Source organism: Astatotilapia calliptera, chromosome 7 (assembly GCF_900246225.1).
Source record: "Astatotilapia calliptera chromosome 7, fAstCal1.2, whole genome shotgun sequence".
Lineage (NCBI taxonomy): Eukaryota > Metazoa > Chordata > Actinopteri > Cichliformes > Cichlidae > Astatotilapia > Astatotilapia calliptera.
Genome location: NC_039308.1, coordinates 27,634,036 through 27,762,328, shown reverse-complemented (window position 1 = coordinate 27,762,328; position 128,293 = coordinate 27,634,036). Strand labels below are relative to the sequence as shown.

Sequence of the window (128,293 nt, the reverse complement as noted above, 5' to 3'; positions counted from 1 at the left end):
TGAGTCCACACCCACTGCCTGGCCCTCTCGGCCGTAACAGTAAGATCTGGCCACAATATGGACGCAGCAGACGCAGAGCGGACTGCCATTCAGAAACAAGGCGCCATCCTAGGTCACCACGAGCAATCCATTCAATATCTCCTGGCTTCGCAGAAAGACCTTGGTGAGGGACAGGCTAAGATCTTTGCTGCCCTGGAAGCCCTACAAGCTAACCTCACGCCCGTGCCGCGTCCCGCCCCCGAACCCGCGGTCCCCGCACAAGTCACTCAGCCGTCTGCTTCGTCCCCCGCCTCGGCTTCCGCGCTCCAGAGCCCTAATCTTTTTCTGGGGATCCGGGGAGCTGCACGGGGTTCCTGCGTCAGTGCGACCTGGTATTCGGCCGCTCACCGCGCACCTTCGTTGACGACGCCGCTCGGGTTTCCTATTTCATAGGGAAATTACGGGATCGTGCTCTAAGATGGGCGGAAGGATACCTGTCAAGCCATCCCTTGCAAGCCTGCTCCTACGATAACTTCCTGGGTGAGTTTAAAAGGACATTCGCTCATCCTGTCTCTGAGGGCAGTTCGGCCCGCAAGTTGTTAAAGTTGCGCCAGGGTCGCCGCAGTGTCGCTGATTACCTCATAGACTTCCGTACGGCCGCCGCGGAAACGGGGTGGCCGGATCACGTGTTGCAGGGAATATTTCTACAGTCCCTGAATGATAACATGAAGGATCAGCTTGCTTCTCGGGATGAGCCCGCTACGTTTGAGGAGCTAGTCTCCCTTTCTCTCCGTATTGACAACAGGCTGAGAGAGAGGGAGTATGAAAGGAACTACAAACCCCAACGTTCCCTCCTCCGTCCACTTCTGTGTTCGGCGGTGCCAGCTCCACCCATAATGCAGTTGCCTGTGTCGGTTGCCTCTCCCCCCGTCGTAGACGCGGCGCCGGAACCGATGCAGATAGGCCGCGCTCAGCTGACGCCGGAAGAGAGAGAGCGTCGTTTTCGTGCACGCGCGTGTTTCTATTGCGGGTCAACCGAACATTTAATCGCAGCATGTCCTAAGAGGGGAAAAGGGCCAGCCCGCCAGTAGATTCGGGGATACGGGTGGGCGGTTCTCTTAGTGATGACAAACCCCGTTTGCTTCTCACAGTCAGTTTAGTTATCAACCGTGTCATGCACTCCCTTCAGGCTCTGGTCGACTCCGGGTCGGAGCAAAACCTAATTAGTTTTGACTACGCCACACAGTTAGGGTTGCACCTGGTGCCGTTAGACCCGCCTATTTCAGCGAGAGCACTCAATAACCAGGTTTTTGCACAAATAACTCGCCACACAGAACCAGTGACTGTAATCACTTCAGGTAATCATAGGGAGGAGCTCACTTTCTTCGCCCTCTCATCGCCCGACACTCCCCTCACATTCGGCTACCCTTGGTTAAAGCTGCACAATCCACACTTGGATTGGTCGGGACAAAAGATAACAAGCTGGAGTGTATTCTGCCATTCTAACTGTTTGATGTCAGCGTGCCCCCCGGGTCCCGAGGAGCCCTATGCGTTGGATGAAACCACCCCCGATCTCACTGGGGTGCCCCTAGAATATCACGATTTCAAAGAGATTTTTAGCAAGAGTAAGGCACAATGTTTGCCGCCTCACAGACCGTATGACTGTGCCATAGACCTTCTCCCCGGGGCTCCTTTGCCCTCCAGCCGGTTATACAACATATCCAAACCAGAGCGTGCTGCTATGGAGAAGTACATCAGAGAGTCACTTGCTGCTGGACTAATTCGACCGTCGTCTTCACCTGTTGCAGCTGGATTCTTCTTTGTGGGTAAGAAGGACGGGTCGCTACGACCGTGTATCGATTTCCGTGGTCTCAATGACATAACCATAAAGAATAAATACCCATTGCCACTCATTAGTTCCGTGTCAGAGTACCTGCAAGGCGCCACTATCTTCACAAAACTGGATCTGCGTAATGCTTATCACTTGGTACGTATCCGGCAAGGAGATGAGTGGAAGACGGCCTTCAACACGCCACTGGGCCACTTCGAGTACTTGGTCATGCCCTTTGGACTAACGAACGCCCCAGCCACTTTTCAAGCTTTGGTGAATGATGTGCTCAGGGACTTTCTGAACAGATTTGTGTTCGTGTATCTGGACGACATACTCGTCTTTTCCAGATCGCTCCAGGAACATCATGTTCATGTCCGTGCGGTCATCCAGCGCTTATTGGAGAACAAGCTGTACATAAAGGCGGAAAAATGTGAGTTTCATGCATCGTCAGTCTCTTTTCTTGGTTATATCCTGGCAGGGGGGCAGCTGAAGGCGGATCCGGCAAAGGTCAAGGCAGTCACAGAGTGGCCGGTGCCCACGTCCCGCAAGCTACTCCAACGATTCCGGGGCTTTGCCAACTTCTACAGGTGATTCGTCAGGAACTACAGTCAGGTAGCCGCACCCCTAACACGCCTCACATCTACCAAGCACACATTCACATGGTCTGCTGAGGCCGACAGAGCTTTCAACAAGCTAAAACAGCTGTTTGCAACCGCTCCTGTGCTAATTCAGCCCGACACCAGCAAGCCCTTCATCGTAGAGGTGGATGCATCGGATGTTGGAGTGGGGGCAGTGTTGTTGCAACACACTGGTCCATCAGCAAAGTTACAACCCTGCGCTTTCTTCTCTCGCCGCTTGTCTCCGGCGGAGAGAAACTACGATGTTGGGGACCGTGAGCTGCTTGCCGTGAAACTGGCATTGGAGGAGTGGCGGCACCTGCTGGAGGGGGCTGAGCACCCATTCATTGTCTGGACAGACCATAAAAATTTAACATACCTACGGAATGCAAAGGGACTTAATACACGCCAAGCCCGTTGGTCGCTGTTTTTTGCTCGTTTCAACTTTTCTATCTCATATCGCCCAGGTACCCAGAATATCAAGCCAGATGCTCTCTCCCGCCAGTTCGAAGCTGCTTCAGAGCAGTCAGGGGTGCCCTCCATACTCCCTGCCAGCTGTCGGGTGGGGGCTGTCGCATGGGAGGTAGACTCCGTCATTCAGCGGGCTCTTCAAGCAGAACCTGATCCGGGCACTGGGCCTGCTAACAAGCGCTATGTACCCACGGCAGCCCGCTCCAAGGTGTTAGAATGGGTTCACACGGCCAAGTTCGCAGGTCACCCGGGCCGAGGCCGGACGGCTATGCTACTGAAGAGACACTTTTGGTGGGAAACATTGGATAGGGATGTACGTGAATACGTAGCTGCTTGCACGGTTTGTGCTCGCAATAAGTCCAGGAATCACCGTCCTTACGGACTGCTTCAACCACTAACCATCCCACACCGGCCATGGTCTCATATTGCGTTGGATTTCGTTACGGGACTTCCAGACTCGGCAGGGAAGACTACCATACTTACCATAGTTGACAGATTCTCCAAGGCCGCACATTTCATAGCTCTAGATAAACTGCCCACTGCTTCGGAAACAGCTAAACTGTTGGTGGAACATGTTTTCAGACTCCGTGGGATCCCTATGGAAATCGTGTCTGACAGGGGTCCCCAGTTTGCTTCTCAGGCCTGGAGAGCCTTTTGTACGGCCCTGGGGGCCAAGCCCTGTTTGAGCTCAGGCTACCATCCACAGACCAATGGCCAGACTGAGCGCTTAAACCAAGAACTTGAGACCACTCTTCGCTGTGTTACTGCCCAGAATCCAGCCCGTGGGTTGTATATGCGCATAACACACTCACCGCCTCAGCCACGGGTCTTTCGCCTTTTGAAGCATCCTTAGGTTACCAGCCACCTCTGTTCCCCGAGCAGGAGGCCGAGCTTGCTGTGCCTTCGGTCCAGCATCATCTACAGTGTTGCCGCCGGGCTTGGACGCGGACTCGTGAGGCGCTGTTGCGCGCTGTGTCTCGCCAATGCCACTACGCCAACCTGCGGCGCACGGCGGCACCTACTTACTCTCCGGGGCAGAAGGTGTGGCTGGCGGCTAAGGACATCCCGCTCCAGGGAACCTCCCGCAAGCTGTCTCCGCGCTATATCGGGCCTTTCAAGGTTGACAGGCTAATCGGCCCTGCAGCAGTCAGGCTTGCATTACCTACATCGTTGCGGATCCATCCGGTGTTCCATGTTTCGCAGGTCAGGCCGGTGTTGTCTAGTCCTCTGTGCCCTCCTTCCGACCCCCCTCCTCCCGCCCGGCTCGTCGATGGTCATCCTGCCTACTCGGTGCGGCGTATCCTGGACGTGCGGCGGAGGGGCAGGGGCCAGCAGTTTTTGGTGGACTGGGAGGGGTACGGGCCTGAGGAGCGTTCGTGGGTGTCTCCGTCTCTGATCTTGGACCCGGCGCTTGTTTCTGATTTTTACAGGTCTCGTCGCGTGTCCGGGTCTGCTCGGTCGCCGGGGGGCGATCGTTGAGGAGGGGGTACTGTCATGGTCCGGGTGAATACGGGGTGTTTCCACTCTGCTGGGCTCCACCTTCAGACGGAGACTCCAATCAGCTTCCACACCTGGTTCCAATCAAGTCACCTGCATATAAGACCAGCGTTCACGACAGACCCCTGCCAGATCTTCTGCTAACACATGTTAGTGCTAGGCCGCCAAGCCCTTGCGAGAACTCTGGATTACTGTTTTTTCTCCTCACCGTGTTTTCTTTCCTTTTTCGCCATAGGACCCATCTGCCTGCCTCCCTGCTCAGCTCCCCACTCCAAGCCTATTCTGGATCTGCTTTGGACACTCCTCACCCGGAACCCCCTGGACACTCCCTCCTCGATTGACACTCCAAATCTGCAACGCTGACTTCACACCTCCCTCCAAGCCGCTGCCCCCTTTCTCCATTCCCCCGGATCCCTCTGTGGAATCCAGCCCTCAGAGTTTCTCGTTCACAGTCTTGCCTCACAGTTTTCCGCTCATAGCTTTCACAGTTCATAGCATGCATAGGTTATAGCATTCTTAGTTTTCTGTTTTGTAACTTCGCTCAGCTCTGTAAATAAACTCCGTGCTCACGCCCGTTTTGCCTCCCTCTGTGTCTGCATTTGAGTCCACACCCACTGCCTGGCCCTCTCGGCCGTAACAGCTTTCCTTCAATAACAGCAGGTTTGAACAGCAGGGCCCTATTTCAGGAAGCCGGTTTAGAAAACTCAGTGAAAAACGATACTCAGGATTGAGTAACCCCGAACTGTCCAACTCGGAATATTCGGTTTCAGAAAGGCTGATAACAATTAATTCAGTCAACGCGGAGTTGCTTTAACCCCAAGTTAAACGCGCGCACGAGGATACATAAAGCCCTGATTAGTGGAGCACAGATTAAGCGAGTCACCATGGAGACGGAGGGAAAGAAGGCGCGGTCAATGTATTTTACAGCGCTTGAGGCCGAAATTCTGATGGCAGCATATGCCGATAACATGCAAATTTTGTGGAAAAAAAGTAACACAGCCTCAGCTGCAAAAGAAAGGGAGCATGCATGGCAAAACAAAGCCGACAGAGTCAATGCGTGAGTGTTAATTTAAACATTGATCTAGGGATTTCCATCCATTTAACACATTATCTTATTATATTTCATTATATTTTATTTTATTTTTTATTTCATACATTTTATTTTGTGATGTGATGTGAGCGCAGGTGCAACCCAACAGGCCCCAAACGTTCCTGGCAGCAAGTAAAAATGAAATATAAAAATATAGTCCAAACAGGTAAGGTGTAATTGTATTATGAGCCATAGTGCTTGGTCTGTTTGTCCTATGTAAATCAATTGCAGTTAGAGGCTACATTAATTTCCCCTCTGTAAGCACTTATTGAAATTATCTGAGCACATTACAAGTACATATTTGCTTACTCTGTATGCTCAAATGTGACCCGTTATAGCCAACAGAAAAAAAAGCGGAGGCCCGAAAAACAGGTGGGGGTCCTCCACCACCACCACTCACAGAGGCTGAGCAGTTGGCTTCCACATTTGTGATAATGTTGGCAGCATCACATATGATCTTCACAGTGCAGAGAACACAAATTAGCATCCATTACTATAATGAAATGATTTGTTAGTTTGAAATGCTACAGGGAACTATGTACCTGTACATTAATGCTGTGGAAAGACTTCCTGTTCACATAGTCTCCTTCATTTACTGAAGGAGCAATGATTGGAATGTGAGTGCCATCTATACAGCCACTCACGCCTGGGAACCGTGAAAATAAATGTAAAATTTAAGTAGTAGTTCAAGTATCATCACATCATGAATTAAGTTTCGTTCATCCTGATACCTGCAATTTTGTGGAATCCCTCTTTGATAAATCTTGTGGGTGTATGACCGGGGAACACCACAAACGAGTACAGGAGACGTTTCAGTGCAACTGTAGCATTCCTGACTGCCCGACAGACAGTAGCCTTGGAAACGTGCTCAGCGTCACCAATATTATACAGAAAGCTCCCGTTTGCAAAAAACCGAAGTGCGATACAAATAATATGTACAGAACTGAGAGCATGTCCGCGATGTGTCACATGAGCAATATTAGGCCTGAGGATGTTATTCAAATAAATTATAGATTGTGCTGAAAAACGGTAACGTTCACACAGAAAATCATCAGGAAATGATAAAATGTCCAAACGCGCTCTAATCACTCTCTCCCGGCGGAGAGCTCTGCGGAGAATTTGTGCTTCAACATCTACTGGCTCTTCAAGGAAGGGGGACGCCATGTCTGACACTTCCTACAGTCAGGTTTCCGACAAAGAGGCGGAGAAAGTCAGGGTTAGTTGAAGTAAACCTGCTAGGGGGCAGGTTAGCTTCACGGAGTGTGTCGTCATAGTAACTCACTCAGAATTAATCTAAACTCGCTTTGTGAAACCGAAAAACCAGAGTTTTCGTTAACTCAGGGTATACTTACTCAGAGTTTGCACTAAACCGGCTTCCTGAAATAGGGCCCAGGTGAAAGCAGGTGACAACAACCTTATTATTAAAATAATACAGGGTGGACTTTAATATCACCAACCATTCCCATGTTATTACGGTGTATCCATATAAATGGCCCACCCTGTAGTAACCGTATATACTGTTGTGTGTAAAAGAAATCACACGTTTAGGATATCAGGATAGAATGAAAAGTCATCTGGTCCTTATCAGGTTTTGAAATATTTACATACAACAACACATGAAATATTACACCTTTCCATTATTTAAATGAAGCACCAATCCTGAAGCAGTATGTGGAAAACAGGGACACCCAATGCACTTGAGTAACTGAGCACCAATGAGTGTGAGTGTTGTGAATTTGTTAGTCTGGAGCATTCCAAGGAGGACGATTATCAGCAGTGAACTTGCCCTCTGTTGCTTCTAAGAGTATAATTAGACTGTATAACAGTCTAATTATAACAGTATAAAAAGACTGAATAAGTATCTCTTGTTTGGAAGGGATGCCAGGAGAAAGTATCTTCTCAGGTTAGGTGGAGACGTCTCGCAATATCACACAAATACAGCAGCTGTCAAACCTGGTGGTGGTGAAGATTTGGGCTTGTTTTGAAGTCGCTGAGTTGAAAGTCAGCTCGTCTGTATACCAAAGTATTTTAGAGTCAAATGTGAGGTCATTTCCTTGGGCCAATATTAGGTCACCCAACAGGCGAATGATTTTAAGCAAATCTTTAACCGAAGGGTTGAAAATGAAAAGAATCAAGCTGTTGCAATGGCCCAGTCAAAGTACAGACTTCAAGTCGATTGAAATGATGTGTCGAGACCTTAAGAGAGCTGAGCCTAAACAAACATCAATATTTAAAAACCTCAATAAACTGAAGTAATGTTGTAAAGAAGAGTGGTTCGAAATTCCTTAACAACAATGTGAGACTGATAAAGTCATAAAGAAAACATTTGCTTCAAGTTATTGCTGCTAAAGGTGGTTCTAAAAGCTAATCAATCATACACTGTGGTTAGTGTTTTGTAGGACTGCAGAGAGCACTTATTTCTGGAAGAAGCACCTGGTGAGACAAAGGTTTGTGTTATACACATCAACTGATATCCTTGGATTTCTGTAATCAGGTTAATTTTTTTATTTTTATTTTTTTAATTTTTAAAGCATTTAATCCAAGTGTTCCTACAGTTAGGAAACTGTAGTTGTTCCATCTGGGTTGCTAACGAGAGCAGCCACATTTAACTGCTTAACTGCCCTGTCAAAACGTTAAACAGTAATTTGCCACAAGTCCAAAGTTACATCTTGACAACCTCATGGCACGACATCACCTTCTCTGCATCTTCAGGATTTCTCAACAGTTGAATGGATCCCACAGAAGACACTGATGGATTCATGCAAAGGCTCCGTCAACTACATTTTAACTCCATTTGTCTAGAATTAGCCATTGTCCTGGGATGTAAATGTTTAGGGAAGATTAGCAGTTTATGGAAAGTAACTTGAGTTTTAGAGCCTCATGCACAAAGAGCCATTGTGGTGCTCCAGTACAACCCTTCTGGTGGCTGTAGCTCAGGGGGCAGAGCAGGTCAGCCACTAATCAGAAGGTCGGTGGTTCGATCCCAGGCTGCCTCCTGACTGCATGCCAAATATCCTTGGGCAAGACACTAACCCCGTGTTTGCCTACTGGTGGGGGTCAGAGGGCCTGGTGGCGCCAGTGTCCGGCAGCCTCGCCTCTGTCGGTGCGCCCCAGGTCAGCTGTGGCTACAATGTAGCTTGTCATCGCCAATGTGTGTGTGAATGGGTGAATGACTGAATGTAGTGTGAAGCGCTTTGGGGTCCTTAGGGACTAGAAAAGCGCTATACAAATGCAGGCCATTTACCATTCAAACTTCCCTTGAATGATGATAATAATGTTTTGGTTAAAAAGTTACCCAAAACAGCTGTTTATTGACAAAGCACTAACATATCAACCGATAACCAAAAGACCTAGTTATTTATTCTACACAGGCAAAAGGTGAACTCTAAGCATGTTGTTTACACTGTTTATAAAGTGGAGCATGCAGAAAAGAGACATACACCAAAACACGTCATCAATGAATAATAACTGAAATATGCATAAAGAAAGAAATACATGCCTAAACAATATCACAAAAGTCTTAATAAGCTCATTTCTTTTTCTTTTTTTCCTTTCTTGCATTAATTCATTCATTAAAAAAAAAAAAGCTCTTTGGTAGAAGTTCCTCATTCCCATTAATTTACCTCTTGGCTCACTGATTGCACTTGTACCTTTTAGATTTAAATGAATGCAAACAAGAATCTACAACCACTGATGTACATCAGACGGAAAGAAATGTTTGCTACTTTCTTTCAGTATGAAAGACATTTGTGCAGCGTGAAAGAAGACACGATACAGAACATGGAGCATAAAAGCCTGTTTGCAAACACTGGGAAACATGCATGAAGTGACTTAAAATGTTGGTTAAAATGACTGTTTATAAGGTTGGGGAAACCTGCAGTCAGCTGAGACTAAAGAAGTCACTTGGATGAGTGACAAAATGTTTCTCCCACTGAAAATGCTATGTCCAGATGAACAGAATCAACCTTTTGGGATGCATGAAGTGACTTTGCAGTTTGGGCTTTGCTGCAGAACCATGCTATTATAACGAGTGCAGCTGTGCATTGATAGCAAGCCTTTCTCTGTGTGAAAATGCCTTTATGATGTCAGAGGAAAAGGGTCAGACTGCAGCTGATGAAAGGCAAGTAACTCAAATAACCATTTGTTACAAACAAGATATGCATAAAAGGATCTGTGAATGCACAACATGCCAAACTGAAGAATGTGGACTACAGCAGCAGAAGACTACACCAGGTTCCACTCTTGTGTGCTAAGAAAGGAAACTTACACAAGATCATGGGAAACAAACAGGAAAATGGAAAAACATCACCTGGTCTGGCTAATCTTGATTTCTGCTGTGACAATTGGATGGTACAGTGAGAAGATAAAGGCGTGGATCCCTCCTGACTTGTACCAATGGTTCCTGTCCCGTAGTATCAACTGTGCTTTAAATGCCACAGTCTTCCTTAGCAATGTTGCTGACCATGCTCATCCCTTTATGATCACAGCATCTAATGGCTCTTCCAGCAGGATGGCATGGACAACATCTCTAAGGAGTGTTTCCTGCATCTTGAATCACAAAGAATTTAGTGTTATGAGTGGCTGTGTGCAGACAGGAATAGGACCCAAGGTGCAGACTCCGGAGACAGTCGTGAACTCAAAACAGCTTTAATGTAAAACTTAAAATATAACATAACTGGAAAAAATCAAAAATAAACTTAAACCGAAGGACAGACAGAACACACAGCTAGGTAAACAGTAGATCACGACCCAGACACAAAGAAACACAGGGCTCAAATACACAGAGGGAGCAATCAGGGAATGTGTAACAGGAGGGAAACACAGCTGGGGCAAATCAGGCCTAACGAGACAAAGGAAGCAAAACCAGACACATTAACATCGGACATGGACTTTCAAAGTAAAACAGGCAACCCATAACACAGACTGAACAAAAGACACAGACTCACACGCAGGCACTACAACAGAGGGAACAGAGACGTGGGACCAGGGCAAACACAGACACTGACTGGACACGGGGATATAGCAACTAAGGATACACAGAGACGCGAACTAGACAAGGGGATACAGCTGACAGGGGAGACAGAGCAACTAGACAAGACAGAGACATAAACCATAAGACAGAACTCAAAGAAACCAAAGACTAGAAATTATAAATAATATAATAAACTCAAAAACCCTGGGGGGGAGCATTAAGAGCAATCTGTACCTAATACATTGTCAGGTATATTTTATAAAGTGATATTTGTGTTTAATACAATGTGGCGTAATGGCCTGAAGAGCACAGTCAAAACTGATTTTCAGCTTTATCAGTTGTGTGTATATAGATTTTTCAGCATTTGGTCACTTATTACTTACTATTACTATTGTTTTGGATTAAATATAGACTTAAAAATTATTTAACAATCGTTGAATTTGGATTACACTCCTGTGAGATTTCCATTTTATACCTTAATTATAATAGTAATAATAATAACAACAAAGCAATCATAAAAATATAGTTTAGCTTAAGTTCCAGCGGTAGACTTGTAGCTCATAGCACTTATCATAGTGATGGAGGCTTTCCTGTGTTGGAAAGCTGACACTTATAACAGGCATGATGCTTTTCCTGTCAAAATCTGAACAAACAAACAGAAGCCTCCCTCCCCCCCTCAGTAATATGAACTCCTACTCTACCCGCTGAATAGAAAAGCCCATCACAGTTAGTAGTGTTGCGACGACATCTGGTGGTATTAAGCAGGAAGTCTATGAGAGTCTCTGATTTCTGCTTTCTTTATCCCCATCCAATTTTTCTCTGCACTGCACCAGTCATTTTCTAAACTTTCAAATCCATTAAAGACATCTATACTCCGTCGCTTTATAAGACTAATGGGGAAAAACAAACCCCCTCACCTGAACTGGCTCATCTGTTGTATTCCAAGTAGCACCGTGTGTCGGTACTAGTTTTTGCTGCGCAGCTGGATGTCTTCTGCTCATCTTTTACTTGGCTTGAAGAAACAACTGTTTGCGTTTGAGACAGGCCCGGGTGGTGCTGGTTGTGGCTATGCACTGTTCTTTAGCGCAGTTTTCCCAATAGAAATTACCTACAAATTTGCCCAACCAGTGGGATTTGTTTTGAGCTCTGATAACAGGGGGCAGTAGAGAGCCCGCTACAACTCGATGTACACGATGAGTAAAACTTGCTGCATGTTAAAGTAAGATTTGTGCTTCACTGAAGGAATTTTCAAATTCTTTTTTTTTTTTGGTGTTATGAAAGAAAATACTTGTTGGTTGAGACTAACAGGTTGGTTGAGCAGGAGCATGTCTAATAAGCTTAATGAACTGCTTACAGCTAGCTTATTTAAGTTTTTCCAATAGGAACCATGTGGGACTGCTTCCCAATGAATGAGACACACTTAAAAGTGGCTCTTGGGGCCGTGCTTTGAAGTTAACTCTAAGATCTTGCCTCCATGTGGAAAGAATGATAAACCCCCATGATGAGGTACCACATTTTATATCCTCAAACAAATTGTTTTGCGTTGTGCAGGCCTGTTTGCTATAAGAGATCAGACCCTGAAACAAAAACATCTCCATTGCAGTCAACATTATTTTTTTTCAGTACCATAGATGGAAGTATAAATCTATGTCTTGTTAGGTTAAAAATGATGTTCTGTTCCTGTGTTAGCTTCAGATTAATCCTCGAGCCAAATGTTTTTAGAAGACCGGGTCCAGCTCTGGCACTGTGGTGCTATATGAGCCAGAGCCTTGAGATCTCGAGGTCTTGGACAGGCTATAACCCCAGAAGGATTGCAGCGGAGTCAGAGAGTTGTGAGAAGGCTCACAATATAATGAATTCACCGTTTAGTTAACGGCCAGCAAACTCCCAACCTAAGTCATTTGTTTTGTTTTTTCTTTTTTTAGCAGCACTGGGAATGATTGGAGATATTCAGGTTTGCTGTTACCAAACAGGATTCTGATGAGGGGCTTTGTGTGTAATTACTGCCTACCACCTCCAACAATAATGAAAGCTTGTTAAAAATGCTTCAGCCTCACAGAGAGCCTGCTTTCTCATGCCGGCTTGCTGAAGAAAGGATCACATCACAGAGCTCAATTTGAGACAAGTGAACGTTCAATAGAAGGCACAAATACTACAATAGGCTTCCCCCTGCCAAAATCTGGGGGAAAGAGGACAATCTGCTTAAAATACAGACTCTAAGGACCATATATGTGTATTTTCTTTCCAGCAGAAGATGGATCTTAATGATTTCAGCAATCAGATGGACTATATTAAAGAAACAGAGCTAAAAGGAGCTTGTCTATTGGATGTTATTCTGTTAGGTGGCCAAAAACGCTAATGTTGCCTGGTGCAGAGTCAATGTGTAAATAAACCGCTCTTTGTTAACATGTGCAACATATGAGCCTTATATGACAAATCTATAAATTTTTGTTTACACCTTGTTGCAGATTGGAAGTCAAAATGTTTAAAATGCTTTCATTTCTTGGCATCTTTATCACGTCTAATAAACATGAAATACATGGAGGCTGTGAACTGAGAAGAAAAAGAAAGAAGAGGTGTTAACTGATGCTTTAAATGCAGAAGGACAATATAACGCAGATATTAGTGATGACAGACAGTAGGCGGATAATAGCTTCACGCCTTTGTAAGTCAAACTCAAAACGCGCTGTGATAGATGGAGACCAACTTAGACAGACAACATGTGGGCTAAACTTAGAATAAACCTTGGAATCAAAGGAGTCTGGAAAATGTAAAGGAGTCACCAGTGGTGCCAAACTGTACTGCTTTTAGTTGTTGTTTTTAAATGTAGGCACTATGTCACATCAACTTGTTTTCATATGTTCAATTAGACAAAATTAGTACTAATAGGTAATTACAGGTACTCCCTTAAAGTCTGATTTAGGCTTATGCAATGAATTTATGTAGAGCCTGGGCTGCAGGCTGTGCAGCTGTTCTGCAGTTTCTCTAATGAAACACTAGATGGTGCTGGAATAGGCAAATGACAGTCATTACAAGCTGCATTAGCACATACCTAGGTAAGTAAGTTACAGCGTAGATTTAACATTGAGTTGTAAATCCCACTGAAGGGCTCTTTGAGGTTGTTTTACAGTGTTTCTGCCCTCTAGTGGTCAAATGTCACCTAATTTGCCTTTAAAACAGTCCACTTGATCAGTCCACTGATCAAGCAACTCAAAAGCTCCAAGTCTGTTATTCTTCATTTGTGAAATTCCACACCTTCATACCCACCTCAGCTGAAAACTGCCTTTGTGCAAAATAAACCCGATCCTGAATTTATTACAATCTACAGCAGATGCAGTGCTTCTGTAAATGCAAGCACGAGGCTGCTGATATTTTTTTCATGTTGTGAAACATGACATCTAACAGGGAGGGCAATTGATTATATGAGCAATTGTCAGACTTTGTTCCAGTGAGTGTATTCAAGTCTGATATGCTATGTGTATGTATTCCTCTGTGTTTTTTCCTTCTAACTGATGCCAATTGTTTCCTCACAGGGGGTCACCTGGTTGGGTTTTTCTCTGTATTATTGTAGGTCTTTACCTTACAACATAACAGATTTGCAGCCAACAAATCTCCAGCAACTTCATCATGTCAATACGGGCCAAATTTCTCTGAGGAATGTTTCCACCACCTTGTTGAATCTTTGACACAGAATTAGGGCAATTTTGAAGGCAAAGGGGGTCCAACCCAGCACTGGCAGTGTAATACCTATAGCTCATAAAGCACCCTGTGAGTCGCTATATTGGTATATACATGTACTTATTTGTGCTTCACTGACATAAAGTCTCCTACTTCTCTAAATTATAATTGGTGAACGTAGGCTGAAAAGATTTTCTCCTGTTTCAGTAAAATTTTGCAAGATTTTTTTTACTTTCCTTAAGTCACACATAATGAAATACATGACTGAGAAAGGTTTGCAGGATTTAAGGCCCAACTCTGAGATAAACTGAATATGTGACAGAAGGTTGCAGGTATTTCCTGATCCTGATCCATGTACAGCTGGTTCAGTTTGTAAATTGTACATTGACCTGTATACACTAAGCTTTGGCTACTAGAAATTACTTCTGGTGTTCTAATATATTGCTGTTGTATCTATTTTTTGATATGTGAGACTGCTTCTTGTTTCAAAGTGTCTTATTCATCCAACTACAGTCACTGGCCACTTGATTAGTTATGCCTTGTTAGTACAAGGTTGGACCCTCTTTTTCCTCCAGAGCTCAGCAGTTTGTCTTGACTATGTGTAAATGTAAATTGCTGCCATGTGATTAACTAACTGAATGTTTGCACCTACAGGTGGTTTCACAGATGTACCTAACAAAGTGGCCGGTGACCGTATGCGCCAGTGATTTCTCTTCATGTTTCACAGCAGCCTTATTTACATGAAAGAATACAGGAAACTGGACTCATTCACAAGCACAAACACCAGAGCGGATTTTTCTTCACATTCCTGAAACCTTCACTTTTTCAGACACATTTATGGCAATGCGCCTGAACTTTCAGTGCTTTGTTACAGAAGTTTATCTTATAAATTTACAAAAGTAAAGCATATTCTCCAACACAGATCACCGTCATTCTCTGCAGAACGATGAAAACCACGATAAATGTTTTGACATACATTTTTTCACATTGGCGTAAAGCTACACTTCAACTTTGCGGCTGGCCTGCATACAAAAGTCCGGCCATGTTTTATGTTCCATGAAAACGTTATGCAGGTGCTTCAGCACTGTTTGAACTGCATGATGCCGCTGATGCCTTTCCTGGGAGAAATCAAATCAAAATGTCCATGTCTTCAGTCTTTGGTGTTTTTGTTCACAGCAGGATTAGAAATGAAAAACAGAAATTATGAAGTCCTTTTTAAAAACTCTGTGTCAGACTCCAGTGCCACCTTAGCTGTTTAGTTTATGCTGGTAAAAGACAGGAAAAGAAAGCAGTACTGTAAAAGAAGCCGTATTCTTATATGAACAAACATTTGTATGAGCAGCAGGCAGGTAGCTCTGCCACAGCTTGTTGTTTTAAGTTAGGTTAATGAGTCTCACATTATGTTAACATGGATGGGCTTGCAGTTCGCTGATCCCAGGATCCAGACTAGTTCTTTGGGCTTCATAATAAGAGCATGCCTGGAAACATTTGCACAGTTCCTTGATCCAACTATTTTATAACAAACAAGTCCGTTCTGATGCTCCACACTTGAGTAATGAACATCTTTAGAGATCCATGGACAGGACCAGTAAGTAAAGTAAATCAGACAATGATGATGCATTATCATAGCTCGAATATCCAGAAGGGACACGATCACTATTATTTGAGGAAGTCCACCTCAAGGTTCATCACAGTTCTGTTTTTAAAATAGTCATCCTCATAGAGGTCCAAGAGAGTCCTGGGATTCCTGCTCATTGGCCAGAATTGTCCGTCCATTGTCGCTGTAGCTCCGGTTTGGCAGGAAGGACAATCTGAAAATTAGACAGAGGTGCCTTTAGTACACGTTAGTTAAGCCTTAAGTCAGACAGTCTTAAAGTAAACTTCATATACACTTCACATCTACAATGCTATAGGCAGAGGCAGAAAGAAAGCTGACATGTTAAATGAGGTCATTTAAAAGCCCTATTTTTTTTTTCATGCTAATCATGGAAGATGAATTCTTTTTAGCGATTTTTCTCCCTTCAGCAGAGGTCAAAGGGAAGCACCCCAGCCTGTACATACAGTACATACAGTCATGTGAAAAAGAAAGTATCCCTCTTTTAACTCTAAGGTTTTATGTGTGTTTATATGTATACATATCTAAAATTATTTAGCACCTTGGATGCACAACAACACACGTGTCATTATTTATTTAAAAAACACTGACCCAAAAAGCCAGAAGCAGTGTCTGAAAAACTAAGTCCACCCCGTGATTCAGTAGATCAGCAGCATAAACTTGAAGTAATAATTTGCTGTACGACTTTATCAGTCTCTCGTTCAGGAGGAATTTTGGCCCACTCTTCTTTACTGCATTGCTCCAGTTCATTGAGGTTTGTGGACATGCTGTGCTGTCCTGCCACAGCATTTCAGCTGGTCTGGACTGTCTCTCGCAGATTTGCTGCTGTGCTTTGGGTCATTGTTCTGCTGCATAGCTCAAGGTACGCCAAGCTTCAGCTGTCAGACAGATTGCCTCACGTTTGACTCTAGAATACGTTGGTATACAGACGAGTTCTTGGTCGATTCAATGACTGCAAGGAGCCCAGGTCCTGTAGTCACCCCAGCACCACTGTGCATGGTGGTGGTATGAGGTATTTGTCTTGATATTCTGGGTTTTAGTTGCGTTATATACAGACATCTATACACTGGTCTTGTATGTCCAAAGGACAGAAGGCTTGTGATTTGTTCAGATGTAACTTTGCAAACCTAAGCTCTGTCTAGTTCTTTTTAGAGAAAAGAGGCTTTCTCCTGGCAAACAAGACATACTTGTGCAATATTTTCCAATTGTATTATCAAAAACTTTTTTGGGAGTTTCTTTGAGCACTGCACAATCTGACCATGGTGTGAATTTGCTGGAATGTCCACTTCTAGGAAGAATGCAACTCACAATAGAGTAATGGAAGAAATGGCCATATAACCATTCCCTGACTGAGCTCCAATGGCTTCTCATTCATCACTGCTGATGTCTTTCCTACTTGGCATTGTGTTAACGCACACCAGAACAGCAAACTGCCAAAACTTCTGCTTTAATAGAGATGGCCACACTTGCTGATGATGATTACTCTCTTAATTCCTGTGGAAGCAGTAAAGGTGTAGTTAGTTTTTCACACACTGCTTCTGCATTTTGCCTTACTTTTTTTTTTTTTTAAATAAACACTGATATGATGAAATATATCATGTCATTCTGGTCATCTGAGGTCAGCGATTCTTTTTTTTAATTATGCTCAGATACATAAAACCTTAGAAGTGAAAGATGGAGTACTTTCTTTTTCACCCCACTGTAAATGTGCTTCTGTTTCTAACGGCTAATGTCACTTACTGTATGTCATATAGAGTGAAATTTTAAGTTCCATGTTTGAAGGATGAGTTGAGGTCAAGGCAAACACAAATGTATCATAGCTCTGCTGGCAGAAACCACCAGAGGAGAGCTTTTGTGGAAAAGTCGGTGGGAATATGAGAGGAAGAAGGCATGGGAAATCAGAAAAAAGGGGAACTGCTGTCAAAGCAAGGCACAAAGTTCCCCTGGAAAAGAGGGAGGACGGGGGAATGGGAGAAAGGGAGCAAACAGAGAAAATACTTCAAAATGGAAAAGGGAGAATTGTAGCATTTGTTTTTGCAAGGACCGTTTATTTAGAGTACAAATCAAAATTAAAATAAAAAAAAAAGCTCTACATAGCACAAGTGAAGATATTTTGTGATTTAGTGTGCATGTCTGGCTCCACTGGTGTGTTTGCAACCCACTGAAGCAAGCCGAACAAAACAGCAGCAACATTTATATGTTTATATTCCAAATGAAGGCAGCTGGGATACTTCTACTGTTTCCAAATTATGTAGAAACATACATTTATCAGGCTTTTAACTGTAGATATCAACCAACACATGTAAAGATTACTTATAATCACAAAGCCAGTCCATTTATAAAGCACATTGTGGTGCTTTTGGAAATATTGTCAGAGTGAATACTTCGTACAGCCTAAAGAAACCTACTTAAAGAGCATCATCAAGTCATTTTTGGCATTTGATGATTAAGTTCCCAAAGATTGTAGTTGAAAGATAATGCAGTAACATTAAAAACTGCCGCTCAATTGACATTTCCTCATTAACCAGCCTTGTGTTAATGGAAACCTTTGGTATATTATTATGGATATATAGTGTGGATACTCTCACATATATAAAATGAAATTACATTCTCATCCTGCTTCTCAAAGTAACTAAAACAGCAAAATATTTTTTGAAAGAATTAAATGAAAAGTCCCAGTTTTCAGGTACTTAGTTTCTATATGATGAAAACCAGTTTGCCTAAGTTTAGAACTGATGTGATGTCCTGGTTTTTATCTCTGAACTCAGCTAATGGTATTTACTAATGTCTCTGCAGCTCAGAGAGAAAATATTTCTAATTGAGTACCCAAAGCAAGTCCGTCCAGGGGTGACGATTATCCAACCTTTTCACATGAGTCATAATGGTGAGTCTGATAATTGTCAGCAGTATCAGTCAACTGGAGCTGTGGCTGACAACGAGAGGCAGAGTGATGATACAGGATCCCAAACACATTGTGTATTGGATTGTTTTCTCTTCTTTTGTTCTGAAAGCTAGTTCAGGCAGTGGACATGAGCTGCATCATGTACGCACAGGCCACTTTTTTCAACTGTTCACTAACCCAACTATCCAATCAGCCAACCACATGATAGCAAGTCAATGCATTTAGGCATGTAGACGCCTAAATGCATTGGAGAGAGCCTGGTGAAGTTCAAACGGAGTATCGGAATCGAACAAAAAAAAGATTTTAGTGACCTAAATGTGGCACGGTTGTTATGTTGTGCTATTTTGATCATTTTGGAGAACGCTGATCTAATGGGAATTTTCTGCCCAACCACCTCTAATTCATTGAGTCACAACAACATTAAGACAGTAGGGTCAAAATTAGGTGTGAGCCACATGAAAGCATGGATTCATCCTGGCTTGCATACACAGTTCAGGTGCTGGTGGTGTATTGGTGTGGGGGGGTATTTTCTTGGGACACTTTGGGCTCCTTAGTACCAACTGAGCATTATTTAACCACCACAGCCTATCTGAGTATTATTGCTGACAATGTACATCCCATTGTGTCTACAGAGTACTCAATTTGCAATGGCTGCTTCCAGGAGGACAATTTGTTATGTCATGCTCAGATCTTCTCAAACTGGTTTCTTGAATACAACATACTCAAATGACTGCCACAGTCACTGGATCACGATCCAATAGAGCATGTTTGGGATGTAGTGGAATGGGAGGTTTGCATCACGGGTGTGCAGTTAGGAAATCTGGAGCAACTATTTGATGTTATCATTTCAATATGGACCAAAATCTCTGAGGGATGTTTCCAGCACCTTGTTGAATCTATTCCATTAAGAATTTAAGCTAGCTCTAAAGGTAAAAAGCTCCAACCCAGTACCAGCAAGGTCAACCTAATAAAGTCTCAGATGAGTATACATCTAAATATCAGTTTGCTTGTAGTTAAAGAGTAAATTATCATTTCCATTCAAACACAGTACGAGTCACAAACCCAAAAACATGCAGTTGGAGAGGCACAACATCTAATTTTCCCTTTTGAGTGAAGACTGGTGACCGACCACAGAGGTTCAACAGGATTAGCTCCTTCTTATCAGATCATTCGCCACAATGACCACACACACACACACACACACACACACACACACACACACACACACACACACACACACACACACACACACAGAGGCATACACTGAGTCCAACGTGGAGGCATGCCCCGGGTGAGGAGGCAATGGGAGAAAGACAAACAGAAATGTTCTGTTAGCTTCTGCTCTTCTCTTTTTTGTGTGTTTTCGGTACAGCAAGTTTGTTTACTGTTCAAACACAGCTCTATCTCTGTCCGTCTGTCACACAGTCATGGAAGAGATGCCTATCACTCAGAAGCCAGTAGAGGGATCAGCGTGAGTATCTGGCAAAACCACGCTCAAGCTCTGAGGATCTGACTCAAGGAAACGGGCATACAAATAAATACATACTGACAGTGTGTGGGGTAAAAAACAAACTATTAACATATCCTCAAAATCTACACTTATAAACAATTAATTGTCACTGGCAAATATGCATCTGAGGAAAGGCAACTGTAGCAACAATTTGCTTTTGTGTTAGTCTAAAGCTCAGGAGGAACAGTTTGGTGCCAAAAAGGCAACAAAGACCAGGATCAGTGGTAAAATTACAGTTTAGGATACTAAAACCTTTGAAAAAAGACGTGAAAAAAGTCACAATCTTACATAAAAATGGAACACTTTATGAGGATCGAATTGCCACTTTCTGTAAAACTTTTAATCTCTTACATTTTTTTGTTTTGTCCCACTCTTCTTTGCTTTAGTTCATTGAGGACTGTGGGAATTTACTTCGGGACATCTCTCTTAAGGTCCCAGAAAAGGTCCCCAAAAAGCATTTCACTCGGGCTGAGTTCTGGACTGGAACATTATCAAATCAAATCAAATCAATTTATTTATATAGCACTTTTCACAGGATAAAAACCACAAAGTGCTTCACAGTAATATAAAACAGAAATACATAAAATACATTAATAATAAAACACACAGCACAAATCTAATTAAAAGCCAATCTAAATAAATGAGTCTTAAGCTGCTTTTTAAAAGAATAAATACAATCAAGGCAATGTAATGATGGAGGGAGAGCATTCCACAACCTGGGGGCCACCGCTCTAAAAGATCTATCACCTCTGGTCTTAAAACGAGTTCGTGGGACTACCAACAGCCTTTGATTAGATGATCTCAGGCTGCGAGAGGGAGCGTGGGGTTCTAAAAGATCAGAAATGTAGGCAGGGGCATCACAATTCAAAGCTTTAAAAGTCAGAACCAAGATTTTAAAATGAATTCTAAAATGTACTGGAAGCCAGTGTAATGAACGTAACACTGGTGTAATGTGCTCTCTTTTTCGTGCCTTAGTTAAAAGCCTTGCAGCAGCATTCTGGACTAACTGGAGACGGTCAAGATTCCTTTTGCTCAAACAAAGAAAAAGGCTGTTACAATAATCTAAGCGATATGAAATAAAAGCATAAATAACCATCTCTAACTCAGACTTAGACAGCAAAGTTCGCAGTTTGGAGATGTTTCTTAGCTGAAAAGGGCAGTTCCTAATCAACTGGCGAGAGTGTTGTTCTAGGGACATGGCAGAATCAAAGATCACACCAAGGTACCTGAGGCTCAGGTGAACAGATTATCTTTTAGGTTTCACGTGCTTGGGATTATTGTCCAATAGGAAGAGGTGTTTATGGTTGAATCAGTGACTGCAAGGTGCCCGAAGTCTTGTGTTTACAAAACAAGCCCAAATCATCACCAACCCTCCACCACCGTGCTTGACATTTGATTTGAGGTGTTGAAGGCGCTGCCATGTCTGGTTTTTACCAGACGTGAAGATATACATTGTGGCATTTTGGTCTCAACTGTCCAAATAACATTGTTCCAGAAGTCTTGTGATTTGTTCGGATTCAACTTAGCAAATGTAAGAAGTGCTGCCATCTTCTTTTTAGAGAAAACAGTCTCTCTTCCTGGAAAGCCGTAGTTGTTCAGTCTTTTTATAACTTACTTTCATGGACTTTAATATTTAACGTGCTAAAGAGTCTGTGGTGTCGCCCTTGGGCTTTCCTCTGAGCACACTCATTTTTTGCAAGTAGGTAGAAAAACAATATCATAAAAATAATTTTAACTTTTGTCTCTTCAAAAAATAAATTTCTCATGTTCTGGCACACAAAGCTGTCCCTACTGTCTTTGAGGAAGTTTAGACATTCATTAAGTTTATTTTAATTCTATTGTTTTGTTTAAATCCTTCAATAGCTCTCCGTCCAACAGAAATTTATCTCATTGCTCTTTCTGATTCAAAATAAAACCCTGCTAATCCCAGTACTCTGAATGTGAAAGCTACACACACTATCTAATCCCTATTAATGCCATGATAAACAAATCCAAGCCTAGTTCTACAACTGCATATAAACTCCTTCCTTGATCTGACTTGGATTTGGTTTCATTCTGCATCTTAAGAATGGTTCACAAACATGTCGTTTATGCTGCTTATCACTACAAAGAAAAGCTCACTTCCTGTGCTTACATATATGGTATTGTTCAAGAGCAAAACATGAACATGAAGCATGTTCTCTGACTGCAGTCAGTTAGTGTCAGACACATTCACAAAAAATATTAGCACACACAGTCCTCAGCCCATTAGCAGCAGTCGTGTGAACAAGTGAATGTACTCTCTCGTGTAAACTCTCAATTGTCATGGGAAGATAGATTTTAACCTTTTAAACTTAACTTTTGTTGCCTAATCCTAGCAATTCTGTTTTTTAGCCTAAAACCAATATAATGTGACTCAAAATGAAAAGTTTGAATCAATTTTTCTTGGCTGAAAGTCATGGATGAGGTCACTTATTATACTTACAGTAAGTGATGACAGGCATTTAATGGAGTCTCCCCTCTCCGATTAAAAGAGACCTAGTATGTGTTGTCTTATTTTCTGTCATATCTATGAATAGTAATTTCCCCTCTTTTCCCTCTTGTGGGGGTTGTGTATACATGTGTGCGTTCCTCAAGCTTGGACTCTCTACTAGAGGCCTGGGAGTTTGCGGGTTCTGCTGGATTGGATCGAGCCACTCTTTCAGTTTGGGGGTCAAAGCTCCAAAAGCTCCTAGTACCTCTGGGACCACTTTGGACTTTACTTTCAGCAGCTCCTTCAGTTGTTCTTCCAACCCCTGGTACTTTTTGATTTTCTCATGCTCCTTCTTTCTGATATCACTGTTGGCTGGGATTGCCACATCTATCACAACTTTCTCATGCTGGGCGTGGTTGCTACGACGCCTTAGACGCCTTGTTTGTGTCGCTACAACATGGAATTTGACGATTTATTTATTTATTTATTTATTTTCCAAGTAATTTTTATCTGGTCATGAGTAGGGATGGGTATCGAAAACCGGTTCTTGTTGTTGTCAATTCATCTTTTTAAAAAAGAATCGATAAAGAATCGAATCGTTAAACAGAATCGAAAATGGAATCGGAATCGTGAAAATCTTATCAATACCCATCCCTAGTCATGAGCGATAGTTCTCCAGGCTTTCTGGAGGCTTTTCTGGACAAAAATGTTCTGTGGCATTTTACTAATTTGTCTCAAGGGAAGATGCCTATTTTTGCCTAAGTCCCTAACAGCAGGTAATGAGGCTGAACTGAACAAACGGGGAAAGGGTAGCAAAGATCATACACACAGAAATTTTAAACTCTGGAAGAGTTTTATGACTTGAAGCCAAACCGTTAGCAGTATTTGCGGACTGTATTTTACTTTACAGTACTAAACTGGATATGTTTATACCACAGTGACGACCAGGAACTGAATGTTTCTGTCAGGGTCCTGGGACTGGGCGACCCAGGACTCCTGGGCAGTCATGGACCTGTTATATTATTATGTATTTTTGGTGTTGCTCCCCCTTCTTCTCTATGCTTGTACATATGTGTGTGCGGGTGGCTGTGTGTCTGAGCACTCGTTTATAGGCGCCGTCAGGCCTGGTGGGTGTGGCCCTGCTAGGGGACTGGCCACACCCGAAGCCACACACCTGCTGCTGATCAGGCCTTGTCGGGGGAGCTACTTTAGAGAGTCTTGGAGCTCCCACTGGTGCGGGATCATTGCTTGAGACGCCACGTTAGTCACCCAGTTTAGGTTTTGTCGTTAAGTGCATGCCTGCCATTGTTTAGTGTCCTGACAGCTGCCGCTATTGTTTCCCGCAGGAGCGTGGAAGGCCTGAAGAGCAGCGAGCACCGGGAGTGCAGACAGGGGAGCAGAGAGCACTAGGAGGACACGACACGGGAGTCTGGGGAAAAAACACGGGGATTTATTGTTGTTTTGTACCACACACTGTAAATAAACGCCCTGTTCGCACACAGAGCACCGCGCCTGGGTCCTCCTTCCCTACACCCCCCACGGTCTGCCATGCCAAACCGTGACACTTTCGAGTTTTACACCAAGTAAGAGATATGGTGCTACTTTAAATTACATATCAGAAAGGTTTCATTTGGTGAAATTTTAGGAACTCATATAAATAATTAAATTAAATAGGAAATAATAAATTAACTGATCTGCCAATTATGGAAAACAGCACTCTTCAGCTGTGCTGCATCAGATTCTAAAGAAAATAACTGTTAACAACTTTATTAAAAACAAATGGAAACATTTCTTAGATACTGAGCAGCAGTTCTCAGTCAGAAGGTTGAAAACAACCAAATGCAGCACATTTCATAACTGCATCTGGCATCTATGAGCTGCCAGCTTTGATCTTATCTGTCAGTTTGATCTGTGGCTCAAATCCAGTCTGACAAATCGAGGCTGTAGATCAAACCGTCACTCAAGAATAAAGGAGGGAACTTGGTCTCCTTGAACAAATGTTTAAAGAGACTGTGGTTGTTTTGGTAAAGAGGAAGTTAAAAAGGCGAGCAGGCAGTTCGCATGAGCTTTATTTTTTCTTCACGCTGCTTTTTGTGTGCGATGGTGATTTCCTCTGTTTCTTTGCAGTGTCAACATTTGCTCCATTTTTCTTCTGGAAAATTTACTCTGATGCTTAAGTAAAGTTTGAAAACTTACCGACAGCATCAGTGTAACTTTCTGAACTTTTAAAGACCCCAAAATGAGTTTTGAAGATACCAGTAAAAATGTACATTTTTTATCTAGCATCTTTTACTTTTTGAAGGATTGTTTTAAAAAATACTTGAGCAAAGTCCCTACATTTTCTCGGGAAAATATCTGAAGCTTGAATGTTGGAATCCATATGAATGGAACGGTGTCATATCTGGAGATTAACACATCAAACTCAGATGAAAGTGTGTCCATTTTTAAAAAGCTCTACCTTCTGTGAAGCCCTTTGACTGATTTGGACAGTTTGAAAGAGTATCATGTGCCTTGTTCACGAGAGGCTGTAAACAAAATCTCAGCCCCCTGCACGAAAAACTGTGGTTCCTACAGGCCTCCAAATCTGCTGTCAGAGATCAGACATCGGGATATCTTTCAAGCATCAATCATTTTATGTCAACTTGAGCTCCATATTCATAGTACCAGATATTTGCCCCCAAATTTTAAGGTCCTGAAACTGCAGTCTCTGTACTGTGATGCTGTCCAAAACCTGAAGTAATGCTCGTAGACTGACAGTCCTCTCTAATCTGATGGGTCAAGGCCAGGTTTTTGACTGAGTGGTTGCGCACACAGGCTGTCTTCAAGTATTCTGGGACACAGCCAGAGGGCAGAGAACAGTTAATTATTGAACGCAATCAAGGGGCAGCAACTTCCACTGCTTCACAAATACATTTTTGGAGGTGTCGTATCTACGCAGCTTGAGGAGTGTTTCAATTACACCACAGCTCAATCTAGACAGATGGACGGCACTACAAGGGAAACATTCAGGTTCATATATAGTTCAGCTTTGTGCCAGGAAATGATTCACATGAACACTACTGTACATATTCTTAGAGCAACTTTATCCAATTAGTAGCTGCCTGCAGTGTGCACATTTCAATAAGCCAGACTACCTATACTCCACGTAGCTTCTCAAATTTCCACTGTTTTTCCCACATATTTCCACTTCCTCTCGCTTGGTCTTCAATAATTCCTCATCTCCTTCTCAACCGCAAGACAACATCAGCGTTCTAAACTACAGACACCGAGTCGCTTGCATGAAAACATCATCTGATCCACAACGTGACCTTAGAATAGATCAAGACGAGATAGAGGAGAGGTTTGCGTTCCTTTAATTTTGTCCTAATATCTTTTGAGGACATTAAATAATCAAATTTCACTCTGTGTGTGTGAGACAGAGAGAGTGCTGATAGAGGAAAAAAAGACAAGTTTTCCCACAGGAACGCCAAGAAGTAGGTTAGCGAGATAAAGTGGGGACGCCAGCCTCAACGTTACAAGTTGGATGTGTTAAAGGTGTTAATGAGTTGTCCATGTGAGGCGTTTGGGCTCAATAAGTGTGTGTAATTGACATAACCATTACCATTAAGCAAAGCATTTAGATCCACTGTATTTAGGCCAGAAAACAAAGTCACAAGAAACTAATAAATGCTCAAAAGAGACTTTATTAAAAAAACAAATAAATAAATTCAGTATATTTATTTCTCTGTCCTCATTTGTGTTTACATTTGCAATTCATCATCCATTCTCAAACATAAACACACACACAGATAGAACATCAAGTACAGGCTAAGACTCTGCACCAGAAAATTCACAAACTAATTGACTGTACGGTATGAACTGAACTGATACCCCAGATTCTGGGCCAGTAAGGCTTTAGTGTTTCGAGGTCAACAGACAGATCAGCTGGGAGTCAAAGGATGCAATGACCTCAAATCCAAGCATGACTTAAGGTGAATGTAAATTCTGGCCTTAATCAGTGAGTAGTTACAGTTGGCTAGAAGTGGTTTTTATAATTTAGTAGCATGGGACCTAACCTGAACTGCACTGACACAAAGTCCTCTGAACAAAACATGACTTGAAAGCTAAAATTGGAAACAGAACTACTACTCTACAGGCCTCAGTTATCATGTTATGATAGTACAGCAAGAGAAAGACTGAACAAGTATGGCATGTTTGGAAGGTTTGTCAGGAGAAATCCTCTAGCCTATAAAAAGAACGTTGCTGCAAAGCTTAGATGTGCAAAGCTGCATCAGAACAGACCACATGAGCAATTTTCTTTAGATTGATGATACAAAAATGGAGACGGCATATGATATCACAGCAAATCAAAGTATATCACAGCATATCAGCACAAAAACCTGATACCTCAGCTGCTAAGCATGGCGGTGGGGGGATAATGATTTGGGCTTACATTGCAGCCACATGACACGACAGCTTGCAGATCAAATCAAATCAATATTTGACAATGAATCGGTGACATGAGTAAAATGTGAGGCCAACTGTTGGACAGCTAAAGTTGTCTCAAGGTGCAGCAAGACAATGATCCCAACACAGCAGGATTTCTACAAAAGAGCATCGTGAACGATTGAAATGCTGTGGCAGGATAATCAGACAGAACCATATGTCTGCAAACTTCAGTGAAATTATTATTTTAAGTTTTCTGCTAAAGATGGTCTAAAAGCTACTGAATTGTGGAGTGTACTTGGTCTTTCACAGGACTGCAGAGAGTCCTGTGAAAGCTTTTCTTTCTCATCTGTATAGGCTGTGAAGCCTAAAAACAGGTGGCCGTTTTTTAGGCTTCACCTCCACTGATTAGATTCGCTGAGCTTTATCTGTGGATCTGTGACTGTTTGTGTGCATTTTGACCATTACAACTTTTGAAGAAGCCTCTGATTTGCTTTGGGTGAGTCAAATTCTAGTTTCTAATATGCAGGTTTTTTTAAACTAATTATGAGCACTAATTATTAACTAATATAGTAAACTAAACTAATTATGTGCATTTGTGTTACGCAGCCATATAGTCTATAGCCCCTCCTTGATGACCATGCTCATATTCATATTTTAATAAACCAGCTTATGATGATGTTACAGCGCTTATGCCCGTTATCGATGCCACTGCTGGTATTGGATCGATACTAGTGTGACCGATTGTTGCTTTAGTTTGCTTACACATGACCTCTCACGCGGGCACACTTTGATCTGCTCCCTCCTCCCTGCTCTGCTGTGTTTAGTTGTCCAGCGATCATGTGACTCGGTGACACCAAGAAGAGCCATGCGGCAGTAAGTGAGAAAGCGGAGCAACGCGTGGAACTACTTTACAGCTGTAAATGAAAACACTGCAAACATCATGCATGTTGGAAGATAAGTCTACACAGTGGCAACACTGGCAACTTATATAAAGACATGAGAGACCACAAAAAATAGAACTCGGTCCCAGAACAAGCAGCAAAAGAAATGAGAAGGTGAAGGAAATTCCTCAGTCATACCCAGACTGTCAGCACGGCGTCAGAGCTCACTGTCACAGTCCTTTCAGAGAGGCAAAGAATAACCAGGTAGCTCATGTAACAATAACGGTGATTTAGTTGTCATTAAGATGTATTCAGAATTTGCAAATTGATGATGATTCATCTCATAAATCATGACACACTGCTCTCCCCTGCATAAGCTGCCTTTATAATTTTGGCTGTACTGGCTCTGAATTTACTTGCTCTCAGATTGATACTAAAATCTGCAGTATTGCACACCAGTAGCGGTGCCTCAGAGGAGTGTGTAGCCACACAGCATCCACTTGCTTATTTGGACAATTATCTCCGCTATTAGCAGATTTATGCCCGAACACTACAGTTCATGCATTACATGTGATCTGTACATGGGAACCGTGCATGAAGTTGAGAATCTAATTCAGCATACATGGCCATTTTAACAATAACTGATAAAAATTTCCTCTTTCTTTCCCAGCACCTTGTGCACTTCCACCCGTTTCCCCGAGATTTGTTTTGGCACTGGTAGTAAATGCATGAGATGTCTCATGGCTGCATGTAAGCCAACTTAATTTAAGAGTTTCTTCACAAAAGCCACAAGCAATTCCAAGCTGAAGGGCTACGTTATTCAAAGTGAAATGTTCCACATTAAGGATCAGCTACTGGAGAGGCAGTGCACATATATTTATGATGAGAGTTTATGCCTAATTACCTTGGTGTTATAATATGCGAGCCCTCATGCTAAAGACAACAGTAGACAAGGGCCCCGAGTCAGAATGATTTTCTCGATAAAAAAAAAAAAACATGTTCTGCACTCAAAAGTGGCAACACTGAGGCCAAAAAAAGAAATAAAAATGATAGTAACAGCTAAAATAAGCTTTGAAAACAAACTTTAATAATAACCAGCAAACCACAAACGGTACCATTAATCTGTGCTGCTTTTCTAGGACAGAAAATCCTCTGAGTGTTTGCTATGGATGAATGTGAGGCCATTCTGACTGAAGGCTGAGCTCAAGACATTACTCAAGAGAAACTATGATGAGCACAGGCGTGATTACAAATTCATAACATGACAATTTTTATTGACTTTATTTTCCTTTCCATCACAGACCACTACGCTATGATGTCCTAAATTATCATGGGGAGGTTTTTAGAAGCATTGATTAAATTTGATGTTATGTGGTTACATAGCACAGCGTGATTAAATCAGTTTAAATATTTAATCTGGTTCTGGGTGTATCATTATCTTAAATTTCTTCGTATGTGAACAGATTAATTCTCACCATATCGCTCTGCCTCAGTGCTGTGCAGCTGTGTCTGCGGAGGCTCCCTTCATATATCCAGCACTAACTTTAAGAAAACAAAGGGTAAATCCCCTCCTTTCTCCAAACAGACCTTGTTTTGTTAGAGAAGTATGAAAATGATTTCATCTGACTGACATTTGGTCCTGATTCGTTCCCACTGAAGTTAAGTCAACTAACTTCCTGCTCAATAGAAGTTAGCTGCTGATAATGAGGTGCTGCTCCTACATGTATTTTTGACGTTGGTCTTTCATTTGCATTTTTTAAAAGTCGTTTTATCTTTGGGTTTCGTGAAGCCTTGCCAAACGTAACTGAACCTTGTGACTCAGAGCTAGTTATTTATGAATACTACAGTGAGCTTCGCACCATTTTCTGGGACCCATAGTTTTCTTGAGATCCCAGCTATCACTGAGTTATCAAACTAATAATGGAACACAACTACGATTTGGGTTTTAAATGTGAGGCAACTACTAGTTAAAGTGAATTCTTTACAATTTTCAAACACCTTGTGCCACCCTCCACAAGTTTTCAAAGCAACCTCCCTTTGACAGAGTAATATCAAAGATGGATATAGTCTTGATTTTAGCTGTAACAGGAGGTCTTTATCCTTCAAAACCGGATCCTCTACCAGAGGCCTGGGACCTTGAGTGTCCGCCACTACTTTGTCCGGCTGGTCTCTATCTGGAAACATCCACAGGATCTTAGCTCAGTCATTCCCAACCACCCTAGGAGGCGTATCCCATGTTGACCTGGGACTTCCAGGCCATACTCGGCACAGATGTTCCTATGCCAGCCACTCGATTATGGCGTTCCATGTATGCCATCCCTGCTAGCATCTTGCACCCTGCTTTTATGTGCTGGATTATCTCAGGGGCATCTTTGGACAACCTGAACTTGGGGTCTTGCCTGATGTGGTAGACCCCAGCCTCTATCGAGCTTGTGCTTAGAGCTTGTTCCTGTGCTGCCATGATTATTGTCTCTCTGCTGTCTTTTAGCCCAGCTTTGTCCAGCCATTTATAGATTATTTCAACACCAGCCACTCCTTCTATCTGGTACATGCTGTGAAGAGACCTGTCTTTTCATGATGGCTCTCTTCTTGCTCTTCTTCTTTCTTGTGTTTTTGCTGCCTGAGATATTCACAAAACGTGATTAGTTATGGCTATCTTCCTAATGTATTCATGGATCTTTTTTTGTTTCCTGGACAGTGGTTCTAACACTCACTAGTCCTCAGCCTCCTTCCTTCTCCTTAGCACGCAGTCTAAGGATGCTGTGCTTGCATGCATTTTCTTGATATCAGTGAATTCTATCTAAACTTTTGGCCAGCTGTCCCAGTAAAGTATCTGATGACCAGCAGGGGGTAGGTGTTGGTAAATGGACTGGTTCTTATATAGCACTTTTCTACTCTATCTGAGCACTCAAAGTGCTTTACACAACTTGTACATTCATCGATTTACACAAGCACTTTTTTTGTCATTGTTGATTGCCTGGATCTTGGTCTTCCCATTCAGCTGACTTCCCAGGCTTGTCATGTTCATGATTGCGGCTTTCCTAGTGGTTCCCATTTGCCACTGGGATTCCTTCTTGTCCTTTCTGACATGTGTGCAGTGTGTGTGTGTGTGTGTGTGTGTGTGTGTGTGTGTGTGTGTGTGTGTGTGTGTGTGTGTGTGTGTGTTTTTGAGGATCAATTCTGCTAATAACGTTTTTCTACCTAAGAGATTTGCTACAGTACATCTATCTGTGGCCAAGAGAGAAAGTTGTTATTATTTAATAAAAACTGGTTAAAATAAAAGGAGCGATCTACACTGAGTTTTATTTGGCATCACCAGAAATGTTGGAAGAAGCTGTGAGGACTTGAAAACTATGGAAATTGTTCACCTCAGACAAAAGAACAGGCGACTATCTTTCTGTCGATCGAACTCACGGCCATGCTGATGGGTCATGGTAAGTGGAATATTTAAAACGAGTCTCACAGATAGAATCTTTTGGCTAAAGCTGGAACACACAGGGACCAAGAAGTTCAGTTCAGTGACTTTAACTGGTGGAGTTGAAGCAGATAGTTCCTGGCTACAGTTGCCTGAGTGCATCATGCACTTTATATAAAAGATGGACGTAGCTTCCAAGACAAAAAAAACCCCCACCATCCATCTTCTGGCAAAATGTAATAATTAAAGTGAAAAGTCCAACTCAAAAGCAGCAGCAGAAAAACATCAGAACTGATGGATGATGGTAGCTCTGAGAGCTCTTTCCTCTCTTCAGTCCATCAGACTCTTTACAGATAGGTTTCATGCCACGAATCTCCAGGTTTCTGCAAGTCAGACTTAATTCTGTCATCCACCAGGAGTTAAATCAGTTTGATGACTAACAGGTCAGTTAAAATTAATTGTTTTTTCTCTCAAATTCTGTCTCTTTTAGCTTAATACAACATTTAAAATGTGTGATTTGTTGGAGAGCTTATGCCAAGACACAAAAATCTGGGCTCAAAGCAAAGCTCATGGAGCAGCTTAGCAGCCTTGAGGCTAAACCGAGCTGTGTGGATATGTGTGACTCGCTGAGAACCAGGATTTTCTAAAAATACACAGTAAGGCTTGTCTGAATAAACAAAGCAAAAAAACAACAACGACAACAAAAGAAAAACTGAAAATCAATTACATAGTGAGCATGTGCTGATACTGAGGTACTGAAGGAAGTAGTGCTAATCAGATTGGGAAGTGACCTTGTTTAGCCTCTGCTGCAGTCTGTCTACAGCCTGCAGAACTGTGTCATCTTATTTTTAGTTCAATATCAGCCTGACAGTCTCATTCAAAATATTAACAAGCTTTAAGCAAAACAAAAATCAAAGTTCTCGCTGAGATTATGATTATATACAGTGGTTTTAGACATTTAATAGCTAACTGGGGGAATAAGTAAACTGTGTGCTGCATATCAACCTTCATTTAAATCAAAGGATTTAACAACAGTAAGATAAGATAAGATAAGATAGAACTTTATTAATCCCTCGGGTGGGTTCCTCTGGGAAATTCGACAGTATTGCATTAACTTTTTAGGAATTACAGTTATTTTTATTTATAGCTTCCCAAATGTGGCCTTTGTTTTCCAGCAACAGAAATCCATCAAAGTATTAACAAACCATTGAGCTGTCCATGGTGTAGCTAGCAGCTGATCCATAGATCCTAAATTGGACAGGCGAAAGTGAATGGAAGGGATGGGTTGTACTTCTGCTCTGGAAAACAGCCCGTGGTTTCCACCTTGTTGCATGTAAACCGTCTGTAGTTAGACCCATGAAGGCATCTCTGGATTACAGTGAGATGCAGACCTTATAAGAGTGTTCTCAACTTGGTTAGATGTTGTGGAAGCTGTTTTCTTGACTTTGGAAATAATTCTGGAATCATGAACTTTTGATGTCTTATGTGATCTTTCAGACCTTTTGGTGTCGCTGAGCTGATCAGGGTAACACTTCTTTTTAAGAATCTACCAGATCGTTGATGAGGTTAAAGTTTTCGCTACCTTCAGATTTTTCAGCCTAATCATGACCTCCTTCACTTACATCCATATCTCTTTGGACCTCTTGGCCTCTTGTCTAAATGATACAAATTAAAACTCACTGACCTCTTGGCTAAACTTCAACAAAAAAAAATGTTACCACACAAGTCAAAAATAAAAAAGTAATAAAAACACTGGTCACGTTTGTCTCTTTTGTTTTTTTCATACTGAAGCACTTTATTATCCATCCATCCTCATCCGCTTTGTCCGGGGCCGGGTCGCGGGGGCAGCAGCCTAAGCAAAGAGGTCTAGACCTCCCTCTCCCCAGCCACCTCCTCCAGCTTATCCGGGGGAATACCAAGGCGTTCCCAGGCCAGCCGAGAGATATAATCTCTCCAGCGTGTCCTGGGTCTGCCCCGGGGCCTCCTCCCGATGGGACATGCCTGGAACACCTCACCCAGGAGGCGCCCAGGGGGCATCCTTGTCAGATGCCCGAAACACCTCAGCTGGCTCCTTTCGATGTGGAGCAGCAGCTGCTCTACTCTGAGCCCCTCCCGGATGGCCGAACTTCTCACCCTATCTCTAAGGGAGAGGCCAGCCACCCTTCGGAGGAAGCTCATTTCTGCCGCTTGTATCCGCGATCTCGTTCTTTCGGTCACTACCCACAGCTCGTGGCCATAGGTGAGGGTAGGGACGTAGACCGACCGGTAAATTGAGAGCTTTGCTTTTACACTCAGCTCCCTCTTCACCACTACGGACCGGTGCAGCGTCCGCATTACTGCAGCTGCAGCCCCAATCCGTCTGTCGATCTCCAGCTCCCTTCTCCCATCACTCGCGAACAAGACCCCGAGATACTTGAACTCCTCCACTTGGGGCAGGAACTCATCCCCGACCCGGAGTGGGCACTCCACCCTTTTCCGGCTGAGAAAGATGGCCTCAGATTTGGAGGTGCTGATCCTCATTCCCGCTGCTTCACACTCGGCTGCGAACCGTTCCAGTGCGAGCTGGAGGCCCTCACCCGATGAAGCCAACAGAACCACATCATCTGCAAAAATCAGAGATGAGATTCTGAGGCCACCAAAGCGAAAGCCCTCCGCCACTTGGCTGCGCCTAGAAATCCTGTCCATAAAAATTATGAACAGAACCGGTGACAGAGGGCAGCCCTGGCGGAGCCCATCACCCACCGGGAACGAGTCCGACTTATTGCCGGCAATGCGAACCAAGCTCTTGCAACGGTTGTATAGGGATCGAATGGCCCGTAGCAATGGGCCAGACACCCCATATTCCCGCAACACCTCCCACACACTTTATTATATTTTTGGAATTATAGTTTTTGCTGCATGTTTAAATCCAGAGTTTTGTTGTGCTTTCATTGTATCAGTCTTTCTCAGAACAATATCTGTATTTAGCTTGCTGTACATTTTACAACCTATAAAACACATAAATAAAATGTCAGATCTTGTCTACACACACTTACATAAAACAGAAAGTGACACAGGAATCAGTTTATAGTCCCTCATGCAACAAGGGGCAGTAAAGTCATATTTATTGTCAGGCATGCAGGGAGAGGCCTCTGAAGTCCTACTTGACATCAGAACAACTAGTTTCCTCAAAAACAATTTAACTCAAGAGAGCTGAATGACATCTTTACTGCTCTGCAGTCAGTCTGGAATAAAAACACACAAGCAGAGCAATGGAAACATGAAATGAGCACACAAATCCTTGAACATCTCAATCTCAACCCCAAAGTTAATTTAAGCTTTGTGCGGTGCACATATTCGTGGCTTGAGTTTATGTCAGATTTAAACTTTCCCATCATTTGTATCGGACATGAGTCTGTTATTCTTCACTCTTTTGGGCAGACTGAGAAATGTAAAGTATGTGATTCACCTGAAGCTAAAATAAGTAGTTGAAGACTTCTGCCAAGCAACACAGACACACAAATGTAATGTATAAAACTGAGCATTCAGAGAGGAAAGAAGTATCGGAATATTTTGCTACATGTGTTTTTAGCATTGTTTTTGTTACAAACTATTCACCTAAGCTAATAGCATACTTTATGTCATTACTGAAAAGAAATCACTGTAAAAATCAATTAAACACACCATGCTGGTGAAACTCTTGGATTTAATATAAAAAGTGGCCAGAGCTTTGCTGACAGGACTGACTTTGAACAAGCATTTCCTGTTTCTGATCAGGAGGGATTTTGAACCAGTATTTCTTACATTGGTTACACCCTTCTTTTTGATAGCAAAACTCCAAAGTTGGCTTTTATTCAAACAGATTAACTAAGCCAGATTGTAATTTTTTTAAGTGCCTGTTGCAAAAACACATTCTGTTCTGATTTCCTGAGTTGAATTTATGGAAAAATTCCAACAATAACAAAGTTTGAGAAGAATAAAATATTACTTTTGCACCAACAAATTCCCAAAGTGCTATTTGCCAAAAACTTCTCAGCACACTGAGCAGTGTGTCCTTAAACATTTGAGGAAACTGGACAAGAGAAGGACAAAAGAAGTGATCCTAATAATCTATCTATTGCAGATGAACAGCATCTGAAAGTCATGTCCAGAAGAAATAGGAAAAAATCCAGTAAAAGATCTGAAGCAGGAATTCATCAGGGCCATCAGTTGATCCATCTCATGTCATAAGTCAACCTTAAGGAAGGGAAGCCGGAAGAAAAGGCTGAGCTATGCTGACTTACACAAGAACCGGTCTGAAAATCAGTGGCAACAGGTCTTACGGAGCGATGAATGCAAATTTGAATTTCTAGTGAAATATATGTCAGTGTTTACAGAGGAGGTGAAGCGAGAGGTATAACAGTGAGTGTCTACAGTCATCCTCACCATAACTATTTACTTTAATACAAAATTTTAACTTATTTAAACATAAAGATATTAATTGAAATATTTGAACTCTTATTCTTTATTTACCAGAACACTGCTAAGTGTCAAGAATCTAAGAATAGCCGCCTAAAGGATAATGCTACATGACCTGCTGTATAGATATTTAAAAACTTGTTCAGCTCTTGTTTAGGATGCTGACTAAATATGATGAGCCGAAGGCAGCGAAAGGTTTCAAAAAGTCCTAAATTGTATTTAAAGAAAGCAAATAAAAAACAACCCACATCTTTTGTCCCTCTCAGAAAATAGGCTGATTAAATGAGATTTCAAAGACCTGATTAGCCAGTGTGGGTCAATTTTACTGTCCGACTTGTCACAATTACAGCACAGAAGCGCAGAGACAGAGATGGAAATTGGCTCTAAGGGCTTTATGAGTGTCTTTAAGAGTCTCCAGTGAGGTTCAGAAAGTCTGGCCCAAGCGACTGATATACCTCACCCAAAGAGAACGAATGAAGCAATAAAACCAAGAGATGTTAGTAGTTTTGTTCTTTTAGTTACTGTCTAATTATTTTTCATGCAGTCAGTTTGTGTTTTACTCACCCAGTGTCTTGCTTTTCAATTACATGTATCATAACAAACGGCACAAATAGTGCACTGCATGTAATTTGTCTTTCTCGTACTTTTCCCTCCTTCACTCTCAATTTAAGGGAAACGATCCGTTTAGATAAATGCAGAAGTCAAGGATAACAAAATAGAATAGGAAGTAGTAGGCTGCGGCTGGAGATTAGAAAAAAGAGGTGATAATCGCAACACAGTCCAACATTTTTACATTGTTATGTTTAACAAGACGAAGGAACAAAGGAAAAGATAGAAATCTGAGTAAGGAACCCAGAGCGAGAGCAGTGAGACACAGAGAGGAGCTGCTGGAGGATCTGACGTTTCAATCAAACAATAATAAATCATACTAGTCTCATAATAAATCACAGACTGGAGTGTTTATACTGTCCTGCCTCGCCTGTCTAAACTGTCTGTGGTTAGTCATAACACGCTCACTTTCACCATTGACCTTCTTCTCATCCTCACAGTGACACACCTGGAGAAAGTTTTATATCAAAGCAGGAGGAGCTGGGGATTACACTGACAACCACAAGTTTCTTACACTTTCGTGATCATGCTTTGACTTTAATACATTTTAACATGCTTTATAGTCTTCTAATGACATGAAAGAAAACCGTGAGAGACTGACAAAAGCTCATCCATGAAAATACCAAATCTTATGCAGTCCTAGACGGTGAAATCACAACTTGCCTACAAGATGGGAAGATGTTTAACAAACCCTGTTACTTAAGTTGGGATCATTCAAAATGAGTTCAATGTATAATATGTAACACTTATGTTTTGAAATGTCTGATTGTCTGCAGCGATGGAGGGCACATTTTCTCTTGAAATGATGATGTGATTACATCATCTTTTCAAAGAATGTTTAAAACCAGAAAAAGCCTCAATGTTTCGGCCTCAAAGTTTTAACTAATAATATTTTAAACCTATATGCAGGTTTAAAAACTCATGTATGCATATTCGATACACCTGATGTTACTGGGTATAGTAATAATAATAATATTTCACAGTTCTTCAGCCAGGATGGAGTGCAAAAGTTGAATACATCCCTGAAGACAGGTATGCTTTAATCCTGTTCTTACCATATCTCTCCACAACAAGTTTCAACTGGCAACAGTTACCCACTTCTTGCAAACACTTGCCAACCGGTTGGGGAACACAGATTTTTCCCTAGCGATAGTGGTCGCCAGGGGGTCTAGGCTTGTGTTACTGGAGCTTTAGAGATTGATTCCAGAGTGACTGCTAGCAACCTGTTGCAATCAGCTGGGGATTACTCACTGTTCCCTAGTGTGACGAGACCCTCTCACTGCCTCAAAGAAGTCCTGACCTGCAATTATAGATAGTCTTCCAAACTACACAAGCAGGCCCAGATAAACTTCTCTGTCTCATCATTTCTTTTAGTACACCTCCATCTTTGTCACCCACTTTGAGCCAGTTTATGGCACTAGCAACCAGTGGTTGCTAGACAGTTGCTCACTAGTGTCTAGTTCTTTGCTCTTAGGGATTAATAAAAAACCCTTTGCTAAACTTTCCCTGCTTGAGAGTGCTTCCAAACACTACAAGTGCCAGTTTCCAACACAGCTTCTTTTATTTTTTACATTTTTCTTTCTGTCTTTAAGACCCGCCAGAGCTAATAATGATAGCATCTAAAAGAAGTAATCACTGTGGGTGATCTGACACAAGCCCCACAGGGGAAGATATACATGTGTTTTGATAGGCTGAGAGGTACTTCTCTTGACTGCAAAATACATCTTGTGAATGTAAAAAAAAAAAGTAAAAAAAAATCTGGAATTCCCCCTTAATATTCCTAACAATTGTTTTCAATACCTTCCTGGTGTCATTATCGTAGAATTTGTGTGTTGCATTTTGCACTCGTTCCTTATTTGTCTTCTAAATCCTTGGGAATAGACTTCATTTTCCAATATAGAGCTTTTAACATCTGCAGGAAGCTCCTGAGGATGTTTTACCAGTCGGTGGTTGCTGGAGTACTTTTCTATGCTGTGGTGTGCTGGGGGAGCAGCACAGCAAAGAAGGACTCATCCAGGCTGGAGAAACTGATCAGGAGGGCTAGCTCTGTGGTCGGCATGAAGCTGGACACTCTGGTGACAGTGGCAGAGAAAAGGACATTAAAGAAACTGATGGACATTATGGACAATGCCAGGCATCCTCTGCACACGGCCATTAACAACCAGAAGAGTCTGTTCAGTGACAGGTTGCTTCTCCCAAAGACAAGAACTAACAGACTTAAAAACTCCTTTGTCCCACACGCCATCAGACTGTTTAACTCCTCTCTGGAGGGGAGAGGGAGGGGAAACAGGAGGACAAAGGAGGGGGGAACAACTAAGCTGTAGTGCCTCTTCACCTCACTGTGCAATACCTTTTGTGCAATACTTTTTGTAAATAGTCAACAGTGCAATAGACTCAATACTTGAAATGTGCAATTCACTTGTATTTTTATTTTTTATTCCTATTTATTCTATTTATCCCCTTCTTATATTTATTTATATTGTCTCTGTATTTATATATATGTGTGTGTGTGTGTGTGTGTGTGTGTGTGTGTGTGTGTGTGTGTGTGTGTGTGTGTGTATATATATATATATAATATTCTGTAACTCTGTAACTTCTGTCGGTGCTGTGCTTTTTTGGAAATCGAATTTCCCAGAGGAACCCACCCGAGGGATTAATAAAGTTCTATCTAATCTAATCTAATCTAATCTAATCTAAAGTTTCATCTTATCTCAACATAAGAGAGTCATATATCAGCAGGGCATGCCAGCGTGGCTTTGACCCAAAGAGTGATCTATCTTTCGTCCCAGATGTCTTCCATTCCGGAGAGATTTCAAATTCTACTGTTTTTCAGTGGCTAAACAGAAGTGCTCTGCTACAGCAGATCATCCTGCTCAGTCTCAATAACAATCACACAGCTGATAACAGTATCCGCTACTTAGCGGAATTAACAGAATTCAACAGTACATCATCGCTACATCACACTCAAACTGATTATGTGTTACGGGAATGGTATGATATTCTGAGTTGTTGGTTATTTCTCATACCAGACATTCAACACTTAAGGGAACAAGAATCTGGCTTCCCCAAAATATCAAACTACACAGTACTTCAGTATGTACACTTTCTCTTCTTCTTTTCTTCCAGTAAAATGTCCGAGGATAATGTGCAGCTTGGACTGCGGCTTCACCACACTATGCATCATCATCATCTTGCACCTTTCACTCTTGTTTAACTCTGTTTCTTTTATTTTTCTTTTACTTTTTTAACTCAAGCTCACACATCCAGCCCACACTGTTTTAAGTACTGATGACAGCTGCTCTGAGGGAGGTAAAGATGATAGAGCTGAGCGAATGACAGAAGAGCAGAGGAGAGGTGAGATTCAACTTGGAAAACGTATCATTATCCTACAACTGTAGCAAAACAAACTTGACCATTTACCCGTGTCCACTGTGTTTCATGTATCAATGGGTCAGAATAGAAAAAAATATCAAAGATCACCAGTGACGAGAACCCCATAGTGTGACATGACCCACAGGGCTAGTGGGGCAATGGAAAACACATCTGATTACAGATCAAAATATTTTAGGTTCAACTCCTGGCTAGCTCAATACTGTAGTTTTACAGAAGGGGGAAATAATAAAAGACATATCACAAACATAGGTTAAGAAGAAAGGTCATGATTAGGAAGCTGCAGTATGGCTTTATTTTGAGAAAGCATATAGTAGGGTGACAAGAGAGGAACTGTGGTACTGTTTGAGGAAGTACAACAGAGATGTATGTGATGGTGGTGCAGGACAGTAGCGAGATGTGCGATAGGAGTTCAAGGTAGGGGTGGGATTACATCAGGGATTAGCTCTGAGCTGTTTTTTGCTAGTTGACAGGTGAGGTCAGGTAGGAGTCACTGTGGACCATGATGTTTGAAGATGACATTGTGATCTTCAGTGAGAGTAAGGATCAAGTGGAAGAGAGCCTGGAGAGGTGGAGGTGGAAAAAAGAAGAATGAAAATCAATGGAAATAAGACAGAATACATATGTGTGAATTAGACTGAGACGGGTGGAAAGGGTAACAATCAAAGAGTGGAGACAGTGAAGGTATATGAGTTTGAATTCCCTGGGTCACCATCCAAAGTAACAGAGACTACACGAAGAAGAGCGTGCAGTTGAGGTGAGTGTTGGGGGGAGCAAGACAGTACCGTCACCTGTTTGGCCTAACAAAGCTGAAGATGTTAAGGTTTTACAAGAGAGTCACCAGAATGGGAAAGATTAGATCTGAGTACATCAGAGGGACAGATGACGGACAGCTCAGGCTGAGTAGTAGTAAGGCTGAGATGGTTCAGTCATGTGCACAGGAGGGATATATTGGACAAAGAGATGTTGAATATGGAGAGGAAGAGAGGACATGCAGAGGGTTGGTGTGACAGGATGCTAGGGATGCAGTGAAATGGAGGCACATGACCCATTGTGGTGGCCCCTGAAGTTGAAAGAATAATAATAATAAGAAGAAGATAGTATGTGATATGCTAAAAAAAATTGCTTACCATAACACTTTAACTACAAACACTGAATAATCAAATATATCTATGCAATATATATATATATATATATATATATATATATATATTTCAAATACGTACTTCTAGTAAAACTATTACTTATTATTAATAATAATAATTTCTGTCCTGACAGTTAATCTGTCCTTGAAAACAGACTGCTTAGCTGCATCCACTCGTGCTATGCTAGCTCAAGTTAACTGTTATCTGGCTGTGACAACTGATGTGCCGGTCGAATGAATATAAGATAAAACAACACTTAAATTATACTATATAAGCAAAATTGTGGAAAAAAAAGCAGGAACAGCTCATCCAAGGAAACCCATGCCACGAGTCTCCTAGTGCACAGTTTTTCGAACAACCCATTCATTCCCAACTGCATGGCAAGGAGCCGTGGTAATGGGACTGTGGCCCAATACTCGTGTCCATATTGTGTGTCTATAGAAAGACATACTTTATAAAATGCTGTAAACACCATACTGGCGCAAGGACACAAGACAAGGAGCAACTCAACATTTTTAACCTGTTTCAAATCTCCAGATGCTTTTGTCTCCACAGGGTGGGTCATTTATATGCATACACCGTAATAACATGGGAATGGTTGGTGATATTAAAGTCCTGTTTGTGGCACATTAGTATATGTGAGAGGGCAAACTCCTCAAGATGGGTGGTGACCATGGTGGCCATTTAGAAGTCGGCCATCTTGGATACAACTTTTGTTTTTTTAATAGGAAGAGGGCCATGTGACACATCAAACTTATTCGTAATGTCATAAGAAAAACAATGGTGTGCTTGGTTTCAACGTAACTTTATTCTTTCTACAGAAGTATTTAAAGCTTTACTGATGGACAAAAATACTGGGTAAGGGAAAATCCAAATGACCAAAAAATATGCACGAAATATTAATTGTTAGGATGTTTTTTTTTTTGTTTTTTTGTTTTCAATTTTAGAAAAACAAAAGACGGTGGCACATTTAAAGAAATGACTGGTGGAGAAAGTAATTAGGCAAAGTAAGAAAAGAATGGACTGTATTCTAAATAACACCAATTCAATTCAAGTCAGTTTGATTTTTATGGCACCAATTCACAACAACAAACAGTTTAAAGTGTTTAAAATATAAAGCATGTCATTAAAAGCAGGCCAAAGCAAAGAAATACCAATGTTAGAATCTGTTGTAAAGCAATTCTGCTTTCCATTGGATTCATATCCTACTACTCTGCCAACATTTTCCATATGTGCCATCACACATGGACAAAGACATTTTAAAAAGGCAGAGGACACTTAAATGTAACTTTGAAAAACAGTTTCCTTAAAGGCCGTCATCTCACTGAAATAAAAATGAGATTCGACAGGATTTCTCCAGTAATTTCAGCTTCTAGTATCCTGCCGGCCTTAATCTGATTGCCCGAGTCTGTTTTCCATCGGAGACAGATTTAAGACAGGACATCAGATTGGAGTTAACACTGTTTGCCTTTCTGTTTCCTACACACCGACGTGCAGAAATCCATGGAAACACGTGACAGCTAAAACTAGTATGCCATAAGCTGAGATATCAGGAAAGCGTGTTTCATTTTTCTTATTTCATATAACAGACACGCACAGATGATGCACACGCAGAAGGTTTCTCGACACGTTCAGAAGGTGTGACTGCTTGTGCTTGCATGTATTTTGTATGAATTCATTTGTCACACGTGTGCATGAGTGCACACGCACTCTCACTGTTTCTCTTCAGCAGTGAAGTACTTGTATTAGAGTTAAACAGTGCAGACACAAGCAGGTCTCCTCCATCTTTCTCCCAGCTCGCGGAAGCTGAGAGCACAAACACAGCCGTCAACTAAATCAGCACCATAACATCAACAGATGTCCTGGTGTGAAAAGCCTTCTGGACTTTTAGTGTTATTATATATTATAATTACATTGAAGATCCAATCTGTAAAAAAGACAAATATGAAACTGTCCACTGTCCGTGCTATTTAACCACTAAGAACCAAGATTTAGCCAGATTTGGGCATTTTAGCTGCTCTTTGAAGGGTGCTTTTTGCTCCACTTTTCTATAATTTAATACTTACAAAGTTCACCATGTTAGATTGGTGCTAGTTTGCCTAAACAAAACCCAGACAAATTCTCCAGCAACAGGAAGATGGTTTGGTCCCCTGGGGGCCTCTATTGCCTGACTCCGTCTCAGATTACATGAAGAAGACAGTGAGAGAAATTCTCCAAGATGCTTGAAGTAACCTGCCTGCCAAGTATCTTAAGAACTGTCCAAGTGCAAAATGCTATAGTCAAAGCAACTTTAGCGCATCAAGACAGTCACAGAAATGGAGTCTATCTGCTCTCATTTTACCACTGAATTAGCTGAAGTTGGTAATTAAATTCAACCTGCAAAGATTTGGCCTTCTATAGAAATTTACATGAACTAATATATTCACAGTATAGCCAGAATATATTCAGAGTATAGCCAGGTGAAATCATAGATTTGAAATAGAAATTCCTCCAAAAATAGTGATGTCCTTTTGCAGGACAGCAAAAGGATTGACAAAAGGCTTTGCATAAATTGGAAGCCAATTATTTGCAAGCCTTCGTCAATCTGTCTGAGAGTGACTGCAGTCAGACTGCAATTTCTTTGGGCTCAAAACCGATCACTGAAACTAATTGTGATCATTAAAAGGAAAAAAAAAAAAAATCAATGAGTGGTTGTCATCCTACTTTTAGCCTATTGTGATGGAGACATTAAGGACAACTTGTAATTTACTAACACCAGCAGGTGAGTCACAGTAAATATTGATTTGACTCTAGTTTTTTCTATTTACTACACTTTATGATGAATAAAAACTACAAATAAAAAACTTTTAGTGGTAAATTCTATTTCAGTGACTACCAAGAGAAAAAACACAATGGCTGATCTTCATATTGCTGTTGCTACATTCTGTTATTGCTGTCCATACAAGTTTATCTCCTCATCATTCTCCCCAGCTGCTGCTGTGCACGTGCTGCATTAAATGGCATGATTAAACGTTAAAGAAGTTTCTGCAGAAAAACACAGCACAAGTGCAAGTGTGGGTCAAAGTCTGAATGTTCTCTTTCAAAATTTCCCAAACGGTTCCATGAAAAGCATCTGACACATCTCAGGATCAGAAAACAAGGGATTAAAAGAAGGGATGATTATTAAATTCATTTTATCACAAATGTGAGCCTAGGATAGCAACTAGCTGCACACAGTATGTGATAAAATGATATATGATCCAATAAGAAATACCTTATTTATCCCCAAAGTTGGGAAATGCTACAGTACTCAAAATGTGAAAAAGAACTGTGATTAAATAAATATCACAGTGCAAAACAATCACTCAATAAATCAAAATGTAAATGTGATTTACTCAGGAGCTTAAATCCACAGTGGATACATGGATTGTGGTATGTGGAATTGTGTTTTATCCTTGTGGTGGTAAAGCTGAAACAGATGTTAGAGAAAGTCTTCAGCTGCTTGTCCAGCAAGTGGTGCAAAGGTTGACCAAGATCCATTTTTGTCCATGCTCATTCAGCCACAGTCCTTTGGATGGCGGCGCACGTAGTTGCAGCAGCTCAGTGTTCTAATCTATGCACGGTCTGAAGCATGTGTGTGGGAATGTATGTGAATGTTTTACTGTTATATCTTATTAGTATTTTAAGTATTCTATCTATTTTATTTATTGAATTTTATTGGTTAATTTATATTTTGATATTGCTAGGGATGATGCAATGATCGGGGACCATTCTTAATTTCGTTGTTCTCATGACAATGACAATAAAGTTTCTGATTCTGATTCTGATTCTGATGATCTCTGTGTCAGCTGATGCAGGAATCCAAACAGTGTGATGAATAAAACTGGATTCAAACAGCAACAGAAATGTCCATTTCCCTCAGTGAGTAATACCTTGCCAGCTAGCAATATTCGGGCCATGAAAATCTTCCCCACAGTTACATGTCTGCAGCTACAACCCTTTTCTATCACAATTAGTGTGATTTCTCCACTTTTCTTCTTACTGCTCAGATTAAAGTCCTTGGCTGGCACTCCCTCTCTCCCTCCACAGCTCCATGAAGCAATGTCAAACTACACTCACTATGTTCCCCCTCTTCTACAGATTTGCGATGCAGTCCTGTTTTACCTTCATAAAACTGCAGGAGTTATGTGGCTCAACATAATGCAACAAAATAAAGTTTGGCAGCTCACAATAGGCCACAGGATTATCTTCGTCCAGGTGCACGAGTATAACACTCCAAATGAGACTTAGTGGCAATAAATTTCTCTTGTGAAGGGCACTGAGGTAATCGTCCAAAATGTTCAAAATGTCCCTGACATTCATCAGGGACTGATGTGAGTGTCTCTTCTGTGTCATGTAGGACCATAACTGTGTTTCTTAATTGCAACTGATCACTCCGAGGAGGTCAACAAAGGGACAATTCCAGTTTTCCACTTTTCAAGATGATGAACATCTTTAATCTGCTGGTCTTCTTCTTCTTCTTCTTAACAGCTGCTAGTTAATTAAAAACATTAAAAATTATCTTTTTGGTGTGTCAAATAGATGGAGTAATGAACTAATAAAAGTCCAGTGTGTCGTCCTCGTCTCAGTTTTTTTCAGGCAAAGACTAAGGAAAACAAACAATCTTTCAGTCAGATGACACAGAAAGGTTTAGGTGTAGGTCTTTTCGCGGGAAATGACAAATTAAAGTTCATTCTTGCCCAAGGCCTTCATTTCTTTTTGAATCAGTGAGGACAAAAACAGAACATCAGTGACGTAGTAGCGCATCCGGCTTAGGTATTTATTACAATCCACAAGTTATTGCCCTGAAAAATGACAAATGTGACCTTAATGTTAACCTGAAACAGGTTCTTGTTTATTGTGAACAATCAAAGCCTTGATCGCTGAGCAAAAAAAACATACACTCTCTCACTCAGATCCACTTACACCCCTTCACTCACTGAAATTACTTCCCTTCACATTAACATTAAGGGACGTCTGCCATCAGTCTTACATGATCAAATATGTCTTAGGCCACTGGTTATAGATAGACTGGTACAAATGTGACTTGTGCCTGCCTGTGTGTTTACCTCAGTGCCATGGATGTCCCATTGACTGATGCAGCTGAGCATGCTCTGTGGGTTGGTCCATAGGAGCAGCTCCCCTGCCGTGCGTACCGCTCATCCCCGCAGCAGAGAATGACCAGAAACGCCCTCCGAAAAGCCCGGTTTAGGAAGGCGTACAGGAAAGGGTTTAGCCCTGAGTTAATGTACCCAAGCCACAACCAGGCTGTCCACAGCTGCCAGGGTACCGAGTAGTGGATGAAAGGGTCCACTATGTTGGTGATAAAGAATGGAGCCCAGCACAGGCAGAAACAACCCATTATAACCGCCAACGTCTTTGCTGCCTTGGTCTCAATGCGCATGCGGCTGTGACCTACAGGAGCCTGCTCTGAGGAGGAGGAACCTGTTGGTGTCCTAAGGCGGTAATGCTCCAAAGGATCTGAGGAAGTGGATGTCCTCACGGTAATGACTGGAATTGTGCCGGTGACTGGAGCAGAGCCGGCACGTTGAAGTGTCTCTATCTGCCGCACGTGGGTCATGGCAGTAACATAGATACGCTGGTAGGCTAGGACCATGAGGCCCAGCGGCACGTAGAAGGCCACTGCAGAGCAGATCAGGGCGTACGGCCGGTTAACTAGAAACACACAACTTGTGTCGTTCGAGCCTCCCGCCAAGGCTCGCCGCTCTTCAATCTGCAAAGAGAGAAGACACAGGAAGAAAAAACAAGTGAAATATGGGGCTCCCAGGAGGGGATTAGTTTAACTTAACAAAAAACAAAAACATTAAAAAAAAAAAACTGGAACTATGGAAAGACTTAGGCCAGCTGTTTCCCTCTGCTTCCTGCCTTTTAGTTAAGGCGGGCTAAAGAAAGAGGTAAATGCTACATATTGTAATAATAAAGTACTTTGGAATATCCTTTGTCTGGCCAGTTGCCCATATCTTTGTCCTCTATATAAACCATGAGTAGGTCAAAGTAAATTAAAAATGTGCAGGCGGAGAATTGCCTTGAGCTGAAAGATTAATTTTATCTCATCCCTCTATGTAGCATTTGGGTGCAGTAAGGTAATGCTGCACCCTGGGACACTAGAATAAAACCAAACTATCGTCAAAGCAGAGCAAAAAGTAATGCGTGACTCATCTTGAATTGAAAATGCACTCTTAATGGACTTTTAGTGTTTAAAGTGCCAAAATAATGCATTTGAAAAGCTAAATAGCAATGTCTCTATCCAAAAAAGACAACCTTGCTACAATTGCAGTTGTGAGCTGTTTAATGTAGGAATAATTATTCTTTCTACTGTCTACATCCAAGAGTTAGCAGAAACTCAGCTGAGGGGAGATTTCAGTAATGATGGAAGAATCACGAGCCTCTTGTCACACGTTTCTGATTTGATAGTTTGGTGAAAAATGAAAACAATAATCGTTCCTACCTGTAAATGAAACTACACACAATAAGGTTTGTATACTTTTTGAGCAACTGGGTGTTAATTGGAAAAAGATTTAGGTTTAATCAAAGCTTCACACTTACATAATTATCAAAAGAAAGTAAAGAAAGGAAGTCCATCACATCGATTTCCTCCCTAATTATTGAATGTGACGTTCATCTTTGTGTTACATTTACTAGGTAACCAAAAAGTTCTTTAAGCTGACAACAGCCACATGGTAAACATGTATTCACAAAGCCTACTGAATAAACTGTAAGTAACCGTGTCACAGACAGCCAACTGTGCCGCTGTTGTTGTCCATTCTCCATATGGAGGTGGGCGCTTACTCCCACAGCACAGTGTCACTTAGTCGCGATAAGAGCCAGAATAATCTAGCTTTTTTTCAAAGGATGAGATGTCAGAGTCTTGAAGTTGAATCTTGACTTTGCGGAGATGTGAAATTTTTATTTTAATACTTTAAAAAATTAGCCTTTTTGATATTATTCCTCCAGCCTTGTGATTGCAACAAGTCCAAGTACATGCAGAACAGGAGCCTCACACTTACAGCAAAAGTCCACGAAAGGTAACTTTCATCTGTGTAATTGTTTTGCTGTCTGTTGCCAACTGTGTTTTATTTTCAGCCGTATACATTTATTATACATTTCTTTGTACAATGCCTCAATATTATGCAGACCATCGACAGATATATGCACTGAGAGATCCTCTATCCATTGCCTCTTAGCTTCGAGCAAAGGGTCGCATACCTGAGATATGTGAATCCTGGAATTAATTCTAAATTTTGGAAGTGTTTCCTTTGCCTGATTGTAATTTTTTTAGTAGCTGTTTGAGTGGACTACCTGTGGAATAGTTGAAAGGACGGCCCAACCGTTTAAACAGAGCACTACTCATTTGGACAAACCTCTAGAACTGTAATAATTTACAGATTTCTACTAGTTGATGTCAAATAAATTAATAATATAAGTACTTCCAGCTTTCTGCCACATTGCCCAGTTATCTGGTTTGTCTCTGCTCGGGAGTTGTTTATTATTCCATAGAAGTGCTTGAGGTATAAGCTCCGTGTAGCTTATGGCATAGACCACGGTGATAACCAGTCCCTAAGGTAAATTTCTATCTGAAATCAACTTGGCCAGCTCAATTTAATTAGATTTTATTCTACTGACAGAAAACTTTGCTGCAGACGGTATCTCCCAAATTGAGCATTTCAAGACAGAGATCAGTTTCAGATCACTATCCCTGAGCAGACACCTTTAAAACCAACCAGACAAATACTGTTTGGTTTAGCTTGTGCTTAGTGAGAAGAAATTTCAGTTTCAAACAATCCCTCTGAAACAGAACAGAAGCGTAATGAAAAACACATCGGCACACACACAGACAGCATTTAAAATAATCCTATGCAATTTTGTATACCGTGTATGACTTCTAGCCATTGAGACAGCCATTAAAAAAGTAACACTGGCTTTGTACGCTGCCAGACAGAAAGATAAGAGAAAAGAGCTTTTCATTAAGTCTGGATGAATAAATTCATCTGTCCCTGCCTGCCTCTGGGAGTCCTGCTGCTCATTTCAAGGCAGCTCTGAAACAAGCTCATGCCAGAACATACCTAAACCAGAAGAAAATGCTTGTTGAAGTGCTGTCTTTGCTCGCAGCGAGAAAGCCTCCACAGGGACTGGAATTGTTTTGTGATCATTCTTTTACTGTGCCATTGTTTCAGGGATTGAAAATGTTATTAGAAACAAAGAATATTAGACTGGAGAGGTTAATGCCGCTTTTGCCCTCAAAGAAAGAACATACCTCTCTTTAGGCATTTGAGAGCGGTATGAACTTTTCTTTGTGATACTTTGTTTAAACATACTGTCTGTTTGGTTTGATTCAGGGGTCGTAGTAAAGAAATGTAAGCATTAGAACTATGTAGCCACTTGTTTTGATCTCATTAGTGATGGTTTCTGATCTGAGCTAATGAGGACTTACAATATCCTCGATCCCGATGGCGTTCCAGCTTTGCATGATGGGTAGAAAGGAGATAAATGTGGGAATGAGCCAACAGCCACTGAGCATGACTGCCACTCTCATCGGGGTCATCTTGTGTCGATACACCAATGGCTGGCAGCAGATGGCATAATACCTGAAATAAGACACAGACACTAGCACACACATACTTTACACTAACATACAGATTTAAAAATGAATGGGGGGTTGTGCTTCAGAGGTATGGGGTATTGGGCCCATACTCTATTCTGGCTTATTTGATCCCTGTATGACGGTAGAGCAGCCATTGCTGTGAAATAAATCAGACTTTTTCCTACTTTTGTAGGAAACCTTACTGACTTTCTGTGATATTAAACTGTTTGGCTGCTCTTCATAGCTGATTCTGTTCACTTTTTCTGACAGAAATACTAGGTTCAACATGGTGGCATGACCAATGCTTGCTGCAGGATCTGCTTACACCAGTAAAGGCAATATAAGGCAACAGCTAGCTTTGCCTGTCAAAGTCGTATTTTTGTTTGTGACTCTCTAAGGGACATCAGAAGCCTTTGCTGAGATCTCATAGATTTTAGGAGGGCTACCTTCAGTTATCTCCCACCACCGACAGTCAGCGAATTTGCGGTAAAGAGGGTAAAGGGCATTGAGTTTTGGAGGGCTGACCTCCAGCGACAACACCACAGCTGTCATCAAGAAGGCACAGCAGCTTCTCTCCCTCCTCTGCAGAAGGAAGACAGCGGACCTCCTCACTTCAGCACTGACAGTCTCATACAGATGGGCCATCAAAAACATTATTACATACTGGATCACTTCTTGGTTTGCAAACAGCAGGTCTGAGGATAGCCATAAGCTGAAGAGGATTGTGAGAATAGTAGAAATGATTATTCTCTGTTTGAAATCTACAAACAGCACTGCATGGGCATGTCCTACCAAGAGGACTACCCGAGGGCCGACCTGGACACACACGAAAGATTAGGTCTCTGCCAGTTTGATAATGTTTTGTATTCTTCTCAAAGAGTGGGAGGCTCTGGATGAAGAGAGTATAGTCTGGGGTACCTGCTTAGAGGGCAGCCCCTACGACCCAAATAAGTGGTAGAAAAATACAGACGGATCATTTGTTAGGTGTGCAACGTAAGTAACTGACTGTCTTCAACATTAAATCAAACCCTATTTTAAAAAAATGTTTTCAGTGGGGAAACACATTGTGCCATCAATATATGCCTTTTTTACACAAACACAAACCTATCCAGTGCAATGCAGCAGAGGTGCAGGATGGATGCTGTGGTCAACAGGACGTCCAGAGATGTTCGCACCAGGCAGAAAATCTCTCCATAGCGCCACTGGCCAGTAGTCAGTTCGATGGCAGCAAAGGGCATCACAACCAGAGCAACCAGCAAGTCAGCAAACGCCAGCGAGACAATAAAGTAGTTTGTCTTTTTCTTTCTGGGAGAAGAAGACAACCATATAGAAGTTGGAGAAAAAAAAAGATCCAGAAAAAGTTTGATTTACTCTAAATGTTCTGTCTTTAAAAAGGGAAGCGGCTTAGTCGGCGCAACTCTGTAAAAATATGAAAGACAGGCATGTTTTTGAGTATAGTTTTATAAATAAATAGTATTAACTTCCATTCCTGCAGTAAAGTCTATCTTAAATAAAGGTCTTTAATAAGGTCTCAAAACTTTTGAGGCACAGATCCAAAAAAATTATTTTTGGGGAAGTTACCAAATGTCAAAACAAATTAATGCCCATCTTTCTGTCTACCTGACGGGGTTTGTCATGACAGGCTGAATGAAATTTGAGTGCTCTGACATTTGATGGGTTTGTTTAAATATTACTGCCAAAATGAGAACCATGTAGTTTGAGAAAAAACAGATCTTCAAATGCTGGTTTAATTTTAAAAGACGGAAAAAGAAATTCTGAAAGTCATTATCTCACTCAAAAAAACTTTGCTACATTATGTCAGGTTTATTGTATTTATTTTTAAGATTACTAGATTTTTATTTTGGCTTTTCTGGACATTCTCAAAAAAGATTTTAGGGAGCATTTGCAGACAGAAGATTTAAACCTTCTTCTCTGCTGAAGTCACAAAAAACACAGCTGCTGCTGAGAAAGACAACAGTGCTCACCGCAAGTGTCGGTCCTTGCAGAGCGCCACCATGACCAACAGGTTGCCAAAAACTGTCATGATAATGATGAGCGAGAGAAAGATAGAGAGAGCGATGGTCTCCAGGGAGCTCAAGAATTCCTGCTGCTCCTGTTGGCCTGGCTGTTGTTCTTCAGAGTTTTTTATATCATCCAACAAACTGCAAGAGAAAAATAAAACAAGTAACCGACCAATAAATCAGTTATTAGTTGCATATGCTATAGTCTGGTTATTGAATGGGATATGCATGATGTAAGTTTTACAATGGGTATGGATAGATTTATCTTAGTTTATCTTTGCATGCAAATTTGATTATTTTATATTATGTTACTTGTATGTTGTCTCTCTGACATGTATCTGAATTTTATGGGTCAACTGATATTATATGTAGCTACCAAGACAATGCAGATGAAAATCAGCTAACAGCTTAAGCTGGGACGAGACATTTTTCCCCCAAATGTGATAAATGTTTCTTTTTGTGCATGTTCCCTCAGAAAATTAAAAAAGAAAAATCAATCAAATGGCTGTGGGGTGCTTTCATTTAGCACACTGTGTAATTATAGTTGGGCTGACACCTGTAAGTGTGATCAGAAGGTTATAATCACTCATGGTTGTCATGACAATTCAGATAATCAGAACCAGAATCAAATTGTATTAATCACAGAGGCACTGTTTTTTTTCCAGTGTGTAAAGATGGTACAGCATGCATCTTTAATGACTTCAACAAATTTGAATTTATTTAGTACTTTCTTGAATCCACACAGGGTCAAAATTATACATACACACTCGCAATTAATCTTTTAATAAGTGATGTTGTAATGAGTGAAGTTTCTACATTGTTTTTTAACTTCATAAAGCCAAGGCCTATTAAATACTTCTCATTAGCAGTGTTGGGTAAGTTACTTTAAATTAGTAACTTAGTTACATTACTAGTTACTTCTATCAAAAGTAACTCAGTTACTTCAAGTTACTCGTTACTTTCAGAGTAACTAGTTACTAGGGAAAGTAACTTTGGTTTTACTCAGAATTCTCTTGTTAATGTGTTGCTTCCGTAACTGGATACCCAGCAAGATTGCCAGTCTTCTAGCTTGCTTACTTGCCACAAGTGCACTGTGCCACCTACCAATAGAAAGGAAAAAATAATGTGCACATTTCCACGAGAGAAATCCCACACCTGATTCTATCCTAGCCTGCTTTTTACATCCAACACAAAAACTGCAGTCGTGGTGCGTTCGATTGTACTCAGAACTCGGAAATTCTGCCTTCTGAATAGGAAGATGTAGGTAACACCAGACTGCAGATGAGCTGCATACAGAGCTGGACTGGGACAAAAAAATCCTCCCGGGCATTTTGGATAGGAAAAATTATAGGAAAAATCATAAAGCCTTTGAATGAAAATAAACACTGTTGTGACAGTGATGTACACTGTTCTGATGGTATATATGTATCAATCTATCAATTGTTTGTTGCAAGACTCAGATAATTATTTTTTTTAAAAGTGAGACATTTTAAATGAGAATAAGAAAGTATTTCCTTGTGCCCCCCTTTCCCTTTTAATGCCCTACATGGACCCCTGGCAACACTTTACTAGATCCGCCCCTGCACAGTTACCAGCTGTCAGCTACTTAGAAAAGGATCCTGGTGTTATTTGTCTCTCAGAAACAGTTCATAACTTCCCTTCAACTCATTCATGTCACCTAAAAGGTAAACCTGTTTCTCCATCACCTGTTCAGCTCTGATGATTCAGTAACATCAGGACATCTCCTGGTTTCATCTTCATGTTTCCCTCTCACCAGATAACCAAACCGATATCATGACCAGCAGCTTTACAGCTGTGGCTCCAGCAAACATCAGCTGATACTAGAAATTAATATTAAATAAATTCTAACAACAGCTGATCAAACGTGCTGCTGTTGTTTACCACGACATCCGCTGGTTTCCTCTTTCTGGCGCAAAGTGGGCGATAAACAAACAAGAGAGAAAAGCCGATCAGCTGATCACTGATCAGTTTCATGATTGAAGTAGAAACAGGAGAGGGAGGGTGAGAGGATGAGAGAAGAAGAGGCAGCTGTGCAGCGTAAACACAGAATAACTCCAGCTTTGTGCCTTTTTCATTGTAGCTGAAGTCCGGGACAAACTGTTCCTTTTCACCTCAATACGAAACGCGTAATATTTTCTCTGAATACCAGACGATTCAGTTTTTTACGAGACGGTTGGCAACTCTAATAATTAACCTTATGAACAAAATAAAGTTCAACATCAGTAACATAGCACCCACCCAGCTGTATAGAAACCCCGTCATGCTAGCTAGCACGCAGTACGAAAAAGTCAGCATAACGAAAATAAACTCCAACTAAACTTGGTTTATATCTGACCCAGATGGACTGCAGGTCATAACTTCTTACCTGAAGTTCAGTTCACCTGACACTCGGACCAGCGGCCGCTTCGGGTCTCTCCTCCTGCCTCCCTTTTCCTTCATCCACCTGCTGGCCTCCACCACTTGCTAATGTTATTGAATCTGTGGAAGCTCCGCGATAGCCACCACACGAAGTAACGAATAACGAGCCTATCTAAATCCCAGTAACGAGTAACGCGTTCCCGGTTTTGGCATAATAACTAGTTACCGTGCTCGTTACCACAATAATAACGTAGTTACTGTAACGCGTTACTTAATAACGCGTTAGTCCCAACACTGCTCATTAGTGCAACAACTGGTAGTTTCTTTTTGGCAGCAGAAAAAGTGTTTGTTTGACAATGGAAAAGTCAGTGAAGATCTAAGAAGAAGAATTGTAGGTTTACACAAGTTAGGAAGGTCTCTTGGAGCCATCTTTAAACACGGTCTGGAAGAAGACCCAAACTGCCCCCCTCAAATGAAAGGAAATTGGTTAGGATGTTCAGGATCAACACAGGTACTACTTCACTAATGGACTGAGAGAGTGCCAACCAAGAAAGAAGCCCCTGCTCCAAAATGAACACCTTCAAGTTCGAAATGCATTCTTGGGAAAAGCTTTATGGTCAGACTAGAAAACAACTGAGCTTTTTGGCCACAGGTTTGGAGACGTAAAGGTAAAAACACTGTGCCAACTATCAAGCATGGTGGTGGTAGCATCATGCTCTGGAGATGTTTTACTACCAGTTGTACTGGTACACAAAGTGGATGCAGTAATGAAAAGGAAAGACTACCTTCAAACTCTAGACTTCACCACAACAACACTGGCTTGGGAATACATAAAGGAGGCTAACATTAAGCTTCTGGAACAGCTTTCCCAAAGCCCTAACCTCAACCCTACTGAAAATTAGTGCTAAAAACTCAGGTCCATGCCATAAAAACCAATTTAAATGAACTCTATTAATTCTGCCAGAAATAATGCTCAATCATCTGACCAGTGGATATTGAAGCATCTAGTTGCGGTGCAGCTTGCTAAGGAACATTTAACTAAATATTAGTGGAGGTGTATGTATATATTTGAACCTCTGTGTATACTTTTGATCCTCTTCGGATTAGAGAAAAATCCAAAACATATTCAAACTTGTGCATTCAATTCTTGTTCTTTAAAGTAATTAAAGTCGCATGCTATTCAGTAATTCTATCCTGGAAAAAGAACAATTGAAATAAACCACAAAAAGCCCCAAACTGTGAAATTCATGCTAAAGTTAGCAGGGACTTAACATACTTGGCTTATGATTGTTATGACTTACTGTTGAGGTGATGCTGTGGCCATCACTAGTCATCTGCATTGAGATTAGCAAAGGAGAGTCCTCATCACCCCATGCTACAGCCCTGTTGAAACACACACACACACACACACACACACACACACACACAACCATGATGTAATGTTACTGGCTCCTAAAGTAAGTCTGCATTTTTCTGAAAATAGTAGTTGACCTTCTTGAATCTGAACTGACTGGATTTCACATTCTTGTTTGTCCATCTTGTGGCACCCATTAAGGAGCCAAAAATGTGGTACTTGTACCTCAAATAAGTAATTAGATCACAGCTTGAAAACGTGCGATATTTATAGGGCAAACAGTCTGCAGCGGGCAGGCAGCAGCTGTTGCTGCCAGATTAAATCAGCATGTTAGTTTATCTTGGTAATGAAATAATAATATCATACATGAGTGAGTACCACAAGGGGAAATTCTCCTTTCTTACTTCCTTTTCATGAATGTCAAAAGTCGGATTCCATCTACTGATGGACTGCCGGGACTGGTAAAGATCAAAACCTTTGTTTCTCCCGTTGAAAGAAATGCTGTTTACGTTTGCTGCTCTTAATTATGCCAATGAAGAAAGCAATCCTAGTGAGACCACTTTAAAAGTCAAAGAATTATCAAGGTTTAGAGTTATCGAGCAGTTTTTTGAACATCTGAGTCAGAAATTGCTCTTCACTTGCTATTAGATAGTGAGTTTGCCATTTTCTCGTGTTTTGCATATGTATGGTTCTTACTCCTTTTCCTTATATAGCGCACTTAATGCAACCCAAAGTTCTGTAGCAGTAGTAGTGCAAATAAGTAGTAAATCTGCAGTGTACCATGAGGGCCGCACTATCCCTATCCGAGCACTGTATACAATCATGCTTGGCACTGGAAGAGAAATAACAGATGGACGAGAGAAAAGAGTGCATAAACAGCCATAAAAGTATTCATTTTGGGAAAAAAACGTCTGTTCACTTTAAACACTTTGATAAAAGGCTAAATGAATTGTGCTTTTAACACACCCTGAACTCTCTAAAGAAGAAGTAAGAAGGACTGAATGAGAGAATGATTTCAGAAAAAAAATCAGTGTAGTCATAGTTACATCTTTCATGTTACTGCATCTGTGATAGATTGGCAAACTCTCCAGTGTGTATGACAGATATGGGATGGGATAGACTCGCGCACAACCACAACCCTGAACCCCAGATAAGGTGAAGAGGATGGATAGATGGATGGATGGATGGATAGATGCATGGATAGATGGATGGATGCATGCATGCATGCATGGATGCATGGATAGATGGATGCATGCATGGATGCATGGATAGATGGATGGATGGATGGATGGATGGATGGATGGATGGATGGATGGATAGATGCATAGATGGATGGATGCATGGATAGATGGATGCATGCATGGATAGATGCATGGATGGCTACATGCATTCTGGACAACAAATATCAACTTTATGGCCATGGAAAAATTCTGGGGATGGCCAATTTATTTTTGGGCTCAGTGTCTGCAATCCCAACAAAACTCAGTATCAACTCCCTACTGCTGGTGAGAAATATACCACTTTTACATCAAAGAAAATTGTGATTTGCCTTAAAAAAAAACTAACAAGTTCTACAATGTCTGGGGTCTGTATCCAGTGCTGTATCATTATTTTAGATTTTAGTTTCTTTCTCTGTCACATTTCTTTTTGTTTTCAGTCACTGTTTTGTGTTACTATTCAGAACTGCTTGGTTAAGTTTAGGAAATGATGCTTCTGCAACATGAAGCGCATGTTAGAGTTCCATTTTACGTTTGGCTAGGATACCAGAGTCACAAGCCCTGGGTTAAAAATATAGTAAAGAAAGAGGAGGAATCTCTGAGTCTCACAGCTGTTACTTAAAACTAATACACCATGGAGCATAGCTACAGCTAAATGTGATACATTAGACATTTTTTTCTTGTGACTGGATTCCCATTGAAATCTTTTTCATGTCAAACCAAAGAGGCAGACTTATCAGCTGATGTTAAGGTTAGGATTCATAAATATATTACACCAACTCAGGACAAAAGTACATACTATTTGTTTGTATAGTGTTTGCATACTATTTGACTGGAAATGACAAAAAAAACCTCTAAAAATACTTGGAGAATATGCTCTCACATGTGACATTAAGCATCTGTTCATGAGGAACAACCTTTCATTGGCACAGTTGCCGATGCCTTATCAGCTTTAAGCACCTATTTCAACATGTGCTTTTCTGCCGTTTTATGATCCCTGTCCAAGCTTATTGCACTTGAGGGTCAGTATCATTACCTGACAGACTGTGAAAGCCAACGCTCCTGTCAACAGTACTTACTTCCTGTGGACAGATTACAGTTTACTGCATGCGATATCTGTGTATTATCCAGCTTTAAGTTGAATTTGAACTCGTGTCTGTTCCTGTGTTGACTATAATAAGACACATAGTGTAGATTTTAAAATTAATATTAATTTATTTCATCTGATTCATAATGAGTCTTAATCCTGGCTTAAAAAGTAAGCAATGCTTTTCTCGCTCTGACCTGTCCAGACTTACGTATGTACTTGTACATAACATTTACTAGACATGAAAAATATAGTGGCGCTGAACAAGTGGGCTGAAACAAAACAGAGAAAGTTAAATCTGTCTTTTATCAAATGCTCCACTTCCTTAAAGCAATTAGAGAAATAACATGACCCAGGTAGAGTACACCACCTCCGCTGCATCCTGCTTAAGAGCATACAGTGCATACCATTTGTACTTACAAGAGCCGAGAAGTTTTAGGGTTTTTTTCAAACACATAAGGGACTCGTGAGGATAGATTATTAAAAACATAATGTTCCTGAATGGGTTGTTCACCATATTGGGCAGTATTCACAGGCATTTTTTTAAATCCACGATTCCACGATCACTGTGTCTTTATTAAAAAAAAATACAGGCATTGATTTGAAGTACCTTGCTAGTATGGGGTTGGACCCCCTGTTGCCTTCAACATTGCCTTAATTCTTCATGACACAGGCGCTGGAAACATTCCTCAGATCTTTTGGTCCATATTAACATGACAGCATCACACAGTTGCTGCAGATTGTCTCTATCATGCATAGAATGCACCTCCCCTCCATCACATCCCAAAGGTGCTCTATTGCAGTGAGATCTTGTAACTGTAAAGCCCATCTGGACATGTTCAATAAACCAGTTTGAGATTAGTTGAGATTTCTGACATCAGAAGATAGGTAAATCTTCTGGGGGCTCATAAAGAGATAGACATGGTCAACAACTACAGCTACGCTTATTCATTTTAATCAGCTGAAAGTGTGCCCACTAAATATCCCCCACATCATAGCTTCACCGGCAGCCTGAACCATTGATACAAGGCAGGATGGATTCATGCTTTCATGGTGCTTGACGCTACCATCTGAGGGTGTCAGCAGAAATTGAGACTTGTCAAAACAGGAAGCCTTTTTTTTTCAATCTTCTGTTTGTCCATTTTGGCGTGCCTGCGTTAATTTTAGCCTCAGTTTCCCGTTCTTAGCTTACAAGAGCGGCACCCAGTGTGCTCTTCCCTCTATGCTGGCCTAGATCGTTCCTGTCTACATCGCCTTCAACTGGTGCAGAACGCTGCCGCTCGCCTGTTGACTGGTTCAAAAAAAAGAGACCACATCACTCCGGTTCTCTGCTCTCTCCACTGGCTCCCAGTTGCCTTTAGGATTGATTTTAAAATCTTATTGCTGGCTTTTAAGGTTTTAAATGGCACTGCACCTTCTTACCTGTCAGAACTCCTTAGTACTTATCGCCCCAGGAGATCTTTGAGGTCAGCCGACCTGATGCTTTTAGATGTTCCCAGGTATAAATTAAAGACAAAGGGAGAGAGGGCGTTTGCTGTGGCTGCACCCAGACTGTGGAACAGTTTACCTCCTCACGTCAGACTCTCCAAAAGCCTAGAAACTTTTAAAACCGCTCTTAAAACTCACCTCTTTTCATTGGCTTTTAGAAAGGTTTAATTTATTTGTTTTATATATTTTTATTTTATTTTTATCAGCGAGGTGTTATTACGAAATTGTGTTCTATTGTATTTTTATCTGTATTTACTGTACAGCACTTTGGTCAGCCTTGGTTGTTTTTAAATGTGCTCTATAAATAAACTTGACTTGACTTGACTTGACTCTTCTGCTGCTTTGGGCAATTTGCTTCACAACTGATGGGTTGTGGGTTCAGAGACGTTTTTCTGCATACCTTGATTGCAACAAATTGTATTTTTGAGTTTGGGTCATGGTGCTGCAATGTGGTTGGCTGGTTAGATATGAGCAGTTGAACAGCTGTACCTAACAAAATGGCCAGTGTAAATCAAAACTGCGGCATTTCAGGCCATAAAGCATAAATAATGAAATAAAAGTCAACTTTAGAGGCCCTGTAAAGCGTAGCTTTTCAAGAGAAAATACCTATAACCCTGCTTCTTTGCTCACAATCACACACCTGGCCAATTCAACAGGCTCAAACAAGTATACTAACACCTTTAGCTGGCCCCCGGCTCATTAGACATCTGAGCACGTTCTAGCTAAGCCGATTGTCCGTAATCTGTAGCAATTACAACACAAAACCACTGATTACAAACACAGTAAAAATAGGTGAATGTGACGTTCCTGAAGGAATAATTCAGCTAAACAATGGTGCACAGATTGGATGGTGTTCAGCTTTACATTCAGCCCGTGTTCAATAGTCAGCTGAAATTTACTGATTATTGTTTGCATCTTAAATGGTGTTCACAGCAAACTAATCAGCATTTTTTCCTCTTTCAGCCACAAACACACTCATACGCTATCAACGCCACAACAACAAAACAAACACAACCCACCCTGCTAGTCGTTGCTCACTCAGTTACTCACATGTCGGAAATGAGAAAAATAGTTGCTTAATCTGGAATTTCCTACAAAGGGAGGAAAGGGAGAGGAGAGATGAGCCATATTTCTGACTGCAATTTTCTTGTATGATGTGAGTCCAGGGGGGTGTGTTTTCACAGCTCACCGTGTCCATTTCACATCTGACTGACAGCCAAACAGAACAGGATGAACTCTGGAAAGCAGAGAGCACGAAGGCACTAGATTGCTTTTATGTCTCCTTTTTATCTGCAGCATACTCAACAGTTGACAATGTTAACATTTATTTAATGTTAATATCACCGTCACTGCCATCATAGGCTCTGAGCCTAAATAAAAGGAATAAGGCAGGAAACCAGTGCGCCATGTCTCTTTATCTCAGTTGCTTTGGCTCAATAACAAAAAATGTGTCATTCCTACATTTGAGGAAATGTAATGCACGTGATTCTTTGTGGTCAACACAGGTGAAGCCAGGAGACTGAGCATTTTAAAATATGTTCAATTCATGGACACGAAGGAGCTGCAAGGGTCAACATTTGATGACCCCCAACAACTTATCAGTGGAAAAGGAAGAAGAGTGAGGATGTGTTAGAGAAAGACAGAATATAGAAATATAGAGTAGACCCGTTGGTTTACTCTGGTTCGGGCATCTGACCAGGATGCCTACTGGGCACCTTCTAGATCAGGTGTTCCAGGCATGTCAAACCAGGAGGACTTCCTGAGGCAAACCGAGGACACACTGGAGGGATTACACCTCTTGGCTGACTTGGGAACACCTTAAATTGTGCCCCAGACTTAGATAAGTAGTAGAAGATGGATGGCTAGATGGTGCACAAAAGAAAGAGCATTTCTCATTCTCATTTTTCCATTTGTTCTGGAGTAACTGGGCAACTGACTTGACTTAGTGCAGCTGTTTGTGATTTACAAGAGCAATGTTATGTGGATCTGCTGGACATCCTCCTAAATAGATAGACAAGTAACGATAAGAGCAGAATAAATGGATGTCTTTGAATGTCAATACAATTTTTTTATCCTGCACATGGTTTCAAAATACACCAGGAGCGTTTTAGCTGCAGAGTGTTTAGATCTACATGTGATCTTTTTTTTATAAAAAAATAAAGAAAGCTTCTTTATGCAGTTCCACAGAGCAAACTCCAGAGTTGAAAAAGGTGGAAGCAGAAACAAAAAGCTACTGTTCCTTGGGGTGCCGCTTGAAGCCGGCTCCAAAAGGCAGTCAGCTGACTCATGTTAAAATGTCTAAATTTACAGCACTAAAAGGCATATTTACAGCGCAGTAAGAAATATATAGTTTTGACCTTTATGGGTAATTTACCCCTGATAAAAACTCTGATTAGAGTGAGTTTTCATCAGCATTTTTAATGGATTATCTATATAAAATGCTATCATTTTATTAGTCCATTTAGTAGCACTAATTAGCCAGGGGGAAGTAATTAGCGTTGTGTGTTCCCCTAGGCAATTTATGAGTGCAGCTTGCTAACCAAACCAGCTAGCATTAGCTGACAAATTAGCACTCCACCGTTTCATCCAAACAAGGTAATTATAGCCAAAATCGACAGTTTAAAACCAATGACTGGCACTCATCTTTTATACTGTCTGTATGCTGTTCCTGCTTTTAACTTCCTGGCACCCCCAATTGCTTTGTGAAACTCGATGTAGCTTCTGTTTAAAAACCCCCAAAACAAAACACTTTTTTTATTTTTAAGGGAGAAAAGCCACTTCTGAGATGCACAGTGCTACATGTGGCGGAACTCAGAGCATCATGTTGAGAGCGTACAATGAGTCGGTATTTTGTAGTGTAGTGCTCAAGCTGAAAAGTCCACACAGAAACAAAAAAGTTGGAGGGTCCACAGATGTCTGCGCAGACAAAATTTGCGTCACTCGGACTCGAAGTGAAGTGGGCTGTTTATGAGAGCACTCAAAGCACTTTTATATTACAGCCCACGTTCAACTATTCTGACACTCACACTTTGTTCCATGAACTTTAATTGCTTTATCTGTGTACACTCTGACAGTAATGGATGCACAATTCAGAGCCTATCTTAAACATGTGCATTAGACGAGCCAGGGACTGGTAGACCAGACTTGTTGTAGTAACAGTACCAAACTGTTCTGTGGAAATAGGCCTACTATGTGCCGTAGTGTACTAGATAATATATAGGTAGTTATCAACAGACAAAACTCTGTTGGATAGTTCAAAGTGAAGGATTGAGACAGACAGATTTGTGCTGAAATGGAAGAAGAAATAATCGGAAAAAAAAAAAATAATGTGAGAGAAAAGGAAAATTAACTCAAAAATCAACCCAGTACCCACAGGTGGTTTTGAGATGCAAGCACTGTGTGGCCTACAACATCATAGCACAGCTATACAGTAGAAAATGAAGATAAATAAATATCACATCATATACACGCACAACTTCAAACAGATCCACGTATCTTCTCGATACAAACACCTTTATGTCTTAATAGATGTAGACTGTATAGATGCAGACAGAGGCTGAGTGACAAACAAAAACAAACAGGCAGTCAGATGATGCAGGAGAACTGACAGACTCATCTGAACTGAGCTGCATTTAGAAGATGCTCACTCGCCATCTGGGCATCTTCCTGATCTGCTGGGCTGCACAAAGTGAAAAAAAAAATGAATATGTGGATATTAATTTCCACCAGGTTTGTGCCCCAGTCAAAGATATCCCTTAAAACAGCGGTCCCCAACCCCCGGGCCTCGGACCGGTACCGGTCCGTGAGTCGTTTGGTACCGGGCCGCGAGAGTTGAGGCTCAGGTGTGAAATGTATAGTTTTCAGGGTTTTTAATCGGTTTTCAGTGTTATTTTGTTGTCGTTTTTATCGTTTACTCGGTTTTCCTGGGTCTTTTCATGTGTGTTATGAATAAATTTTCTTTTTTTCGGTGCCGGTACTAGTTTTATTTTGTTGTATTTATCCGCAACACCTTAAAGGCCGGTCCGTGACAATATTGTCGGGCATAAACCGGTCCGTGGCGCAAAAAAGGTTGGGGACCGCTGCCTTAAAAGACACAGAATCACTTCTGTGATTCTTGATTTACGCTGACAGTCACTATTAAATGTGTGTAAATACTAAAACACCTCTTCAAAGGCCAGAATACGGGACTGCACAGATAAGAAATGCAACAAACAATTAGCGGTTCATTAGACTTTTGGAAATGTGCTTGTTAACTAACTCTAACTCTATATCAATGGGAAGACAGTAAGGTAAAGACAATCTAGAACAATCAATGTACAACTATAGTCTTCTTTATCAAGCAATCACTTTTGTCACTGTAAGCTTTAAAATTTACTTCATGATACACTTACAAACTCTGTAAAAGTGAAGGTTTCCCAGCATGTGTAATAAAATTCAAATAATTTGTTCTGACAAATGTGAGCTAATGCTATTATTTGTCAAACATATGAAAGATGCAAATGTTCTTTTTCTGCTAAACAGCAACAGCAGTGTGTGGAGACCATTGTACTGCTTATAAAGAAGTAAAGGCAACTAATTAATTCCTCCTTAATTCTCACTTGTCTCTTGTCAGGTGGGACCTAAATACTTCTCACATATTCTCACACCTCTGATTGTGAGCTTGTTGAGTCGTTTGTGTGTGCCCATATGCACATTTGTTTGCTTGCTTGCATGTGGAGGAGCAGCCTCTCGCTCCATTGCCGAGGACACGTATCATGATCTTCAGTCCTTCATCCTGCAGTTTTAATTGTTTGAGAGTAAGGTCTGAGTAAGCAAACTGCTGCTGGGGAGGCTTTTCTCACCACCTGAAGCTGTGGAGTGCAAGTTAATACTAACGATAGCAAGAAAATATCAGCTCTGGCATTCATTATATTAATTCAGTTCCATATTACACATCCATAAATCTATAAAAAGATCATTTTGTTTCATCTTTCCCAATTAAGTCATTTGCCTGTATCCAAATCCAACCAAAGTGATTCTAGAACAGCGCTTACAGTATAAACGCCAACATGCCAGCCACCTACACACACACTCACACACTGTGCTGTAATCCTCCGAGCCACCCAGCTCCCCCCTCTCAATACTACTTGTGTGTGTCATAATAATTGGAAATGAAATGTAAACTGGATAAATTCACACCCAGTCAGGATAACAGGCATTTTACACAAAAAATGACAAAAAATGACAGATGAAAAGTGAATATATTTTTGGATGAATGGTGCAAATCCACGGTAGATCCATTTGTGCTAGTTAATTAGTACTTTGGTGTTTTATTAGCAGTTACTCTGGGTATTGAGTGGCTTTGGGACCTGGTAACTCTGATTCTGGTGACCCAATTTAGCACTACCATATAAATGAATTCCTCAGATTTACCCTAGTTTTCTTTTTTTCAAAATAAAAGCATACAATAATGGCAAGCTTTAGGAAACTAATTAACTTTGGGCTGATGGGAGGAAATAAGACACTGAGAGATCTACATACTGATTCTACATTCTGATTCTGTGGTTTAGGGCTAACTGATGGCAATAAAGAAATTCCAGTGTACCAACTTGCTTTTGTTTCCCTGTTTCGTTGCACTTCTTTTGTTATGAGTCACTGTGCCATTTGCTTTGAGGACATTAGCTTTTACAGGCTATAAACTGTTTCAAAACAAAACTACTTCTGCACTGGTATCATCATGCAAGCAGGCAGGAGGCATAGTCTGTGGTTTACTGGACAATTTTCAGCTGAATTATGACTAGTACACATACTTTATACACAATCATTGTGAAAAGCTTGTGGCAGTTTCAGTGACTACAAGCGGATCTTCATAAATCCTGTCATCTAACGCTATAGTCACGCTATGCAAAACAGTGAATGGGGACCGCAGCAGAACGAAATTATTGCATCGGTGTGCAATGAGTTTGCAGTCCGGTTTCCGTTAAAACGGTTGTTTTAGAGACAGGAATCAGGTCTGTGACCTGTCACAGTCAGATGGTGAAATGGCAACGAAATGGAACCAATCTGAAATCAGTTTGTGATTGAATGTCTGTGAAGGTTCTCAGTCATCCAGGTCATCGTAGTCAAAGGAGCTTGCAAAGAAAAATTCGCATGATAAGGTGGGGCCAGATTTCACAATGAGCTCACCCGAAACCCTGGCTGATTGGGACCCACACCCAGTTTCACACCTTGGCTCAGGCAATTAGAGGAACATCAGGGGGTCCTTTTGTCCCTCTGTGGGGGGAAACTCCCACTAGGTTTATATCTGGGACTCTCCACCATTTGACCTTAGAACTGAAGAAGCTTCTCGGATGAGAGGTGAAACGTCTTCAAGCAACTTAAAGAAGTCCAGACGCTTTTCTTTGCAAGCTCCTTTGTGATTGAATGTGCTCAAGGTGGCAATCACACGCAATCTGTTTGTGACCACAGAATGATTAACTGTGATAAACAGATGAAAATCGCAAATCTGTTGCCATTTACATACACAGAAAATCACATTAACTACTCAGAATGAACTGGTTCTTATATTGCGTTTTACTATTGTAACTAAGTGAGCACTGAAAGCGATTTATACAACATACACACAAGCACTTTTTCCTACCCGTGCTTTCTATCTAACAACAGCATCTCTGAGTTCAGTATCGTACCCAAGATCAAAGGGATCAAACCACCAACCTGCTCTACCTCCTGAGCTACATACAGCCACTCCAATACTCGACGTCCAAAAAGCTGTTTGACTCTGATTGGTGTGCAAGTACCTTGCAATCAAAAGCTGGTCACCCTAGTTACTTGCAATCAGTCTACAACAGCAAAGAAATCCAAGACAATTGTTTCTCTAGAACTCCAGAACTACTGGCTTTTAATAGACTGTTGAATTGTCAGATTTTCAAGAGCCACAATTTTCCTTTTGTTAGAGAGCTATAAACTAAATGGACCACCTGATTTTTAAACTATAACTTACCATGCTATACAGCACTAGTATACAGTACCCAGTTCTTCAGAAATTCAGAAAGAAACAAAAATCTGTATAATATTTCACTTTTACACAAACAGATTAATTACTTTTGCTGTATTAGTCACCTAAAGCAACTGACACCAGTCAAACAGGAAAAACATCTCAAACTAGGCTCCAGTGTTAGGTAGCAATTTAGAGATGACTGCAGTAAATCAAATCCAACGCATACTCCACTCACAAGCTTCTTTCTCTGTTAACAAAAGCTCTAAAGATGTAGCACTGATGTCAGAACAGGACAGTTGGTCTGGTATTTTTATAACCAGCTGACATCTACAAACAATTCGCTTTTTGCTTTTTTTTTTAATTTAACATCGCACTTAGCAGCCAAAAATAAGAGGATCGCTAAATTGTTAGAATATCAACTACAGCTGAAAACAGATGAACTCCACTGATAACTATAATTACATGTTTCACAAAAACTAAGCTCTCAGTCAACTTCCAGTTCTCAATTGATTTACATTCATTTGAGAGTACATAGTTCCTCTCTTTGATTTCAGAGGTATACTATAAAGAAAAAAAACTCTTTGATCATCTGTGGAGCACAGTTACAACACTCAAATTAACATCTATATGCGATTCTGATATTCTAGTAATATTCTAATATTCAAACCCTGTCCTCACAGCGATCCCCTAAATCACACACTAGTGTGCTACATGCATGACTGGAACAAGCTGCAAGTCTAAGCACATGGAGTGTGTATTGTGGATAAAGCTATGTGGGTAATGGGTTGTGAGCGAGTAATCGAGCGTGCTCGTCACAATCAGCATGCAAGCTCAGAAATGAAAAGGGGAAGAATGGACAATGAGTAAATAATACAGTACAATGTGCAGCATATAAGCATGCATGCACAGAGGCTGTGTGGAAAAGGCAGGCAGGCTATGGAAATCAAAGATCAACCAAGTGCTATCACCTACTTTGGACCTTAGTTTTTCTCAGAGCGCTAGTGTCGACTTCACACTTACAAGACACTCAAGGAAACTATTATGCAATAAAAGGAATAACAATACCAAGAAAAAAATTAGACCAAATTAAAATTAGAAGTGATAAAGGAAACAACTATTTAAAAGTCATGCTGAATGACATTAATTCAAGGATGTTTAATGTTTCACTTTGCTTTGCATGGCCTCCTTTTTAACAAAGGTCCATTTATTGAAGCTGAACTCCTATCTGATGGTCCATTTGAAGTTCTTCTTTCACGAAATTTTACTGCGATAATATTTAACTAAAAAACCGATACCATCAACTGTATATATCACCAAGAATAGAAGCATGTGACAAGCTGTTTCCGAGTAACTTTGCATCTCTCTACAGAATAAAAAGTCTCATTCAATTTTTCTTGGAAACACACACACAGACACACACACTTTTGCCCTGTCTCCCTGATGTGCAATAGTACCAAGTGCAATTTTCCCAATATAACAAAGTATTTTATTCTATTTGTATCTATTGTATATAATATTTTATTCTATTTTGTATAGTATGTTATTCTATCTTATCTTATCGTATCTTATTCTATTCTATTGTTTTTTTCTTTTTTTCTTAATTTTCACTGCTCTTAACTTTGTGCCGTGACCAAAAAATTTAGCACGGGTGGGACTAATAAAGGTTTATCTTATCTCTTATCTTAAAATAAAAAAATACATTTTTCCAGTAATGAAACTCTACCCTGTTTTGTAGTCACAGGATTCTTTTACTGGGCATTTTAATCACAAATTTGACATTTAATTCCTGTTGCACCAAACACGAGGCTCACGCTCAGGTTTCACTTCTGCACAGCAGATTATTATCTGCTTTAGAAGCTCCCTCACCTAGATTAGTATCTGATAACAGTCAAATTTGGAAATGATGACCATGTTCGGTTGTCACTAGAGCATGACAAGCGAACATCAGTGACCAGGGATGTAGCTCAGTCGTTTACTTAGTGCAGGGTACTTTCAGGCAATCTTCAGAACACTAATCAGCTGTCAGCAGTGTCATTCACACGCATGTCTAATAAGTCACCATTATTTATTGATTTATCACCATATATAACATGTTAAGTAATACGGAGAGACCAGTATTACTATGCTACTTACTATGCTGATGTTAGTTCAAGCGTAGCCAGTGGAAGCTGTTTTTCAAAACAGACAACAATAAGCAAAATCAAATGACTTATGTTTACTGGCTGTAAAAATGTAAAAGCATTTCCAGTTTTTATTAGCAGGACACCAAAACAAAGAACTTACAGTATATCTGTGTTGACAGTAGTCTGTTTACTATAGCACATATTACGATAAGCTATCTTTGTCAATAAACTGAGATGCAAAAGACGGATATGGGTGAGGTAACACTGATAATGAATGAGTCCTGGTCCATGCTGGGAATCAGGCTAATGAGTTGGCATTTGTACAGATGGCCTAAATTTAGCCTGAAGGCGGTGGCTTTTTCCTACATGTCTGTAGAGAGTGGCTAATAAGGACAGTAGAGCAGGTGATGGGAGAGCCAGGAAACTAACTATTTCTGGGACCTTAAAATATTAAAATCTTGTTTGACTGCTGGAAGGTCACTCTAGTTCACTCACTGTCTCTAAACACTATCCTGTTTCATCTGCCCGATTCACCTTAAGACACCCATACCTGTAATCTGGTCAAAGCTTTCAGTCTGCTGGCTGCTGTCCAGCACTGGATTTGCACCTCCCTTAGGAGTGTGAGTTTTCTTCTAATATAAAAAAAATTAGAATTTTTTTTTACCATGATTTATAATTTTGGTACCATATGTTGTCTAATAATAGTAAATTAAAATTAATGCTTTGATTTTTAAAATTTACTTTATGTTCCTATACCAGATGCTACCAAAGGATACAGGATTGGGGGTATTTAGTCTTAAAAACAGACAATGACGCTCTAGTGGTCCTTATTTTTGAAGCCACGTCAAGTTCATTTATTACGAGAGAGTGGAATTAAACAATGGCTGATGCATCCTGTGTGCAAACAATGTACACCCAGATGAAAAAGAAAGTTCCTCACAGGACTTTATGTAGTCCTGTGAGAAAGTACATATACAATAACTGCTTCCATAAGAATTAAGAGGGTGGAAAGCAGCATGGTACTGATCATCAAATCCGGAGCCCATCACCCACCGGGAACGAGTCCGACTTATTGCCGGCAATGCGAACCAAGCTCTTACAATGGTTGTACAGGGATCGAATGGCCCGTAGCAATGGGCCAGACACCCCATACTCCCGCAACACCTCCCACAGGACACCCCGAGGGACTCGGTCGAATGCCTTCTCCAAGTCCACAAAACACATGTAGACTGGTTGGGCAAACTCCCATGCACCCTCAAGTATCCTCGAGAGGATAAAGAGCTGGTCCAGTGTTCCGCGACCAGGACGAAAACCGCATTGTTCCTCCTGTATCCGAGGTTCGACTAGCGGACAAACTCTCCTTTCCAGCACCCTGGCATAGACTTTCCCAGGGAGGCTGCATTATCATAAGCACACTACATTATCATAAATACCTTATACCAAACTGTCAACATTTTTTGGGTTTGGAAAAGTTCTCAAAGAAGTTCTTTGATCGACCTTTGGAGCCCTACTTGCACTCACTGAGATGCTAGTTCAAGTACAGTCAGTGGTAGCTCTTTTTCCAACCCCACACAACAATTAACAAAGTCAGTTGACATTTGATTTGGGCTTGTTTAGCAGCCACGGGATCTGAGCATCTTGCAGTCACTGCAGTCGACCATGTCGACATTCTAGAGTCAAATCTAAGGCCATCTCTCCGAGAGCTAAAGGTTGGCTGAAACCAAGTCATGCAACAGGGCAATGTTCCCAAGCACAACAGCAACTCTATAGCAGAATGGCTGAAAAATGGGAGAATCATGGTGTTGCAATGGCCCCCACAATATAAGAGACTGAAGTCACACAGAAAACTATTAAGAAACTATACTCAGGGTGGTTCTACAGTACAATCTACTGGATCTTGGCATTTTACAATAAATAAAGGCATGACAATAAACCACGTCAATGTTTGCCACCTTGATATGAATATCAGTTCCCAGTGTGGACTCAGTGAAGATGTATCTGACACCCCTACTTTCAGGAAGTGTGGAGCATTATGACTCTTTATACTGACCCACATTATCAAACACATCCCCTCACTCAAATCGGGAAATACCTCAAGTGAGTTCATCAAACAAAACCCCGCTTGGCAAATCCAGTGCAACATTATGCCCTCATAAAAAGTCACAAAGTGATTTACTAAACTGCATCCAACATACTCCACTGACAAAGACTTTCCCACAATAAAAGGCACATAAACATGATTAAACACCCTCACAAAACTTTTATAGTAGCAGTAGCTGTTGGTTAGGTTTTACGTAGTTAATCAAAATAATTTTTTCACCAAGCAAGAAATTTGATTACACTCAGTGTCAGCATTTTTAAAACTCTTCCTTTCAACATTTCTACACAAACTGCCCACTAGGTTATGTTATGGTTATGACTATTGTTGATCACACATCTGTGAAAGTAGGTAGGCTCTGGTCTTTATGAAAGTTAGACCTGCCTCCACCACCCAGACCTTCCTACCACCTCACACCACATCAGATCTATTTTCTGTAGATACTGGGCTGAATGTTCGTCATTTACATAAGCACATAATCTGCTTTTGTTTTAAATTACTGCCTGGGAGGCTTTTAGAAAGTCAGCTTTTCATGTCTTTAAAAAAAATCCTGTTCTTAATACTCTCGTTAACAAAGGCACACAGACACACACTTTGTGTAACCAGCGCAGTGTATCAGAACACTCATTTTACTGTAGAGCACTATTACATTGTTTACAGTCAATTAAAAGCTTAATCAAGTGAAGAACAGCCTCCAGCAGCTGCTTGGCATGCTAAAGTGCATTCAGTAGATGGTGTGTGTATTTGAGTCCAGCCTCAAGTAGATCTATATGTGTGCATGGCTCATGTTGTTATATAGCAGCAAAGGAGAAATTAGTGCATCACCTCTGTGATGAAATGTCACTGATTAGCACCCTGTTCCTTAGTAACTGAACAACATTTGACCTTTTCATGTGTCCCGACACAGGCACTGAAGCTTCAATGTCCCCTCATTAAGCACATCGAGTGCATGTTTACTCATCCATACACTAAAGCTGACGCACCTCTAAGTCAAATAATAGATGTTAGGTCATAAAACATGCGATCGGCGGTGACCAAGAAGAAGAAGTTCCCCTGCATGAACTTACAGCAAAATGAAGAAGAAGAAGAAGGGTGGCATACTAAATGTTAGAAGCTAATTCACAAGAAAATAGTACACAGCAAGTTGAGAAAACAAATAGATTCTTAGAGCATGTGCATGGGTAAAGAATCAAGATGGGAAAAAATAGCTGTGGCCTCATCTTTTTTTTTGCTCACAAGCAGGTGATAAGCTGCAAAAAAATTATAATTCATGACACTGCATGGTGATCAGGCATGAATCAAGGAGTGACAGACAGGCTACTGAAATCATAAATGCATCTTCTTTCATGATGGAGACAGGACTGGTTACTTTGTCACTCACATAGTCTATTCCCACAATGTGCCAATCACTCAGCTTGACAGTACGGATAAGAAAATACAAGTTGATGAGGTAAGTCTCTCCTTTGGGTGCATGAGTGGAAAAATACGAGGGAAAAAAAGCAGCTGAAGGTATGTAATACATGTAAAAAAAAAAACTAAACAAAAAACTAAAACAAACAGCTGTGGAAGCACAAGTTGTTCATTCTTTTTGGCTAACAAATGTGTGGGAAAATTATAATTGATGATAAGCAGTGGTATTCACACAAGAGTCAAGCACTTATAGAGAGGCTTAGATTCAAATTAAAATCAATTTTAAGGCTGGAGACAGGATTAGGCTACTTGGCTGGTCAAGCAATCCTGCAAGATGTCAGTCAGTGTGATAACGATGATAAGAAACTCAAAAAAAAAGAACATCAAAATAAGAAAAAAAAGTTTACATTTGCGTTGTTCTCTTTGTTATTATTATTGATTTCGTCGTGTTTGCTTGCTCTCGATAGTAGGTGTGTGTGAAGTTGCAGTGAGCACACGGTATCCCTGTTTCTCTTTGCCAAACTTTTAAAAAATGTTCATGTAAGGCTCTTACCTGTGTCGGGCTCCACGCCTCCCTTGCGCACAGTCAAATATTCCCCCCCTGCGCGTGTATTCCCCTTATATTCCTACTGACATGACAGAAGTGTGAAAGCTGCCGCGAGCCCGGCGAGTCTGATACGCACGGGCTGCAGAGGAGTGACCGTCCCACCAAGAGAGAGAGAGAGAGAGAGAGGCGGGGTGATCGTTGCCGCCATCGCGTGGCAAAGGGGGGAACTGCATGCTATAGTACAGCTGCGGGTGACCAACTGGCCCACTTTATGTGAGATTGGACATCATATTTTACCTCTCTATCCCACATAATTAGAAGATACTTCACATTTGCAGTGGTCAAAAGCCTTCACTGTAGGACATGAATGCTTCTAAAGTCAGGCTTTTTACGCAGCTGATGTGACGAAAGAAGGTTAACCTGTTTTCACACCCGACGGGAAGGGGCGTTTCTAAGATTTTTCTTTTTTGACCGGGTGGCACGGGGCGGGGAGGGGGGCAAGAACGAGAATATTTAATCAAAACAAAATCAGACGTGGGAAAAAAAACAGTAGTGCAGCAAATATACGAAACATACTTGGATATATGTTTTTCAAAGTGGATGACAAAATGCAGTAAAGTTTACAGTCTTGTGCAGCTCAGTGCTGAGGTGTTTGATGAAAATATTTAATCAAACACCTCAGCACTGACTTTTACCTAAAGTTTTTCAGATTCAAATGAAAAAAGTGATTCTGTGTTGTGTCTGGGTTAGGGTTATATATCACATTTTTGTCAGTTGATTTTTGGTGCATCATTGCATCCTGGTACCTTACATTTCCCTTTACCCTCTCTCACACACACAAACTTGCACACATGTCATCATTTACATACACACTATTGCTTAACGACACACACACAACCATTAACTGATCCCTGGTCTCCTTACTGTGGATATTGCTCACCGTTTCTCTCATCAAGTTCACTGAATGAACTTGAATGACCCTAACTGTCCCATTACATTTTTTCATCCCATAAAAAGTTCTTGTGCCCATGTTAGTCAGTGGTTTGCCTGCTTATATATCCCACTACTCCACACTCTCAAAATGTGAACACAGAGGTTCTCCCTGTGACCCTCCCTCTTCACTACACCTGATCCAAATTTAATGTTGACCAGTTAGCTGAACTTGGTGACTGCCCCTGATGTAAAACGAGTTTGACATCCCTGGACTAATCCGTCTTTACAACGTCAATCTAAATTACGGGCAACACCTCAACGCATCACTCTCTGGTGCAGGTGGGCACTTTACGGTACCTCAGAGAAAACAGAAACAACATTAAGCTGGCAAGAGTTCGCAAGGTCGCTCGTGTGGATAGTCACAGATAAATAAGGAATTAGTTCGGACCTGGACCTGGTTTTAAAAAGTTGAGAGTTCCTGGTGTTCTGACAGTGCCATTTACAAGCCAAACAGAAGATAAACGTCGTTGCACTCAGATTCTGAATGACTAAACTACCAGGAAATGCAGGTGTATCGCTGCTCGGGGACAAGTCCCTGGAGTTCTACCGGGACCCGGTGAGCTTCTGCCAGCAGAGGATCGAAAAACACCGGAGCAGAATGTTTCTCTGCCGCCTAATGAACAGACCGACAGCCTTTATCTGCTCCGTGCAAGGGATGAGAGAGCTGCTGTGTGGTATAGTGAACACTTTCTCTTTTACGACACATAGTTAAACTTTGCTTCCACAGTCAAAGGGATATATGGAAAAAATTTCCTCGAGTAGTCCATGGGAGAGACTCGGGATAGTATTGGGGGAAAATATTATTATTATAGAAGTTTAATTGTTTTTACTTTTACAAATGATTTAAATACTTGCACTTTAATAAATTACTCATATTATATTGCACACTTAAAATGAGGATAGGGCCTATTCAGTGACCAAAATATACCGAGAGAGAGAGAGAAAATAGATTTTTTTAAAGCGTTAATGTTAACACACTGTATTTATTTGTGATTTAGATTTTTTTTAATACATGACTTACTGGACATTAAAGTTTTATAATTTAAATTTTAAAGCACATGCTAGCGGTAGGAATTTGTGTAAACAAATTTAGTCCCTTAAATACAAATATCTCCAACCTTAATTTAGTCGTTTCTGCCTCTCACATTTAAACAGTTTAAATATCCCATGGCATGATTTATTCAACTTATGCATCGTGATGTGATGATATTTTTGTTATGCTGTAAAATAGGAATGAGATCACAGAAGCACTCATGAGAAAAAGCAGAGATTTTCCATGCATGTTGTGTTTAGTACAAATGAAGCAAAGTGTGACGTGGACGTTTGATTGAAGAGTATGCAGAGATGTTATGTGATGTGTTTCAGAGAAGTCCAGTTTGTTTCTTAAGGATCCAACTGACTTGATGACAAACATGTATGGTGACACCATTGTTACTACTAATGGTAAACACTCACACACATACAAGATGGCCCACACTTAAAGTATATTCAATTTGAGTATCAATTTTCCCTTCCCTACTCCACATGCTTTAAATACAAGCAAAAAACTTTGCAAACAGTGACTTGTATTGGTATATTTTAGGTGAGGAGGCATGCCTTCTCCGCCTGTCACTTACCAGCCTCTTTACAGGAAGCTGTTTGGGATCGTGGAGTGATTATATCGCAAGGTAATCATAATATTGTTACAACAGTAATTCATGTATTTGATAGCTGGGGGATGCCTCTGACTGAAGTTTGGGTTGTGGCGGCAGAAATAATTGCATAGATATATGTGACGCAACTGCAAACCTTTCACTGCTGCAGCAGTTGAAATGTGTCCATCCATGTCAAAGGTTTCTCTTGCAAGAGCTGAGTCCCTGTTTGTTTGAGAAACAACAGTTCTTTCCAAAAAAACAGTTGTACTTTTACTTAAGACTAAAATATGTCTGTGCTTGTCTGTTTGTGTCTGTGTAGTGTATGTGAGCGCTGTCTGAAGGACCTCTCTGTCAGGTAACACTTACACCAGTTATATCCACACATATTTACCTTTTTCACGGATATATTTATATGTATTAATGTAGCTCAAAGAATACAATGAGATTTACAACAAGTATTGTTTCACAGTCCGAATAAGTAAAAAGTGATACTCTTTGATAAGCAAGAGTAAAGTTAGGTCCATAAGTATTTTTACTGTGTATGTAGTCCTTTATTTCAGAGGCTCAAAATTAATCAGACAAATTACTGACAAGCAGTTTCATGAGCTGTGTGATCAAAAGGATCACACAGCTCAGCTGCACTAAGAGATCTTAAAAAAGAACTCAGGTGTAGCATCACAGATTCTTACCTTGTTTAAGAAAAAAAATCACTTAAGAAATAAGAAATCTGTAGAAGATAGGTGTATCAGTCTAATGTGTGCAATCGGTGGATGCCATCATGAATATAAATACAGAGGGTTCACCATAAGGTGCAAACCACTGGTTACACTCAGGAACAAGAAGATCAAAGTAGAGTTTGCCAGAAAACTAAAAGAGCCTGTACAGTTCTAGGGAAAAAAGTCTTTGGACAGATGAAATCCAGATTAACTTGAAGGGAAGAGGAAATTATAGAGAAGGAGAGAAACATCTCCTGATCTGAAGGAGACATCACCGTCAACATGGTGGAGATGATGTTGTGGCACGGGCGTGAATGGCTGCCAGTGTAACCAGGTCACGCGTGTTTGTTGATGACGTTTATAGAAGGAGCAGGATGAATTATGAAGGGCACAGAGCAATGATGCAGAACTGATCAGACAGCGCTTTACAGTACAAATGGATAATTACTCAAAGCCAACTGCAAAAGCAACTCAAGAGTTTATCAAGGCCAAGTCACTGAAAGACAAAGAAAGGAAGAAGAATCCTTGGAATAAAAAATGTGTTAGTGTATCCGATTATTTTAGCCTCTGAAAATGGGAGACTGTGTGTAACAATGTCTGCAATAACTAAACAAGTAACCGCCTTGAACCCCTTGAAGTAAAGCTGAAGGTCTGCACTTCAGTCACATCCTGATTGTTTCACTACAAACACACTGTGCTGATGTACAGATACAGTGTACACCACCCACCGCAGATGTAATTCACACAACCACAATGACAATATTTTGTCCAAACACACCCAACCTAACTTTGAAACCAAAGCTGTGAAGATGAATATCACCATGTGAAAAAAGTACAGAAGCTTTTTAAATGTAGTTGTTAGGACACTAAAATATAAACGTCCAATGTTTATAATATTCATATTTTCATACATACATATACAGCTTTATGGTGTGTTTCTATCAGTATTTCTTGAAGTCACTTGCTTAAATTACAGTCTCTCCCTGAGCCTGGTTCTGCTGGAGGTTTCTTCCTGTTAAATGGGAGTTTTTCCTTCCCACTGACACCAAGGTCCTTGCTCATAAGGGCTCATCTGATCGTTCAGTTCTCTGTTGTATTACTGTAGGGTCCACCTTACAATATAGAGGCACCTTGAGGAAACTGTTATCGTGTTTTGGTGCTGTATAAATAAGTTGAATTGAATAATTTAATTGAATAAACTCATCAATGTGTCTCCGATTGTATACTTGTGTGTGTCTGTGTAGTGGTCAGCCAGAGAGTGTATACACTGCTTTTAAGTCTCTGGGGACAGAGCTGGTGTTGGGCCTTTTTCTGAACGTACGAGCTGAGAAGCAACCTGAACTTTTCCAGGAAATCAGTCAGCTGTGCACCCAGCACTGGCACGGTAGGGCCATACAGATAAATCATACACACACACACACACACAAAAAAACCCTCGTGCTAATTTTTTATTTTAATTTTTTTGCAGCCTTTTGCATTGATGTTCTTTCTGCAACGTATTTTTATTTAAATATAACACTAAGAAGTGATCAATCTTAACACCTCTGGTAATGTTAAAACATGACAATTTTTTCTTTTGTCTTTTTTTGGCAACTTCAAGTTTTGTGCAATAGACTATTGCAACATCTCCAACTTCCTCTTTCATTCTGGGACCGCACACATTCATCTGTGTGTTTCTGACTCTTTTGTTCTGCGCCTTCTGCCCTCCTCCCCCTCACCCTGCAGGCCTGATCTCTGCTCCAGTAAATGTGAAGGTTCCTATGTGGTCGTCGGGTTTCTCCATTGCCCTCGATGCCAGGAACAAACTGATGGACATCATCAAAGATAAACTGGAGAATGACAAAGAGGGGTGAGACTGCACACACCTCAGTTCATCTGCCACTGCTGCTTTCACAAAAACAAGTTTTTCTCAATTAAATAGTTACATTTCTATCCGGATTGTTTGTGCACGTTTTATATCAAGACAGATATGTTTTATATGTTTTGTATTCCACTTTCTGTTCCTCTTGTGTCTGAATAATGCTATGCAAATAAACTTGACTTGACTGAAGTTAAATGATGTATAAATCTCTCCTTTCAAACATAAATCAGACTCTAGTGGAGGCCTTGGGTCTATACTGATGCTCTGATTTGTATAAGTGGCCCTTGATTAAGGATCCTTTCTCTTTCTTTTCTGTCTCTGCGGCCCTCTCCAGTTTTGTTGGCTCTCTCGGTTCTTTGCCGCTGCCTGACTCAAGTTCTGCAGCCCAGCACCTCCTGTTGTTCATTTCAGCGCTGATCCCGAAAGCCCTGGCATCACTGCTCACCTCCTTCACATTGGCACTCGGTGGGAATGGACAGGTACACAAATACAGGAGAAGAGTTTACAATAAAAAGAGGGAACATTAGTGTTACCCAACTTGTTATATCTTTTTGTAAAGGCAGTGATTATTGTTCTTTCACGTTTATTCAACAACTGCAGGAAAAGCAGCCATGAATGCGCAGGAGGAATCCACAGTAGTAAACAGGCCAGTCACAAAAGCTGTAGATAGCATTGACTCAACATTTAGCTACTTTTCCAGGGAGGTGTGTGTCAGGTCAGGGATAGCATTACAGTACGTTACAGTGTAGTGTTTCAGAAGGGTTTCTGGTTACAGTGTTCCTACGGCGTAGATTTAACACTGAAGTATAAAATCCCCGTTAAGCTGATTGTCTTAGTGCCTCATAAAATACTAACAGTGATCAAAACAAGCCAGTGTTAAGGTAGAAATGGAGTCCACCAATCATACTGTCAAGAAGGACTCAAAAATGCTCAACATACTCAAAAATGCAGTTTACACAGGGACAAAAAAACAAACCTGAAGCTACGGTTAGCCAGCTAGCTGCGATGTTTGCTAGCCATTTGTACACATCAACATGCAGTGGTCTAAGGAGCTTGGAAAGAAAATGTTTGGACTTCTTTAAGAGTCCTTGAAGAGGTTTCACCTCTCATCCGAGAAGCTTCTTCAATTCTGAAGAGCTGAAGAAGCTTCGCGGATGAGAGGTGAAACGTCTTCAAGGAAACTTAAAGAAAATAAACGATGGACATCCACCATGCCATTACCTGATTACTTTTTTTTTTTTTTAAAGACACAAAAAACTAAAGCAATCAAAGCTGTCATCCCACGCCTCTAATTTTGAGCCTTACCAGTATAACTCAAACGTCAGCATCAGCAGGACTTGAGATTCATGTAGGCTCTATATGTAAAATGTTTCAGTTTTCAGTAAAAATCTTTGTGCTCTGACATACAGCTCGTTGTCTCTGTCTCCATGTTCAGGAGAAAGCCCGTCGTCAAGCAGCAGAAGACCCTGATTACCTGTGCCGGGTGCTGCTGGAGGTGCAGAGGCTATGGCCTCCTTTCATTGGTGGACGCAGAATAGCTGATCAGGTAGTTTTTATGTAAATTTCAGTGAATGAGCCAGTGCTCCTCATCTAGCACAATTATACCGTGAGTAATGTCTTAAAAGTGAAAGAGAATGAAGATTTTAATTTCGTATCCATGTCAAACACGTCTGATTTTTCCACCACTCATCTGGTCAGTTAGAAAACTTTTTGCAGAATCTATTTAGTTCTATTCAGAGGTCCAAAGTTTATGAGTGCGGAAGTGAACATCATCATGAGAATATTTAACAACTGAAAAAATACAACCCTGCAGCAGTAATGACTTAAATTGGGAACTTATTGGTTAGTCTGGTGACTTAGCCTTTAGGGTAATGACTAATCTTTGGGACAGATTGTTTACTGTTGCGGATTGTTGCATTTTTAAAAAGCCTAGTCATTGTCAGATGACCAGTAGTTTCAGTGGATTGCATTTTGGCAAATCCTTTTCCTGTTTTTGGTCCACATGAACTCTTCACCTGCATGAAACCAAAGCCTGCTCAGACATCACCGGTCAGCACAATTTGCACTTCAATAAAAACTTGCTGAATTCAAAGGAAATAAATCTAGCAGCATGTGAACAGGTTGCTATTGAAATACCTCCCAGCAAACCTGTGTTTTCAGATATTTTATGGTTTGTATTTGTGTTTATAATTTTAATCCTGAGGTAGAAGTAGTTGTAGTAGTACTTGTAGTAAGCATTAGTTGTTTTGTCTTGCTCTGCCTTCCTCTAGATGGCGACAGCTGACTGTAGATGAAAGACTTTTCTAAGAGCGTTGTCTGTGTATGCTGTCCTGCAGAAGGACTTAGTAAATAAATATTGTATATCTTCAAATGCGGTAATTCAACTTTACAGTCGTTTCGAGACTTCTTCTGTTCTCTCACAGTAGCAGTCAGTGTTAGTGAAAGTCCTCTTGAAACCTTTATTTGTGTGCTTTTACAACTACAGCTGTGAAGGTTCGCCCAGCTGTGAGGTTTACCACAGGTAAACCACTCCACGTGTCAGTTATTATAATATCTTAAAGTTTGTTTAATTGTATTATTATTTTTCCTTTCACCCTGTTTGCTGTGCATGGTCCGTTGGTTCTCATGTGATTATGTAAACTGATATTTTGTAGGCGTGTTTGCTGAGAAAAGTCTAGTAAAATGTAATCTGTACACTGATCAGACATCTGCCTGATAGTCAAAGCCCACGTCGTCTCGACTTACCGCCTACTGACTGCTTTTACCCCAAGGATGAGGAATTCAACAGTGTGTCCGCCTCTTCCCTCCGTGGCAGTCTTTGAACCCTGTGACTTCAGCAAACAGGCTTATGCAACAGTCCAATCAGAGACATTGATCTCTCTCTGTGATCGATTTCCTCCGCTTCCCCTCCGGAAGGAAGTGAGTGTGGGAGGGGACGGTGGTGCCAGTGTTTTCGAGTGAGGGTAAAGTGAACTGGTGATGCTCTGAAGCGGAGTGGAAAGTTTTGTCACTCCTGTGAAACATACCAGTGCACCATTCTTGCCAGCGTCAGTGGTTTATACAGAGATATAAATAAGATAAACACAAATGCACGAGCAAGACTTACAGGACTGGGCGCTAGAATATCTACAGTGACTCGAGCAGCTGTGAGAATATTTGTATACTTAAAGATACTCCAGCTAAAGTTTGAAAAGCAGTACTTTGAAGACAACTGGCTGTTAATAATGACATATTGCCAGTGCCATAGCTGATGCCCTGCCAGAAAATGCAAGAGGCAAGTGCTGTGCCTGCTCTGAAAGGACTGATGAGATGTTTATGTGTGCAGGGAAGTGTGTAGGAGAATGAGTGGTCATTAGTATTCACAATCAGGTGGAAAAAAGTGGATCCTCCCATCAGGTGGAACTAAGATATGCAGTGGTGTTTTACAACCTGTGTGCAAGAGTGAATGAGAGAAAGGGGAGGAGGGAGAAAGAATGAAACCAAGTGCTGAGGCATTTCTCAATGAGAAGAGGGAGAATGAAAGAGATTTTCCACTCCACCAGAGAGAGGCAGAGAGAAAAATGAGTGTGCACAGGAAAGAGAAACAGTGATCATGTTCTCCGGCAGTCCATTAGTGCGGCTGCTAATGGATGTAGTGAAAAAGGTGATTTAAAAGGGCAACAATTGGTCTTTTTGCCCCAAGGTGGCTCTTTTCACCAGGGCTTAATGGAAAACTGGGCCCGGGATATTTTGTTTAAAATTGAGTTTTTATTCAGAATTAAAAGTGGGGCCTATTCACTGTGGTTTAAAAGGGTTTTTAACCCTTTCCCCTTTTTGCCAAATGTTGTCTTTATGGGGGAAAGAGTCAAAAGTTTCTTTCTTACAATTGTGCCATTTTCACTGCAGGTCAGGTGCGTATGTACACATGTAAAATGCAGTGTAAAGTAACACAAGCGTTCAGTAAAAGACCAGGAAAGCATTTCAAAGCCAAGTTTGTTACCCACATGATATTTAATAATATGAAAATAATGTGAATATGTCTCTCTGTATGTTTGTGTAGGACTCCACGCTCATGGGGTTTCATGTTCCTAAAGATTTTGGTGTGATTTATATCAGCCATGCCGTCCATCGCGACCCAGAGGTGTTTCAGGAGCCTGATGCCTTCCTGCCAGAGAGATGGAGCGGAAGGTGAGGATCTTTTCTCTCATTCTTTTATTTTATTTTCTAGTTGTCAAGGAGTGTCATCGTGGTAGTAGAATTTCAAACTCGATGTCGACACCTTGGAAATACTTGATACCATTGTCAATACTATGGGGGAAAATAGAGTCATTACAAAACAGAAATTAGAACAATGCAAACAATAACATCAATGACAACACGATTTTTTTAAGTTGCCTGATATGGTGCAAAAAATTGCATCACTAATGCAAAGTGTAGATATGACAAATGTTTAAAGATTGTAAAATGGTAGTGAAAAAAACCCAACACATAAACACAAAAGGACGAGGGGCAGTGAGGTAGTGCCGCGCTTCTGGTGACTTGGTACCATATTTTTGTTGCTGATGAAACAGAGCAGTTAAAGTAGACTGCTATTGTTTCTGTGTAGTTGCTGATGAACTTTTCTCACATTCAATCTGCTGACTGCCTTTAAGAGAAAAATAACTCATTTCAAACCCAAATAATTATGTTATACTGTAAAACTTATGCTGTCTTTTAAAACTACAGTCAGGGAAATTAGATAATGTTTTGCTACTTACTCCAACATTAATGTTATCGTTTTTTTATTTAGTTGTAACTGCTAACTAAGTAGTAAATGGTCAATTGCTAATAGTTAAACAGCAAATGTTAATGTACGCGCCAGCCAGGTAAACATTTATGATAACGGTTTAATACTTCAGTGCTGATGAAACAGGAGCGCTACTGACCTCTCAAAATTCCTCATAGTGTGAAAGTACAGCAGTGCAGTGTGAAGTTGTGTGTCAACTGGAGGGCACGAGGAGAGCACTAATGGTAACAGTACTGTTGCAAACGAGTATATAATCCAACAGTAATTTTGAGGACCAGTTAGTATCTTTTCCTTTCTTTTTTGACAACACTATTATCGAGTTAACAGCTCTTTACAGATATAGACCAAAGTGTCTCTGGTATCCTAGCACCAATGAAGAGGAGTATTGTACAAGAACATGAAAAAGCACGAGGGTTAAAACGAAGGTTTCTAGTCATTCCCAGCATCACCGAAAGTCGCAAACCATGCAGTATTTAGTCATTAATGTCTTTAGAAAAAGCAATCAATTATGCCTAGAACTTCAGCCTTGAAAAGGTAATGTATCAGTCTTTCAGGGAAAAACATTATTAATCAAGGCTTTCCCACAGACTTAAAATATATGAGCTGTGCCTCAAATGAGGTGTTAATTTCATGGGCTTTTTTTTCAAACATAGGTTTTCTTGATGTTGCTGGATTGACCTGCACATTAAATAAATGTGACTGACACACAGCCAAAGAGTAAAAAATTGTAAACTGACAAAATAGCTTCAAGAACGGACAGGACTTTGTGGACCAATGGAAAAAATGGTAAAATTAAAAAAAAATGGTGAATTTTTTTTGTTTTGTTTGTTATTCTGAAAATTTCTTAGATCAAACAAGAAGGAAGCAAACGGGCAGTTCTGTTTATACTCCCTTACTGATACATACTTACAAACACGCCACATTTGCACAGTCAAACACAATCAGCATTAGAAAGAGTAAGTGGGAGGAAGCTTTTAGTGCTGTGACACATCAGGGATCGAGGAAATGCGTCACAAAAAGATGTTTAAAAAAACACAAAGAAAAAGATAAAAGAATAAATAATAGAGCATTTTCTTCCATGTGCATTTATACGTATAGTGATTTATAAGGCACTCGATAAAATCTGAAAAGAAAGAATTATAATAATGGACCCTGCTTTGAGGCATGCCACAAAGCAAAAATGATTCGGGAATAGTTTGAGTAAAATGAGTTGAGTTAAATGGACTTCCAAATAGTAGATGATCTGCTCTACCTCTCGAGCTTCAGCCACCCCAAACGCCAGCTAAGTCCAATCGAGCATCTGTGGATGTGCAGGACAAACAAATCTGACCCACAGAGGCCCCACCTCGGAGCTTACAGGACTGTAAAGGATCTGTTGCTAACATCTTGGTGCCAGATAGCAAAGCACACTCTCAGGGGTCTGGTGGAGTCCATGCTTTGATGGGTCAGGGCTTTTTTGGGAGTGGGACCAACACACGGTTAGGCAGGTGGTCATAATGTTATACCTGATGGGTGCACATATGGCAAATATAATGCTAGTCACAATTTACATATCCCCAAAATGCTTTAGCTTCATTATATAATGGCCAAATGGCTTGCTGCGCAGGCAGGGTGAATACCTGTGTTGTCGATTATATTTTCAGTTCAGCACCTTGTAAAAACTATCTCTGTGTTGGGTTCTTCACCCTGTTGGAAATGCACCATGTTCAGTCTTTATAGCACAGTATTATGCTTATACAGAAAGTATGAACAGCTGAAGAGGTTCTGAAGCTGTTGATGACGTGACTAAATGACAAAGTTATACTGTATTAACATAGGCACAGATAATGGATTACTAATTGCAGCAGGTACCACACAATAACTTCCTGTTTCAATGATAACTTTAAGAATAGCTGAGGGGGTTTAGGCCACATTTGCTGCGGTCAGACTAAAATGCACAGTTTTACTGGATAGAAATGCACTCTTAAAATAGATGACAGCAAGATTAAATCAATAGTCTGTTCTACAACTTGTTTTATGACCGCAAAGCAGAAAAGAGTGCTGGTTAGTACTTTATATACATACGCCCACGTCTTTACTATAGCAACCAATGCAGATAGATAACAGCGCCTGAGCACACAAGTCTGACTGCATCGCTTTTACATGTACTTGCTCAGACTGTCTGCTGGGAAAGTAAAATAAAAAAGCCTTCTGAATACAAAAGGAGATGCATAAAGACTCTCTGTCTGTTACCTGCTCTGGTAAAATGAAACCCAAGCTGGCTCATTCTCTGTCAGCCATTCATCTGTTCATTCACTTCCTTCATTCAACTGTTTATTGTCATTCATGCTCTCTCTCTCATGTGACAGAGAGTGGAGAAAAAAACTATGAATGTATGTATGTAGGAAGGAAGCTGCTGCCATGGAAACTGGTCACCTGTCAGTATCTTCACCAATAGGGATTCCCCTGTGTGTATTTCTGTGAGTGTGTGTCTGTGTGTAGAGTGGGGGGAGAAGCTTTTTTCTCTCCCATGATGCCCTGGGAAAGAGTGTGATGGGTTACAGAAGAATGAGTCAGAGAAGCTCCCATCCTTTTTGCGATGAAACAGTAATAATGTTGAATTTCTTATATATACTGCATATATTTACTTTATTTACTTTTTTGTTGAGCAGAGAAATCTACTGCCATCAGTTGTCATTTTTGAAGGTGTGTGTAGAGACCTCTTCTTCACTCTTATCTTGTTAAAACTAACCTAATTACGTGTTGACTTTTATTTTAAACCAGATAAAACCATCACACCAAATGAAGCAATCTAATGTTACAGTTGGCAGTTTGGAGTTTCTCTCTTTGAGCTGATCCATTATCTTCCGATCGGTTTGAAAAATGGAAGCAGAAGAAATAGCCGGAAAAGCTCAGGAGGAATTGATGGTGCTGAATTCAACAGTCACAGTGCGAGCTTTAGTCAGGTTACGGCATTGGATTTCAGAGGGGTTTGCATTTACAGCATAGATTAACTCTCTCAGGTATTAAAGTAGAAGGTACTTTCTACCTTTTCCCAAGGGGTCGTCACACCAGACGATTCCACATATTTGGTTTGGTACAGATTTTATGCCAGACGCCCCTCTTAATGCAGCCCTTCCATTTATCGGAGCTGGGAACCAGCACTGGGAGCACACTAGCTTCTTACCCCCTGAGGCTGGGTTTGTGCTTCTTTCTGGTCTCGAACTGGGGGTCTTCCATCTGTGAAGTAAGGAGACACAGATGGAAGATGGTACACAAACTCAAAAAAGAAATTATCCTAAAACAGCTTAATAACTTAAGACGTAGATCCAACTAGATACTTATAGCGCAAAAAAAAAAAAAAAAGAGTCAAAAATCTGTTCAGTCTGCCTAACAGGCAGATACTTTTAGCCTGGAAATGGACACCATTTTAAATACTCTGAAGTGTGTGAACAGAGCACTCAGCTGAGAAGAGAAATCTATGAATGAATAGATGGCATGCTTTGTGTCTGCGTGTGTGAGCATCAGGTAAGATGGTGCAGGGTTAAGGAGTGAGTCAGAGGAGATTTTCCTTGAGATAGTCTGATGTAAAAGAAAACTCTAGAAAAGTCATTAATAAGAAACTGCACAAAAAAAAACAAAAGACAAAGATGAAACGTGGAGTGTAGGCGCTAGAAGTTTGACTATACCTCAATAAAGGTGTGAGTCATCCACATTAAGAAGATGTGTATATTTGTATGGATGATTCTGGTCACCTTTTTGATATTTCTTACTGTCAGTAAATTTTATTGAACCCTGAGAAGCGATCTGTGCGACCAAAGCTGATATATCTTTCATCCTTGCCGTGCAAACCTCTGCTGCCTGTCTTTGCTTGTCTTTATTTTTCATTTATCACCGTGTTTGTTTCCCTTTCCTCCCAACTGTTCCTGTCTCTGGTTTTCCATCTGCCAGTCTTCCTGGTGACCGGTTTCCTGTCTCTCTTGATAGTTGCCCAGCTCATTTTCTTGCCACCTGGCTGTTTAATTTAATGACTGCAGTCCTGTTACATAACAAGCCCACCTACAATCACCACAGTTTCATCTGTTTATTTTTTATTTTTTTGGGCAGTAGCTGGGTGTATTATCTACCGTGTGTGTTCCCGTTCATACTCGTCGTATATTGTGTATGTGTGCTTTTCCTGTTGGAGGCAAATATTGGAGCTGGCAAGTTAACATCCTATCAGCTCAACGCCCACACAGACTCTGGCCCTAGATAAGTGAATCAGAAATGCTACCAAGCACAGATAAAAATCTTAGCTATTGCAGTGGGCTGTGTTGCTAGTTTCACATAAATCCGAGAATAGGGACTTTTCTTCTTGTCTCCAAAAATAGTGAGAGACATCTTTTTTTTTAATTTGAAGTAGAAATTATCTGAAATGTCTGTGTTTGCGTACGTCAGCCACTGTATGAATTCTTAGAAACGACACAAACCAGAGTCACCAGTTCATAAAGATAATGCCAGGAGTTTGTCATAGTCTAGTTGAACTAAGTATAACAGTTTTGATAATAGGCTTTACGTTTTAAAATAATAGACTGCATATAAATGACACATAGAATTCAAGATGCTGCCCATTAGTTTGTGCACTAGTGTTCCTAAGCCTCAAGTTTGGCACGTGAGCTAGGCTATAAACTCACACTTCACTTTCTTAGATGCACCTTGCTAGTACTGTGTTGGACCACTTTTGCTTTCAGAGCTGCTTTAATTCTTCATGGCGTAGATGCAACAAGGTCCTTGAAATATTCCTCAGAGATTTTAGTCCATGCTGACATGATAGCGTGACACAGTTGCTGCAGATTTGTCAGCTGCACATCCATGATGTGACCCTCCCGTTCCACCACATCCCAAAGGTTCTCTATTGGATTGAGATGTGTTGGAAGCCATTTGAGTACAGTAATTGCATTGTCATGTTATCAAGCTGGAAACAGCCATCAGAAGATGGGTGTGTTGGTCATAAAGGGATGGACATTAAACAATGCTCAGTTAGTACTAAGGTGCGCAAAGTGTGCTAAAAAAATATTCCCCACACCACCAGCCCGAACTGTTGCTGTTTACAGTCTTCTGTTGTCCAGTTTTGGTGAGCTTGCGTGAACTGTAGCCTACATTTACTGTTTTTAGCCAACAGAAGTAGCATCTGTCATGGTCTTATTCTGCTGTTGCAAGGTTACTGTTGCCTCCCTGTCAGCTCAAACCAGTCTGGCCATTCTCCTCTGACCTCTGGCATCAACAAGGCAGAGAACCATTGCTCTGCCTTCTTGGATTGGATATTTTCATTTCTGGTCCATTCTCTGTAAACCCTAGAGATGGTTATGTGGGAAAATCCCAGTAGATCATGAGTTTCTGAAATCCTCAGACCAGCCCATCTGGTGCCGACGACCATCCTACCTTCTAAGTCACTTAAATCACCTTTCTTCCTCATTCTGATTCTCACTTAGAACTTCAGCAGGTCATTAATGCTGTTAATATTTGTGTTAATAAGCAGTTGAACAGGTGTACCTAATGAAGTGACTGGTGAGTGCAACTTTGATGTAGGGGTTTTTTTGCCATTGAACTTTAAATGCAACAAGATGCAAATGAAAATAAATGATGAGAGTTTTTAAGTGATCTGCAGCTATTTGTTCGTCCTCTTCCCTGTCTTCCCTATCTAATAATTAATCTGATGATGCCCTCTTGGCCTCAGTCATGATCTCTCACAGAGCTTTCTCATTATACTTTATTGCAGAAAAATGAATTATACTTCACACAAGAGTATACTGCTCTGATTCACTTCCTATCCACTCAACATATTTGATATAGCATTACGATGGAGTGCTTGGTAAGACTTCCTTTCCCTTCCTATAGTGTACGCCGCACATCTTACTGTTTCAGGATGTACCTAATAGTACATTAAACCATTAGTCAGATGCTAGCGAGGACACTAATAATAACACTTCTCACACACACAAACCATCTGACACAGTGGACCCAGACTATACGCACCACTAATGCTTCCTGTTTGCTTTTAATCAGAGCTCAGGTTTCAGGAAGACAGGATCCATTAGAGGCAAGACACGGCCTGCATCAGATGGATATTGAGTAATGGTTGGAAAGGACCTGCTTTCTTAAGTATATTTTTAAGAAATATTAGAAAGCAGGCATGATGAAGTAAAGTTGGGTCCCTGATTTTTGTTCATTTGTCTTGTGGAACTTCATTCTAAGCTGCACTCTTGGTTGGTTTCCTTTGAGGTCTAATTTATTTGTCTTTTGTGCCAAAGAGAGAGGGGTCAGCTGGATTGATCGAGAATTCTGGGTGTTTTATATGATGCATTGTAGAGTTTTTGATGATGAGCATCACCGTGCAGCAATGCTCTCCTTATTCTTTGTACACATTTTTTCTTCACCCAGCCAAGAGCTGAGATGGAGGCAAGCGATTGGTGCCATTTGTCAGCATTTCTATCAGATAGACAAACAACTACAAAGCCATAAAACTTGGTGCAGAGGTGGAGTGTGGGCAAAAGAAGAGCCCACAGAGAAGCTGCAGTTCATTGTCTTTAAAAGTGAGAGATGAGAGAATTGGCTTTGGTGGGAGACCTGCTTTCTCTTTGTGCCCTTTTTTTTGTCATTAGTAAAGTGAAACATAAAGTGAAACAATGACCTGAAAAAAACAGTCAGGGTGTTTTAGTTTGAACAACTAACTTAAAAAATACTTTGTATTGACAAAAAAATCTACAAGATACATCTCTGGTTGGTCTATATCAGATTTAAATATGGTCATATGCCATGCTGTGAATTTCTCATGGATGAAACACAACTTTAAATAGCTATTTTTTTTAAACAACCTCAAATACCATTTGGGATAAGTTTGCATAACGTGCATCTTTTTTTAAAATCATTTTTTCAAGATATACCTTTTGATTGACGTTTGTGAAGTCTGTTCAAGATAGATTATTGATTGATTTTTGCATCTCTGATTTGTCTACCCTATGCAAAATTTAATTGTAGCTCTTGTGTTTTGCATATGCAGGAACGAAGGCCATGAGCACTTCCTGTGTTCCTTTGGCAACGGGCCCAGGAGCTGCATCGGAGCTAAACTTACCAACGTCTTTCTGAAGGTGACCTTCACACACAAGCGTGACAAAGAATACATCGACACACACTCTTTAATTATCACTGTAAAAGTGACTTCTTTAACATAAAAGGTTTTTTATGTGGGTTCTGGGGGGGTTTGGGGTTTTTTTTTTACTTCCTCTCTGAGACTCTGGTGCATTTAATGGCTTGTTGAAAGATTTGTGGTCTCTGAGCCTCAGCTCTGCATTTTATATTTTGGGCTTCTGGGTTACATGTGGAGGGAAATCGGCTGAAAAGTCGATGGAAAGTTTACTTGCAATGGATTTATCCTCTTTAGAGACGAAGCAAGCGATGCAGCTGATCAGATGTGAAGTAAGGTCTCAGTTGAGCGAAATATTACTGATGTGAGACTGAGGCATCCAGTTAGGTTGTCTGTAGCAAAACTAATATCTTTCAAAAAAGAATTGACAAGAAGTTCTTAATTTAGATTTTCACACTCCGGATGCTGAACATCAGCAATATAATTTCTAGATGTTGTGTAAACAAGTCTTAAACGTTTAGTTAAATTAGTTAAAGAGTTATCATTAAATGTAAAAATAGAAACTTCATAATCCTCTTAAAAAGATATTTGTGTTTGCCGCAGTCAAACAAAAATTCAGTGTCTTGTTTGGGGTTTTTTGGGGAATATGTAGGCCATATGCGTTAAAACGTTATGCAAACCACAGAGATACGGCACCTATAACAGCATCTTTACTAAATTTTCCTGCACTGAGATGTGATTCGAGCTTCTCATGTCAATCCTTTAATGCAAAAACAGCTAAGCGTGAACCTGTTTACTGCATCTGTGTTAAGTGTGATTAAAGGGTTCAGTTATTGTTGTATGTTTAGATATTATTTTAACTGTAATTAATTGTGTATGTAAATGGGGGAGGGGGGTCTAAACTAACCATATCTGTCATTTGTAAAGAGGTTGCTATTTGTAGCTGTTACAGTAATAGCTTAAGCTAGTAAACTGACAGATGCTGTTATTGTTCAAAGTTAGAGGAAATATAACGTAGATGAAACGTGTGAGTCAGAACAGAGAAACAGAGGATAATGCTACCTTGTGCATAGCAGTTTATCAAGCTACTTTGATAAGCTGCTCCTTAATGACAAGGGGTCACCACAGCAAGTTGCTCCACATGCAAAGTTGGCAAAGTTTTATGTTGGATCTCCTTTCTGACGCAATTCAAAAGGAGAATTGCTTGCTAAGCGAATGTGTAAACCTCCACACCATGGGGCCACTTATTTTGGTATACCTGTTCAAACACTCATTAATGTATGGACATGGTCAATATGACCTTCCTTAGATCAGACAGAGCATCAGAATGGGGAAGAAAGGTGATTTAAGTGACTTTGAATGTGGTAAGGTTGTTGGCGTCAGATGGGCTGGTCTGAGTAATCCAGAAACTGCTGATCTGCTGGGATTTTCACACACAACCATCTCTAGGTTTTATAGAGAACCGTCCAAAAAAGACTAGAGTCCGGCCAGACTGCTTCAAGATGATAGAAAGGTAGCAGTAGCTTAAATACCTACTTGCTCCAACTAATGTGTATTGAACACACAACACATTGAACTTTGTCTGCTAAGAACAAGAAACTGTGGCTACGGTCCAACCCTATACTAGCAAGGACCACAAGTTACAACATAGACATCATGACATATATATTAAGACGTGAAACCAGTGATTGAGCCCACAGAATTACCAATAAAGAGTCCACTGAGATTGTATGCCATGTGAGCAGAAAGGTAATTGACTGATATGTAACTGGCCTCTTTCCTTGGGTAATCAAAGAACTCAACCCCCGGCTGGCCATTAGACATTAGAGTCCAGGTTTGCAGCACTTCTGTATTGGCTTCATTGTTTTGGGGTTTTTTTAGACCTGGTGGCCGCATCTTTCTTTTATAGCCTACAGTTTAACACAGAGTTAGCAGAGCTTCATTAGCAGAACAGGTCAACTACTTTACCTTTCTCTGAAATGCACTGGGAAAAACGCTCACAGCGAGCCAGCTGTGGATGACAGCTGCGGCTCAACTGATTGTGGCTGTGCAACCCCCCCAACACACATGCCCACACACACAGTGGAAAAACCAGTCAGAGAAGGAAACCATCCCCCAACCATTCAGTAAATAGAGCACTGCTCATGGGAATGACGAAATGCTTGGCTGGCTGTGTGTTTATTAGATATACCAGAGGGAAAGATCCGGGCACTGACTGTCCCCTTTTAACCACCTCACAATCCCAAAGGCATATTCACCATAGCTGCCGTTGCCTATATACTGGGCACACGCATATACACACGCAGCCATGAGAACAAGACAGGTGTGTTACAGGTGTGACAACAGGAAGCAAAGAGATTTAATTTCCCATGTGGGGGCATTCCTTCTAGAAAGAGGAGGGCACGTAAATAAACGTGTGCGTATGTGTTGTCAGCTTGACACTGGAAAGTCAAAGTGGTGACACCAAGTCAACAACAAATACTGTGAGCCAGTGGATTTCCAGGAAATATTACAGACTTTCAGTTGTCAATGATTTACAGATTTATCTGTGACCAGCTTTGTTTTTAGGCTGTGGTAGATGAAAGCAAGCTTCTTATTTCTGCATATTTGCCAAAGATTTGGTTGAAATGGCTACAGATTTTATCCAGTAGGTCATTTGATAACGTTAGCACCATGAATTTTTATGTATTACAATGTTTCTTTTCAAAACAAGAGTCCTGTTAAATTACTCATAAATATGAATTAAATGTTTCGATGGCCATGAAAAGCCTAGCTGCATGCATGCATGCCTCAGGAAAAGAAAATCCCCTTGCTCACAAGACAACAACGCTTGCTTGTGTACAAGACTTTGAAGTAAAGGAGCGTTTTTGTTCTTGTATTGCTCTGTCATATATTAGTGTGACTGTAATAACTCAGTCTGGATTCTCAGAGCACTGTTAGAATGGTGTTTCAGTTTTTTCTAAACCTCCTCAAAAGAGGTACTCAGATGCTAACATTACCGCAATGAAGGACACACAGGAATATCTCCCACACACCCAGGAAAAGCAGAGCATTTGTGTGATTAGTATTTAACTATATCTGTACAAAATGTAGTTGGCTAATAAATCTACTTAGACTAAAATCTACTAAAACTAATTAGTTAAACTAGTTCACCTACTCAGTTTATTTTTAATTAAATAATCAGGATGTTATTGATGTGCAGGCTTTCAGCTTTATTTCAAGGGGTTTAAAGTAAGTATTGCATTAACTGTTTAGGAATTACAGCGATTTTTATAGAATCAGAATCAGAATACTTTATTGATCCCTAGGGGAAATTCTTTATAGATATAATCGCCCATTTTCAGAGGCTGAAAACTTATTGTGCAATTGACTGATCGGCATTTTCATGGACATTTAAGCCTTGGAGTTGTTTAACTTGCATTTGGTAGCTTTTTGCTGGTACTGGCAATATAAAATCTAAAAATATATCGAATGCAAGTAAAGGATGAAAAGCAAACGTATCAAAGTGATAGCAAAAATTTCAGGAGTGGCTAAAAACCAAAAAAGAAAAACTGCTTCAGTGAAAGACCACAGAAGACAACTGATGTGGATGATCACAGAATTATTTTCATGGTTGAGAAAAACTGCTTCACAACACCTCACCAAGTGAGGAACCCTCTTGGGCAGCGGTCCCCAACCTTTTTGTGCCATGGACCAGTTTAATGTCAGACAATATTTTCATGGGCCAGCCTTTAAGGTGTCGCGGATAAATACAACAAAATAAAATGATATCACCAAGACAAAAACGGTGGTATTTTGTAACTATAATAATAAATGCGAATTCACTGTGTAATTGTGTAACTTTATTAGCAGCGTCCTCCTGAAATGTGCCAACAACATTAAGAGTAACATCCTCCTCTCTGCCCCTTAATGCTTTCTGGTCGCAATGGTAACACGTAAATATTTCTTTCAAAATAAGACACACAACTGCAACACAGGAAAAGATCCAGGGAAACCGAGTTAATGGTAAAAAACATGAAAACCATAAATTTCACACCCGAGCCTCAGCTCTCACGGCCCAGTACCGATCCATGGCCCGGGGGTTTGGACCGCTGCTCTTGAGGAGGCAGGTGCATCATTGTCAAAGTCTATAACCAACCAACAAACAAAAATAATAGACTTTGCCAGTAAACATCTAAAAGAGCAAGCACATTTCTGAAAAAAAGAAAAATCTTTGGATGGGTGACAGGGCTCATATTTTGCATTTTATTGTTAGCCAGTGGGCAGCAGTCTCCCAAGGTCAAGAGCTGTCCTGTTTTCTTCACTGAAAGACATTGCTAGCACAGGGCGCCCACAGAAACACAAAGCAGGAGATGAAGCATCGCTGAATATGCTTCCAAACCAACTTCATTCTAAGCCAAAGACTAGAAAATATGGTGAAGCAGGTCTTCCCTTTGGTTTCACCTGCACAAGTGCCGAGGTAGGTCTCCCTGCAGAATTGGTTTTCCCTGTGTCTCGAGCAGCGCTGGGCTGTTCAAATCATGGACTAACAGTATCCTAAAGTTGTTTATATTTTTAAACCCATTTTGCACAGAGAGGCATTTTTTGAAAAATGCATTGATAGCAACGTTGAATATTATTACACATGAAAAAAAAAACTACATGTAAAATAATTACACCGTGACTCTGCCTTTCTAAATGGAGGGACAGTAACTTCGTGTGTAAATGTAAGCGTGTAAAACCTAAAGATAGTAAGATTGACAGTATTTTGTCTCTATCTGCCATTCTGCAATTCATCTCATGTAAACGGGGCGCACAGCGTGACGTGAAAAAAGGCACATACCTTTGATGTTGCGTGACGAACTCTGTATTCCTCGTCCACACGTAAAAGCAAAAAAATGAGTTTTAAAAAATCTCCATTTTCGGTGATTTTCAAAAATACCCGTGTAGGTCCGGACGTAGCCTAAAAGAGTTAGTAGTTTATTTTATTACTACCTGTAATTTATTGCAGATTACTTGTATTTGTTTAATTGTTTACTAAATGTTTGAGGTGTGAAATAAACCGCAATGGAGCAAAATATGAGTGTGTGTGGTTGGAGGATGTGCAAACATTTTTCTTGTAAAACAAAGGGGGGCCCAGCAAAAAAAGATTGGGAACCACTGCACTAAGACATCATTTATATGTTTTTGTTCTCAGATTATTTAACAGTAAAAACAGCAAGATACATGGGGGTGTTAATGCACGCTATCTAAAATGCAACAGTGAGGGATGACTCAACCCTGCACTCACACTTATGAGTCACTGAAAATGTTGGGTGTGATTGAGTGGAGCTCAGGTGTAGTTCAAAGCAGTTTAATGTCTCTCCTCGTTCGGCTATTGTCCCTCTTCAGCAGGACAGTTATTGTTTCAAATTGGATTACTCATCATAGATAATCAGTTGCTTGTTTTGGATTATTTACGATTGTCATGATTTGTCTCTGTCTCTGGAGATATCGATATATTTGGCCACAGTAGTGAATACACAAAGTAGAATTACCACCTCTCTGATACTTAAAAAAATGAAAAAGTGTTAAATGCAGATGCTTAAGAAATGATGTAGTTTATTAAAGCTGTATAGATGTAGAGCTCGGAATAGATCGCACAGGTGTTCTCTTCCTGTTTTACTATTTACACTTGTATATATTTAATTTACATTTATAAAAATTATTCTACTTTTGATGTGTACAGTTTTAATAAAATTTCTTTTATTTGACTTTACTGGATATTTTTAAGTACATTCTAAATTAAATGATACAGACTGGCATCCATCAGCAGCGTTGCCTCTTAGTTTAGAGAGGACTGAATCAGTGTTTGATGCTGCTTCACAACACAAATGTACACTATATTTTTACTGCTTTTATTTTGCTGCTCAAACAGAATCTTCCCTTATCTCAGTTTTTAAGTTGTTAATCCTGTCTTTAAATAGTTAATTATGATAAATTTATAACAGAGCTATCTGCTTTGCTTTAATGATGCATGTGTTTGATTACGTCTCTTACCGTGCTTAATTACAGAAAAGATCAGACTGGCAGATTAAAGTACATCTGCTTGGCTTTCAGCAGGGTGACCATTTGCACACACACACACACAGACATACACACACACACACACACACACACACACACACACACACACACACACACAGAAGGATGAGGGCATGACCAGAGTAAAAAGTAGACTGCAGGGATCTAGGTCAGAGATGTGACTCATCGCCTCACTTCATCCTTCCCCCTGTCGTCCTCGCTACCCACCCCCCTCTCATAATTCTCCCTTCATTCCCTCTCCTCTCCTCTCCGTTACTCCCTTGATCCTTCCCCGTTCATTCATCCTCCCCCTCACAAGGAAAATCTTCATTCATAAAGTGGAGAGACGCAGGGGAAATATGTGTTGGTTAGACAGGTCCATGGCTGAGGATAAGCCGGTAAGGAGTGTTGTCTATGACATCACCAGTTCTGAGCTCTCAGTGCTCTCACTAGAATAAAATAGAATAGAATAGTATATGTATGGGGAAAATGAAATAGAATAGAGAATGGAAAGTAATGCTTCATAATATAGGATAATATAGAATAATAGACTGGCAATAATAGAATAGAATGTAGAATTATGTGGAATAGAAGAAAATAGATTAAAATAGGAATATATATAATTACATGAAAAAAGTAATAGAATTGAATACAAGAGAATAGAATTATGTGAAATGCTATGAAACACAGTAGAAAAAACATAATAAAATAGAAAGTAATGAAATAGAATATAATAAATACAACAAATATAATACAATAGAATGATGGGGTATTGGAGGGAAAGCAAAGAATCTAGACGAACTGAACAGAAGTGAAAATTGAAATACAGTAAAATAGAAAATAATACAAATAGCACAAAAAGTAATTAAACAAAATAGAATAGAGTTATTTGGAAAATATTAAAATAGAGTAATAGAATGGAATAATAGTTATATATAAAACAGAATGATGACTAGAACAATATATTGAATGAGTGAAAGAGAAGGGAATACAAAGGAGTGACACTGAGAGAAATGATATGGAATGAAATAAAGGTCTTCTCCTCAAATTATGCAAATTTCTGTGTTGCTCAAAGGAAAATGTGTTTCTAACTGTACGATTTTGTGTCTGAATGTAAGCATTGTTGATTCCAGGTCTAAAGGACCAAATGTTCCATTACAGCTTGCCTGGTAAAAGTTGTTGCATTGCTATTTTCAAACCTGGAAAGGAACACACAAAAACAGGCTTGAAGTGATGTGGAGGCTGTAGCTTTGCAAGTTGGAGACTTATTCAGCGTTGGTGGATGCTCTAGGTCTGCCAAGTGCCTTCAGTTTTAACATTTTGTTTTTGCTCGGCTTTAAAATAGAAAATTGTCACTTACACCCATGTAGCTCTTCACTCTACATAAGTTTCGTTTATGTAAAATGGAGCAAGCACAACCAGAAAACAGTATTTTTGTGTTTCGCTGCCAGGAAGCGTGCGTGTACCTGTTAAACAACTTTGACTGGTGTTTGGACCCTCCAGTGCAGAACCTCGAGTACAAATGGCTGCCCGTGTCTCGCCCTGCCAACCCCCCCACCGTCACCTTTACCCAGCGGGATCACACCCTATCTGGCAGAAGTGACACCAGCTAGGGATGCACAGTATGCTCCATGATGCACCTAAAAACTCTACTAAAAGTCACACATGCCTGTGCAGAAAACGCTGGAGAATATCTTAAGACACGCCGAGGAAAGCCAGCAAACTGTGAGGCTTTCCCCCGCTGTATATAATACAGTAATCATCCCGGGGAAAGCCGGAGAGAGTGCTGGTTTTCCCTCTGTCTGTTCCTCTGCCAGATATTCTGCAGCTTTCCTTGATGACTGCAATGGGAGACGAGATAAATGAGTCATTCTTCAGTTGTTGACTCTGAAACTGCCAAACGGATGTTTGTGTTCTGCCTTTTTTAATGAGTAATATGCAACATTTTAAAAACATTGACCAGATTTTTGACGAGAAAATCTTTATATGAACATTGCCTCTTGCTTAAAATTCCCTTGTGCTCATTTATGTGTTTGTATATATGAGAGCAGAATGTGAAAAAGCTCCAAAAAATAAAAATCCATCCAGGGGGGACACGTGCACGGATGAAAATCGAGGTAAACCCTCAGATTCCATCACTGACTGCAAACCTGTCTCCCCCACCACCACCACCTAGCAACCAACAGTGCTTAGCAACAGTTCGTCATACCGACTTGCCTCCTTTTAGTATGCAAGTCTCACACGCGCACACATACACACACTAACCTGGTTATTTTTGAAAGCGTTCACTTGGCACGCCATCTGAATTCCATGTAAATGACGCCAGAAGGCAATTCAGAGCACGCGTCTGAATTTTAAGCACCATGAATGATTTGAGTCATAAATGGAAACGATTCTGTGCCTCCTACATTTATAAGAATCAGTTTAATGTCATATTTATTAATGTGCAGCTGAAGTATACATGCATCATCTTGTGCTGTATCACTTAGATACCTTGTTGTTACTTGCATTTTGCCTTTAGTAGTGTTTTTATGTTATCGTAAGGTTTGACAGAGGATTCATGCAATGTTCTGAATATCTGAAAAACTTTAAAATTTAATTCTTGTAGTATTTTTATGCATTATATTAGTAAATATTAGTATTTATTTTTCTGACCTCAAGATTTTAGGTTTTACTGTGCAGTGATTTTCCACAGGATGGTTCTAAGAGGTCGTCAAGCAAAAAATGGTGACAGGGAAAAGACTGTTTACAGGCCAGTATTTTTAAAAGCATTTTGAAGTGTATTAAAAACACATACAGTTAAAATGTCCCAATTTAAAAACAAGTTATTAATGCTGTAATTTATGCAGTGTTGGAGGTGCTGCAAGAGCACTCTTTTTTCTGTTTTTTTGTTTTGTTTTGTTCCAATAAAGATTTGTCAGTGAAGTAACACCTAAGCTGTCTAACATGTGGAATGTAAGCTGCGCTGTCTGCATAATCAGCTAAAAGCACGTCTCGGAAAGATGTTCTTGTCCTGTGGGAGCTGCTCAACAAACCTACTGTTCTCTTTGCTGCACTCCTCTCTCTCTCTCTCGCACGCACTCGGCTAAGCTGCCGCCATGCATGTTGCTCGTCTCCGTGTTTTTCACTGTTTCTCTCTAACGCGCACACTTGCAGACATACATCACACAGGATCTGGCAGAAAATGAGGTTCTTGTGAGCAGACTGGTATGACTCACTCTTCTGCCTGCACTTGTCCATTAGCTGACGCTCCTACTCGCAGTTTATGACAGGCAAAAGCGACTTAGAGTGTATCCTCTTATGCATAAGGACATATGGCTCTGTTTTATTTATTGGAGCTTTTTTTTCCTCGTCATTTAACCGTCCACTTTCTGCTTCTAGTTTAAAACACCGGCGAGATACTGGCAGACTAAAGTGTTCAAGTGCGCTGGGTAAAATGCTCCCTGTTTAAGTCCAGCAGTTTATTTTTCAGAGTATGCTCAGTTAGTCTAAAGATTCTTTCACTGGCTTATTTTAAATTTACGTCATTATGGTAGAAAATATACTTAGAGAGACTTGTCATTTTCTTGATGTTTCCGTCTGTACAGAAATAAAAGTTCATAGCCTGAAAAATAAATTGGTGAAATTCTCTCGTCATTCAACCTTTGTGCACCCTTTAACTTGCCTTATTGAGATATCTGCAGTTTTATTGCATACCACTCTGTCTTGTTGCCCACATAATCATATTTTAAAACGTGATTTAAAAATTAGGTCTAGTTTAAACAATGATCTTCTAAGCTGTTTTTGTGAATTCAGCATTGAGTGACTTTCAGGAATGTGCTAGATAATGATAAGTTCATTCAGTTCATCCAGAAGTAGGTGAAAGCTCTAGTGTTCATTATGTAGAAAGGATCTTGCAGTACAATGTACACTGTTTGTCATGCACACTGGAGTGAAGGAGGTCCTAACAGATAGATCACATCCACAGATTGTAGAGTTAAAACTAAGGGCTTATTGTTGTCCAAAGACAGAGTGTTTCCATTGTCTCTGACATGTTATGTATTATAAAATGGTCAGATGATAAGATTTGACCCGATGTGTGAAATTAAAGAGAATGTGAAAATATGCGAACCATTTAAACTCAGTATTTTATTGAAATGCAATATAAGCAATGTCAAAACTAAGAGTTTTCTTTCTTATTTTGAATATGGTGCTGCAAAAATATTTCACTAAAGCTGGCACAGAGAAACTAAAAGGCTCGAAGGCCATTTAATATTTTAAAAAAAAGGTTTGTTGAAACATCTTGCAACTGAGTACATGGTAACAAAGAAAGTATACCCTCTTTCAATCCCAAGATTTTATGTAACAGGACATAATAAAGATCAGCTGGTCGTTAGCACGTTCTAAAATTAACAACACATGACACATTACCAGTGTCATTATTTCAATAACAGAAACCAAAAACAGAAGCAGTGTGTGAAAAAACGAATTAGCCCCTTACTGCTTTCATAGGACTCTAATCAAGTGCAAGTGATTAATTGAGCATCAGCACCTCTATGAAAGACATGGAGAATTCAGGTATTTGATAGCACAATGCCAAGAAGGAAAGACATCAGCAATGATCTCAGAAATAATTGATCTCAGAGAAAAAACTGTTGCTGCCCATCAATCTGGGAAGGGTTATTAAGCCTTTTCCATACATTTTTAAGTCCATCATTCTACGTCGACAGTTTCCAGTCTTCCCAGGAGTGGACATCCCAGCAGATTCACCCCAAGGTCAGGCAATGCAACACTCAGAGAAACTGCAAAAAACACATCTCACATCTCAGACTGTACAGGCCCGAGTTAGCTAAATGCTAAAGTTCGAGTAGAAGAAGGCTGAACAAGTTTTTTGCTTTTTTGCAAAAGTTGCCACTTGCAAAGATAATACATACATAAAGATTATCCAAAAGCACCCATTTTCAGCTATGACAGTTCAAAACTCAACATCTGAGAGGTGCGGGGATGGATCAGTGCACATGCCACAGATAACAAGAACGTCTGTGGAGGTGCCAAAAATGGTTCAGCGTATTTTTCAGGTAATGCATTGCTTATTGGACCAAGAAAATGCCAAACTACACACTGCAACAACAGTGTGGATCTATAGAGAAAAAGTCAGGGTCGTAAATTGGCTTTCTGTGCAGTGAAGACGTGATCAAGTGGCAGCATCACTCTGAAGCTGATAGCGGTTGATAGAGTACATTCTAGGCTGCACATTCATAGGTAAACTAACATATTTACTAGCCTGTCAGATGCAGTGCCATTAGTAAGGACTTTAATTGCTAAAAATTGAGAAAAAAACATTGACTTTGTTTGCTCTCCGGTTGCCGCTTAGCTGCAAAGCTTTGAAAACAGTTTACTTCTGTGAGGGTTTTTAAAAAACAGCACCATCAAGGACCAGGCAGTCACATCAGTCACATGGCAGACAGGACTGGGGGAGGACAGTGCATCCAGATGATAAAACAAAGCCTGAGGTCAGTTTTAATGAGCAGGGCTAACTACTACACCACTGTTCACTGTCCATCTGTCCACTTCCAGTGAGCTCTTGGCCTGCAGCGAGGTGTACAACAGGAAGTAAAGACAAGAAACCCAACATCTACAAATGGCCTACACACGATTTGATAACATTATGTAGTAGATGTTTATTGGGTGTCATAGTAATTAAAACCAAACTAAAAACTAACACTACATGAGAAAAAATAGAATAAGAATAAACTATCAGAAATAATATAAAACCAGCTGAAATATTAAACTGTTCTGAAGCTTCTGCTGATGACAAATACCAACCACACTGCAATAATAAAAAAAACCCTAAAAACTAATAGTGAAACTAATAAAAAATTAAACTGAAACTAACCATTTTCAAAAGCAGAACTAAAGCAGATCTGTCTTGAACTTGCTGACTTTTATTTATTTATTTATTTTTAAAAAAAGATGCTCTTGTTTTCAGTATAGAATTTCTCGGTGCTTTATTTATAATATTTGAAAAGACTGAAAACAAACTTCTGGATGAATTCAAAAATAACAAATGTTCGTCAGTACAAAATGATAAGACTGAGCTCTGTCACAGTAATACTATGTGTAAGAAATTATCAATTGATACATTACTGATGATATGTTTCAGTACAGCCACAGTGTTGTTAGGTGTCTACAGGTCTTTGCCTGTTTGCTGACTGAATTCCTACAGCAAACCTGAGAAGTCACACTCTCATGCACATAAACACCTAAGTGTGTGCCCGTCAGTGTTGGACACACTGTCCTTTGCTGCTTACTATTGTTTGTCTGTACTTAAGCAGGCAGGAAGGAAAAGCCTTTAGTCACAGAGGTGCCATCGAGCCCTGTTTAATTGTCTCATTTATCTTCCCTTTGCTGCTAAACCTTGCACTGCCGCTCGAATTCACCCTGGGAGGCCTCAGGAGTAGATACAAGTAGATCATCATTTATTACAGAAAATTGTTCATATAATATCCCAGTCTGTGTCTGATAGAAACTGAGGTGGTAGTTTCAGGTTGCTCAAAGAATGAAAGCCTTCATGAGAGGATTTAGCTGTATGAATTTAAAATTGTGCCTGTATTATGTTTTCTTTAATTAAGAGGAAAAGCTCATATTTAGCTTTTATGCTGAACATGTGTAGAAGAAATCTAACTAGTTCAAGCTACGCAGAAAAAGTTAGCACGTCCAGTAGAAAACCTTTTTGCTTTTTTGACATATTTGGACATTTCTTGATATGTATACTCAATATTTACAGATGGAATATTCAACCAGTCTCTGATTTGCTCCCATGCAAAATTCCTTCATTTCAATGATGTTTTGAGGGCTTTTTTGTCTTTTATGTCTGTTTCAAATCACTCCATAAAGTGTCAGTGGGATTCAGATGTAAGCTTTGACCGGGACGTAACTCTCTGCTAATTTTCAAGAAGGAATATGAGCCAAAAGGTCCACTTCTGATTCAGGTTCACTGTCAGGCAGATGTCCTCACCTTATCTTCAAGTAATCTTTCACATGATGTACAACTCATTGTTGATCAATAACTGCAAGCTGCGTTGTGCCTGAGGCAGCGAAGCAACTCCAAACCCCGACCAATTCACAGATGGTTTAAGGTTCCTCTGAAAAGCCGTCTACTGTAACTGCGGCCAGACTTTTTCACTCCGTCAACAAAAGCACAAAACCAGCTTTGTTTGGGAATGCAGTTTTGTTGTATTTATGAAAATGATTATGAAAAGTGAACTTTCGTGTGATCAGTTTGTCATCAGTGCATCCCTTATATCTGCACGTACTGCCTCCAAGGGGTCATGGATTTGCAAATATGCAAATAAATGTGCAAATATGTCAAAAAGCCAAGTTCCATGGTATTGACTCACCTTTTCCTGACTCTAAATGGCGTGTCCACAAGTTAATATGTTATGTTTATGAAATGAAAAAGGAGCTCTGCTGATGATTCGACGTTCAGAAGAATTCAGGCCCAGACCTACTAACTGCCCTGTGGCATAGCCCCCCAACTTTATTCAGAATGTGATTATCCATCCATCCATCCATTCGCTTCCGCTTATCCTTTTCAGGGTCGCGGGGGGCGCTGGAGCCTATCCCAGCTATCATAGGGCGAAAGGCGGGGTACACCCTGGACAGGTCGCCAGTCTGTCGCAGGGTCAACACACAGGGACAGACAACCATTCACACTCACATTCACACCTAGTGACAATTTGTATTATCCAATTAACCTATCCCCACAAGCTGCATGTCTTTGGACAGTGGGAGGAAGCCGGAGTACCCGGAGGGAACCCACGCAAACACGGGGAGAACATGCAAACTCCACACAGAAAGACCCCGGCCTGATGGTGGCATTGAACTCAGGACCTTCTTGCTGTGCGGCAACAGTGCTAACCACCGTGCCACCGTGCTGAATGTGATTATATTATTTATTAAATATTATTAGTATCTAAAGTAAATGTACTCACTCTAAGGTAACTGCTGGAGATTGTAATTTCTTATAGACATCTGGGTATCTTTATACTAATACAGAACCAAAGCAGAATTATATTTTAAAATCTGCAAAACAATAAGTGCCTAAAGCTTTCAAATGAATGGTACAGAGTACAAAGTATAACATTTGCTTTCAAATGTGTAGTAGAATTAGGAGTAAGCATAAAATAGATATATTTAAATAAGCTATATTAAATCTCTACTTTAGTACTTTTACTCAAACAAATTTAGTCAGTGACACTCACCACTGGTCCTACCCATGCTCTCGACCAGTAGAGTTGCGCATTGTAAGGTTAACAGTATTCTAGTTTATTGGCATTGGTGGAGGGGCTTATCCAAGGCCAGGCCCTACTCTTGACGTGACCCTGCCATCATTCCAGTCCAACTTGTGGGAAGAGATTTGGAAAGCATGTAGTCGTATTTCTTCAAATTCTTCAACAAACTAAAAAGCTAGAAAGCCAAAGGTCTGCAATGTCTGTGTACTACAAATAAGCCCACTGGCCACTTCATTAAGTACATCTTCCTGTGACTGGTTTAAATGCCCTTTTAGCCTTAATTCTTAGTGGCCCAGATTCCATAAGGTGGTTTGCAGCCTTCCTCTGAGATTGTTGTCTATACTGAAATGACAATATCACACAGCTGCTGCAGATTTGTCAGCTGCACATCCATGATGCGAATCTCCTCACACCTCCCCATCCCAAAGGTGCTCTATAAAACTGACATCTGGTGACTGCGGAGGAGTACAGTGAACTCATTGTCATATTCAAGAAACCAGTCTGAGATGATTTGAGCTTTGTGACATGATGTCTTATCCTGTTGGAAGCAGGCTGTGGTGCTTAAACAATGCTCATTTGGTACTAAGGGGCCAAAATGTTCCAAGAAAACATCCCCCACATCCCACTACATGACTACCAGCAGCCTGAACCATTAATACAATGCAGGATAGGTCCATGCTTTCATGTATATTATGGCAGATTTGAACCATACCATCTGAATATTGCATCAGAAATCAAGACTTATCAGACCAGGCAACATTGTTCCAGTCATCTGTTGCCCAGTTTTGGTGAGCCAGTGTGAACTGTAGCCTCAATTTCCAGTTCTTAGCTGACAGGAGTGACACACAGTGTGGTCTTCTGCCGCTGTAGCCCATCTGCTTTAAGGTCCCATGTGTTGTGCATTCAGCATACATTGGTTGGAACAAGTGGGTATTTGGGCTATTGTTGCCTTCCTATCAGCACGAATCAATCTGGCCATCCTCCTGTGACCTCTGGCATCAACAAAATTGAACTGAAATGATCACTCTGATGTGTGGATAGGAATTAATTAAACCAATCTGCCCTGCTGCTTTTAGTCTTTGCATAGGCAATACCTTGACCTTGAAAATCGTAGGCTACTGTGCATGGAGACTATTTTAAGACTCACTATCCTGTTGTGACTGTCATTATGATTTCAAAATCAAAGTGTCGTTCCATGATGTTCCGGTCGTAATGTGAGAGGGAGAGTGGGAGAGCCAGAGAGGAAACAGGGGAGTTGCAGGCCGGGAACACAGTTGAGTAAAAGCATCGCTCTCTAGACTCCCCCCTCGCTCTCTCTGTGACATGTACTCACTCTGTCTTTTAAACACTTTCTACTGCTCCCATATCGCTGCCCTCCATCTCACCACCTTTTCCTCTCCTTGGGACTGCAGCCAACATCACGGAGCAACACTTGACCTGTTTTTAGCTGCCGGGGTAATAGTTATGTCTCTGGTGACGTCCGCTCGAGAAGAAAAAAGAGGAGGAGGCGGAATTGGAGGGGACTGTTAAAAACATCCAGGAGCTATACAGTGTTGCAAAGGGCAAAATGTTCCAATGTGGTGTTGCAGATACTTATATAATCATTTATAATGATCCACCTTTTAAAACTGTCACTAAAACATGAATCTGTGATGCCAGAGAAAGTGTACGGGAGTCTACTAAGAATATAAAATCTCTTAAGTATTGCTACTAAAATGAAATTTTTGCTTAAGTTTGGGATTTTGGTAATGATATGCATGTTTAACGGTAAATATGTTCCTTTGTGTTGTTAGTTAGAGTTAACATTTTACATAAAATAAGATATTTGTCCAGGAAAAGAGCCATGTTTTTGCTCAGACAGTGATATATATATATATATGAGATATATATATTCATATTTAAAAAACAGATCATGCCCCATTCCCCTCAGTGTGCACGCAATTGAGCAGACAAGGAGTAAAAGGAAACAAGGAAACAGCATCCACAAATACTGCTGTTTTTTACCCTCAGTGCAGTGCAGTTTTCCTTGGAGTTACACCTCTGAAAAGCATGTTTATCCTTAGCCATTAGGAAAGTCGCCTGCTAACACGCTGAGTTACAGAGACAGCAATACCAGGCTTGTTTGTTTTACAGCTTTAACCATGCTCACACAGTTCAGATTAAAATGTCAGGACACTGACACTAAGAGTCCAACTTTCACTTCTGTTTATTTTGCACGTGATAAAAATTCTGTAGTTGCAAAACCCAGTATCCAGTTATCCAATATCCACCTCATTTGAAGTCCAGCTTTTATTTCTGTGACTTATTCACATCACTATGTAACATACAGGTACTTTGGTATGCCTCACAAAAAGAATGAGAAGCTGCATTATAGTCTGACCTTTTTGTAATTGCCAGAGCAGCTTCTCTTGCTAAATTTAAAGTAAATTAAATATTATTTATATAGTGTCAAATAACAACAGCATTCCGTTCAGCGTTCAGTTTTGTACCTTTATTTGTGTTCTGATCTTAGTTTATTATTGCGATGGTTTTGGTTTCTGTTTTGCATTTCTGTTTTCCCCAGTTCTTCTTGGTGTGTGATTATGCAGTTCTTACGTTTTGGTTTCCATACTCCCCCTATTCTGTGTCCAGTCAGTGTCTGTGCCTGCCCCGGTCCCACGTCTCTCTTCCCTCTGTTGCGGTGCCTGCTTGTGAGTCTGTGTCTGTGAGTTCAGTCTGTGGTTCCTGTTTTACTTTGAAAGTCCGTATCTCATGTTAATGCGTCTGGTTTTGCTTCCTTTGTCTCGTTAGCCCTGATTTGCCCCAGCTGTGTTTCCCTCCTGTCTCTCATTCCACGATTGCTCCCTCTGTGGATTTAAACCCTGTGTTTTCTTTGGTCTGTGTTGTGATCTACCCTCATTTCATGCTGTGCCCGCCTGCCCGCTCGCTCTTACCAGTTCTCTATTTGCCATCTAGCAATAAATCTAAGTTTGACTTTACTTTCTGCCTCCGAGCGTCTGCACATTGAGTCCTCCTTACCACCACTCCTTCCTGCATACAGCCTCACATGACAGGCTTGGGTTTTGTTATAGCTGCATACTGAAAAGGCAAATTGTAAGAAATTACAAAATGTTACATTTAAAATGAAGTCTCGTACATTTTAGCATTAAAATGTTTGCACAAAAAGTTGTTCTATTTAGGTATTGCAAAAAGTGTAAATTCTTTAAAAGGGGGAAACTATAGAGTGCCAGCTTAGCTCACTGTAGTGTAAGTGACACGTAAATTGTGAGGCTGAAAAAGGGTGCGGGGTTTAATCAAAGCATTTTGCCAGTGACCTGATGGATGTTAAGCGATACAGGTTTTAAAAAAATGGACATCTCTCCTGCCTTTTTGCCACATTTTTTTGTACAGCTGACTCCCATCAGCAGTTAAGAATACTTAAGGCCAGAGAAAGGTGAGCTTTACTGCCAGAGAGCCTTGTTGGGTTGCAGCTAGTTAGCTGTGTGTATGGTGGTTGATTGCTCTGACTCTGTGGAGAGGAGTGTGTTTTGGTACTAACCCCTTTTTTCATTTTATTGACCAACATCTGAGCTTTGTTGTTTTCTTTCTTTAAAATGTGTTAGCGGCTTTTCCGTCTCATTTCGTTTAGTTAGTAATAGAAACATTTATAAAATCCTTTTCTTTTCTTTTTTTTTTTTTTTAAATCTAACCATTTTGCCTCCCTGTCTCCTTTTTTCAACCTGGACACCGTTTGTTACTTTCCCTCATCACCTGGACCTTTTATAGGGGAAAGTAACAGTGTCCACTGAAAATGCTAACTTGTCTTGCAAACACTTGCCAGCTACTAACTAACTTGAAAAAAGGGTTAGAACAGAAACCAGAAATGAAGAATGTTCATCTTCAAAGTAGAAGTTGTGCCTTACTGCTGCAGCCAACAGCTTTCAGAAAGCACAGCTTTTACTTTGATGGGAATTTGTCTCAGTTTCCAGTTTGTGTTGCAGTTTTGACTGTTTCAGTACTGCTTAGTGAACAGTTGGTAAGGGTTAAGAGAAAATTTGACATCTTCCATGCAACAGGCAACTGCGATATTCTGCTAGTAATCAAAGAAATTAGGAGGGTTTCAGTGTAAGACCACAAATATCCATCCATTCCCTTCCGCTTATCCTTTTCAGGGTCGCAGGAGCCTATCCCTGCTGTCATAGGGCGAGAGGCGGGGTACGCCCTGGACAGGTCACCAGTCTGTCGCAGGGCCAACACACAGGACAGACAACCAGTCGCACTCACATTCACTCCCGCATTCACACCTATGGACAATTTAGATTTTTCAATTAACCTATCCCCACAAAGTGCATGTCTTTGGACTGTGGGAGGAAGCCGGAGTACCCGGGGAGAACCCACGCAAACACGGGGAGGACATGCACTCCACACAGAAAGACCCTGCAAGACCACAAATATCTCGCAACCAATTTCAATTTTAGAAACTACCAGCAACCGCTTACTAAACGAATAGGGAATACACATTTTTTTCCTCACACCTTGGCGTTCGTCCTACAAATATTCTGTTTATGTTTATGTTAGTGTTAATTTAAATTTTTAAGCTGATGTCCACAACTGATAATGAAAAAAGTGAGAAAATGGGGGTTTGTAACAATATACATAAATATGTGAAGAGATCGAACTGGAGCTGTGTTGATAATTGAGTGTTTTCACAGTTTAATAAGTAAGTTCATATCCATAAGATGAAAGCATTGCAAATTATGTAAAACTTAAGCATGTAGGCGTCTAAATCTTCTTTAGTTGCACTCCTAGTGCTAAAGACAGCTGACCAATGACAGCACTCTTTCTTTTTGGAAAGAGCCTCTATTGTATTTCACATAGTAGGTGAAAATATCGGCATGCAAATGTGTTCATGCAGACTAAAGTAATGTGAATGAACACAATGTCCCTGTTAAGTACAGTGATTTAACTGCCTAAAGAAGTGCGTTGTCAACAGGAACACAGAACTGATACAATATTATTAGGAAATTGATAATAATATGTCAGTTTCCGTGACGAAACGTTTCTCCCACAAAACGCTACGTCCAGATGAACAGAATCAACTTTTGGAGGGTCAGTTTCCTTGTTTCAACATTTTGTTTTTAGACTAATGCAGTGAGTCTAACCACACTATTGACCACAAGCAGCAAAGCAAGGTCACAAGAAACGAACAGTACAATTTACCATTATATGACATATAGAAATATGCCATTATAGTGCAGAAATACACTGTAATAATAATCAGAGGACTGAAAGTGGACATACTTACTTTATAGATTAAAAAAGCTAAGAAAAAATGAAGCAAACAAAAATAGTACTTAACACCACCACGACAAAGGGGATAAATACAGAAGATCAAAAACAACAAACTCTCATAGAGTAATTCTTCAAGTTTTTAGTTCGATTTTAGTTTAGCCCATCTAAAAATGTCCAATCTGAGCACATGTGGTGAAATGTAATATTTGTGTTTTTATTATGTAAGAACTGTCTTTGGACAGAATAAGACACATTTAGACTTATTTTAATTGTGTCATCCCTGTGTTCCCCATCCTGTTTTTCCTTGGAAATGTATCCCATTGGGAGCTTAGGAGGAGATGTTTGTCTTTGGATAATTAGAAAGGATAACAGCCGTTTCAACACTGGGAAAATACTTGCACAAAAATATATATTTTTAGAGACTGAAGGATGGCCTCTGTGTGGATGTAGGACTGACTTCCAACAAAACCTTCAGTGTATTTCCCTCTTGGGGTTTCAATGGTTTCAAGAGTTAAAGATATAATTAAGTAAACTACCCACAATAGTGTCTTTGCTGAATATGATAAACAAGGTGAATTTCAAGAGCAGCACAGATGGGAAGAATTCCCAGCCGGAGACAGCAAATGAGAGAAGTGGCCTAAAATATTATCAAGTGTTTCCTGGCAACCACAAGTTTCAGTTCCTTTAAAGCACAATCCTGAGGCATTTGTGTGACGCTGCTCAAGGCTTAATTCATGGGAAACATTTTCAGTATGGAAGCATTTCCCCTGCGGTGAGAGTGGGCACTGATTAGTAGGACGTATCTGAAACAAGCAATGCTGTCATCTTTTTTTTTATTTTTTTTTTTAAAGAAAATCCCTTTAACTATCTTTGGTTCCCTGAATTTGGTCCAATCTCTGGTCCAATTACGTAAGGTCCTCACATTCTCACAGCAAAACACGATAAATATTGTTCAAAAGTTGCCCTTACCAAGGGGTAGGTATTTATAGACAACACGTTAAAGCAAAGGGCACAGGCAAAATGGCTTGCAGCGAAAACATACAATTGGTATCCATGGCAAAGTCAAAGTGGATAATGGAGTGTGCTTTTAAAGAGCAAAATATCATGTCATATCAGCCACAACACAATAAGGTCAGCGGAGAGGTCCAGTAAATGTGACTCGACCCTCACTTCTGAAATATAATGCTATTTTGTGGCCTGCTTGGAAGTTAATCCTAAAAAAGGATACGTCAGATTAGATTAAGCAGAATGAGAACCATGTGAAGTTGCACTAACCTGTTACAGCAGAGAGCAGTTTGACCATTACAGGTGACTCGGGAAGTTCAGCAACTTTTAAGAAAAGCTTGTCACTAAAACTTCAAAGTTTTCAGGTCCTGCTCATAAAGAGAAATTTGAAGAAAAAACACAAAAGCACATGTGTTATAGTGTTAACAATTTCCCATGTGATGAGGAACATGACACAGCTTAATGGAGGTTAACTTACTCAGATCAATTATGCCTTTGTTTACCCTCATGGTTTTATGATACATACACTCACAGACTTTATTAAGTGTACTTGTTCAACTGTTCATTAAGACAAATATCTAATCAGCCAATCACATGAAAGGGAATACACATTTGTATTGTTGTTGGTTGTTGAGTATGTCAGAAAATGCTGATCTACTGGGATTTCACTGCACAACCATCTTTACGTTTACAGAGAGTTGTCTAAAAAAAAGAAAGAATCCAATGAGCAGCTCTCTTTCATTGGAGTGTGAATGTGTGTGAAAGTGCTAAGGTGTGGAAAAAAGTTTTGAATAAATCTTTGAGCAAAATAAAAAAGTGTTGCGGAGGTCAGAGAAAATGGAATAGGAAGGTAACAGTAACTATACTAGCCAGTTGTTACAACAAACTTAGGCAAAAGAGCATGAAAAAGTTCGTGTTATTTAAATTAAAAAGCTGCTAAGTTTGAGCAGTAAAATACCAAATGATAATCATGGGGTTAAATGAAACAAAAATCTTAATCCTTGACTTACAGTGAGGAATGAGTGGCTCTGCTGTGCCGTGGAGTCATTTGGTGTCGTGATTTAGACCCACATGATTCCATACAAAGTTGTATTGTTGCAGATAAACATTTCTATCCTAATGTGATTAGTCATTTTCAGAACAGCAGTGCCCTCATCGGTAGGGCCACTGGATAGTGTGGTGTTGGTTGTTAGTTTCTCCATCGTCTATATTTATATAGTAGTCATGCAGTATGGGCAAATCACTGACTAATTGGAATAAATCTTTTCCTTTATGTTTTTCATTTATCCGAGCATAAACATCAATATGAACTGAAAAGTCTGGCTGTTAATGACCTCTGTTTAGATTTTTGTTTTTTCCTATGTGGTGATTCAAGTTGTAGGTGAATATGCCCTATACACTACTGTGGGTTTTTCCGGGGCAGTATTTGCTGAAACGTTGACTCATAGAATTAAAAATAAAACGCATGCATCAGAGTCATGATTGCACTGCTCTCGCCTCCATCTACTTAGTATTTTTATCGTTCCGTGAATTTAAATTGGTCGTCTTTAGCAGCCAGTCCAATTCTCACTGCTTTTTTCTGATCTTGAGTTGCACTATCCAAGGTTTTAATGTAAAAATATACCATATATGAGTCACTAAATTAGCTGAAATAGAAAAGTTGACAGAAGTAGTTAGTTCGTAACAGTTAACAATTTCTTACAGTGTAGTACAGACTTGCTGAGAAACATGTTTATTAAAAATCATGTGTTTGTCAGTGTTGTTAAATCTTTTAACCCAACATGTTCTAGGATCCATTGATGTATATGTATTTTTGTGACTGGCTACAGATTATATGTTGTGTCTGTAATGTGATAATTGTTCCAAACAAACCCACAGTGGAAACTAACTGGAACTAAACCAAACTTTGACATGATTGCATAATACAACCAAATTTTCAAATCTGCATGTCTTGAATTCATTTTGAAGAAGCGTGGGTGAAAAGAAATCTTCCCACACTGCAGACTATAGCAAAAAAAAACAAAAACAAAAAACAAAAAACAAAACAAAAACAAAAAACAGTTAAAAAGCAACATTAGTTTTAACAGTTAACGGCTTTATTATTTAAATCTCATGGGGCACCACAGAGTTTGAATAAAAGGGTGGAAACAACTAAAACCTTACATTTCATCGTGACTTTGTTGGTGCTTATTTTTACTGCTGAGGGAGACACATGAGTACTGTAGGAAACAGACAGGAAATGATAGCTTGTCAAATCTTACCACAGACAGTACATAGAGTGATTCAGCGATGCTGTACTGCGGCAGATTGTGATAACACCTCAAACCCAGAGTTTCATTCTGAGCCACCAAGGAGCCACCAGGGAGGCGGGGAGGGAGATTTTCACTTGTGTGTTGGTAATGTTGGCTGTCAAGCAATTGGGCAGTTGACTCAATGCACTCATACACAAACACACACAGTCACACACAGGAAATCTAGTCACTTAAATGTGACAATGTCACATTAACAAGGACACTCCACTTCCTCCTGTTCCTCCCCTATTAATCTCCCGTCCTACCCCTGTCTCCCCTCCTCCTATATCCTGTATCATGGTCAGCTGGCCTTCTTGTTGTTTTCTAGGAAAATAAACAGGACGTCATAGGAGACACAGGTCAGCGTGAGTTCAGCGTAGTTTGCTTTTCTTTATAAATGCATTTGAGGACCTATGTACAAATACGTATTTTTGTGTCTCTACCTGTCATTTCTGGTCATACTTGCTACCACACCCAGTCGTTGCCTTAGTAACCACAGTTTGTTGCTCTGTCACACTCTCAGACAAAAAAATATGACAGACTAATGACGTCAACCTGTGTCAGGTCGGATGCACCTCTGCCACATAACACAGAGAGTGGTGCCTGGTTGTGTGTGTCTTTGTTTGTGTGCAGTAGGAAAATTTACAACTTTTGCATACAGATTTCCAAATTAATTGCACCGTTTACAAACAAACTACAAGAGAGTGACACGTAAACAGCCAACAGTGTGTGTGTGTGTGTGTGTGTGTGTGTGTGTGTGTGTGTGTTGTTGTGCAGATGTGGAAAGGGTTTCAACAGCAAGCTGTTTCCTGTCTTTAATCCCTGCGTCTGTGTTCTGCTTACACTGCCACATGTCAGACACACACACACTCACATACACACATGCGGCCTGTCACGCGTTAGTCCTCCCTGTTTTTGACCTGCAGATAATCCTCACAGTCATTCATTCACAAATACACTGTGGATGAGCCAGTCACAAAAAGAAGAAGAAGAAGATGACCCATTAAAATGTAAAGGTTTTTAACGGTTATTAAACGGTTTACTTTGTGCACACATTCAAGTGTTTATTGTATGCTGTATATTTCGTTTCATTTTGTTTTATTGTCTTAAATAGGTGGATATCAAGTTGCAAATCTAGGTAAAAGGCCGTTTATTCCAGTGGATTGACTCAATCAAGACTGGTGAACTTTGAATGGCAAACTCATGCTGTGTACCAATAGTAAGGCATGTTGACAGTGAGTGTTTATTTATCCCTTATTATTTGACTTAAGATTATGGGAACTCTTTTGATCTGCAGACCAAAATAAAGCTTCCTCCATGAACTGAATGACCTGCGGATGTTGAACTTGATTTTTTGCATTTTTTGGTCACATTCCGGCATCGCTAGATGTAACATGACCTAACTCGTTCTTCTGGCAAATTTTAGCAAAGGGAAGCTTGTCTGCTTATGTGGCGCATAAACAACTTGCAGTTAGCTTGTTGTGCGAACTGTGTGTCTGAGTTTAATGCTAGTGAATAGTTGCCGCCATTAAAGTTACTCGTAAAATTATGCTGCAGTCACTTTGGGGAAAATAATGGTTAGAGACTATGGCACAATAAAAGCTATGGCCGCCATGAACTTGCTGTGTCTTTGTCTTTGAAATGGTTGCTTCAAAGACAGGGACTAGGTCTGTGACCACTTATCATCTTCAGGGCAATTTTGGTCTGTCAGTCAGACAGAGTCAGTCTGCTATCAGTTTGGTTCAAGCTGACAATTAAATGGTAAATGGACTGGTTCTTACATAGTGCTTTTCTACTCTGAGCACTCAAAGTGCTTTACACAACTTGCCTCATTCACCCAAGCACTTTTTTTCTATGCTCTTTCCACGTAAGTGCTTTCTATCTAATGTTCACACTCAGAAGGATGCACCGCAGAACAACCTGGGGTTAGTATCATGCAATATTTGTCATCCAGTTGAATCAGAACAATCTGTTGGAACTCTCTTCCAAATAGGCTTGGAAATAGGCTGCCCCCCACCAGGCGACCTGTGCAATCGTATTACGATCAAAAGATGGTTGCTTAGAGGTTGAGGGTCTTGCATGGCCAACCTCTGAGCAACCAGTTGGTTACCACAACTATTTTTAATTGTTCTCCATTAGCAAAATAAATCAATGCAATCCACAGGCAACCATAGATTTTCCTGTTTTCACTCTAGTGTCACCGGGGCATTCATTAATGTCTCTGTTGGTGCATTTAACCCAAGCTATTCATATAAAAACAGTCAAATGGACTGTTCGGTGTGGGAGAAGGCTTCAGTTTTGACGTCAGGTAACAGCCCATTCACGCACACCAAGTACAAGTATTCAGTACAGGAGAAAAGCTTCCAATAGAACGTAAGCATTAACAGTAAGTGATGCAAAACTCTGGTGGGCACTGTTTAATATCTTCCACTACATGATGACTGCCTATCGTCATTGCTCTTTGGCAGTCCAACTGTCTGTACACCCCTCCGCACTAGACTGTTTATATTATGCCAAATGCCAAATATTAAAGCATTCTGGACTCATGCCCAGGCTGTGAGACAGTATTTATGACAGGAAGGTACCACAAAAGAGCAATAGCTTCATCTTGGCCACGATCGTAATCGTGTTCACATCAACTGAAACAATATTTGTCTTAATGCGGTAATTTAAAAAACGTAGTTTGAATGCTGTAGTCATACACAATGTGAATAGCTTTGAATATATCTCACTGTTTCATCCTGTGCTGCTTTGACTATTCAAAATATGCAGTGATATTTGAATGACGAGTGAGTTTTTCTGTGTGTGTGTGTGCGTGTGTGAGAAAGACAGAGAGAGAAAGAGATAGAGGCAAAGGGGAAACCAAGCTGATTCACACTGTAATGTGGATTGTAGGTATTCATAGTGCTCCTCACAGAGGTTAATTTATTTAGCGTCTTAGAAAAAAAGAAAAAAACATTTAGTTGTTTGTCACCACTTTCTCATCTTGTCAGTGAATCTGGAGCAATGACCAGAGATAGTGTGCTCAGCAGCTAAACAAAGCTAGTCTCTGTCCAAAGATACTTTACAAAAAGGGTTCAATTTCTATATGAATCTTTTGAAAACTACAATTTTACTTCTATTATATTTTCTGTGGTTATCGTATTTATTGTTTGGGGGGGGTTGCATTCAATTAAAAGTAACAGCCTTTAGGATAAAACTGAAAATTGCACAAATAGTTTCCACAAACTGAGGCTCATTCATGGGAGAAGTCAGGCTGTTTGTGCTTAAGGCTAAGAAGGAAGTGGGCAAGAAAAAAAACAAATAAGGAAACTGGTGGGAGTGTGTCTGTGTGTGCGTGTGCGTGTGTGTGTGTGTGTGTGTGTGTGTGTCCCTGCTAAGTTGCATTGAAATGGGGATAAGTAGCTGGTGACCTGTTAGATGTATTACTCATTAACGCATGCAGTCTCCACAAACAGGACTGGGCAAACATTACACTGGCACGAAAACAAGCCCAAAGCATTTTGCCATTGAACTCAATCACGAAGAATGAAGGTATAAAAGCAACATTTGTTGTCTGTGACAGACAAGCAAGAGAAATGCAGATAAATCTATAATATACAAACCCAACCCTGAGAAAGTTGGGTTGCTGTGTAAAATGCAAATACAAACAGAATCCAACCATTTGTAAATCTCATAAACCCAACATCTTATTCACATTCTTTTCACAAAAGTTTTCTTTTCCAACAGTTCTGGTCTTCTTTGTTATGTTTTCATTTCATGATTTACCGAATATTTTCAGCTGATGAAAGGTCTGGACTGCAGTCACGCAACTTCAGCATCTGGACTCTTCCACTGTGACGCATGCTGTTGGAATAGATGCAGTAATAAAATATGGCCTAAAAGATAGGAACATATGTGGCTTTAAAACCTGTATATACTTCCCAACATTGATGTGCCTTTTAGATATGTAGATGCCAATTTCATAGGCACTAACGCACCTCCATACCATGCAGTGTTTTGAACTGAAAACTGTGAACGAGCTGGATGGTCCCTCTCTTCTTCATTGTGGGGAACGTGGCATCCATGTTGGTTCATCTGACCATAGGTCAGTTTCCCACTTTGCCTCATTTCATGTTGAATGAGCTTTGATGAGCCCGAGAAGATGATGATGTTTCTGGATCATGTTCACATATGCCTTCTTCTGTGCATGATAGAGCTGTAACCTGCAGTTGTGGATGGCACGGCATCACAAAAAATGATTTCTGAAAGTGTTCCTGAGTCTATGCAGTGAGTTCAATGACAGAATCATGCCTGTTTTAATGCAGTGCCACCTGAGGGCCCGGGGAGATCCATTGTCCAGTATTGATTTTTGGCTCTTTGTCTTGCGCACAAAGATTTCTCCAGACTTTCTGAACCTTGTGCTGTAGAGGATGAGATATTCAAAGTCTTTGCAATTAAATAAGCTTAAAAAAAAACTACTGCATCTATTAATTGTGAAACATTATTGTGAAATTGTTATACCCAATCATTTTACTTACCTTTTGCCAGTTCCACCTGCTGTTTCGTTTTAGTACCGCTTACTTTTCCAACTTTTTGTTGCCCCATCTTGATTTTTTTGAGACTTGTTGCTGCCATCAAATTTAAAATACGCTCACTATTTTTCTTAAAATAGTTCAAACCTATAAAATATGAGTTTATTAGAACAGTTCCTTAAAATCAAGACTGCATTTTTAGCTTTTCTAAATACTAAAATGTAGATTTGGAGATAATTCCTCACTTCACTCATTGCTGATCACAAACTCAGGCCAGAGTTGGTACTACTGGTTACAAAAGAGAAGAAATATTCTCCTACGTAGCAAGACGGTTTCCATTTGCTCTTGTGAGGAGTAAATAATTTACCCCTTTAGGCCTCTGAAACTGCTGCCATTATTTGGTGGGGCACTACTTTATGACTGATTTAAAAATCAGCATTTTTAAGCATTCCTCTGGCAAGGTTAAATTTCTTAGTAGCTAAAAAAAAAGCGATATCTCCACTGCATAAGCATCAACATGTCTCTGAGAGAAAAAATAGATCAGCTGCAAACAGGAACAACCCCCACCTCATCGCTTGCCCACTTCCGCTTCTTAAATCATGCCACCTCTCTCCCTCACCCTTTCTCTTTACTTTATTCTTTTGCTTTCTTTATTGCTTCCTCGTGCTTTTTTTTGGACATTTTTTTTCTTACATGTTACTTTCACTCTCAAAAAAGCACACACATCTGCCTCTCTGCCTCTGTCAAAGTCACACATGACAAAACACGAACTCATTCATGAGAGTGTAGCAGCACTCAGTCAAGGCTTAACCACTGGATTATGGGATTAAAGGGAGGCATGGATTTGGCTATACGTGTGTGTGTGTGTGTGTGTGTGTGTGTGTGTGTGTGTGTGTGTGTGTGTGTGTGTGTGTGTTGTTTTATTATAGTATGCTGGTGTTTAAGTTATCTCATATCTTGGACTTTGTATTCTATATATGGGGAAATTCAGCACACTCTCATCGATGGCTGACTACTCATAGCATGCATGTACATGCAATAAAAAAATGTAATCTCAAAATAGCGACACTTTTAAATCACTCGATACGTCGCACAATATCGTTTGGGCACAAAGTCAGAGAAAAACAAGCCATGGTGCAAGTCACAACAAATTTGGTGATAGTGATTCTAGTGTAGGAAAGACTACAGGCGGACATGTACAATCCCACAAGCCTTTTTCATTTCTGCTGTTGTTGTAAATTGAGTTCTAGCTGCTTGGTTGCGCACCCGTCATGTTAGGTCCAGAGTTCTTTGTCTGCTAGCTTTGTGTTAGGGTCATAGATTGTGTATAAAAGTGGTTAGCATGCTAGGTTCACAGATATTTGGAAAGCTTTGTGTCATTTTTGTTTCCAGACAGAGCGGTTTTTGGTTTTTTTTGTCCATTCATGCAATTAATTGCATGAATGGACTGCTCACAAATTTGCTAAAAATGTGCTAGTTCTTCTGGATTTCAAATATATGTCAATTACAATAACTGATTTCCAAGATATTTACATTCTACACCTGTGTATGGTCGCTCGATATGATAACATTTCACCTGTAGTGTGGAGTTTCATCAGTTACCCTGAATACTATGACATGTAGATATGTTGGTTTCATCACTTAGCTGCATGTCTGTCTGTGCAAGTCTCCACAACCAAACCAAAGAACTTTTGGTCTCAGGATGTACAGTGGGGCAAAAAAGTATTTAGTCAGCCACCGATTGTGCAAGTTCCCCCACTTAAAATGATGACAGAGGTCAGTAATTTGCACCAGAGGTACACTTCAACTGTGAGAGACAGAATGTGAAAAAAAAAATCCATGAATCCACATGGTAGGATTTGTAAAGAATTTATTCGTAAATCAGGGTGGAAAATAAGTATTTGGTCAATAACAAAAATACAACTCAATACTTTGTAACATAACCTTTGTTGGCAATAACAGAGGTCAAAGGTTTACTATAGGTCTTTACCAGGTTTGCACACACAGTAGCTGGTATTTTGGCCCATTCCTCCATGCAGATCTTCTCGAGAGCAGTGATGTTTTGGGGCTGTCGCCGAGCAACACGGACTTTCAACTCCCGCCACAGATTTTCTATGGGGTTGAGGTCTGGAGACTGGCTAGGCCACTCCAGGACTTTCAAATGCTTCTTACGGAGCCACTCCTTTGTTGCCCGGGCGGTGTGTTTTGGATCATTGTCATGTTGGAAGACCCAGCCTCGTTTCATCTTCAAAGTTCTCACTGATGGAAGGAGGTTTTGGCTCAAAATCTCACGATACATGGCCCCATTCATTCTGTCCTTAACACGGATCAGTCGTCCTGTCCCCCTGGCAGAAAAACAGCCCCATAGCATGATGTTTCCACCCCCATGCTTCACAGTAGGTATGGTGTTCTTGGGATGCAACTCAGTATTCTTCTTCCTCCAAACACGACGAGTTGAGTTTATACCAAAAAGTTCTACTTTGGTTTCATCTGACCACATGACATTCTCCCAATCCTCTGCTGTATCATCCATGTGCTCTCTGGCAAACTTCAGACGAGCCTGGACATGCACTGGCTTCAGCAGCGGAACACGTCTGGCACTGCGGGATTTGATTCCCTGCCGTTGTAGTGTGTTACTGATGGTGACCTTTGTTACTTTGGTCCCAGCTCTCTGCAGGTCATTCACCAGGTCCCCCCGTGTGGTTCTGGGATCTTTGCTCACCGTTCTCATGATCATTTTGACCCCACGGGATGAGATCTTGCGTGGAGCCCCAGATCGAGGGAGATTATCAGTGGTCTTGTATGTCTTCCATTTTCTGATGATTGCTCCCACAGTTGATTTTTTCACACCAAGCTGCTTGCCTATTGTAGATTCACTCTTCCCAGTCTGGTGCAGGTCTACAATACTTTTCCTGGTGTCCTTCGAAAGCTCTTTGGTCTTGGCCATGGCGGAGTTTGGAGTCTGACTGTTTGAGGCTGTGGACAGGTGTCTTTTATACAGATGATGAGTTCAAACAGGTGCCATTCATACAGGTAACGAGTGGGGGACAGAAAAGCTTCTTACAGAAGACGTTACAGGTCTGTGAGAGCCAGAGATTTTCCTTGTTTGAGGTGACCAAATACTTATTTTCCCGCCTGATTTACAAATAAATTCTTTACAAATCCTACCATGTGAATTCATGGATTTTTTTTTCACATTCTGTCTCTCACAGTTGAAGTGTACCTCTGGTGCAAATTACTGACCTCTGTCATCATTTTAAGTGGGGGAACTTGCACAATCGGTGGCTGACTAAATACTTTTTTGCCCCACTGTACATGGTAGCTTAAAATGAAAACTTGAACCAACCGTGAACTTAAAGCATCATTTTGAATTTCGGTGATAATTATTAAACACCAAAACGTTTTGCTACAAGACTAGAATTGCAAACAACTTTCTGAATGATCTGCACTATAACACAAATGCTTTTGTGTATTTTACAGATACATAGTGGCCTTTGACATTTGGATATTTGACTCCTCAGTGACAAAATGCTTGCTGCACACATAGACAGACTCTGTAAATCTTAGATTCCACAATTTTCCTACTCTTTTTTTCCTCTAATGTCACAGGTCTTATTGCCATTATCCACTTGTTTGTTCTGAAACACTCAGTTATTTCATTCTTATGTAAACTCTTTTCTGTGTTCCTTCATTTTCTGGTCTCTACATTCCAGTTTATTATATCACACAGAATTGACAAGGAAAGACCATGAGTAATTTTCCAGAACCTAAACTGTCACTAAAGAAGGAATCAGTGTTTTGCTCAAAGGCACTTTGATATCCAGGCATAAGGAGCTGGGCCTGTGAGAGGCGACCTTTTTTGTGTCTTGTTCTTATATGCTGTTGTAATCTTGCTATCAGTCAACAGTATACTTGTGCTGTGTATGTGAATATATAATTTACACTGACATTTATTATTATTGCATTGTTGTTACTTTCATTAGTGCACAATTAAAAACAAGGGTAAATAAATAACCCTTTGGTTGCCTCTGCTGCATTCACAGCCCTGTTGTCCTCCTGAGCTTATTCACAAGGAGAGCTTGTGAATAAGCAAAAATTAAACGTGGAATGGGCAGAGTCAGATGTGTGAGATGGAAACGGAGTAAACAGAAGCGGGAGATATCCTCCCTCTTTGTGTTTCTGTCTCTCTCCCGTCTGCTGTATTGACAGATGACGGCATGCCAGCGAGGGATGTGATGTGAGGGGATGAATGGGTGGACATGAGAGCGCAAAGGGAGGGAGGATGACATCAGCACAGAACTGATTTCCGGCCAATCCCCTCGCAGCCCCCCTGGCTTCTGTCTCCGCCTTCCCACACCTCTCCCTTGTTGCTACGGCAGCAGCACCATCCCGTCTGTTGGAGGCATTGTTTAGGCTTGATAGTAATGTGCGGTGTTGTGCGTGTGTGTCTGTGTTTATATGGGATGCCAGAGGCTGCAGTCCAGCACAAGTAGACACCTCTTCTTTTGTTCTTCTACCTCCCGCCCTCCTCCTCCTCTTCCTCACCTTCTCCGTTTTCCTTCCCACCCTGCCTTTCTTTGTGTCGGCTTCCATCTCACCTTCTGTCAACTCTCCGGCTCACAGTCACAGTCCTTTCATTCATTTTTTTCCTGCTGTTTGCCCATTGCAGTCCATACACATACGCTAAACATGGTGTTCCAACTCTCGGTTTCTTTTTATATATAAAATGGGCAAATCAGATGTAAAGTATCAAGTCTGATAAGGTGACAAATAAAGAGGAAAAACCTTGGTAGAAAATTGGCAAACAATGACGTTTGTCACAATTTTACATCAGATGGCCTTCCTCGTGCAACCCCAAAGGGATTTCTGTCTTCTCCTGGAATCAAACCAAGGATATATCCCTTGTCAGGTGAACACTAAAGAGCAACTACAGCAAATACCAGGAGTGAGAATGACCTTATTCTATCATATAATCACTACAGAAATAATGAGTGAGGCCTGAAGTCCATTTGTCTTAATTATTTGCTTCCTGTCATCCATCTTTAAAGGCACAGTTTTGGGATTTTCCAACATCACCCAGTGAGGCAATTACAGATCATTTTTGTAATCCCGGGCATTACTATTCTTCCTGTTGTACTAAAAAAGGGAGTCATGTTCAGCTGCATTGTGGGAAATGTGGGCATCAGTTTATGGATAAAAGTCAGCCTTTGCTCCATCACTGCCTATACCTTTCTGTCTCTTGAGGAAGTTGCCATAGTACCAAATTGCTATGGTACTGCACCAAGACAGCCTCATTTTTTTAACAAGCAGTATAGGAGTAAGGATATTTCAAGGGTTTGTTCAACTTTACCATCAGATTTTACTTATAGTGAACACATGAAGTCATGAAAATGAAAGAGACAGCCTCCACAACATAGATCCAAACACTCACGGGAACTCAAACATATTATTTTCTCCCACAGAAGCCCACCCATAAAAGTGTTAAACATTTTTCCCTGCTGTCTGTTTGTTTGTCTCTTTCAGATGTCTTCTCTCCACCTGTTTGTGTCAGGGTGTCTGCATTTTCCTCCTGTCATCCGCTGCCGTGCTGCTCTCTTTCCTCTCGTAACCATGGAAATGAGATCAACATGCAAATACCTGAGCACGCTCGCCAAGGCTGCGCGATAGAAGATGCAAATTGCATCCGCTTGTAGGATTACACACACCCACACACACAGATGCACACCCAGACGTATGCACACGCACACACGGACCCTTGTACGTAAGCGCACACCCACCTGCAGTCCACCAGCAGCATTTCTAACACTGAGCCTTGAATGATATGAAACTGAGCTAAGCTGAGCTACATATGCAGTCAGTTGAATTCCAACACATGCGAAAACCTGAAATTTAGATTAATTTATTTTATGACCTTAAACTTGTAGACTGAATATAATACAGTTTATAGTAGCCTACATTTGTGATGACAAATGATATCCTTTACAAATTATGAGTCTTATTTGGTTCATTTGATTATGAAAAAAAAAATCATTTGTAAGTTTAAACTGTAAAATATCAGTAAGATATAAAAAAATTTATAGTTCAAATTTACTTCTATAACACTTACATTTATTTGCACTGCTTTGCTTACTTTGACACGACTTTTAAAATATCTTTAATTTCCTATTTATTTATTTTTTATCTAAAAAATGATCCTTAAGTTATGAAGAAGAGCTTGTTATGGTATGAAGCCAAGCTCTCCTGCGCTTAATCTTCGGTCCCATGGCCTCTCGTTTCATTGATGTGTGTGTGTGTGTTTTTTTTTATGAATGAACGGTAGAGGAGGAAAGGGCACGGGAAACTGGACGCGTTGCGATAGGCTGCTGGTTGGTTGACGTCACCTCCGCCGTGACGCGATGCACCCATTCATAAAAACAGGAAAAAAGAGAAAGAGTCCTGTGGAGAAAATACTCGGAGAGGCAGAGAGGAGAAAGAGACAGAAGTGACCGGACTGAGCTTAAGAAGTAGTGCGGTTACAACGATGATGATGATGATCATGACGGTGTTGATGCGCAGATAGAGGAGAAGCGCAAGGGGAATCCACCGCAGGATCCGTGCGCCTTCTCCGAGTTCCGAGGGGTCCGGTGATCGTGAGGGGGCTTAGAAAGAGCGAGAGAGGAGATTTAACGACCGTGAAGCACAGCCTAACAGCCCGAAACGACGTGCCAATGGAGGAGCTATACGAGATGGACTGCACGGTGCTGAAGCGGCTCCTGAAGGAGGACAGTGCCAAGTGCCTGCTGCTGGACTGCCGCTCTTTCCTCGCGTTCAGCGCGGGGCACATACGGGGCGCCGTCAACGCCCGCTGCAACACCATCGTCCGCCGCAGGGCGAGGGGCTCCGTGCTGAGCCTGGACCAGATCCTGGCCGGGGACGAGGAGGTCCGAGTCCGCCTGCGTTCCGGGATGTACTCCGCCGCAGTGCTGTACGACGAGAGGACGCCGGACTCGGAAACGGTGAAGGAGGACAGCACCTTGACGCTGGTGCTCCACGCGCTGTGCAGGGACGCCTCCGACACGCGCATATATCTGCTCAAAGGTAAATTATGTCGTTTACTCTTTAATCCTAGCCTGTGATGTGTAGCAGCGCCAGTTACATCAAAAAGTTTAATGACTGACATTAATTATTTCAATTAGAGCAGTAAATGTAATGTAACTGATGAATGGCTGGGTATAATTATAATAACTGATACATGTGTAAGCAGTAGGCATTATGCTTAGCAATAAATTATATTTTTTTTAACAATTAATTTTTAAAAAACAGTAAAATAAGATAAGAATTGGAATATATGTACTGACATCCATTAATAATAATAATGACCACATTTTAATGAATTGCTATTTTCCAGTGGCTAACCTACAATCCTCTCTAGGCCACCAGATATTTTATTTTTCACCAGTTCTTAGAGATATTGGATATTTAAAAATTTTATGTGTGTAACTATTTGTTATTCAATAAACTAGAAATATCCTGCTCAGTGTGTTCTCCCTTCAAATGCACTGGTGTTTTTTTTTTTAAACAACACACACTCTCACTCACTCATTCACATCTACACACATTCACACACAGACCAATGGCTGTGAGCTGAGTGAATGAGGTAATGCTGATGCGTAGAAGCCACATCAAACCGGAGGGACTTACAGGACACACACATAATCTTTTTACACAGAGTCCGCTTCGGGTAAATCACCCACAGGAAGCAGCGAAATATTAAAATCAGCAGTTGATTTACACACCCTATATATAGACTGCTGAAAAATCTCGAGGCTGTTGCAAGCTGTGGCGTATTCCTTTTTTCACTCTTTCTTTTTTTGTGCATCCTCTTGATGCTGATGCCTCGAATAACATAAATGTATGCTTGCAGATTGTAAATCTGACACATTTCAGTTGATCTGATTTGATCCTTGAGGTGCAGAGAGCAACATACTGCCTACAGATATATGAAAAAAACAAAACTTATGAAACTGTTTTCAAATCCACAGCAAGCAGACACAGGACAGCCCGTCAGGGGTTTAATAGACTTTGCGTCAAGCTACCTGAATGCAGACTAGAAATCCTGTTGTAGATTGTGCTGCGATGTGAATGCAGGCTTCTTTTGTCCTCATATGTGCATCTGTGGTGTGTTTTGAGAAGTAAACAACCCCCCACCCCCACCCCTAAAAAAGGAAGCTGGTATTTCTGTAATATTTTCCCGTGGTACTCATTCTTGCATGTTTTGCGTGCTATTTTGCACCACTTATTAATGTCCTACAGCAAAGCACTGCATATGTGATTGTGACATGTATTTTGTTGTTTTTGTGTGTTATAGGGGGATATGACAAATTTTTCACAGAGTATCCAGAGTTTTGTTTAAAGGCCAAGTCCTTACCGTCCCTCACCAGCCAGTCGAGCATCGACTCTGCCTGCTCGTCGTGTGGAACGCCGCACAATGACCAGGTAAAATGCAACGCGACACAGAAAAAGTGTTAAACGCACCTCACCTTTAAAATAACATCTGCCTGTAATAACATGATTAACATCCGCCAGTGTCAGACTGATGGAAGTCCTCTCTGTGCTGCAAGTAGTGTGCATGTTAATGTGTTTCAGCATTCAGTTTATAAAAACATGCAAAAGAAAACGTCCTTTTTTATGTATCACACTGACACAGAGCACCCTGACAGTTATTTGCTTTGCTCAGGGGCAAGTCAGCTGCCATTCTGACTGCCAGAAAACAACACAAGAGAAAATAATAATTATGAACACATTTAAATAACAAGAAGATATTCAATTTATAAGTCTTTTGGTGCATAATAACACGCTGGCCTGGATGTCATAGATGGGCATTGATTCACCTCTGTAGCACTTCCTGTGACCTGGTTGGCCTTGTTTTGCTGGTTAGTAAGCTGTTGTTCGAGTCTGCAGAGTTTACGCAATGCTCACAGTCACATGTGGTCAGGGTTTAATTCCCCTGGAACCCACGAGGGGAGCGGCACAGACAAGCCAGCCTCTGTGTGTTTTATAAGAAAAACGTCTGATTGTCTCTGCTCAACCATCAGATGCATTTTTAATTCAAGAAATGCTTCCACTTCCTGCACGAGCAGCAGCGGCAGTATAGATTTAGCGGGCTGCTCGCCACCACCACAAACATCCCCCTCCTCACATTACACCTCTTAGCAGTATCGATCATTTCCTGACGCTGTGTCACTACCGAGTTCGTCAGCAGCACTGACACAAACAGCCGCAGCTCTTGTCAATAAGCGCCGGTATAGACTGCTGATCAGCTGACCTTTCAGATCCAGTAAAAGGGGAAACGGCACGTCAGCTCTTACTTTAACATGTCCTCTGAGATGTGGCTGAGCAGTGACATAATCTGGCTCTAAACTGGGAATATACGTGTTATTAAATGTGCGATATGCGTGCATGTAACTTGCACCAGTGCAGTGTCAATCACAGCGAAATTGCCTGTTTTCCTTGAACGATTTTTTCGTGTGCTTACAGAATCACATTCTGTGAAAATGCTGTCGCGGAGGATGTTTTTCCCCAGTAGAGCTTCTGAAAGAAGGTTTTCCATATGCTGATACAATAAAGACGCACAGATATTCACGCTGAATACGGTGGTTTTGTGCTCATAATTATAAGCCAGTCGATGAGACGCTCAGCTCCAACAGTAAACTCTGTCTCCAGATGTGAAAATATAAATCAGCTGAAGAGAGAAAGTGACAAACTAAATGGCCCATATCAAATGAGTTTCGCATTATTCACACAGATATTAAGCTGAGAAGCATGGCTAATGTGATTAACAAAATATTTAAGGGCGGTCACGCTTATACTGAAGTCATCTGGTATCTGGCCTCTGCGACTTACCGAGACAATGAATTCTTTGTCTTGCCATGCACACTGGCTTTCACCTAAGGACAATTCTTCAGTGTAGCTCCACATGCTGCTCGGGTCAGGAAATGTTCCTACAAGCTGCCTCATAACAGTAAATCTTTGCCTTTACTGCTGATTATTAAAATATAATAATAAATGATGGCCCTATCCAGGGTGTACCCCGCTTCTCGCCCTAGAACAGCTGGGATAGGCTCCAGCACCCTCCTGCGACCCTGAATTGAATAAGCGGAAGAAAACGCATGGATGGATGGATAATAAATGATCAACTTGCCGTTGTCCTTTTTTCCCAGGGTGGCCCGGTTGAGATCCTCCCCTTCCTTTACCTTGGCAGCGCCCTTCACGCCTCGAAGAAGGAGGTTTTGGATAGTATAGGGATCTCTGCCTTGCTGAACGTGTCAGCTGACTGTCCCAACCACTTCGAGGGGGCTTACCAGTACAAATGTATCCCTGTGGAGGACAACCACAAGGAAGAAATCAGCTCCTGGTTCCTGGAGGCTATCGAGTTCATAGGTCAGTGTGTAAGTGTGTCGTATGCATGAGAAGAGTTTTGTTTATTTTGGGTGAATATTTTGAGTTTTTGCAGTGTTTGCTGATACACGTTAAAGATTTGTTCTCATTATTGATTAATGCACTTATTATTTTTCTGATAATGTGTCTAAAGCTATAGGAAAAGACTAATAGAACATCAGAATAGTTGCAGGTCAACATATTACATGTCTACTTTAAGTAGACTGAGCTGGCATTTTTAACCAGTATGCCTCCTCCATCGAGCAGCGTGGGTTGGACTGCGATGTTCCTTCTTTCTTTGTGGATTCAGTAGTTTCGAGTATCCGGAAAATGGTGGCTTTTCACTGTTCATGCTGATGCAGTTCTCCTTTCCTCTTTATCTAAAACATCACTTCTTGTCTAGAGTTTGAGAATTTTTTCCCATAAAGGAGCTTTTATTTGTTCAGAGACCTGTCATGGAAAAGCTTTTAAGCTCCAGCGATGATGATGATGATGATGATGATGACAATTCAGACATTTATTCATGGGACTCTGTCACCAATTGTTATTTCCAGGTTAATCGTATACATCTCAGCAGACACTGCAGAAGCACTGAGAGATAAGACAGATTATTTGGAATGATGAAATATTACCATCAGTAATTTCTCTGCGCCATAATCTTATTTTGTGTGTGTGTGTGTGTGTGTGTGTGTGTGTGTTCTAGGCGAGTCTAAGCTTTGCTTTTCCTTGGAATATCCATGCTGTGCATAAGGCACGGTGTGTGTGATTTCTGTGTTGTGAGCGTGTGTTTGTGTAGGTGCTGGTATGCGTCATAGTTAGATGCTGTGGGACCAGAGTCGAGTCTGACTCATCCAGTGTTACTGAGTGAACAGGCACTGTGGTGGAGTTACCTGAAGTCTGTCTGTGTGTGAATAACTGAGGGAGAAAAATTACAGATATTTGATGTGAGAGATCAGGAAGCTGGTTGTTAGCAATCAGGCAATCTATGCATTTAAAGAAAGGCCAGTAAACATCTGATGTTGTGTAATTCTGCTCATGTGCCCAAGAGGTTGTGGAGTGAGAACTCAGGACAACACATTACATAAATTCACTCTGTTTTCTTCTCATACCGTGCATCTGACTTCCTGGAGGTAGCCATACACATTATACAAGAATTAACACGATGTCCCAC

General features: G+C 40.7%; 3 protein-coding genes across 3 annotated transcripts in view; 2 read left to right on the top strand and 1 right to left on the bottom strand.

Moving 5' to 3' along the window:
- Positions 1–15,315: 15,315 nt before the first annotated feature.
- LOC113025924 (5-hydroxytryptamine receptor 4) lies at positions 15,316–72,388 on the bottom strand. Its single transcript, XM_026174182.1, has 7 exons — positions 72,246–72,388; positions 55,241–55,322; positions 51,525–51,701; positions 50,644–50,844; positions 49,390–49,543; positions 46,007–46,671; positions 15,316–15,946 (listed from the first exon to the last, which is right to left on the bottom strand). Exons 2-7 carry the CDS (start codon positions 55,261–55,263, stop codon positions 15,853–15,855), a joined length of 1,314 nt encoding a protein of 437 aa, XP_026029967.1. The 5' UTR covers positions 55,264–55,322; positions 72,246–72,388; the 3' UTR covers positions 15,316–15,852.
- A 1,163-nt stretch (positions 72,389–73,551) lies between these two features.
- LOC113025923 (putative cytochrome P450 120) lies at positions 73,552–97,474 on the top strand. The gene is made up of 11 exons (XM_026174181.1): positions 73,552–73,906; positions 74,598–74,675; positions 74,815–74,899; positions 75,186–75,221; positions 76,827–76,966; positions 77,308–77,431; positions 77,778–77,922; positions 78,879–78,989; positions 81,483–81,610; positions 89,227–89,314; positions 96,804–97,474. Exons 1-11 carry the CDS (start codon positions 73,717–73,719, stop codon positions 96,963–96,965), a joined length of 1,287 nt encoding a protein of 428 aa, XP_026029966.1. The 5' UTR covers positions 73,552–73,716; the 3' UTR covers positions 96,966–97,474.
- Positions 97,475–123,255: 25,781 nt separating this feature from the next.
- Positions 123,256–128,293, top strand: part of dusp4 (dual specificity phosphatase 4) — a 9,882-nt gene continuing 4,844 nt past the window's right edge. Inside the window, exons 1-3 of the mRNA XM_026174180.1 lie at positions 123,256–123,783; positions 125,054–125,181; positions 126,906–127,125. Coding sequence (XP_026029965.1) covers positions 123,414–123,783; positions 125,054–125,181; positions 126,906–127,125 — 718 coding nt within the window. The 5' untranslated portion in view covers positions 123,256–123,413. The remainder of the gene's footprint in view (positions 123,784–125,053; positions 125,182–126,905; positions 127,126–128,293) is intronic.

Excerpts from the sequence above, each read along its gene's own strand:
- LOC113025924 (XM_026174182.1), bottom strand. The coding sequence starts at position 55,263 with ATGGCCACAGCATCACCTCAACA. Across the intron at positions 50,845-51,524 it reads TGCAAGGACCGACACTTGCG|AAAGAAAAAGACAAACTACT; the intron begins GTGAGCACTGTT and ends TTCTTCTCCCAG. Across the intron at positions 46,672-49,389 it reads CCATCGGGATCGAGGATATT|ATTGAAGAGCGGCGAGCCTT; the intron begins GTAAGTCCTCAT and ends CTCTCTTTGCAG.
- LOC113025923 (XM_026174181.1), top strand. The coding sequence starts at position 73,717 with ATGACTAAACTACCAGGAAATGCAGGTGTATCGCTGCTCGGGGACAAG. Across the intron at positions 77,923-78,878 it reads CACTCGGTGGGAATGGACAG|GAGAAAGCCCGTCGTCAAGC; the intron begins GTACACAAATAC and ends CTCCATGTTCAG. Across the intron at positions 89,315-96,803 it reads TTACCAACGTCTTTCTGAAG|GAAGCGTGCGTGTACCTGTT; the intron begins GTGACCTTCACA and ends TTTCGCTGCCAG.